This window comes from Drosophila mojavensis, unplaced genomic scaffold (genome assembly GCF_018153725.1).
Source record: "Drosophila mojavensis isolate 15081-1352.22 unplaced genomic scaffold, ASM1815372v1 contig_74, whole genome shotgun sequence".
NCBI classification, from domain to species: domain Eukaryota; kingdom Metazoa; phylum Arthropoda; class Insecta; order Diptera; family Drosophilidae; genus Drosophila; species Drosophila mojavensis.
The window spans coordinates 23,316,157-23,460,335 of record NW_025318899.1 but is presented as its reverse complement, the minus strand read 5'-3'; the positions used below and the strand labels follow the sequence as shown (position 1 = coordinate 23,460,335).

Below are 144,179 nucleotides of genomic sequence, written 5' to 3'. Positions count from 1 at the left end.
GACAACAAATATTAACATAATCACTCTTTAATCTAAATATGGTTAAGTCTCTGTAATGAGGCAACAGCTGCAGGAACTCTATTCTATGTAACAGACATACATATACATATATTATATAAAGAGTATATATTTTCTAGTCTATGTGCCAGACAATAATGTAAAGAAACACAAAGTCTCGAATTAATACAGGATTGGGCATTTGAGATATTCCAATCTAGCTCATATAAATCAATTCTAATATATTTAATATAAAGTAAGAAGGCTCTAGTCGCGACTGCTCGACTAGGAGATACCCTGAACCCTCTAATTTGATATACTAATCACTCTGCACTTCTTTTCGGCATACATACATACACACGCACGTATTATAACGAGCTCTGCCAACTGCGCAGTAAGCAGCGACTGCGCTGCAGTGTGGGCAACATTATAAGAATTTATTTGTTGAATAATTTAATTTCTAGACGTACAGTCTTAATGAAACTTTCAGAGCGTAATTATATTATATTCCAAAGCACACGTCTCTAGTACTTGAAATACGCCTTTTACAAAGGTGAGGGTGAGGGGGTGGATATAGGGGTGGGGGGTAAATTACAACAAAAATCGAAATTATATAAAATATATATAAGTCTACATTTAAAATTTGGAAGCTCTAGCTCTAAAGGTGTAGGAGATATAAATAAATAACTAGCTTTCGATAAGGTTTTTAATCGATAATAAAATATCGGGAGTAGTTATCGATATAAAAAGAAAAACTTGATATGCGCGTGATACACACGGACCTAGGAAAAAAAACTCTAACTCTTATATCTTCTGAGATCGACGCGTTCATACATACGGACGGACGGACGGACGGACGGACAGACAGACGGACACGGCCAAATCGACTCAGCTCGTCGCCCTGATCAAGAATATATATACTTTGTGGGGTCTGCCCCGCCTCCTTCTGCCTGTTACATACTTTTAACAAAACCATTATACCCTGATTTCCCATTTTCAATGGGTTCAGGGTATAAAAATATCATATATGTATATATTTCGTAGAGTGTTCAGCCGTGAGCCACTGTAAACGCAACCTCTTTGTTTGCTAGCTTCAATGAAAGATGCCTCAGACTTGTCAATTACGCACAATACATATGCATATACAATATTCACACGTGTTTGCCAGACGCCAGTCAGCTGCGCTCTCCATCTCACTCTAATACGTTGCCATGCCGAGGCTACGCAGAGCAGGCGGATCTATTAGGCTCTCAAAAATCAAGTGAGACGAATGACACAAGCAGTAAGAAGAGATAGAAAAGAATAGCGGACATTTGAGTCTCTCTTCCTCTCTTCTATTGGCGATGGTACATTACATTAGAGGTCGTGCTTGGATGGAAAACTAGAACTGGAATTGGAATGAGTAACCATTATATATTTAATAATACATATAATTAAATAATTGTATTAAACTCGTTTATTTGATTTGTCAAACGAAGCTGTTTTTATTCCATTTAACAACTTATTTCATTTTAATTATGCTCCAGGGCTATTAAGCTGAAAAAAAGAGTTAAGAGTTGTGATGGTAATGCACTCTATTTGCCATGTTAACGACTGTGGAGTTCTTAAAGGCCGTGAATAGGAAGAGCTCGCCTCGCTGTGAGTTCATGTTGAGAGTATCTCAGCGTAGTCGACACACTTTTATCATGCAGGACACGAACAAGTTTTTCACGGCGATGCTTAAAAAGTTTTCGAACGACTTGCGGAGCGGATTGAGCCAGCTAAGCTCATCGCGGCGGCCAGAGCGGGATGCAGGAGGCGGAAGGCAGGCGTTGTGGGTACTTTGGCGAGATTTGCATAAAATTAAGGCTTATTGTAACAGGATTCGGTGAATTGCGAGAAATATTAAACTTTATGCGCATATTGATGGGCCGGCGACGGAGACGTCGACGTCGACGGCGACGGTGACGGCGACAGCAACAACAACAGCGACAGCCTCTGATCAAAGTCAAACGAAAGCCCAATCCTTTGACAAGGGTATCCCGAAATCCGCAATGTGTTTGCATCAATTTTATTAGGCAAATATTAGCGCAAGCCGATTTAATTTATGGCGACCTGTCCAAACAATAAATCAGCTTAGACAAAGGCCCTTTGCAACAATGCCATTGCGCTTGATTATTCAATTGTGAAATTCAGACAGCGGCAATTTCGAGGAAGCGCGAAGATGCATTGCCCAGATCTCAGAGGGCGCTCAGTGCACCTCCTGCATCTGCAGCCCTTGACTTGATAATGACATTATAAATGCGCAACGTTAACAAGATTAAGCGGCCGATAACAATGGGGCTGCCATTCGGACTCGCCCAGAAGAGGGGGGAAGAAGAAAGGAGACGAGCAAGAGAAACTGCAAAGCTGAACGCAATCCACGTTTGCTTCTCTATTAAAAATGAATTATATACAAAGTATGAAAAAATTGTATTGAGGTTACGTATTAAGCCATAAATTTGCCAGGCAAACTGACTTTATGGCCCAAGCCAGCAGCCAGGGAAGGAGGCGGGCAGCCGGAGGGCAGCAGGAGGGCAGGCAACAGGTGCAGCGCGTGCCTCTGGCGCCGGGCGTCGGCTACAAATACTTCTGATTCCGGCTGTGCTTCTGGTTTCCGGGAGGCACTGACTGTCCAGAGGCTGGCCCTTGTCTGTTGTTTAATGCATGGCCCTTCACATGACTCGCCCCAAACAATAAATCACACAAAAATGTTGTGGCCTTCGTTTATCTTTTTTTGCATTAAAATTTACAACCTACTAAACAAGGCAACGCAACCAAAACTTGACGGGTGCACGCGCAAGTTTCCCTATATGAATAATTATGCATAATTTTAACATTTATCTTTCCATGGAGCAACTGAGGAACTTTAAGTCGGCCATGGACTGGCCCGGACGGCAGCCCAGCGACAGACAGGCTTCCTCGTGCAGACATGCCTAATTAAGCTGGCCTGGGCAAAACCAATTAGACAAATCAGCTGCTGAGCATCAGTTGCCGTTGTTAGACAATTATTGTAATCGCAGGCGAGGCGCTGGATCGGGAGGGCGGCTCGACTGCTCGCCAGTTTGGCAGCTCGTCAGTTCGGCGCCTGAGCAGCTGAATGGCTTGTGCCAAGGACCTTTGCTCTAATCAATTGTGCGCTGCTGAGTTATTAGCATTGAAGCCTTCCCTATAAATGTTGTTGGCTTCCCTTTACAATCACGAAGTGTCACTTAATGTCTCCCGATGGCCTTTGCAGCTCGAACAGAGCTGGGGGCGTGGCCGTCGATGCTGCCAGCTCACGCAGTCAAGCGTTAAAATCAAGAGCAAATAAAATAGCAACAACATCAGCTAAGACTGTGGCAGCACTTTGATGACAGCATACGAGTTAAAGTTGTCTGCCGTAGCACGATTCGCTTTTCAAGTATTTGATGGCCAAATTGTGAGTATGAAAAGCGATTAGAAAGGTCGAACACCTGACAGTCTGCTATCGCATCAAAGACATATATATGGGCAAGATTGTAGGGCTCCCAGACGAGTCCACCGAATGTGGACAACACAGCTTATGTATATATGTATATGTATGTATGTATATTGCACAAATATTGTCTTTGCACAGCTGGGAAAATCTATGACAAGTGGTAAAGACTTTCATTAATAACAAACGATATACACTCAAAACATACCGAGTTAATCTAACAGATATAGTCTTTAAATGGTTAGCATAAAAACAGTATGCATTTACCGAGTATCTTTATTTATAAATACATATTATATTTAGGTACTGTGGGATATGAATAGTTTTTCTGCTCTGTATCTGTGTTAGTTGAATTACAACTATTTTACCAACATTAGTGTTAGAGCCAATTGAGTGAGGTGGCATTCAATGATTGTACAATTAGCTTAATCATCGACTAAAACAGACTGCAGTATTGGCCAACTCGTTAGCCCAACTGACAACTGCTTTTGAGCACAGCCAATGCAGAGTTCTGTCGGCGCTGCTCGGCTATAAAACAGCCTGGTGCGGAATAATTCAGCCACTGTTCCATTTTGTTGGCGAATCAAGATGAATGTGCTAATTTCGCTCCCAGCCATTCTGTGCGGAATGTACTTTCTTCTGGTCGTTGCCCAAGACGAGCTGCCGACCGGACCGAAGAATCCCTACTGCGTGCAGCAGCTCTGTCCCAGGGGCAAGCGTCACATTGCCTGCGAGAAGCCGCCGAAGGTGAGTGCTGGGCCTCGGGAATAGCTCATAAGTTAACGGTATATTCTCGCGCATTGCAGGACATCAACAAGTCGTGCAGTATTGGGGAGAGCAAGGTAGTGAACCTCACTGACTACCTTGAGAATATTCTCAAGGCCCACAACGACTTTCGCCAGCGCCTGGCCAATGGGCGGAACATGACCCTGCCCAGAGCTGCGCGCATGGTTGTGATGCAGTGGAGCGAGGAGCTGGCCACGTTGGCTAGCTACAACGTGCGCATGTGCAAGGCAAAGCAGGACGATTGCCACAACACGGCCAACTTCAAGAACTCGGGCCAAAACATCATTGTGAGTAGGGGATAGGGAGTGTGAGTGGTGCAAGTCCGATTAATCAGATATTGTCACTCTCCCCAGCTGTTCAACATGACTCGCCTGGTGGACAATGACCTGATGGAGAAGATGTATCCCCAGCTAATCACCATCGGCGCCCGCACCTGGTGGTCGGAGCACACCAACAGCAGCCGCAAGATGACAGCTGCCGATGTCGAGCACAACCCCTGCTCCGCCATCAAGCCCTACCAGCATCAGTAAGTGTCGAGCACTCCAGCTCCCAAATTAGCCTCTTTAACCGTTCTCTCCCGCGACAGGCCCTTTAACCACTTTGCGGTGATGGCCGTCGAGAACAACACTCACGTCGGCTGCGCCGGACTGCGATATGTGGCCAAGGACATATCCTACTTCAAGCTGACCTGCAACTACGCCGAGAGCTACATGTGCGGCAGGCCGATCTATCATTTCCGCGCCACTGGCTGCACCACTGGGGCCAACGTCCAGTACAAAGCCCTCTGCTCCAAAAAGGAAATATTTGCCTAAATGGATTACAGCTTAAATAGCCGCCGAGCTAAGTAGCACTATATATAGCCCCATAGCAAACCGCAAATAAATTGAAATGAGCATCCGCTTGCTGTGTCGGATTGTGAAATTAACGCCATCCATATTTATGCAATTCGAATGGCTATTTCTATGGCCATAGCTCTATGGCTCGCCTCGCAATGCTGTGGCACGCGCCTTTCATTCGCAATAGATAAATTCCGCATAACAACAGCCGCTGCGCTGCGCTGTTCTGGTCTCTGCTCACTGCTCACTGCTCCCTGCTCCCTGCTCCCTGGTCTCTCGTCTCTGGCTTCTCTGCAGTACGAAATCATTACGCATGCAAAATTCAAATGGCGCAGCATCAAAATGGAATTTCTGCAAATTTCCTGCCTATTGCAGTTAACTTGGCACGCAGCGCAGTTGCCGGAGATACCCTAGAATGATGCCTGGCAGTGGATGCTGGCTGGCCTAGCTGTCTGTCTGTCGGGCAGGAAGCGAGAAATTGGCACTGCTGCGTGATGAAGCAATTACCTGGCTAAAAGTGTTCACCCAGTCAATGCTGTCTGCAGAGGGCGAGCAAATTTATGATTTCATAATTGTGTGAAATTCCCAACAATAGACAACGGAATGCGGGTCATAAAGCTATTTTCGAATAACCAAAAATATCAAACACATGCAGGCGAATCTTGGCTGCTGGCTAAACAAAGGAGCAATAAATATTTGTTTATAAAACGATTGTGCATTGATAATATCCAATTAATATTCTCATTTGGAGTTTAGAATAATAATTTACTGAGCTTTAAATTGCCTCTCTATGTGGGCTTTAAGAGCCAACACTTTACTGTGGCTGCGCGGCTTCAAGCTGAAACTTAATCGTTAGTGAAAATGCATTGCAGTGCGGGGAAAATGCTCCGAAGGAAGGTAATTATTTTGATGCCTGTTATGAGCAGCTAAAGTTGCACGAGAGTTTATCTATTGCAGCATCTGCTAGTAGAGTATCTCATTTAGCACCTGCGAATTGATTAATTAAGCCGCTGAGGGAAATCCGATTAGCTCCTGAATTGCAATTCAATTTCACTATTTGCTGCGACTTCATTTGATTGCACTCCATGAGAAATGCGCTTTGGCCAAGTGCGGGATTAGCTGAAAGCGAATTAAAAACAAAAAGCAAAAGCACTGCGAGATCTGACTTTTAAATCGAATTGCGCCGAGCCAGCGAAAAGCGCACTTGCATTGCATTTGACTTGCCTTGCCGCCTGCCGGAGGACGGGGCTTCTACAACTCCACTCCACTCTTCCTTACTCCACTTCGCACTGCCTCAGCCAGTGATTTGCTGTTGCTGTTAGCACCTGGAAAAAAACTAAAAGTCGCTGCTTCCGCAGCACATAAATTTGAAACGTTGCACGCTTTTAAGGTTTCTTCCGCCCCAATAGAAAATAAAATACACTCAACTATTCTTAAGTGTTCGATTTAAGAATACCCTGTGCAATGACTCTCTTCATTGGAGATCTAAACTTGGAGTATTTTTAAGGACTCTCTTAACGCTTAATAGAGTTGCTAAACGATCGAAAAGGGTTGCATTATATCGATTGATACTACCGATGACCTAATCGATTGATACTATTATTATATTATTCGATCAACAACTAACCTACTGCTCATTAAACGTAAATTTAAATAAGATAATAAAATATTCTCAACTAAGTAAAATAAACCTAATCCGAAAATGTTTTATATGATTTCATTTTGACTTAAGGATTATTAGATAGACAATTAGTTTTCATGCATGAGCGAGCTAATTAGATTGATTTGCCTTGACCTCTAAGACACTTCAACAATAATATGTATCACGGAAAATATATGTAAAATGACCTTTCAGTACTATAGCGGATCAGTTAGGATTCAACAGCTATTTCAGCATCTACCGAGAGTATCCATACTAACCATACCATATTACCATATTAATTAATTAATGATATCAATCAACATCGAACAGCATGTCATATAACATGATAAGCGAACTAGCCTCATCTATGCATCTATCGTTCAAATTAATCAACATCGATACTATCGATTGTGTCAGCGCCCTCAAGCCTTAAGAGTCTTAGTTTTAGACAATTAACCAGCCGTATTTGATTTGAAGTGATGCTAATAAAACTATTATTACGGATGAGAATTAAATCGGTGTTAATGAAGTTTCTTGTGGAATCAGACATAGGCAAACATCAGTTTGCAGCAGCATCTAGGCATAAGGCATAACATGGGAATTTCAAGTGGGTGCACAATGCTGGCATTCGTAAGCAAATCAATTTAGTAAATTATATGATGGCTATGGCCGGAAGGCTTGTGCAATTATTGTAGTTCGGTGTATTTTAGCCGAATGAGCACAGACTTGAGTTGTTTGGGTCTTGTTTGGATTACATGTGTTGCTCTGCCATTGCCAGCGCCTCAAGTTGGGGCTTTTAGTTTGTTTTGGCTGTTAATAGTTCAACAATTTATTATAATTTATGATCAAGCACAGATGCAACACACACACGCACATACAGACACAGATGGAAGCACACATAAATATCTATTAAAGCCCTGCAGTCAGCTGCAAGTGAAGATTTACGAGTGTTGTAGGGCAGCTTTTGATAATGGTGCATTAGCGTGAAACGCTTTAGAATGCACTTTTGTCTACGCGCATGTGGGTGGCGTGGGGCGAAGGGAAGGAAGGAAGGTTGCCTTGGCTGAGCTGGGAGCTGTTAGCATTAGAGAACGTCTGTCAAGCATAAGTCGCAGGTCCTCTCATCCTTTTGCTGGTCGTCCTGGCAAAGCCATCTAGTCATTCAGCCAACATCATTATCATTGTCGAGCAACACGTCGCGCTTATGCTGATGCGCCGGCTGCTCGCATGTCTGCTCGGCGCGGTTGGTGGTTTCCTTTAGCATTTGGCCTTTGACCCACACAACTCACGCCACGGATACGTATAAGTATACGCATAAACGTACGTATACGTTATGCGTAATACGTAAAGCTGCGCTAAAGCGAGCAAATACTTTCTGCCAGCCACTTGGCCCCATTCGCGTTATTTTTTTACGGCCAGCAGCCGACGGGTATCGGAGAGTGTATAAAATGTAATGGTGCAGACTCCTGCGAGCCCCAAAGAGCATTTATTCCGTTTATACTGTAGATTAGCTCGACGTGCAATGCGAGGTGTATTAATGCTCAAGCAGATGAAGGCGAAGAAGGACTGCTAATTGAGGAAGTTACTTATACTAAAAAAGAGGTCAATTAATCTCATTGAAATTAATTACATTCTCCATTGCTATTTTGAAATTCCCTCCCGGCTGGCTTGAAAAACATCTCGAGGCAGGCGCAGAGCTGTTTATATTTTTTTTATGGCCAGCTTCAGGATGGCGCATGGCTTACGTTTATTAGCATACTTCTATGCTGGGCGCAAGGTGCGTCTAATGGAACGCACGGACATCTACTTGTCGAGGGCTCTTTATGACTTCATTAGGAGCGCATTTACGAGGCTGTGTCCTCCGCCTCTTGAACGCTCTTCGTTCGTTCTTTACGGCGGCATTGAAAGCCAATTGATTTCACATAAAATTCCGTACGGCTAAACAATGGGACAGCCAAGAGAGCCCTCAGCTAAAATCTAATGAAATTTATGCAGGGGCTGCAATGCGGCTGCACATGAATGGCAACTACAGGACATGTACACCTCTTACACACACACAGGCACACACACACACACTCACATATTGGCTTACACGATGGTAACTTTTACCTGCCTTTGGCCGCAATTTACAATGCGGCGCCATATGCTCTGCGTGTGTATGTGTGTGTGTGTGTGTGTGTGTGTGAGAAAGAGTTTTTGTGTGTTTACTGCTGACCTACTTAAGGGGCACAGGACGCGGTGCGCTTTCACTTTGGCTTTGGAGCTGGGCCTGGTCTATGGCTTCGAACATTTTATGAACACTTTGGGGCCGCCTTTGTCTTGGCTCTTAGTTAAAACTGCATTGATGGCCAGCTGGAGTCCGTCCGCGCCGGCCCGGCAACGCCAGGCCACACTCACGTCTCTTCATCTCCTGCCTCGTCCCGGCTAGGTGCGCGCGCATGTGGAAGTAACAGTTTAACGCTTAAACATGCCCGAGCTTCGCTCAACTCAAGTGCACAGCGGCACACACGCACACACACACATGTGTTTAGTTTTTACTTTTGCAAACTAAATTTGCGCAAATTTTGCAGCGCACTTGTGAAGTTTTGGGAAAACAAATACAATTTGTAGCGCACCCAAGCAGCGAGTCGGGAAAAGAATGAAAAAAAAAGAAAAAATGAGGAGAAAATAAAAGGAAACATTGAAAAACGGCTGCTGCTTAAACTGCTGCGGCACTTGGACTAAATGCGGGAAGGGTGTGTGCGATGGGGATGGCCGAGAGTAGACTGTTAGACTGTTATGGCCGGAGATGGAAAAGGCTGCGGTGCTGGTCTTAGGTGTCAGTCGCCTGCCAACAGGAAGGAAGCTTTTCAAATGCCAAATGATAAATGCATTTTTAATGGAGCGCCGGTGAAGAGGGGCGTGCGCCGCCAGCGGCAGGCAGTGTCTGAGTTTAACAAACAACTTCCTTGGCGCTCCTGCCGCTGCCGTCGCTGCCGCCGCTGCTGCTGCTGAAAGCCTGGCTAAACGGCAGGATGCGCAAACGAGCGCCTCAAAGCGTATCCTAATGGGTACCCTAAAGCCAGGAGTTGGCCAGTTGGGAACTGTGCTCGTCGCTCGTCGCTCGTCGACCGAAGCCCTACGCCGGTCGCCCGTCGCCCCCTCGCCCGGTGGGGGCAGAGCAAAAATGATTTAGTCAACGTTTTATTCGTTCATCATTTAACTTTAAACTCGGCACATTTACGCTTAATTATACAAGCATTTCGTATTTCACATTCCCAAACAACAAATTGCCTCACTTTGCGCTAAACAAATAACGGACACATGTATATATATATATTAAATAGGAGATTGCGACCCCTGCATTGACGTAATTGTTGAAGCCTTTATGTGAACAATCAGCATTAAATGCTAGCTTGCAATTGTTGGTCATTTCAATTTCAATTTGAGCTTTGGCTTTTGGCCTTTGTTTCGAGACAGCGCTTCGGTTAAATCAATATTCCAAACACAAACGCCGCTCACAAACATTTCATACGGCAAACCCTGCCCCGATTTCCACTCCAAAATCGTGGTTAAACAAAACTAAATGCCATACAAGCACACACACACACATATATACACACACAAAAGAATAATATAGATTGATATAAATGGGAAGAGTATTAAAACGTGCGCGCCTAAAAGCATGCCACGCAAATTGAAAATGCTCGTAAAGGCTGTCGGAACAAAGCCACAAAAAAGAAAAAAAAAAAAAACAAAATGAAAAACGCCCCAATGACCATTTTAATTTTGTAAGTTTTGATAATGATTAAATATACAGATACACCCACATATACATATACACAGCTCTGTGGAATTTGAAAAAAAAAAAAAGAATCCAACATATAGACAACAGCAGCAGCAGCTTTGCTGCAAATTGTAGAAATTGATATGAAAAATTGCTGGCCCTAGAACCTCGGCTCCTGCTCACGTGTGTAGGTGTTGCGGGCGTCTGTTAGATAGTTATTGATATTATGTGGCCATCGTGGCAACCTGCGGGAAAAAGTAATCAATTCAAATTGTAAGCGAGTTTGCTGACGGTGCCCCAGAATTTATGAGCAGCCCGGTGTGATGGAAAGGGTTGCCATACTCGTAGAGGAGCAGCAAGGGAGCCGAATTGAAACCTTTTACAGAAAATGAGTAAGTGACCCAAAGTGCTGGTGGATATGGACTCACTGTTTCATGGGTAAAACAAAAGCTGTGCTTATGAAATATTCCTGGGAAATTCCTATTTATAATAAATCGATTTTGTATTTTGTAAGCAACTGTCGAGCTCTTAATGAAATGCTCTTCTTTCGGTTTGATTACAGCGGCAGCTGGAAATCATCTCTTCACAATTACTACTCGGATTTGTTTTTACTTTGGCTACCAATTTGAATTTCGGTTCATTCTTCCGTTCGATAAGTTGCTGCTCGTTTGTGGCAATAAACAAAGAGTGAAGCTATTTAATTATTTTCCCTTTGTTCGGCTCGCTTGATTGGCGATGCCAGTAAAATGTTTTCGATTGCAATTTAAGCAAACAGAAAATGGTTAATTACAAATTCTGCTATTTTTCTTATATTCTGTAGTATTGGAAGTCAGCGAGCGTGAAGAGCAGTCGATTATTAAACATGCCTGAGGGCATAGCGTGATTTTGTCGAAACGAAGTAGGCAAAATGTTGTAGCTGGCAGGACTTAGTGGACGGCTCTGCTGTGGCCATAATATATGTATATTGGCCTACATTTAATGATTCTCTTCTATAGAGTCTTTTGCATGAGAAGGCTGCAAGTTTTTTCATTCAGCCTTCAGGAAATCCTTCCATTGCCAAAGTAGCGTTAGAATATTGAAGTTTCTATATTCAGTTGCATTTTACTTGAAATAAAATTCCATATCCTATATTGCATTGAATTAAAGCACAAGTGCTTAAAGTATGTCTCTATCGTTTTGCGTTGGGAGCATATCGAGTTGTTTGAAAGGTTTTAACCAGATCACAATGAATGAATAAGCTGTGCACATGCCAGAGGCAGTTCGAAGTTTGGCTCAATTTCCCTCTTTATGCAAGTCCCAAAATTTGCTCAACGTAGAGCTTTGGTGATTAATCTGTCTATAAGCCGAGTGTAGCTTTCAAGTGAGGCCTAAAAGTGAAAGCTTCGTCTAATAGTTGCTCCTTCTAGTTGTGTTTAACTCTTAATGATCTGGGTGAATCAGGGCTTGGTGCTATTTAGCTGCCCCTGTGTAAAGAGACAATTTGTGTATCGAGGAAACTCAACTTTCCCCGATTGACACACATTATCAGCACATTTTGCAACTCTAAAACAAAACACGAAATAAGCACAGCAATGGACAAAGGATGCAGCATAAAGGACTCGGCACAGCTCCAATTGGCCTAGAATGGCTGGCGTTGATAAAATGCAACTGCATACAGCATTGAGGTGGGCTAGAAACAAAAACGCGAGCCTCCATTGTTGCAGCTGTCTGACACATATAGACAATGGCTGCAGATGACGATGATGCCCCGCCAATTCAGCGCCAGACTCAAACAAAGCCTCAACAGGCCCGCCGGCTAATGCTGAATATTCCATTCTAGTTGCGGAATTGTAGCTCTGCGATACAATGGCCACGAAAATTGCATAAGAATGTTTGCTGTAAATATGGTTCTGCATAATATATGATAGAAACTATCTTCCAGAATTACCATGTCTATATGATATATTGATAAACTAAAAGAATTTGCTATAATATAATTTAGTAGATTCTTTATGCTCTATGTCAAACCATGTTTCTAATATACGTTGCTATATTTAGATTATCTAATCTAAGCTAATATAAATTCAAAAAATTGTTTTGTTTTTTTTTTAACAGTTCACTTTTATTTTATAATATAATAATATATTTTATAATATATAATTTTATAATATAATCAATACTAATTTTATGTTACGATTCCTCATATTTCGGCATAGCTGAGACCCAGATCTGTGGATTATGCTGTATGCAGAAGCAATTCGCAGCTCAATATATAAAATTTTTCTATCGTTTTCTTTGATTTGTGCTACTGTGCAATTTATCAATTGTGAACTCGCTTTTCAGCTACTTTAGTAGATTTATCCAATACATAGTATATATTCAAAGCCTAATGTATCTCAATGAACTTCAAATTGCAATTACTACAACTTAATTCTATATACTTATTTTAGGTCATTTTTTTTTTTTTTTTTTTTTTTTTTTAGGTTGTCAGCGATTAATTCTTCTAGTGCGAACTCCAAATAGTTTCGACACAAAGTACTAGTGCTTTAATTGCTCAAAATGCTCTTTCTCTCTAACTATTGGTACAACAGTTAAACGTCTCCCTTTGCAGAATAGGGCTAATTAATAATTAATTAAAAATCACGAGCCAACGAACAAAAAGATACAACATAATAATATTAACAAGAAGAAATAATTAGCTCTGTTAACAGAAATTCTCTCAATGCCAATTAAGGAACTTAGCAACGTCAGCAAGTAGCACCAAACCATGCCGTGAACTATCTGTGCAATTCATACGCTTTGAGACAGCATTAAATATATGTAGATGCACATGTTCCGTGTGTATATAAAATATCAAAGTGTCTGAGCAGATATGTAAGCTACTCGAGGCGTTAGGTTATGCAACAATTGCGACATTATTGCGACTCTCTGGCACTTGCAGGACTTTCGTTTATTGCCGCGGCAAAACCGAAAACGAGGTTAACGCGTGCACTTAACGACTCGAGGGTCGCTGCTGACGCCGTCGAGGACAACATTATAAATCCGCGCCAGGCATTTGCAAGTGGCAGTCGTTCCGAACTTCTGCCGTCTGCCTAAGCGCATTGCCAGCCGTTAGTTTTGGAATGCATTCGCCGGCTTACAACTCAATTTAGTCAGTTTTTAATGAGCAACTGGGGTGCACATGTTGTGGCATTGGGCGTGGCAGGGGGCGTCGCCTTATTTGCATTTGCTGAGCGCTTTTCGCCTGTTCCAGTTCCAGTGCCAGAGCCAGAGCCAGTCCCAGTCCCAGTCCCAGTGACTCTGCCTGTGCCTGTCGTCTCCAAAGGAATTCGCCTGTTGTCTTTCATGTCATTTATTACCGTTTGCAGCGTGGCTGCTTTTATGCCCCTCGCCGCCCTCTCGATGCCTTCCGTTTCATTCAATCGTTAGATATTTCCGGTGCGCTGTCCTTTTTAGAGCGACGTTCGCTTCGTCCTTTGTGTGTCCTGCCCACAGCTCGTCCGGTCTGTCCGGCTCTGTCCAGGCCTTTGCTCTGCTCTTGTTTGTGTAATCGCACAAAGATGGCTCAATAACAACATGACGGAATCGGAATGAGGCTGAATGGCTCCTTCTTTTGGCAGCCAGCAATTTGTGGGTCAAATTGAATTTGTATTGTGCCGAGCTGCACAAAATTGATTGAAACATTTGCGTGAATTCATGTCCTTGAAATGATTGGCCATATCTCTAAGCCCTGCGTCCACTCCGTCCACTGCGTCGCCCATCACAGCGACAGTCTCTGGCCATGCACTAGCCATTGCCAATTTCTAAGTAAGCTGCCAAGCAAAGCCAGGCGGCTGCTGGCTTTGCATTATTTATGGGATTAGTGGCTTGCCCACATACTTGCCACGTGCGCCACTTGTTGGCCTAAAAACTGATTAGGTTCAATGAGATTTTCCTTCTGCCAGTCCCGAGGCACGTCGCTCTGCTTGGATGACTGCCGGCTGCCAACAGCCAACAGCAAACAGCCAACAGCCTACAGCCGACAGCCGGCCTCATCCATTTTTCATGCAACTTGCTTTGCCAAATAAAGCAAATTTACACTTTAATATGGATCCCTTAACCTTGAGCTCCTGTAAATAACACACAGAGCACAAAACAGAGAGCAGACAACAAATCCGCTTGTCGCGCAACAAGTTGCTCTGACTGTTCACATATGAGTGTCTGTGGGCTTGTCATGTGTCCTTTTATTATTTTCCAAAAATCAGCAACGCATATAAAAAGCAAACAGCAAACAGCATGATTTAGTACTATCCAACATAATAAATAAGACAAAATAATTGCACTGCCAGAAATTGCAATTTGTTGTGTTGGTTAGACAAAAAATATCCGCGGGCTGAGCGACTAAACGAAACCCAGTACGATAAATATTCCAAATAATCCGCGTAATACATAAGCCACATGAGCGTAAATTTTGCTTTTTGTTTAGCTTCAGGCATTAAAGATATCTAATATATTAGGTCATCAAAGGTAAACCACTGGAAATTCAGTTAAAGATAATAAATTACACCAAATATCGATAAATAAAACATTGATAAATACGGTCGAATTAAATTAATACAAAATGTAATATTTATTTAAACAACATTTGATCCAGGCTTACAATAATAATAGAGGACTCTTCAAAACGGCATTATAGTTATAAAAAATATAATAAAATCTTTTCAAGCTGAAATAATATGAGATTATTTAAAATATGAATTAAAACCCATATCTTGATTACTATATAGAGTATACGTGATAAAAATAAATATAAATAATATGCTATTTGAGAGGTATTATATTCAAATATTGATGTCAACAAATTTACTTCAACCAAATAAAATAATTATTATTGTCAACATACAAAAAAATGTGTTTATCTTTGATTGAAAAAAAAAAAAAGAAAAGAAAACAACAAAAAATGAATGAGTATAAACATGGGCCAGTAGAAAATGGTATATATAAATAAATTACAAATTTATATAATTATATACAAAGTATAGATGTTTACATATATTTTTAAAGATTTATAAATATATATTTCAGTTCTTTATATATCAATAATTATACATATGCATACTGTATTATTTGTATTAATAACATATGTATATATTTAAATACGTGCATATATATATATTATATGTATATTATGTATATACTATCCTATGACTTCAACTTAGTTTTGTTGTTTAGTGCTGGGTGTGTGTAATGAAGCCAATGTCATGCATCAGTATACTTTTTAATTTATAAAATGGCATATTCGCATAGTCGCCCTATACATATACTCATACACGCCCACATACGCACACCTCCACAAGCACCTGCACACACACACACACACACACACACAGAAACACATGGCCAAACAGACGAGCCAGACGCACGCAGTTGTGCGCAAAACAGTTTGTTTAATTCGTGTAAGTGCTTATGTGGCGTATGCGTAATGCGATGACTGTGCCAGCAGAGTGAAGCCTGCGCCCGACTGCCGTAGGCTGCAACCGAGTTTCAATTATAAAATGCTAGACAAGCCGCAGATAGTAATAACAGCAACAAACAACAGACCCAATGCGAGATACGAGATGCAACAACATCAGTTTGACATTCTGAGCTGTTGGCTGCTTTATCAAGATGTTTGTTCAAATACATACATATGTACATGTCTATGTGCGCCTGTGTGAGTGTGTTTGTGTGCTTTATCATTGTCGGTGTAAAACAAGACAATTAACACACACACATAGTTGTATCTGTGTATGTGCACGCACACTCGAAAGAAGTTGAATTTGATGCTTTTGTTTTCAGTTGTAAAACAATGGCCGCAATTGTAGCTAAGTGTGCATGTGTGTGTGTGCATATGTGTGTTTATGTGTCTTGCCTGTATCTTGTATCTTTTTGAGTTAGCTCAAGTCAATTGTTTCGCATGTGTGTCGCTTCGTCTGTCTGTGGGTGTGTGTGTGTGTGTGTGTGTGTGTGTGTGTGTGGGTGAGTGCCTTATCTTGGCCCTAGGCACGCTCAGCCCTCTGCTGTTGTTGTTGTTGTTGTTGTTGGTGGTGGTGTTTCTCTTATTGTCACTTGTCTGCCTATTGCGCACTGATTGTTTGCATAAATTACCATAATTAAGCAAGGTTAAATGACGCCTCCTCTGTGGGGCCTGAGTCGAAAATCTTAAACAAGTACCAGCAATTGTCTCGACGAACGCTCCAAATGCCACACAAAAACATTCATGCAGCTGTCGAAGCAATTGCGTAACATTTTTCTTCCATTTTCTTTCTTTCTGTTCCCCTTTTTCGGCGCATACGGCGCGACCTTTACGCGCGTGACCAGAGCTGCAAAATAAAGAAGAGGACAACGGACAGTGGACAGCAGGCAAGGGACACTGCAAAAGTACAAAAATAATGAAAAACAATGAAGGCAACACGAGGCGTATACGCAATGCCATAACCAGGAGCCATTGTCGCTGGCAGTCGTCGCCTTGTTAGCCTTTTGCCATTCTACCGGGGCGCCATTCATTTCCATTTTGTATGCGTTGCTGGTTGCCATTATTTGGCTTTAATTGCTGCATGCATGCCGCCACGCCCTCCGCCCACCGCCCACTGCCGTGTCTCTGACTGTCTTGGTGTCGTTGCGTTTGTACGTGTTTTAATTAAAATACGCCACACACCAGCGGCCGCCGGCAAAGCCTTTCCGTTAACTGATAAGTTCGCCAGCATTCGATGCGAGCCGAATGCGTGGCATAATCAGCCGCATTAACTGTAAATACTCGCATTGCCGTTACTATTCGCCATACAGCCGTGGCGTTTGACAATCAAAAAGCAACATGTCAAATGTCAGAAGCGAGTGCTCACATCCGCTAATTCATTTCGCAGCTCCACTGGCAAGTAGGGAAAATTTATGCGCACACGTCAGGAGGCGAGGGGCGGTGGGAGGGGCATGCGTAATTAGCTCAGCACCTGGCGCGGTGGCCAACAGCTGGCTGGGTGGCTAGATGGCCAGTCCTCGGGCCGGCCGGTAATAAATAAATTAACATAAAACACACAAAAATTAATGAATGAATAAATGATTGGCCTCGGAACGACTCAAGCGCACGACGAGCCCAAAGGCGAGTCCATAAATTATTTCCATCCAGCCCAGAAATGGCAACTGTCGATCAACGTCAATAACGAGCCCTGTTGCCAGCATTTTTATTTCGTTCATTTGGTAAGATGCTTGCCAGAAAAATCTCGTTTCCGGCCCTCTATATTATAAGCAAATCAATCAGCCAACAGCTGCCGAGCTAGCTGCTCCCCACGCCCCTCCATCGATTTACAGTCATGATTTATTAGGAAGAACATTTCAAATTTCAAATGTATATATGACTTTTTCTTTATTCCTTCGGCATGGATGCTCGACAAAGGGCATTGTATTGATTTTCCAGGGAATGCCACTGACTGCTGAGCTCCTCCAGCCCGTTAATGGAAGCTGCTCTACAAATGACAGCGAAGGCGGCCCTGGTACTGGCCATGTGTTTATTACTTGGCTAAAAGTACAATTCCTGCGAAAGGGAGTGAGCACTTCATTTCAATTAAACACAATTTATGTCAAATTTCGAGAGAAGTGCATGTATATATCCTGACAGACTCTCTCTCTCTCTCTCTCTCTCTCTCTCTCTCTCTCTCTCTCTCTCTCTCTTTCTGTAACTGTCTTTCCTCTTAAATACTTCAGGCTTAATACAATAAATACACCCGCAGCGGATGTAATTAACGCGGCAAGCGGAAATAAAGGGCGTTGTAAGCATTTTCTTAGTTATTTCTGAGTTCCTGTAGTGATGATCATCAACGTATGATGCTGATGATGATGATAGTGATGCCAGGGAATGGGTTGGCATAGAGCAATGCTCGGCGCACATTTCACTGTCAGCACTTTTTCACACAGCAATAATGATAGCAAATAATAATAATTAAACGAAATTAATTGATTTGTGGCTGTTCCCACCTGGCAGCGGGCCGACGTATTTAAGGCGTCGCACAAGGCACAAGGAACAGCAACAGCAACAGCAACCACTGTCACAGCCAGCCGTCATTCAATTTGCATTGTAATTGTAAATTGTATCTCATATTTTATTGCTCATTATTAATTGAAGGCACACAGTCGGCCCTCATTAATGTTGCAGCTGTCCGAGTAAAGAGCAATTAAAGTAATTTAATTTATTATTTGCCATTGATCAACAAACTCGCGCAGCATAAATCAATGCAAAAATTGTATTTATTTCTCTCCTTCATTATTATGTGCAGTTTCGTATGCATATATGTATATATATTGCTGACTGCTGACTTTTTATTCTTCTGCAAATGCAGAAAATAGAGTATAGAAGGGTTAATGGAATCGAGCACCAAAGCAAGCAGGCAGCTGTGAGCCGGACACATACACTAACTACTCAAATCCGTTTATATTAAAGCGGAATGTGTCGAGTATTTGATGTTATATGAGTCAGACTATAAATTGAAAGAGCATCGCAGTGATTGAGTTTGATTTGTGAAGTAAATAAAATGTTCACTCAAGTGCGTAGCCTGAAAATAAATTGACAATATAATATTAATATTATATATTATATATTATTAAATTATTTAGTCACGTGCTGAGTCAATGTAATCGTTAAAATACAAAAATAAATATCTAAAAAAAAATAAAAAAAAAAATAATAATAATAATAAAAATCTATACATTTCTGTTAAATTATTTAGTCACGTGCTGAGTCAATGTTATCTTTAAAATACAAAAATAAATATCTAAAAAAAAAAAAAAAAAAAAAAAAAAACAAAATAATAAAAATCTTGTATATATATGTATATATAAACATAAAACAAAATGTTTCCTTTACTTTCTTAGTTCTTCTAATGGAAGACATATAGAATACTGGCTTCCTTTGTATTTTATCTTTCTCTCTCTCTCTCTCTCGCTCTCTCTCTTTTCTCTCTCTCTCTCTCTCTCTCTCTCTCTCTCTCTCTCTCTCTCTGTTTTATCACTGGGGTCTACTTTCATGATTAGCTGGCTTGGCACGTTCTACCCGATACAAAACCAAAAGATTACATCTCAGATACTTGGCCAAAACAAAGTACTTTTATGTTGCCCTATCAGGTATCATCTGTTACCCGAGCTAGGGTGTGCAGCTATCAACTATCATCATCAATTCCCAGATATTAATTTGTTGTCAGTGCCTTATATTAATTACGAGAACATGCCCCGCCCACCAAATGGCAGGTAAAATGAGTTATGTAACAACAGAGGCAATTTATGGATATTTATGACTGGACCAAGATGCAGACCCAACGATATGGCAAGGCCTACATTTCAATGTCAGCGGCGAGCGCTCCGTAGACGGCATTTTATTTTAATTATGATTTTTAATAAGCAGTTAGCAAAATGGTAGCATTGACTAATCGCCGCTTAACATCTCGGCTTATGGCATCAAATTCGTAATGTTTTCTTGCCGCCTGACAGCAGCAAACATTTAATAACTTAATGCATGTGAGTGTACAAATGGTAAAAGTCGTTTACGTTTACGTTTACATTTACGTTTACGCTAACGTTTACGGTTTCGTTGACGTTTTCAGCTCTGTGAATTTAATAAGCTTAATGTGCTGCTCCCGGAACGGAATGGAACGGAGCTGAGCTGAGCTGAGCTGAGCGTGGCAAGCACCAAGAAATTAGATGAATTTCCCAAGATATGCTGGGACACACCCGTAAGACACACGCTCGCACACACATACACGCATACACGCAGACAGGTGACTTGTGCGCTCTACAAATGCAATTAATTATAATTTTTAATTAGCTCACCAGGCAGGAGCTGAAAACAGCAACAGGAACAGCAATTGGAACAGAATACAAATACAAAATGTTCCACAATAAAAATGAGCAGGTTATAGTTCATAGTAAAGCGGTAGCCGACTAGCCGAATACCCTTCACACCTAAAATGTTTTACACCCTTATTTTATCAGACCTTTTTATTAGATTTGTGTTAAATAAGAATTGAGCTAAAAAAAATATGCTCTAGTTGAAAATATAATTTAGTTTTCGTTTCTTCTCTTATTTTCACCTATGTCCGATAGGTGAAGGTATAAAAACAATCAACTAAAATTCAGCTTAGTAAAATGAACGCATGAAACTTGACACGCGACTATTAAAACAAACAATAAATAAGGAGGACACAAAGGAGTGTTGTGGCACAGAGATACCCTGTAGTACTAATAATATCTACTAGTAATATCATGTAAGTCTTAGACTCTATTAATTGCTCAAATGTTATGCGAGTTTCTTAATATGAAGACAATATATATTAGAGCTGCATTCATTATCTTTCCTTTAATGGACAATCAAATAATGCCCATCCCATTAATTCTTCTCAATTGCTGTAGGGTATAAACAGGACACACTCAAGTGGTGGGCGGTGCTCTGTGGGCGTGCTCCTGACAGCACGTGAAAGGTATTTAGTCACGCGGAAAGAAATGTTTCCTTTTATTCAACAGAGCACGACATTGGGTGTCCAAGTGGGAAGAGCATGCCTCGCCAAGCTGGACGTGGATTAGAAGCCAATCCAGCCAGCATGGGAGTAGGCGTGGCCGAGCCCCGCCACTCAATGCGTTGTTTACGTGCGAATATGAAATTCTCATTGCTGTTATGGCTACGCATGCGAGATACTCCTCGAAAGGATTATGCATACAGAGCCAGCCAGGCAGCCAGCCCCCTAATATATCACTCGAGGTGGCCGCGCGGGAGTGCCAGCACATTGTCGCGGCTAATGCCTTAAGTTAAGGCTACTAAAACAATTTCAAGGTCACGAACGCTTGCCTGGCTCTGGCTTCTTATCCTGGACTCCCCAGCGTGGACTGAGTGCCCGCTAAGGCGCAAATTAGATTTTGGACGAATGTCTGTGGCACAGAAATAGAAGCAGTAAGCGAACGACGGACGAGAAGGACAGGCTTAGACACAGCACAGACGGAAAGAATGGGTCCTTGTTTGTTGCTAATTAGCCAAGAATTACATTTTAAAAGGCTTTCAAGCGTAAAATGGAAAAAGTTGTAACCAAAACTCTCATCCATCGCTCACCTCTCTGTTGCCCCAATACACAGAGGACAGGTCGCTTTTACTCCTTCTCACTCTCACTCTCTCCCTCTCTCTCTCTCTTTCTCTTTCTCTCCTTCTATATGCACACAACATGGGGTCATCGTCAGGCGGAGTGCAGACAACTTTTTATGCCGGCAAGTGCATCGTCTCTTCTGATAAACATGACATAAACGTGATGCTGCATATTTTTGGAGTGCTCATTAAAGCATTTATGTCAAACACTGATGGCTAGATAGAGTGGTCCGATCTATTATATACATGTATGTAACAGTATTGAGTATATAATTATGTATTTAATGTAATTAAGTAATTGTAATTGCAATTTGTTTATTGAGATATAACGACTGAATCAAAATTAAACAACTATGTCAATAATCTTCTCATTATTCTTATTATGATTTTAACAAATATATCACTATTTATGGTATATGATAAAATAATATTATACATAGCTATGCAATATTGTTTAATGAAATGAGCACAAAAGAACTCCAAATAACACGTCAATTGCATAAAGTATTTTTATACCCTGAACCCATTGAAAATGGGAAATCAGGGTATAATGGTTTTGTTAAAAGTATGTAACAGGCAGAAGGAGGCGTGGCAGACCCCACAAAGTATATATATTCTTGATCAGGGCGACGAGCTAAGTCCATTTGGCCCTGTCCGTCTGTCTGTCCGTCCGTCCGTCCGTCCGTCCGTATGTATGAACGCGTCGATTTCAGAAGATATAAGAGCTAGAGACTTGAAATTTTTTTCCCTAGGTCCGTGTATATCACGCGCATATCAAGTTTTTCTTTAAATATCGATAACTACTCCCGATATTTTATTATCGATCAAAAACCTTATCGAATGCTAGTTATTTAATTATATCTCCAACACCTTTAGAACTAGAGCTTCCAAATTTTAAATGTAGACTTATATATATTTTATATATTTTCGATTTTTGTTGTAATTTCCCCCCCCACTCTTATATCCACCCCCTCACCCTCACCTTTGTAAAAGACGTATTTCATGTACTAGAGACTTGTGCTTTGGAATGTACATACATTTGAACATTATGATTATGTTCTGAAAGTTTCATTAAGAATGTACGTCTAGAAATTAAATTATTCAACAAATAAATTCTTATAATGTTGCCCACACTACAGCGCAGCCCATGCGCAGTCGCTGCTTACTGCGCAGTTAGCAGAGCGCGTTCTAATACGTGCGTGTGTATGTATGTGTGACGAAAAGAAGTGCAGAGTGACTATCAGATTAGAGGGTTTAGGGTATCTCCTAGTCGAGCAGTCTCGACTAGAGTCCTCTTACTTGTTTTTTATATATTTGATATATGAAACTTCCTAAAAAAACATAAAATAAAATAATAAATAAATAATTAAATGAAATAAAATAAATTTATTTAGTAAATAAAGAAATAAAATACAAAAAAAAATTGTTTAAATATTTACTTTATAATATATATGAATATAAAGATTTATTCTAAGCAGTTATAATATTTTTAAGCCTATCAACATAATATAGATTTGAAAATATTTTTGCAATCATAATTACATTCGGATTTATTATTTTCTGCCCAATAATTATGTATTGTATATTCTTTAAGTCAGACTGATGTTACTTCATTTCAATTCTTTAATTGAGAGAAAAAAAAAATTAATAAAATAACAACGCATTGAATAACAAAGCTGAGAGAAAATATAGTAAAGAGTCTGTAATGTGTCGGGCATCAGCTATTTGCGGCATATTTTTCACGCCCCGCTGTCTCACTTACACGCACGAACAGGGCGAAGGCACTGCTCACTCGTTCCAGAGGCATTGGGATGCCCCAGCTCCTTGTGCGCTATGCATAGAAGAGAGCTAAAATATTTTATATGTATGAGTGCGCATATAGAGTGAAAACATTTACACATGTTTGATTTATGGGTCAAGTGTGTGATAAAACTACAAAAGCAAGCAAAGCAGCTCTCACAATTCACAACAACACGCATTCGCACTTCGGCTGGCGCCTGACAGACAGATGAGTGCATGATCCTGGGTCGTGCGGGGTGGAGCGGAAAATCAGTATAGCTCATAAATAATATCGCGCGAATATTCCAGCAAATTATTCAGTCGCAAGCATGTCACAAAAATCACAAATTGTGCAATGCACTGAAAAACAAAATCAAGTTGAATAAAATAAAAAAAATATCACTGACTGACTGAATAGTCGATAGACAGAGTGACAAACTGACTAACCGCCAGACTGACGGACTTTCTGAATTCAAACGATAATAACAGGAAATCAACTTATTTACAGCAATTACCTGGAAAAGTGAACTAAAGATATACAAATCAAGCTCAGCCCACGCAAGCAAGTCAAAGTCGGCTGCGAATGTTTTATTGACAATTTGACAGCCTACACCAGTCTGCAATTCAGTGCGTAGGCTTCTCAACGGCAGATTAACTTCACTTCAGTCTGTTGAATGAACTAAAATCATTTATATATTTAAATATTGCCCAATGGTGCTTATTTTATGAATCAAATGCAAATTTTAATTTAATATTTATATAGAAATATATAAAGAATTTATTAGCTAATCGGCTTCACTGTCATTACTAATTTTTTCTAGGTGGGCACTATGAAATATTAATGAGTATTTCATATATGCAAATAGTGTGCTTAAATAATGTTTAAAGTTTACATCTGAGCCAAGCACTGATTGGAAATTTCCTGTATCGAATTAAGCTATCAATTGTAACCATTTTACTCTGTGGTCACGTCATTAATACAGTCCGAGATTGATGAATTGGAGAGGAAGACGCACTGCCGCCTCCTCTGAGGATTTCAATGTGATTGACCCAACACACATATGTATATGTTGTATATAAAAGATATTACACTCTTTTATGGCCTACTTGTCGCCAAGCGGATGACCTATAAAACTGAGTTTTACTTAAGTGGCCAACAGCGAGGCAGGACGACGGCAGAGCCCTGGCCACGCGGTCAGTAAAAATTACATTAAAAGCAGGCGAATTTATGAAAAGTAATTGCATTTTATGCATCTCAAGAGCGCAGCCATCGACTGCAGCCAGCGAAGGCAATTCAATGGACCAATTTGGCGACGCACAGATAAAGTGGGAAAGTGTTAAACAATATTTTATAAGTGAAAATAAACAATTTGCATGCAAATTTATGGAGCCAATAGTATATTTTTACTGTAGTTTAAATATAGCCCTGATTTATGGCGTCAAATGCCAGAAAATGCCATTCCATTTCGGACAGAGCCCAGTGAGCCAAAATTGAAAATGACAAATTGCATTAGGGCTCTAGTCCAACAAGAGTTGCAACGAGCCAACGAGGCAACGATGACCGCAAAAGTGACACTGCAAAGAGTGCAGAAAGTAAGCAACAATTTTCGGTCTGAGGGCCCATTTGTGGGCATGCATGAAGACGACAAAGGCGACTGCAAATACAGCTGCAATTGCCACACCAGCAGCAATTGCAACAAAAATAATAACGAGGCCAGCAGCAACAATGTTGCACATTTTCAAAATCCGATTCTCGTCTACAAGGATTTCTGTGTGTGCATGTGTGTCTCTGTCTCTCTCTCTCTTTCGCTCTCTCCCTCTCCCACTCTGTGTGTGTGTGTTGTGTTAATCCTGATACAAATAGGTTTTCGGTCAGTGCTGGTCAAATTTGGCGCGACGCAAGTGAAAACAAATACAAATAACAAACATATGCAACCATAAACACAACAACGACAGCAATTTTAAAACGATTTTCTAATCAAAACACATTACTCCACAGCAAAGAGAGAGTCATCTCATACATTGTTTTACCAGAGCTCATGGCATATGAAAATTTAATCATGCGCAAGCCACAAAGTTTTGGTTTGCATATCCAAGTCTACCCTGCCTACATTGATGTGATTCAAATGGGTATATTGCATTTTTATAATGAATTATTAACATATATAGAGAATATCTCAATATTGTATTTGCCAGATGAGTTGATATGCCTGATCCAAAATTAAATTATGAATATATTTTGAAGCTTTGCTTACAGCATACGGAATCATTGTTGGGAGTTGAAAACTCTTTGCTGAATACAAAGCAGCGCCAAGTCTATCATATCTTGAAAGTGAGTAAAAACTAATTGCAATATATATCAACAAAAATCATCGACGTCATATTGTTATCATTGTCCACTACCCTTTACCGAATATATCCACAGACAAATGCAAAATTGTTATCTAAGAACTTTTTCATAAACCGACATATTTATATTATATGATTGATTTTGCAAGGCTGTTGAATTCATTAAATTAGTTCAAATCAAATTATTACGTAGGCAGTTTTCTATTGCCAAATCTGCAAAACTAACAAATATAAATATTTAAATATTTTGATATTTCCATTTGGAAATTAACACATAACTAAACCAGATATTTCCTCAAATCTCTCTCTCTTGTGTCTGCAGCACTCGCAATTTTAAAAGCATCATTTGTTAGCCACTCAAATATATAAGTACTGTGCTGAAAATATATAAGTACTGTGTGATAGCTCTGAGTGTGCACGTCGATGATGCATGCACGAACGACCACAAAAATTTCATTAGATAAGTAAATTATTTACTAAACAATTTGGCCAAAAACAAAAGTGGGTAACATGAAAGTGAAATGTGGCGATAAACCTCCGATGGTAGCTAAAATGATTATTCTTATTTGCTTACACTCAACTCATTAAAAGGGAACGAGATCCCGAATTTGTACGTTACAAAGAAAACGGATAGAAGTGAAGGGACTTCCTTCAGGTATGAAACACACAAAAAATATATAAGGTATCTCTAGTCAATAGAGCTCAACTCTTATTGTCCATATAGACAGCTGCCAGCACTAGTAACAGAAATTTACAACTTATATCAATCCACTGCACACACACACAAATACAAAAGTCACATGCTGCGCATTTGCCGTAGCTTAAAAAGCTAAACGATTTTCAATATCTACTTATTAAATACTTACTATTTAAAAACGAAATTGAACTCTGCAGAGCTCTGATAAGAACTAAAGGAATACTAAATCAATTGTTTATAATCAAGTTATATTATGCGCATTGACACATCGATAGACGATGTACAACTCAGCTGGTCTCTAAACGAGTGTATTCACTTCATGAATGTTAATCATTCATAATATTAAACTGAGCGTGACACAAATACATTTAAATATCCGAGATTCTGAATACAAGCAATCTGTGAGGTCGAGGCTCGTGGCTGATGTGCATTATACGGTACATAGCTTTTGTCAAAGGGAGCGTGGTATAAAAATGTAAATCTCTTCGGGCCTGCCTTGAATGATTTAGATAAACCGCTTTGTCGATGCATCGAAATGTCCATTGCAGCAGTTAAACGCTCTGGAGCGTACAACGGCGTCGGACGCCACAGGCATTTGCTTTGACAACTAACTGGATGACTGCACAGATCCGCCAGCCAGCCATTCGAACACGTAGCAGCGCATACAGACACAGGGATACAGCCACAAATATGGCTGAAAATTCCAGGCGGCAGCTGGAGGACGAGTTACATTTGGCAGCCCGTCCAACAGTGCTTGCCAGGGAGCACTTCAATACGATGTCAATAAATTATGTAGTGGATTTTCAGCGAGGCACACACATTAAAGCGAAACCTGTGCTCGTGCTCTCCTCATTGTTGTTGTTCTCGCTGCTGTTGTTGCCATTGTTGTTTTGCATATGCAACATAAGTCGCCTGATTTATGTTCGTTATATGAGGACGACTCAAAAGGGAATCAAATTCGAATGCTTGTGCCTTGGCAGCCTTGGTCCCAATAAATTATAGATGTCGAGCGACAAATGCAAAGAAATAAATGCAAAAAATCAAATCATATTTCTCCACATTAAAAACCCATACAACAATAATAAGAGCAATATTCCGGCCACACGGCACATTACAAGCCATAAAAAAAGCGCTTCAGCTCGCTGTCAGGCCATCCTGCCATCCAATATACTCCGGCCAGGCACCAGAGCAAATTCCTCGCCAAAATGCCTGCTTTTTTTTTATTGGCTGCGCTCAGCGCCTCAAAGGTGCACAAATTGTAGTGGGCTTTTAAGCGCCGACGCATTTCGTCGCAAAAAAAGAAAACAGAGAGAGAGAGAGAGAGAAAGAAAAAAATGCGAAAATGTGACTCAAAGCAAATTACGCTGACAAATGAAAATGTCACAATGATGATAATTTATTTTGCCTTTGTCAATTGCTCCTCGCACCAGCTGGCACACATTCCTCCGGCATTCTAGCTTTCATCTGAAATTGCCAGACCGTACATATGCCAGCTGCTGACTAGCAGCCACTCTCTCGCCCTCTCTCTCACTCTTTCTCTCGCTGATCGGGCCATAAGCCCTGTGCAATTAAAAGTAAGGTTGGGCAATTCCCAAACCAAACGTGGCCATGCACTTCCTTCAAGCATTTTGGGTGGTTCGTGGAAATGTTTTGTATATGTTCTTCACAGGAAAACCTCTATATGAGGCGAAAAGACATATTGATATTCTGAATACATTTTATTTTAGACGAAATCGTAGTGTGGGCGATTGATAACATAAAATTACGCAAGCTCTAGTCGAGAGAGCTCGCCTAGAAAATACCGGGAACCTCGTTCAGTTTGCATACTACTTACCTCGAGCTTCGAGCATAGACATGTATACTCATAAACCCACGCTTTTACGCGTGCAGACGCACATTAAAGGGTCTGGAGGTAAAAACTTAATATCATGTCATGTAAATAAGGGCAAATTTATACAACATTCAACAATTGCAATTATATGTTATTCTAATAATTATAAATAAAAATAATGTAAATAATGTTAAAATAATATCTTATTTTTTGCATAGTAACTTAATTGTTACTCAACAAAATTTAGGAATTAATCCATAGATTTCAATAAATCATATAAGTTTGTGTTTAAGTTGTAAATAAATAAATTACTTACCTATTTATTATTATTGATTTTCTTATATATTTAATTGTTTTTAAAGTTCTACAGTCCATTTTTGAGGTATGCAGGTATTTTTTATTTCAACTTAATTTTATTTAAAGATCCCCGACGATCCAGACGATGAAGTCTTTTGAGTCTTCGTCTATTATAAAATTTTTTCTGTTTTGTATATATTTATTTACCCTTTATTATTATTATTTTTTTTTTATTTGAGCTCACATCGGAATTTTGAAGCAAATGGTAATTCTATAAACATACATATTTGAGAGACTAAGCGCCAAATTATATAAAAGGGTAGCTGTAAACAAACTTGAGCAGCGCATAGGAGAGCCTACGTACAACACTTGAAATCTCTATATAATAAAAGTTCTGAGATTGACAGACAGTTGAGCTGTTGTTACTGCTCAGGAACATTTTTTTATTGTGGGACTAACCATTGCCCTTGTTATTTATCTATAATAAGAAATTATAATATATTAAAAAAAAAATACATATTAAATTTTTGAGGCAAATCATAAAGAGTAAAATTAGTTCAAAATTTCTTATTTATGATTACGATAAGCAATCTATCGATTGAACAGGGTACTCCACTTTCGTTGTACTTTCCTGTATAGTTTTATTTCGAGTTCCGTTTCTTTGTGCGTTCTGGCAAAAAAGTTTACGCTTCATATGCGCTGAGTGTTCCTGGCCGTGCCTGACGTTTTCCAGCCAATTCGCCTTGACGCGTCTTGGGCTATTAAACTTTTTGGCATGATATTGCCGTTATTTGGCTTGTGGAGCGAGGCCTGGCTCGGCACATAGCTGAATACAAATATATGTACTTACTTGTCATATAATAAACTTTTATGCTAACGGCTGCTGATGCCTTACCGGTAGGGCGCACACATGGCCTGGGCAGGAGAGCAGGAAAGCGGGAAGGCAGGAAACAACGGGGACAGGACAGCACTTTATGCGCATTCTGCACCGTCCTGGACTCCGGCATCCCGCTGAGGCCAGCCGAAAGTTTACATTCTCTTCGGTTGCTACTTTATTAGGCTGAAAAATGAAAACGCGTTCGCAACAGGACCTCGCCTCCTGTACCATTCCGTTGTCTATTATGTGCAGCCGTTAAGATATCTGTGTGCCAAATATTTGCATAAATCTTTTTCCACTGCGGCTCCCCGTGAGCTTCTTCCCAAGGTTGTTTGTTCGCCGACCTTATATTACCCCGGACTCAACGTGCATGTAATTTATTATAACTTTTCAGCCCGACGATTAGAGTGTCGGCGGAATTAGGAATGAAACGGCAGAGCGTATGCAGTATTTACCATTTTCATAATAACTAAAAACTTTATTTAAATATTTGCGGTTTTCATTATAAACGTAGTTAATCCTAATGCATGTTAACGCTCTGCTGGCGCTACTCACTTAAACATTAAAACAACTTTATAATCCATTATAATGCGTTCTCATTTTGTTTGTAACAAAATATCATCAACATCATCATCATTTGCCTGTCTGACATTTGTATATTCGTATGCTCATAGTTTTATTTAGTGTTTTTATTTTTATCGCTATTCATGTTATTATTACGTCTGATTATAATACTCGATATTATTTTTATACAGGGCCTAAATACATACACAGATGTACTCTTTGCTCTTAACTGCATATACTCATGTTTTGTTTTTGTTTGTTTATATATTCGGTTTCGGTTTTTGTTTTTGCTCTCGCTTTCGCGCTTATGCTTATAGCAGCATTTGCATATACTCATTAAACATTCCCATAAATGACGCGACAAACTTCACTGGCGCACATTTATAATTTTTAATTATTAATATTAATATTTATGACAGCAATTGGTTTTTCTTTGGAAATGGTCACACGCACGACTACCATATCTAGTTAAATAAAGCAGCTTTAATTTATTCGAATACGTACATGTACATATATGCGATTTTATTTACAATTTTCAACAGTTTACAGTTTAATGCCCGGCCATGCCCCCGGCCATCGCATTTAATAGTCGACCGGCCATTAAAGCGGACAGTCGCATGCATTTTTAAATGGGAGACATTAAGTGGCGCAGGGGACCGCCAGGCAGGAGGCGGCGAGGCTATCCTGGGAATAGGAGTACCTGGGCAACTATGTGCCATCGATCCAGCACTGAACGGAACAAAACAGACCAGGACTAAACTGAACCGAATGCTTGGGTGCTACTTGACTGAACGGGCTGCTTGGCAAATATAAATGCAAATATTTTGTTGACAGCCATTGGCAAAGTGACTTGCAGCTTGCTGGGAAATACGGCCGGACACGATGAAGTTGTGACTACAAATAAAGCAAACTGCAGACTTTCGGGACTGTGCGCACACAGAGAAAACTTTGCGGAATACTCAAGACAGGCGCATGACATTTTCGAGGAAGGAGATAAGAGCCCCGTATCCTGCCGAAGGAACCCAACATATGGCTCGAGAATGTTGCCAAACTCTGCACAGACTCGGGCAATGTAAGTATGGGGAGATAACTGATAGTTTAGGATGGAAGAGGCGAGGCCGAATAAATTTGTACCGACAAACGAAGAGGCTTTCAAATGCAGGCCTGGTAATAGGAACATATAACAATATACTGGATGAACAAAACTGAATATTTAGCCTTGTAGCTGCACCTGATTAGGTACGGGCAGTAAGAGTAATCGTAAGTATTTACATTGCTTATGAAATAGGTCTACAAATATATACAAGTGATTATCGTGGAACATGTCTAAGCTACTGCCGATCGTAAGCTGCTTACAGATCTCCAATGTACACAACGAAAACTGGCAATTAGTTGGCTTTCGAGTATTTACTTATTACTGACCGAACGGGTTTCTCTATTAGTGAGTAGCATATATGATTTATACATTATTTAAGTTTCTTCGTTTAATCAACTTCTCTCTTAATTTATATTCTACTAATGTCTCTAGTGCTGGCATATGACTTTAGGTAAGAGTACTATGTACACAGCTGTCCCAGCTTTAGCCAGTCGCAACCCACTAAATTATACACGCACTTACTTACAACTTAGAGAGTATTCGAGAAGCAGTCGCTGCAGCAGGCTGGCGGCAGTCGTCGACGAATCATATGCAGCGGCTCATCATTAGCGTAATTAGCTTACCTTTCTTGTTTTAGTATTTGGCATTGCAGCTGCTGCCAGTGGCACCGGCGCAGCCTCTGCTGCACTGCATCATCTGCATCGTTTGAGCGACAGCCAGGCCTCACATCTCGATTGCCCTCCAGTGGGCAGCCCACTTAGTTACGTACTGCTGCTTGGCTGGCGGCGCATTGGCGGTGGCGGTTCTGTGGCGCTTCTAACCGGGCTGCTTTAATTTATCACCGCGCAGTTGTTCTGCTCTTATTGACATGGTTGCCCGAAGTTGACGTCGTCCGCTGGCCAACATGGTCGCGGTTAGGGCAGCTGCTGTTGCTGTTGCTGTTGCTGTTGCTGCTCCTGTTCGCCTGCGCCGCTTGACGCTGCTCTTGTCCTGCTCTGTCTTCTTGTCCTTCGCGCCCACCTCCGCCGCCTCCTGCTCCCTGGAGCAGCAGTGTGCAGCAGGCCTCCAACAATACAAATGCCGCAACCATTGTGCTAATTACTTTGACTGCCTGCGTTGCCTGTTTCGTGTGGCAGGTCCAGGCCAAAGCGACGGCAGCCGGCGCCGCATTCGTTTGCATGGCTTCGGGTCGCTCGCCTGTGCGAAATGAGCAAACACAGAAGAAAAATTAATGCAGACATTGCATAAATGAGTTACAATTTGTTGGACCCTTTCACGGCCCCCATAGACCGCCGCGTGGAACCGAAATACTTATGCCTGTTGTGGTTAGCTCACTAAAATGTTTGTTCAGAAATGCATAAAGTTTCGTCGGCTACGAATTGCACAAGAAGTCGACAACAATGCTGAGAGCGTCCTCCATCCTTCAGTATATATATTAGAATATATATATGTATATGAGAAAGGTCAAGTAGCTGCAAGTACTTTCAATGCAATCGTCATACTCGAAAGCCCCTCAACTGCAGCTGCAGGTAATGGGCTTCAGTTGAATTGAATTCCTCGATTTCTTGCTTGATGTTGCTTTGCTAACCGGTTCCATCCACTTACTTGGCATTTAAACTCGTTTAATGCACTTGCCCCATATGTGCTAGAGCAACAACCCAACCGGCCCAGGCTCTCCCATGCAATTCCCTTTGTACTCACCCTGCAGCACGTGGACGCGTATGCTGGCAATTTCTGTGTTTGATGGATAGCAGGAGTATTTGCCAGAGTGCAATAAATCCGCATCGTAGATAAGCAAAATTGATTTGGTCTCCTCCGATTTAATGGTCTTAAATTTCAACCGGCCGCCCGCAGTCTCCTCGCTGAGCACCTGTGCGTGTGTGTGTATACAAATGTGTGAGTATTAAAACATTTTCCCTGAAAATTTTGCCTTGAAAAGAAATGTTTACAGGGGGTCGGGCGGACAGGCTGGCTGGCAGGCTGGCAGGCTGGCAACGAGCTAAATGCAAAAGCATGTTTTCTCATAATCATAAAAGCTAAAATTAAATACGTTACGTATACGCAGCGTAAACAAAGCGCGAACGCAAGTCGCGCCCTGCGCTCGTAAAAGTTGAAACGTTTATCCAGCGGCAATTGGCTGGGCCTTGAGCTTAAGTATTGGTATGAGAAACAGTTTGAGTTTGAGTGCCCGAGTTCTCAGAGAGGGCAAAGTTCAATTATTCCACGATAATTTGATGCGCACACGGGAATTTTAAGTGCATCTTTAAAGCATTTTTGGTTTCGTCTTATGTTGAATATTCACAAATTGATTGCTTACCTTGTCCTGGTGATACCAGAAGATGTGTGTCGGCGGCTCCGGGCTGAACTTAATGATGCATGTTAGATTTATGGTGCTGCCCTTGTCCACATACAGATCGGGTCCGCCGAGAATCGTGGCCGTGGGCACTGAAAAGAGTTAGCCAACAGGAATCGTCAGTCTCAGCAATGGGAAATCGAAGCGAATTTTGAAGCGCAGCTGAAACGGCAAATTACCGACAAAATATCGCAAGCTACGTGACCGTTTCCAATCAGTAATCTACACAAACAACAGGGGCGGGGCGGTGTTTTAGGGAAAATGTAGCTCGATGCCACCTGTCCCTGGTTGACTTATCCCGGCTGAGTTGATGCCTCAGTAAACTAGTTAAATTGGCAGCTGGTCATTTCGAATGCCATCTGGCTGCGACAAAGAACTCTATTTGATGTCGCCCAAAGTCATTGTCAAGCGTCCAGCCCGTGCTCTTTGTTGTGGATGCCTCTTATGCAACCTGTCAGTGGTCCCCCATCCGTGGCAATCAGTGCACAGCTTGGCATGGCAATAAAAGGCGTCTGCGAAATGCGCATTCCTCTCTGGCAAACACAGAAATGAGCAATAAGCGAATCGTGTGGCAAAGCACATGGTAAACTCGGACTAATTGGTATTGAAACTTAGAGTGGCTATGGATTCCAGACTCAGCAAAGGGAAGTTTCCACTATGCTGCTTGGGGTGGATGGCAATGACTCAATTGCTTCTGTTTGCATTACATGAAAGCACCCATTGAGTTAGTTTATCGAAGAGCTTGGCACTTAATTGTTTACATTAACGTCAACAAATTAGATATAAACAATTTTCGAGATCATATTTTATTTCTAAACAAACGGTTTTAACTGCTCTCCTATGAAAGTCATCTGATATTGCTTGGGCAGTGTTTATTTGTGAATCACTCTCTCAATCCAACCCGGCCGGTAGCCCAATATAAGCCAGCGCCGCTCGTTAGCCGCCTTCAGTAGATCTCTGATCATAGAATGCAGCGAATGAAGAAGCTTCTAGTTCTTTGGCTTGTTCTGTGCTGGAACGAGTGCCTGGCAATAGACTTTTGTAACATGACTGAATGCAATGGATTGCGTCATTTGGGCTGTGAAAACGATTTGGTAAGACTCTCAATTGACTAATCCCTAATTCTATACTAACTACTCTACTGGCTCTTAGACCTTTCATGAGAGTTGCCTGCGCACCCGCATCCTGCTCAACATGCAAATCTACCGGGACTACCTGCTCAAGCTGCACAATAAGTACCGCGAGGAAGTGGCATCTGGAGACATTAAGGGGCTGCCCGCGGCCATGCACATGCCGGAGCTGATTTGGCACTTTAAGCTCGCTCTGATTGCCGAGTACCATGTGAAGCGCTGCTCGCAGGACCTCAACTACTGCTTAGCTGTTTCCACGTTCACTAATCCCGCGTTGAACTATGGCATGAATTGGCTGGATATTGAGCCTATCCCCAACTACTCGCGCTCGACGAACTCCGAGAAGCTGACTGTCCAGACGGAAGTGTGGATGCACCAGGTCTACAAGCTGGCACTAGGACAGAACGAAGTGGGAGAAGTCTCGCAGATCAAAAACATCTTGAACGACCACAACAAATACGTGGGCTGTGCGGCCGCCGAGGACTTCAACCGGGAGGCCAGTCGATTCGTGCTCGTCTGTTACTACAATAGCCAAATCGACCCAGCGTCGGACCTCTATACGGCGGGCACATTTTCGGAGGATCACTGTGCTGACGGCGTCAGCGAAGACTATCCACATTTGTGCAAGACGCTGCCAGATGAATTCGACTGAGAAACACAGAGCCAGCTAAGCTTAGCAACGCACTATTTCAGTCCGAGCTAGCCGTAGCTCCACTTCTGGCTGTCTAATTAAATGGGACACGTACTTGAGAAATAAACAAATTTATGCCATAATATTTTGTACGAAAAATGTGTTAGGTAAAATGTGGGAAATAACAAACTGACAAAGTTAGTCGGAAAAAGTATTTTCCAAAGTAATTTGTTCGTTAGGAGCCAGAAAAACGTTGCGCCAGCCACAAGCGCTTAGCTCGCCTCTACAGCACTTCTACTTCCACCCGACTGGAGGACTTGGCTCAAAAGTGCACATAACTGGCACGAAATATATTTGAAAAAATAAAATAATAAAAAGGAGAGTGAGCACTCTTGTGGGGAATGCCTGACTAGGACATACCCTAACTACAGGCCAAACCCGAGCAAGCTAAAACAAAAAATATAAATGAAAAAAGTATAAAATATAAAATATAATATAAAAATATTTTTTTAACCGATCCTAGCTTGAATAGTCAGAATCAATTAGTATGTGACTCACTGTAAAGAAATTTCGTGTTTAAATAACCGGATTTTCTATTCGTCAGCTTTGCTATCTGCCACTATTATCTATATATCAAATATTAGGAATTACAAATCCAGAACTGAAATAGCAGGTGAGAATAAAAAACTGAATTCGATTGCAATAGCTATCGAATATATCCAGACGTATTACACTTTGTGTGTTTTTCCACTATTCGATATACCTCCAGAACTCCAACTTTGAATGGGCTCAGGGTATACGAATAATATATGCACACGCTTGTCAACTTCTCGGTTTTCAGCTACCCCATCTGTCTGTGGCAACAGTTAACTAACGCATGTTCCCGCTGCACATAAGCTTGTCAGGCAGCTGTCCTTAAGAGTTTGCACTGCTTATGTCGTATTTCTTTACAAACCCGCAACTGTCTGAATGGGGCCAAACATGCCCGCAAACTCGTCATCGCTGGACTGATAAACCCGATCCGCGGCTATGTAGAAGGCATCGTCGTTGTAATATTGCTGCATCACACTGCTCGTCTCCTCGTCAATTAGGTCTTGTTGTGGCGAGCAAAACAATCAAAACAATGAAATGAAATAAAATGAAAATATAAAATATAAATAATATTAAATTCAAAAGAAATAATATTAAAAATATTCTTAAATAATAATAATGAATAAAAATATTAAAAATGAAAAAGTGCTAAATACTAAATTATTTAATAATTTAGATTAAAGTTTAAATATAAGCAAATACTGAAATTATTCAACTTTAAATTAAATACATTATATTTATAGATGCCTATAAAAGATATGAAAAATGGGATGCAGAAAGGACAGATTCAAATTAAAACTAACATAAATACATTAAATTATAATTTATTATATTTTACATATAATTATAATAAATAGGTAATTAAAATTTAAACTTAAACAAAAAAAAAAAAATAATAATAAAAAATAAAAAATATTTCTGTTTACTTCAAATGGTAATTTTTTTAACTTATGCCATATACAATATAATCCAATGAATCAATATTATCAACTGAATATAATATACAACTGAAAATAAAATACAAAAAAAGTAAAACGCAAATTAATTTAATTGAAAGTCATATGACTTTCATGTTGAATGAAAGGAAAAAATACAATTCAATATCTGCTGTGGCCACTATCTATTTTTTCTCCACTTTTTTGCTTTATTTTATTTTATTTATTTTTTTCTCATCTCTTCTGACAACTTTTCACATATTTTGGGGAAATTCGAGCCACATTGTAGCCCATCTCTGCTTTCGATCGGCTCATGTATTGTATCATGTATTGCAGCTGTTGTTGTGGAGCCAGATTTTTGTTTGTACAGGGTATTATATGAGCATATTGGATGTGCAAATCGACATCGTTGAGTGACTAAGTGCTCCAAGTTGAGTACTCTCGTCTTAGTCAGCATCTAACATAAGAATTCTTAATGAGCTGAGTTTGACCTTAAATTTGAGATATAATATACTTCGACGTTTCTTAGAGTAATGTTAAATGTTAATTTGTATTGGTAAACTAAAGAATTTTAAAGAATAATCTTAGCTTGCATACTTAAATAGAGTATTGAGCAGTCTGTTGCTTTCAGCTCAAATAATGTTACTTGTTTTTATTATTTTCGTATATTTTTGTAGCGATATTGCCAAGTGTGCATAATTTACACTTTGCAAATTGCATGAATATGCAAATAAGAAAAAATGTGAATACCCATAGTATCGTTTGTTTTTCTTTTTTTTTTTTTTTTTGACCTGTCGAAATATTACGTATACGCTGGGAGAACTAACCAAAGTTGAAATATGCAAAAGCCCAGCGGCTAAAGCTTCGTCAGCTGCACGGATATATAAACGTTTACCATTATGTATGTAGGAGTATATACGTATGTGTGGGTGTGTGTGTGCGTGTGCGTGTATAGAGTACACATCGCTTGACACAGTTTTTGGTTTGAACTCACCCACAATGTTCAAGTTGACCGAATAGCTGCGCACCGGCTGCGTCGATATTTGACATTCGTAGACGCCAGCATCGCGCTGCTGGGCCCATTTGATTTGCAATGTCCATTCGTCAATATCGCGATGATAGGAGGTCTGAAAACGCTGATCCGTGGTGTAGGTGTAGGTGCCCACGGTGAGTATGTGCAGATCCCGATGACGTATCCAAGCGACCTGTCAAAATTGTGCAAATAATCCATCAGTATCAGTAGTTAATAAATTTGTTGAGTTTTCAACTCGAACGAAACGAGACGAGTTTAAGCATCATTTCATATAACTGTAAGCAAAGCTTGCTTTAAAGTTGGCATTAATGTATGCTAAAATTAAAATTGTTCATATAATGCCATATTGATACGTAAATATTCCCTGTGGCTATAATATTTAATATGTGAGTCGTTCTATCTGTATCTTTATATCTGTCTGAAACCAAAGTCAAATTTGTATATTCCAAGAACTCACAACTCCCAGCTCGTGTCTGTTTTAACAGAAGTGTTAAGCCATCCATTATTCAATTTATAATTTGTGTTCTCTTTATACTTCTTTTAATTAATTAAACAGTAATTCATTATGAAAATGCGCCAGAGCATAGTTGTTGCTATCCTGCACATAATTTAATTTAAGGGAGTTCGCAGACTTCTTCCAGCCACAGACTATTTAAAGAGGCATAAAATGCGAAAATTTAAATATATTAGACTGCGTTTTTCTTCTTTCTTTTTGCGGTGTTTGTGCTTCCCACGCTGATTTGCATTTTGATTGGGCCAAGCCGAAACTTGTGTCAATTTGCTGGCTAATGCTTCGGTCGTAGCTGGCCCCAGCACAGGCCGAAAATTTGTGCAGCTCGCAATCTAAATATTAAATAACTAAAAATTAGTGTGCACCACGCATGACAGCCCCGGAAAATGATACTTCCGTGCTCTTAGCCTGGACATTCCTTTTCCGCATTGGCCACTACATTTTGTAAATTTTTGATGTTGAATTTTTCGCTTTTTTTTTATATAGTCGAGTTGCCACTGTTTTGGCAAGTTTTTGGGTGCCTTTTTATGCGGTGGCCAACTGCTATAGAGACTACTGCACACACACACAAACACCGACAGACACACATGCGGACGCTGGCAGACGTAGCAGCAGACGGACGGAACGGCGGCTATATACATAGACAGACACTGCGTCAGAGTCAGCCAACTGTGCCAGGCATCCATCTGTGCAGTTCCAGTTGCCGTCTGTCTAATTCGGCAATAACAGTCCAGGCCTGCAAAACGGAAAAAAACTTGTTTCCGTCAGAGTTTTTGCCGCACTGGCAACATAAATTTACCGTTGGCCAGAAACGAGCCGCCAGTTAACTAGAGAAACTCGCCCCAAAATCCCCTGCATCCCCTCGCTCTCAATCACTCTCTTTCTCTCTCTGTCTCTGTCTGTCTGTCTGTCTTTTTGTGTGTGTGTAGTTTACTGATTGCGGAAGCGGATTTGGTTATGTGGAAATCTATAACCCCCATTCTGGGTGCCAAAACCGACGCTAAATCGCTTAACGTAATCAACGCTGGAGCATTTATAACTTCTGGCCCCAAACGAGGAGCACCTGCAAAGTTTCTCACGATTGCATGTGGACGTGTGGATATCTGCAATGCTGAAGTGCGAATGCGAACTATTCGGCCGTGTTTTGTGTTTTGGGGTCTCTTTAATTGTTAAATCCCATCGTAAATTACGTTTAATGCTTCTCCACAACAGATTGTGCTGCAGTGACAGCGGCTACAAAACATTGGACTGAACTTGGCCCAAGTCCGGGTTGATGAACCGCCGGAATGTACGGCCGACGGCTGTCGTATTGCAGTTATGGCAACCCATTTAATTGGTTTGCTGAAATTCAATACTTTGTTAAGCAATTTCGCACGAGGCAAGCTTTTAAGCAAGTCTGAGCAAAGGTCTAAGTGCTGCAGCTGCTCGAGGCGGACCGAGGCAAAGCTTTGAAAACGAGATGTTAATTGCCTGAAACAGAAACAGAAACTGAAACAGAAGCCGAATATAATCCAGGCCAGGAGCCAGCCATGGCTCATATGGCAAGCAAATGGACAAAGTTTTTTCAGGCCATGGAAAATCAAGTGACGCCATAAAAATAATGACAATATCTGGGCGGGGCACACGGACAACATGTGTTGGCTTGTGCTCTCCAGGCTTAGCTTCGGTTCATTGTTTCAACGTCACGTAGTACATAATAAACGGACAGTAAATTTAATAAGCGTCTGTTATTATGGCACACACACTAGCACACTAGCACACCCGCACACCCGCACGCACACTACAACACATGCGGCCTCTACCAATATCGCATCGTATAGCGACTATCTGAGATGGCCGGCATATTGCCAACACTTGTCGCTACATTTTTGTTTATTAAATGTAAATAAAAATAAACATTATTAAAACAGACGCCCCCGCCACAGCAGGCGAGCAGTTGTTTTGGTTACCCAATCTGGTTTCATATAATTTTTGTACAAAAATACATACATAAATGTATATCTGTGTGTGTGTGGGTGTGGGTGTATTCCTTTTTCATTCGACGTTATCTGAGTGGGCCAGGCGGGGCTTGTGGCCAGTACTTACTGCACAGCAAGATTGCCATCTCATGATTTGTATTTATGCTTATCTGTGGCTTTCCACGACCGTCCTGCCGTACTCACCGTCTTGTTGCCCAGATGCTTGACCCGGCAGCCCAGATATGCGGACTTGCCCACCAGCGATGTGATATTCCTTGGCATTGTCAAATCGAAATACGGCTCATTCCATTTGTGGCCATGCGGATAGTGTAATGGTGGCAGATGTGTTGGCTTTGCATCCACATTGTTGTGATTGTTGTTGTTGCTCACAGACTGCCGCTGGTAGCCCAATGTCAGCCCTGCGAAACAGAAGCAAAAAAGGTCACAAATCAAAATACGCATTATGTATTATTTATATGTACATTCATTATGGTGAAACGTATTTCTTCATGCGGAATTCAGCATTGCTGTCCGTCAGTGCTGTGAAACGAGCTACTTAACCTCGATTTATGTGTTACTTGTATTATTAGTTTGTAATACCAGCTAAGCCACCTGAAGGCCAACGGCACAGCTGGCCAAGGATATTGGGCCGTGCCGGAAACAGGAAACGGCTTAACCGAAAATCCAGCTTAATTCACACTAATTGCAGTCGCATTGGAGGAATGACACACAACTCTATCACCTGTACCCACGCACACAAGCACACCAACATACCAACATACCCACACACACACACACTTAGGGACACTGTACACAGCTGTTGAGTGTTGGTGCGCGTCTTGTGTAACTAAAACTTAAATTGCGCAAATGACAAACTCATTGTGCCCGAGCTCAAGTGTCGGTGGCAGCTGCATGAGCCTCGCTGGCTCGTCAAGTGCGACTCTTGCGGAGGACCAGTTGTTGTTGTTGTTGCTGCTGCTGTTGCTGTTGCTGCTGCTAGTGCTAGCTGTTGTGCATTTCAGTTATGGGCCGCTGGCAGGGGCTAATTTTCTAATTACCCGACGCGTCGACTTTCTATGACTCCGCCAGCGCTCGCGAAATGAGAACGCAATGCTTTTTATGATGCACCGAGAGGCCTGACTATGAAGTGTTCTGATGTTTATACCAGGGCTGCAAAATATGGCCACTTTCGCAGTTAAGATTGATCGAATTAAGGATGCCCTTTGATCTAGATTTCATATATATAACAAATAATAAATAATATTTTGAACGACGATCCGAAATAATCACACAATATAAACTGTCTTCAAACTGTCTTCAGACAGTGAATTTCTGTTACGCCCATAATATAATCTATAAATCTTCTTCAGGCATATGAGCCATTTCGATTTTAACGATTTTTCCTTATATCGAAGACTAAATTCCCTCTTTGCCTATATATTTATGTACATATCTATCTATACAATCTATATGTTCACCCTGATCGTATATACCCTCTATTACGCAATTTTAATGGGGATAGAGTATTAAGAGGAAACGGCAACAAAAAGCTCTAAACAGCAAATTTTCGCCAAAAGGCACAGAATGGCAACAAAAATAGAGAAATGAAAAAAAAGCTGGCTGCCTATTTGGGAGGCTCGTAAAAATGTCCATGTCAAATTGAGAGGCGTCGTAAAAAGGCTGAAACAGTGTAAAAGTTTTTTAGAGCTGAAATAATGTTGGCAACAATCAGAACGTCAACAACAGCCAGCATAACAAATGAATACAAGTTTTGAGTATTTTCTGAAAAGAGTTGACAATTGAGAGTCAACAAACTGAGAGCTGCAAAGGAAAGGCGAATTTAACACAATTGCTGGAAATGTCAGCTGGCCAGCTATAATATATATAAATATATATATTCGTGTCTTTAAGTCATTTAAAGGCTTTCCATCAACTCAATCAGCAACCGAGAAATTGCATTTATTTGCCACAGCTCGAGCGGCTTAAATCGTTGTGTATCTGTGGTCCAATGCCAATCAAATTTGTGCTACTTGCCTGCACCAACTGTTTTGTTTACTCATGCAGCCAAGTGTCGCTTAGCCAACGAACCAGAGGCAAGTTGTTGTTGCAGCTAGTAAATTCCATGAAACTTTAAGAGAGCCAGCCCGAAGCACTACAACCGCCTTTGACAGGATTAAAATGTGGTGGCGACCCAGACGAGTGTGCAGCAGAAGTGGACTGGCAAACACTGCAACGAAGTGAATGCAAATAGCAGCGCTCGAGTGGATTGTCGGCCATATGCATATTGCTTTCATAAAAGCAGGAGGCACAGCGCCTACGACCCCTGCAACGCAAATTGAAATGCACTCACAGCAGCCCACGGCGAGGCTACGCCAACTTGGCCACTGGCTATGCTCAGCCTTTGCTTGGCAGGTGAAAGGTGCTGAATATAAGGCTGGAGGTAAGTGTGCCGAATAACTGGGGAATAATACACGACAAGAGTATTTTTGGATTCCATAAGAAGGTTGAAATAATTACGAAAATACTCTATTTACATTGTATATAGACTTGGTTCGAACTCAAATGTGTGCTGCTTAAATATTGCGTATACGACACGGCGCACACAAGCAAGGGGAACGGAAATGACAGCCATAACTATTCCTGATTGATTTGATTTCTGACAGAGAGAGAGAGAGAGAGAGAGAGAGTGAGATGGGAGAACGAAAGAGCGAGAGGGTGGTGTGGTCATTGACGCACAAAACACGGGCAATCATAACAGAGCAGAGGGCCGCACACACTGCTCATTTGCATACGCCGTGTTGGGAACCTGGTGGCTGAGCCCTCGACCCTGGGACTCCTAATGAATTATTGGCTTACGGCTAGGGAACTCATTTTACGCAAAATTAGCCAGGGCATCCGTTGCAGACGTCTGACGACAAAACGATTCGCAAAGGCTGCAAGATGCACACGTTTTCAGCAGGACTTGGGGCTGCACTCCCACACACACACACACACACACATACAGACATATAATGACATGCCCTGAACTGCGCACAAAGCGTACGCAAGGCAACAATGGCCATAAAACGCTTAGTGCACTGCGTATACATATGTATGTATGTGTGAGTGCCAGCGGGGTATCTAAACGGTTGTCTGTTTAATGCTCTTCAATATGTATGAAGCAAGTTGTAAGCCAACTTTAACTGAAATGAAATACGCAAAAAGCAAACGGAACAAGTGAGCGAAAGCAGTGTAAAAATATTAAGATTTATTGTAAGGAAATGTGAACTTTCTTGAAATTTTATTTGATTTTATTCTATTGCAATTTGTATCATACCCGAAGCCATATAACAATGTCTATGTGAAACTAGAGCTTTTACACAGAATTTTCAAACGAGCTTACTTCTCACATCAGAGGGAGATAGAGAGAGAGAGTGGGAGAGGGACAGAGAGATAGAGAGTGAAAGAGTTTTTTTTAGCAAAGGTTCCATTGAATATCGTACATAAGTACATTAAAGCTTAGCAAAGCTAGCCAGATCTGATTAAAATTATTATTGATATTATCAATTCAAAGAGTAGAGGCTGATTCTCTTTTAAAGTAACACAAGAATATGCATGTCTTTTATATATTTTATGTGGTTTTAGTATTAGTATTTTCAAAGGTTTGAGATGGGAGAAACACGTATGTGTTTTTTTCTTAGTTATAAAAGAGTTAAGAGAAGAAGAGCAGAAGAAGAGAAGAAATATTATTATATTTCTCATATTTATTATTAATATTTTGAAGTTTCTTTTATCCCGTAGCTGATAAAAAAAAGGCTAGAGGCTGATTCTCTTTTAAAGTAACACAAGAATATGCATGTCTTTTATATATTTTATGTGGTTTTAATATTAGTATTTTCAAAGGTTTGATATGGGAGAAACACGGAGCAATCGAAAAAGAAAAGTTTTAATTTTTATTTTAATTTTTATTTATTTTGATTATTATGTATGTGTGCTTTTTTTTTCTTAGTTATAAAAGAGTTAAGAGAAGAAGAGCAGATGAAGAGAAGAAATATTATTATATTTTTCATATTTATTATTAATATTTTGAAGTTTCTTTTATCCCGTAGCTGATAAAAAAGGCTAGACAGGTCTGATTAAATTTCCGCTGTGGCATATCTCCTTCACCTATATGACTCCCTCACCTTCTAAAGCTTTAAAGAGCATTTCTTTTTTAAAGTATTTACGCATGTGCCCCAAAAAGTTTACGGAGCTCGTAGCAAAGTTATTTAATAACACATTCTTCAGAGGCTCGTTTTTTTTATTCTGAGAGCTGAAATGGCAGAGGTGCACAGTTTTGGGCATGCGTGTGAGAAGAGTTCTTTTTATGCCTTTTCTTTTCTCGAAACAATTTCGATTATTGTAGGCAACAGCTCGATCCTGGCTGAGCTCAGTACATGGTAGATTAAGGCACTTTTGATTATTATTTCACTTGACTAAAGCTCGTATTTTCCGCATAAATCAGAGCAAAGCCAGTCGCTAAATAATAAGACTACGGTGAATTAGTAAAGTCAACATGATAAAAAAATAAAAAAAAATAAAATAAATAAATATATAAATGAAGAAAAAAGCGAGGGAAAAATGAAACACGAGAAAATAATTCTGAGTTAAGTGTAGCGTAAAAAGAAAGCTTTCAGCTGTTCTCGGGGAAAAGCTACCTCAATTAAAGATAAGTATCAAAGTGCATAATAATCAAAAGGCAGCCAGGCGAGAGACGGGCCAATGAGTAACTCGGTGGCAGGCGGAAAGGTGGCAAGGGCAGGTGGCCAGGTGCCAGGTGGCCTGGGCCAGACAGCGTCTACGATGGGGTGTGGCTGAATGTAAACACAGTAGCGCTACTGTTACTGCTGGCTTGTCAAAATGATTGTCTTACATGCATTACACGTCGCTTGCTTCGCAGCATTCTCGGGCCATCGGCGCACCTGACGTATGCGCAATTTTTCACCTGCTCTTTCTACGTTACTTTTGTTGCACATCGTTTTTCATAGACAGCAACAGCAACAACAACAAATAGCAACAAGAACATGGCTAGTTATTTTCGTGTCGTTTTTACTGCAATTTATGCAGAGAGCATGAGAGAGAGAGAGGGGGAGAGAGAGGGAGAGAGAAATCCAGGCCAGGAGCTCAGATCCAGAGGGTAGGTAATAGCAACAAAAGCGTAGTCCAAATCCATGCCAGGCCTGCCCTCTTTTGGTCATTGCCTGTTAACACACCCAATGGGAGTTATTAATGTTTGCCGGTCTTTATTTACGGCTTGCTAGCAGGCAGCCAGGCAAGCAGCCAGCCAGGCCGGCAGCCATCGGCATCGGCATCGGCATCGAGTCGATTTTTTACCACCGGTCCCGAAGGCAGAAGCAGAACTCGCTGACAAGCAGCAACTACGATGGGGCTCTCCACGCAGTTGATTTAAATTTTGCGTAGTTAATTTTTAACCCAATTCCAGCGGCTTTATTTATGTGAAACGCCCATTTAATGTTGCATTTTTTTATTGCCAACTGGCATATCAACTCGTTAGGGGCCCGAATTTAAGACTTTCAACAATTGCAGCAGTGCTTAAAGCGTAAATTTAATCTACACGGCTTTAATACATCTATGAATGCAGTGAAATTAATCGATACATGAAAAGAGCATAGATGTGCAAACCAGTTAAAGTCACTCAAATGTAACTTATGATCGTGATCTTTAGGTATTTTTATATCCTGAACCCATTGAAAATGGGAAATCAGGGTATAATGGTATTGTTGAAATGTATGTAACAGGCAGAAGGAGACGTGGCAGACCCAACAAAATAAATATATTCTTGATCAGGGCGACGAGCTGAGCTGATTTAGCCCTGTCCGTCTGTCTCTCTGTCTGTCTGTCCGTATGCTTGAACGCGCATTTCAGAAGATATAAGAGCTACAGACTTCAAATTTTTTTAAATGTCCGTATATGTAGCGCGGATATCGAGTTTATCACAAAAAATCGATAATTCATCCCGTTATTTTTTATCGATATAAAACCTTATCGAAAATAAGTTTTAAACTTATATATCTCCTACACATTTAGAGCTAGAGTCTCCAAATTTTAAATGTAGATTCATATGTACTTTATGGAATTTCGATTTTGGTTTTGATTCACCCCCCCACGCTTATATCCTCCCCCTTACTCCTAAATTTGTAAAAAGCGTATTTAAAATACTAGAGATTTTTGCTTTGGCAAATACACGCATTTCATTATTCCATTCATGATCCGAAAGTTTCATGAAAATAATATATCATAGTAAGCCCATTGTAAGCTCTTGCAGCGTCTACTTGACGCTCGCTTTCTGTATGTCTGATGAAACTTATCATCCACTTGGCTCATGCATCACATTTTAGTCCAGGTCGATCATGTGCTACATGTGACAGTGTAGTGATGGCGGACTTAGCAGAAGATTTGAGATTTTTCTATTTACCTAATGCACTCTTGCCTGTCATAGCTTAGTTTTCTAGTTCAGTTATGCTATATGTATTCGCTTTTATCACTAAGCGTTGCCAAAGTGTACAAGCAATAAAGCATTGGGATTTTGCATATCAAAATATCGAGTGTTAAGTATAAGCTGAGTTCAACTCAAATAAAAATTTTAATATGTTTGTAATACTTAAATATATTTATTTTCAGTGGAAGCAATTACCGACTGACATGTAGAGCTTAACTTATGCAATATTACCCGATTGACTTTGCACTTTTCAATTTGTCAATATATATGTCAAGTAGGGTAAAAATCAATACGCAAAACATTTCCAGGAACTTGAAGCCTAATAGAATATGCATAATTACCAATACAAGGGCCGCACGCATTGTCTGTGAGCCGCTGGGGATGTCGATGACCAGAGCTCGCTGATTGTTAAGTGCATGCAACAGAGCTGGTCACAACAGCACGACAGCATGTGAATAATGTGCAGTGGCAACGAACGGAAACGGAAGTGAATGTTGAGGGCAGCCAAGCAGCGTTCCGCCTCCACGTTGCAGTGCGCTTCATCGCATGTCAAGCTTTAAAGCGAAAATTTCCCTAATTTTGTTGTCCTCCTTTTGGCGGTGATGTTTATTAATGTACTTTTCTTGTCGTGTTATTATTTGCAGCAATTACAATGCCAGTCATGGCATCTGGGGGCGGGCCTGCGACAGCCCCGAAGCACCAAAAACAAAAATTCGCATCGAGCAACAACTATAAAATTTATGCTAATTAAAATGCAATATTTGCGCCTCGCGTCACAGCGCGCGCTGCGACAACAATCACAATCGATTAAATTTAATTTTCAAACTAAATAAAATGCTAATACAACAATAATTACGAAGCGCAAATAATTATTTCACATTTAATACCAGTGCGGAAATGATATTGTAAATAAATATTAATATATGATTAGAGCACATGTCAACGTGTCCAAGGCCCTCATTAAATTCGACATGGATGAGACAATTACCCAAAATATTTTAAAGCACAGTAAATTTGTAAGCGCAAAGCTAAAAATCTGTATGCACCGCATGCCAAAATGAAATATTTGAACGCGAACGACTGCGGGATACTCTTTCATGATCCACGCACCAATAGGCGGAGCTTTTTTTTATGGGTCTATCTATCTACCTAAAAAGCTCCTATGCTTTAGAATAGAATCGTAACAAGGATGGGCCTCGTTTGATAAATGAATATTTCCAGAGCCAAGCTTAATAATTTAATTAATTAATTCAGCACGAAAATAAAAAATTTAAGATATTATTTCTATTTCTTGAAAATTGAAAGCTCAGGAACAACTGAATTGAAAAAAATTTTATATTTGTTTGAACATTGTTGAATGAAAAAAAAAAAAAAAAAAAAAAAAAAAAAAAAAAAAAAAAAAAAAAAAAAAAAAAACAAAAACAAAAAAACGAAAGCCAAGTAGTTCAAAGGAAATTTCAATTACTTTCCATTTTCCATTATTTGGATTCCACTGAATTTATATTCTACATATTCTCCCAATGACCAATTCATTCAAACTATGGTTGGATTTATAAAGCGTACTATACTTTCGCATTCATATTTGCCAGGAGGTCCGCCTGCCAAACTCTATCAAGATGACCAAAACGAATTTGAGAGGATATATGTATCCATATCAAATACTTTTCATTGGAGATTATCAGAATACATCAATCGCCATCTAACTTATAGAACATTTGCTATTGCATTTCTCAGTCTGCTACGTCCTCACCATTGGCTCGCATCCAGATACCCAGCGAGTAGATATTTTCAACTTCAAGCGAATTACTCTGCATGCAGACAGTCCGACGGACGGACAACGAGACTCCATTGTCCAATATACTCTTTTTTCTTCACGAAAAAAAAAAAAAGATGATTTTAGCTTGCGCAAATATGCTAGAAATTTGAATTGGAAACTGCTCCGTGGAAAATTTGTTGATTGCCTTTACAATCATAAATATGTACAAGCATTGAACGCGGGCACTGAAGTAGAAACTTGAAACAGTGGCTTAATTACATTTTTTGCTGGCCAATATACAATAACTGGCTTAAATGTTGCTATACCCATAATAAGCGCTTTAAGCTTGATTCTCGATCTATTAATATTTGCTGGAGATTTTATTTTTAGCTTCGGCCTGAGTTGCTCTAAATCAGGTAGATGTCAGACTCCCACTGATTAGGATGCTTTCTTCCATGTTTTCGCACAACCTTTTCACTATTTTGGGGTTATTGCTATTGCATAGAGGAGGGTACGAGAGGGAGGGAGAGTGAGATAGACGTAGGCAAAGAGGAAAATAGTCCAGCGAGCTGAAAGCGTCAAGTATTTTTTGTTTGATGTTGTGAGGTGGCGGAAATTGCAAAATTGTAAAGCGCCACTTTCCGGCCATTTAGCGCTGTGCAGGCCCACAGATTGGTAGTCAATCAGCCCCATCAGTGGTCCGCGCCTGTTCATATGTGTGTGTGTGTGTGTGTGTGTGTGCGGGAGTGTATACAATTTCGAGTGTGATTTGTGTGCGAGGGTATGTGTGTGTTTGTGCATGCTGTGCATCCACTGACCAGGCGTTAATTGAATTATGTTTGCCGCACAATTGGCGCTGCAAGCGCTCGTAAAACAAAAACAGATGAAATGAATCACACAGAGAGCGAATCAAACACGAAAGTGGCCTTTGGCATGTGAAATCGATGCGAGTCCAATTTAAAGCTGTTGAAGACCTGACTCCGAGCTATAAATTATTATAAGCCCCGGGCCAGAAGACTCTCGCATATGAATTGTTCAAAGAGTAAATTGATAAATTCGTGTTAATTAATTGAAAATATCAAAAATAAATCGATATTAATTAGGCAATTCAAATCGAAAAGCTTTTTAATTGAGGTATTTACAAATTCTCTCGGCCTCCCACGAATAATATTTCTATTCCACACACACACACATATTTATGTATGTATGTGCACTCGATTGCTGAGCTTTAAATGCCTAATCAATTATTTCTTTAAGCCACATTTCAAATGTGTATATATTTTATACGCTTGACCTGTTTTTCGGCTTAACTTGATTAATGAGTTGCAGCACATCGTTTAAATTTAAAGCATATACTAAAGAGCTTTTTCACCAACTTCAAGCGATTCGACATTAAAACTCACACACTGCTACAGAATAGACTTTTTAATTAATGCGTCATAATTAACTGCCATAATTGGAATTGACCCCTTACTATTCACAATATTTGCGTTCCCTCTGCATTTTGTATTATTATTTTTAATACGTTTGGAGTGGGCACGCCGACGTCATGATAATATATACCTATTGTAGCCAGTGAATCGAGATTCGAGTCGCCCCCGCATGAATGTTTTATTCATTTGCTCAGTGGCGGGCTGTGTACACAGCTCATTACGAACAATCAAATATCAATAGGAACGGCTGAAATTACACGGCCCGTGGCACAACGCAGCGCCTCAGTGTGCACGGCCCACAGCAGAAACTAAGAGTCAGCTGGAGTGCCAAATATATATGAAGCAGTAAAACTTAATTTGCTGTTTATGCCAGAGCCTAATGACAACTGTCGACAGCCAAATGGCGAGTGGCGGCCAGGGGCTGGGGTTTGTCTTGGCGCCAGCTCCGCTGAGGATTTAAGGATTAATAAGCCAACTTTGGGCGGCGCTAATGAACTGTGCGCTAAGACCCCAGAAATGAACTGACGAACTGCAAATGAGCGGACGACGAGCGAAGAGCGACTGGACGCACAACGGGTCGTATGTGTGATAGCCAGCTTAGGCGACCATTTGACATTTTCCGCACGCATACAGATCCTTGATATACACACAAATACAGAGTACAGCCAGAGAATAGAGAGAAAATTGTTTGGGCAAATAAACGCAACATTTGCGTTGATTGCCAAATGCCGTCGGCTGTTGTCGGACTATGATCCAGCTGCATATAAAATATAATGAAGAAAAATAACTTAAAGCGACGCAGCCATAAAATAAATGAGGCAGCAACGGCAAGTTTTGTGGCTCGAATGGCATGTTTGTGGACAACACATGCTAACATGTGTAGAGCTGATAGGTATCCTGATGTCCTCGGGTGGGGCGCAAAATTTCTTGGTAATTTGCATTGGCAGAAAGTTGTGGGCCTTAGTTGGAAGGTTTGCCAATCCTTTTTGCTGATCGGGGGCTTGGCGAAAGTTTTATTTGGCTTATTTATGATGGCCTCTATGACATTCGCATGGGCGGCCAAAAAACATTTGCGGCCACTTTAATGTCGCAGCATTCAGCCATGATAAATCAAAGCCCCTTACGGCCTTTATTGGACTTGTTTGGGAATTTGTTTACGATATGGCCGCCGGAGCAAATGTCATCAAATGCTATTTGTATTTTTAGCGCATATTTCATAAATCAAAACTTTTGTTGTCTTCCCAAATTCTTGGGCAACTTTTGATTGCCTTTTTAGACATTTGTCGACATGTTCCCTTTGTTCATTTCGCATAGCTGACCAAACAGTTCAAATATACATACATCGTCGTTGGCTCAAAAGTTATGAGAGCCCACTTGTCATGCCGCTGCGTGTATTTGTGTCGGCCTGTCCGACTTCTAATTAAATAAATTTTCATTTAGCCTGTTGACACATCTGACTGCTCATTAAACATTTAAATAGCGTTGATTTTGTCCATACTAAATCATAAACGCTTTGTTCTCATCTCCGTGCACGCTTCTGTAATTTATGCTCGTTTCGATCTCATATTATATCAGACTAACATGTTTAAACTCGACCACATTTCCCGCAGCAGAAAGCCAAAATAAATCCAATGCCATATTTTGTAGGCTATAATTCGCGCATTAGTTTCTATTTTACGACCAGGCCCGATCCAAAGGCCCCAACAAAATATGTCAACAATAAAAAGTGAGAGGCGTCGAGGGACCCCAATTTAAAATATATAAATTTAGTCTCACTTGCGCATTAGCTGTTCATATACGCACGCCATTTGCCTAATGACGACTGTGAAATAATTGGGAGAAATATATATGCATGTTAAAACATTTTGGTTTATTTATAGATAAGTTCATGTGTTAAAAAAATATATAAATTAAAATATACTTATAATCAAATACAATGATACAAATTATAAATAAAGTAAGACATTGGTCATCAGAGCATAACCTGAGCTTGGCCCAATCTACGTCTCAATTGGACCTCTAGGCAGCATTTGCATTTTCACAAAATGGTTTTACCATAATCTCCCATATGAAGTGAACTCAAGGTAAGTAAGAACGTTGCAGTCCGACTGCGTGATACACTGCCTGGTATAATATATACATATATATCGAGTCTTTACTAACACATTTTGGTGGAAACTTTTCCAACCCACGCAACTTATATTTAATTGAAAGACAGAAATGGTTAATTTGTGACTAACTTAGATATGCTACCTATCACTGGTAAATTCTCTTATCGATATATATCGTATGGTATAGATGATATTTTCATCAAACATATCTATTGATCTTAGTTTTTGGAATATAAATGATTTCTTTCATACAGACAGACGGAAGAATTTACTGAATATCCGTCGGACAATGCACAAAACCAATCTATTCCTGCTCCCTTTGAGAGAGAGAGATAATTCCAATGTAAAATTATTGTGTTTAATTGTAAGGTAAAATATGGATATGGATATAATTATATGAATAATAATATAAATATTAATAATAATAATAATAAAAAGAACAAGTTTTCAATAAATATTTGTATAAAACTAATTTTAATAGTACATAAATAAAAGTATATTTTTAATTGTTTAATAAGTAAAGTGCCTCTAATGTACAAAATGCTTCAAGAGTTCCTAAACACCAGGGGCCAACCTATTATATCTGATTTTATTTTATAGTCCCCCACCCAATTTCGCTCTCTGTGCAGAGTATTTGGCTGTTGTTGCCAGGTGAGTTTAGCCTTTCAGTTGCTTTTACGACATAATGCGCCTAATAAAATATGTTGACTGCGCTTTTACATGAATTTAATGAACATCAGGAACGTAAATTATATTTGCCAAATGAGCAACTCGAACTTAACAACATAATTAACAATAAGTATGCATAATTTTATGAAATGCACTAACAACTAATTTATGCATTTATCGGGTGAACTGCGCCCGGTGTGCGTACGTAGCCCTGCTCGGACTGTAGTCACCTGGCCAAGTCCGGGATTCTGTTTAATTGGGGCATATTTTATGTAGCCCTTATTTGGGCGACTATTAATTATCTGTAAATGTGACAATGGCAGAATGGAATCACTTTTTGAGAGCTCTTCGCTTGGCTAAAGTTGTTTTGGCTTCTTTGCGCTGTTGTCGTCGTTTCTGTTGTTGTTTTTGTTGATTTTAATGATCCTAAGATTTGACGACATAACGGCATATTAAACGAAGAAGAACGCAGCAGAATGCTAGCTAACGATGTACACTAAAAATAAAGCAAAGCAAAGCAAAGCAAAGCAAAGCAGAGCAGAGCAAAATACGAACGAAAAAATTGCCCCAGCCAGGCCAGGGCAACATTATTAATAGGCACTTAAAACTGCGTGGGGGCAGGCTAGAGCAGAGCGCTGCAAGTGATGGGCGTGGGGAGTGGGGCGCGGGGCGCGACACAGGACGGACGCGGCAGCAGATTACGAGCCGCGGAACGTTGATGAAGACACGTTTTTACATTGCGTATATTGACGTTAAAATTAGATGCCAACTTGTCGACGACGCGTCGTTGGCAGAGTCTCAGCCTCAGAAACAACGCGTATCATATTTTAGCTGATGCTCAAAATGATGATGATAATGGAAAGATGGGATGATGCCTAGGCCTACATATATGCCCTATATGTATGCCTCTATGCTAGTTGCTGCATGTGAATGGTGATGAGCTGGCCCCACCCCGCGCACCCCTGCTCCCCTGCACCCACCACTGAAGGTGGCTGTCATAAATGCGATGATATATGGTTGCCTCACGCTCCGACGCACAAATCAACATGTTAAATAGACCTGGCTAGTGTTGCATGATATTTTTAAGCAGGTATTGTTATACCAAAGAGATAATATAGGAAAAATATCGCAAAATTTTTAACACACGAAGGGCAACATATTCGACACGGCCTGGTTGGATTTTCCATGTGACTTGCTGTATCATGTGCCTCCCTTTCTCAATATGTTCATTACTGTGGCCATAGTTCATAAAATCTTTACTTAACAAGTAAGAAGACTCTAGTCGAGACTGCTCGACTAGGAGATACCCTGAACCCTCTAATCTGGTATTCTAATCAGTCTGCACTTTTTTTCGACACACATACATATACACGTACGTATTAGAACGCGCTCTGCTAACTGCGCAGTAAGCAGCGACTGCGTTTGGGCTGCGCTATAGTGTGGGCAACATTATAAGAATTTATTTGTTGAATAATTTAATTTCTAGACGTACAATCTTAATGAAACTTTCAGGGCGTAATTATATGGTGAAAATGTATGTAAATTCCAAAGCACAGTACTTGAAATACGCCTTTTACAAAGGTGATGGTGAGGCGGTGGATATAGGGGTGTGGGGTAAATTACAACAAAAATCGAAATTATATAAAATATATATAAGTCTACATATAAAATTTGCATGCTCTAGCTCTAAAGGTGTAGGAGATATAATTAAAAAGCTAGCTTTCGATAGGGTTTTTGATCGATAATAAAATATTGGGAGTGGTTATCGATATATAAAGAAAAACTTGATATGCGCCTGATATACACGGACCTAGGAAAAAAAGTCTCTAGCTCTTATATCTTCTGAGATCGACGCGTTCATACATACAGACAGACAGACGGACAGGGCCAAATCGACTCAGTTCGTCGCCCTGATCAAGAATATATATACTTTGTGGGGTCTGCCACGCCTCCTTCTGCCTGTTACATACATTTCAACAAAACCATTATACCCTGATTTCCCATTGAAAATGGGTTCAGGGTATAAAAATGCCTCAGATTAAATATGCTACAGAGTAAAGTTGATTTCAAAACCTTGCAAAAGCCACAAATAATTTCGAGAGAAATATATATGTTTTTTTGCAAATAAAACAAGCTCTGAGCTGAATTACAGTTTTTAATATGCATTAGTTTTATGTTGCTGTTGGCTTTGCTGAAATTCTATTGTTTAATAACACATTCAATAAACATTTAAGCCCCTCTTTTAATTGAGCCCAGATGCATGAGTAAATATAATTGGCAGTTGAGCTAAAACGTTTTACGTTGAGTTTATTGTGCCGGCACTCTATAGCTGGCTGGACTGTATGCATATAAATATACCATAAATGGCTGATATGAATATTACTTATTTCCCCACATGTTGGGCTCCACTGTCTCGACCTCTCGGTAGAGCTCGCCCACCTTGCACAGAGCCGGATAGACTCTGTCATAGCCGCCTTGGCAGTTGAGGCTCTTCACCCTATAAATGGCATGCTCGGGCATGAAATTGCTGGCGTAGTTACAGGCCATTAGGAAGTTATCCACAGGTCCCTTGCTGAATCTGATGGCCGCGCAGCCCACGTGTGTGTTGTTATCGCGCGCCATCACTGCAAAGTTACGCACGGGGCTGTCGAGAGGTGAGAGAGGGGGCGGATAGAGAATGAAATTACCGTGGAATTGCATTTACGCACTCGCTAAGCTTGGATTCCTTGGGAAAGTAGTCCACTCGCTGCTGTGTGATGTTCTTGTACTGATCCCACCAGCGATCGATGGTTGTGTTGATCAGCTGCTCATTACTGATATCGGTTTTGTTGATGACAGCCAGGGCCACGTTTTGGCCGGAATTGCGGAACTCCAGAGTGTTGTGGCACGCATCGTAGTGCTTCGCACACTGCTTAACATTCAACGTTGCTAGCAGCTCCAGTTCCTCGTTCCACTGCATCGTGGCCATTTTCTCGGGAGCTCTCAGGCCCTCCAGCTTGCCGGAGGCTAGCAAATTGCGTGCCTGGTTGTGCTGGTTGAGAATGATGGCCTGGTACTCGGTAATGTTCAGAAGCTTGGCTGTCGGTGAACAGGTCTTGGACAGCTCCTGATGGAATGGACATGAGATCAGCTAGTGGGGCCGTGAGGCCACTGAGGCAATACTTACGCCATTGTTCTTGCAGCCAATATGCCGTCTCAGAGAGGGACACAGGCCTGGCTGGCAGTAGTTCTTAGCTGCATCCTGGCAGTCCACCTGCTGCAGAATCACCAGTGAGACTATGGCCAACAGATGCTTGGTGTAGTGCGGCATGTTACTTGGCTTGTGCTGAGTGCTCGATGTGGGACTGCGGCTTTTATACTTGATTTCGGCCACTTAGCCAGCTCAAGCGCTGGTGCCTCAACAACTGTTTTTGGCCAGAACAACTGTTGCTAATCAGTTTACTACGGCTTACTCATGCCAATGCGGCTTGGCTAATTATTCAGCACACAGCAGACACCTACACGCACACAGACACAACACTCACACACTCAAACTTCATTGGTTCAAATGTCATGCAAATAAATCCAACTTCTGTTCAGGGGCTATCAATGCCAAAGGCATCCAAAGTGCCTCAGTGAACAGCTTGCCGCCTCGACTTGCCACACTTGACACTTACGGAAAAAAAGAGACAAAGAAGTAGAAAAACTACAGAATAACAGCAGAGTAGAAAGGCTACAGATAGATGAGTGCTGAAATGTCAACACAAAATTTCTTTTCATGCTGCAATTTAAGCCGTAAACAGAACACAGAATGTTTTCTGAATCTCTGCTGCAATTCATGAAAAGACAAAAAGCAAAACGAAGCAAAAAGCATAGAAAAACGCAATGGTCGAAAGAGAAATGGAAACACCGCCCTGCCAGGCCTTGCCCTTGCCGCTCGCTTTCTACCTCAATTGAAATAGTTTTTCCTGTCGCCAAGCGCCGAACGGACATTCTTCTCCTGCACTTTTTCACTTTCATTAAATGGCACCAAGCTTTTTCAAGTTGGCCAACATACAGCACAAAAAAAAAAAAAAAAAAAAAAAAAAGAATTACGCCAACTTATCCAACGAGCCAGTTGCAATTGATAAAAATTTATTTTATTTGTTCAATTTACCATTATATAATATTGAATATCACTTTCGTTTACATTTTTTATTTTATTTTTTGTGCTTTAATAATGAGTAATATAAAAAGTCGTGTAAAGTAATGAGCTGATACAATAAATATATATTTCATTTGCACTTTAAAATTCTTTAAAGTAGCGAAAATTAAAGAGTGGCTTCGTATAAATATTTTGATTACATTTTATTATTATTAACAATTTGGCAAAATAAAAATTTTAATTGAGGCTAGAATTATTACATTGTAAATAATACTTTTGTAGTTAATTGATATACATATATGTAAAGGAATTTTTAAGGAGACTATGCTCTCTAGCAATGGAGAACTTAATGGAGCCTTATAATCTCAGCAATAGAGTGCATTTATGTAAGAAATGAAAATATTCAGAAGAATATAAGTCAATACTAAACTAATCACCATCTATCATCATCCTATGCAATCTAAATATTATTACTATAAAATATATATTAATTAATCATTGACCCAATTGTTAGCTGATGCGTTATGGCTAATTTTTCGAAGTGAACTTAATGATTCACACAAGATCATTGATTTCAATTGGACAGAATCATTTTTAGCGCCGATGCTTTATAACCAAACAAATATTTTTGTATTGGTCGGGCGACAACCTCTACGTGTTGCATTCGGATAATATATTCCGCACTTTGGAGACAACATTCTCTTCTCTTCTCTTCTTCTTTTTTGTACCAATGAAAAGCGTCTTCTCAATGTCAATTGAAGTCGAAAATTGAGTTCAATGTCCGGACTTCTGCAAACAAGCCGCGAAGGCCATTCCATAGAAATTGAGATTCATTCATGGCGTGATCAAATGTCCTTTGATGTAAATAAATAATTTTGTAGACGCTTCAAATGGCTTTTCATTAAATTCCTAATAACATATGAGTGCTTATTATGTGTATATTTATTTGGAATATATATAAAATTTAAACAACAATTTCACTCTCCAAAAAAGATACAACTTTTAAAAGTATCCGTCTATAGAAATATTTTATAATTTATTAAAAGAACATGCAACTGTTCTGTTTATATCAAAGAAAAATCAACATGAATTGTGCGCAAATTAATTTACAACTGTAAACAAGATTTGAAGACGTCGAGTTAGCCATTTAATTTATTACCAAGCGAGCGAGGGAAATCAACAAAAGAGCAAAGCAACAGCAGCAAAATAAGTCACAACAATAAATAATTTTCGCAGATTATTTTTTTAAGAGTGCAATAAAACGCGGAGCTGACAAAGAGAATCATAAATAAATTAAATAAAAGCCTGTAGTTTCCCTAGTCTAATAACGGAAGCTATTATTATTATTTTTTTATTTTTTGCTGACGCCAATTAAATTTCAAGCTTTATGGTCGTGCAGCGAATAAAATAAAATGAAAGAACAGGTAGAAAGAAGGAAGCCGAGTGCACCTGGCTGTAGCCGACTGCACTCTACACTGTTCGCGAATCTCAAGCACAATTCAGTTCGGTATCGTAGCTGACCAAGTCTGCTTTAAGATCATCAGATGGAAATTAAATCAGAGCTGTGAAAAACTTCTCCCTTGGAGAGAGATGCTGAAATTTTCCCAGAAAACTTTTGTGCACGTTAAAGCAGAACAAAGCGGAGACAAGAAAAGCTGCGCCTTACACTCGCTTTTCGCTTAATTGGATTTGCTCTAGCACCCATTCCTGGCTAATAATTGCAGTTTGTAATTATTTTTACAGGGATTAAGCGCTGCAGCAGACAGCAGCTTAAATGTATACCGTGAACTAAAACTCTGCTGCTCTCTGGTCTCTTCTTTTAGTTCGCTTTAGCTACTCTTGAGTCTCCTACGAATGTCAATTCTCATTTAAAACATTGTTCGCATGTTTAAATTGCGAAATAAACAGACATTTCTTCTGCATGTTCCTAGGTCTGACAACATTCGCATTCGCACTTCCACCATACCCGCCCATATCCATATATGTGTGTATGTGTGTGCACACACTGGTTAACTTTTACACTTGGGGTTAAAATCAATTTCATTTAATTTCCTCAAAAATCAGCAACGCGTTGCCAGCAACGTCCTTCGACTTTGGTTTTCTTTTGATTGGCGGCAATTGGCACCATGCTTAGCATACGCACACTTATGCATATCATTCTATATGTATACATATATACGTATGTACATCTATATGTTTGTTTGTGCGTGAGTTTGTGTGTGTGTGTGCCAAAGCGGAAATTGAAATTCTCACACATTCAGTTACACACACACATACATACACAGACACATGCTGCAGTAGAGTTTTGAATTTGTTGAATCCTTGCCTCACTCCCATTTTTAGACTGTGGGCTTCCATTGCCATATGCAGCATTTGTTTGCATATTTAAGGGTAAAATTTAAATGTTATGCATGTAAGAGGCAGTCAGGCGTAAATACTGGGTACGGGAGTGACAAAGTACGAGTGAATGTGTGCGTGTGAGAGAGAATCACATTTGGCTGTCAATAAAACAATGACAATGTCGCAATCGTGAATGGCGTTTCTTCAGCTTCACGCGCCATACGCTTCGCTCCTGTCACTTAAAATGCTCAACTCAATTCGTTTTGTCACGTCCACGTCACATCGAAGAGTCAAGCAGCTGGGAAGCTGCCTGACTTCAGTTTATGTCACGCATTATTAACACACGCCTCGTAGCCCCGTCGACAGAGCTGCAACAGCCAACCGCAAGACCAGAGACATGTGCAACGCGGCGTATGCGCAATGCCGAACAGCAGTCGAACCCAACTCAGCAGTGCCTCTGACTGGCAGCCAGTGGCTGCCAAGACTTTGGCTACAAGTGCCACTACCAGTGCCAGTACCACTGCGACTGCGGCTTCAACTGCGGGGTCGTGAGCTGATTGCAAATCGTATTGCAATCCCAATATCATCCATTCCTACTGTTTGTGGGCCGCCCACATTTATGGGCAGCGCGTGGCGCCAGCCAGTTTCTCTTATTCCCAGTGGGTAATTCAGTTTGGCCAGCAAGACAGCAACACATGTGTATGTATGTATGTGTGAAAATATATGAATATTGCATGTATACTATATTGAATGAAAGGGACTTCAAATCGTAAGTATAAAATTAAATTATGAGCAACTTTTAATCAACTTATCTCAAATCTAAACTTAAATATGCATAAAAATTTAAAAATCATGAACTTTAATGTTAACTATTAAGTTCATCAATGGCACAATCGATGGTATCATCTCATTGATTTGGTTCAATGATGTTAAATCATCAGACTTAACCTATAGCTGCAGCCGACACATTAGCGTACTCGAGGGTTTCAGATTTAATTGCAGGTCATATGAAATGAATTATTCAAAATTGAATTTATTTCAAAATAATTGTGTCTAAAGGGTTTTACAAAATCAAAGCAATCAGTATTAATATTATAAATTAATTTATCTTTTCTCATTTATTAAAATCGAAATTATAGTCTATTTATACTCAATAGTTATATTAAATGAATGAATGAAACCGTCGATGGTATCGTACAATCATCGTTGGGAGAACCCCATCGAACAGAACAACTATCGATGATTTTTCAACTCTCCTACGTGACTTAATTTATAGAGCATTGAGTGTTCGTTATACTGGAGGCAAATGTGGATCCTTGTTTTGTTGTTTACATTTTTAACTCTGCCAAGGCTGAGATTTGTTTGCCGTTGTGCGACGCTGAGGAGCTGGGAGCAAAATATTGTGCTCGCCGTTCCTTTTACCTTATTTATTTCGCATTGTCGTCCGCCTGCGCTTATGCAATGCTTTTTGGCACGTTCAGCAATGCTTGAAGCGCGCAGTGAATGCTCATGTGTGTGGGTGTGGGTGTGCGTGTGTGTGAGCTATGCAGCACTTGCACTAATGAAAACTCTTGTGGCTGTGGCAACGTGAATGCTGAAAATGGCATTTAACAGCTCAAAGGCACGCAGCAGCAGTGGCCAAGGGGCTGCAGATAAAACCAGGACCAAGTCCAAATAGAAGAGAAATTGTCTGAATCAAATGCTTAGAAATCTTCACATGTATTTATACACACATACAGCGGGTTTTTCTTGACTGACCAACTGGCCGACTGAGAGAAACTAGAATAAGTGCATTTTCCACTCTGGTTAGCCATCGTGCGTTCTCAGTAGTGCGAAACTTTTCTAGAAAGTTTTCTTTCGACTCATATAATTAGCCTCGAGCTCAATATTTGCTCGGAGCAAACGTGATCAATTTGCAACGATAGTCAGTCGACCCTATTAAATACATAAAGTTAAATACGTTCTCTATAAAGACCAATATTTGCCTCGCAAATCAAGTCTCAGTCAGATAAGATGTCGACCGACTTTTCCAAATGTAAATGACATTATCTACCTGAGACAATGCGCACACAATTTGTTGTCGTTTGTGGCATGTGACCAGACACCACATTGTCTGCACTACCTTGCTGCTGTCAGCTGTGGCGCAGACTTCGTCAGCGTCTCCATTGGTGGCCACGCTCGGTACGCACAGCACCTAGGAATACAGACAGTCGACGGCCGACCGCCTCAGACACGCATCGTGGCATATGCTTTGGCTTCATCTACAGCTCATTGGTGTCGTCATACCGACAGTCGCCCCACACACACTCACATACACTCACACACAAACACACTCAGACCCGCAACATTGTCGATGTTGCCTTTTCGCCCTGCCGCCTTGCCGCAGTTGGCGCGACTCCCAATCTGATTTCTTGCCAACTGATTTTGTGATTTTCGCAGAAAATCGCGGCAACATTCAAGGATTTGCAGGAGGGAGATACGGCGTATGGCATATGGCGCATGGGGTATAGGGTATGGGGTATGGGGTACGTGGGCTCATTAAATACGCTTTGACATTTGGTGTGCGCGTTGCTCACATTTCGTTCATCTTGCTTAGACGGAAGGCAGCCAGACGCACAGACGAGACAATGAGCCACACCCTCGCCGTTGCTGTCGCCCGCCCCTCGACTTACGCCCCAAGCCCCAAGCCCCACGCCCCCGAGGGCTTTAACTATGGCCCCTATCAACGCAACGTCTCGACGTCTACATCAAATCAAACATGTGGCGCGACAGCCGCAGCATTTCGACATTTATGCGAAGGCATTAAACACCCCGTGGCAAAGCGAATCGTATAAACAGCCCACACGTAATTAGCCGCGTGGACTGTAAAAATTTAAACGCACTATTAAAGCATATGGCACGACAGAGTTATGAATATGCTAACAAGATAAATCTGCTCTGTGCTCTGTGCGTGATGTTTGCCTTTCAAAATTTGTAAATTCGTTTCTTTCCCCCTGCTGGTGCCCCTGCCGAACCACAGCGCTGCCCCAGCGCCACATAATTGTTATGTTGATTGCAAAATTTTTACCGCTTGTGGTTCAGCCAAAGCCCCGACCGTTTGCCAAACAACACTGTTGACGAGTGAGTCAACGGGTAGGGGGAAGGGGGAGTGGGGAGTGGGGCACTGGAGCTGTGCCAGGACGAATAGCGTCCGACGTCGTCGACGCACTTTTGACATGCAAATTTTATGCATTTTTTATTCGGAACTTGGGGGAAATTCTACTCGAAATGCTGGGGGCTACATTTAAGAGCTTGCTCGGACTTGTTTGCTGATGTTGTTGTTAATGCTGTTGTTGTTGTTTTAAGCTCATTGCTGTTTCGTGCTGTGCGCTGCACTGCGTAAGCTCTCTGCCCCCACCCTCTATGCCGCTGCTGCTGACACTCGCCCCGCCCCTGCACTGCAGTCGTAATTAATATAATTTCTGTTTTCGTACGCATAAATTAAACAATACGCTGCGTGACTTTTAACGAGCTCTTAAAGCCATTTTGTACAGCAATTTGAGTTGCAATTTTTCACACTTGACAGTTGGTCAGCCGGACGACGAAGAAGAAGCGGGCGAAGAAGAAACAGGAGGAGGCAGAAAGATGTGTAGAAGAGTGAAAAGTGAAATTGCCAAGTTTTTCAGGCAGGCACTGCCAACTAATTAAGAAAATATTTGCCAAGCAATCGCACGGCAAGCCAACACAGGCGCTGACTGAAGAAAACAACTGAAATGCGTTGCTGCAAAAGCTGCAGGAAATGCCGAGCAGAGTTGTGGCCGAGCAGGATTCCGCCAAGGAGTCAGCCAAGCGTGCAACGGCTGCATGTACGTATGGCAGTGCCGCCTGCAGAGATTGCCTCTCGAAACGAGCTGCTGCATCCAGCATTCGCACAAAACATTTCTCGGCAATTGTGTGCCAAGAGCAAGTCCAAGATGCTGCAGCTGCGGCCTTGCTCCAAAAGGAAACTGTATAAAAGAAGCAGAGCAGCAGAAGAAGCAGGAGGAGAAATAAATACGGGACTATGTGTGTATTCGTTTGATACATCACACCATTTAAAGAAATTCCGCATGAAAGTAAGAGTGTTGAGTCAACAGTTTTGTTCGTACATTACTGAACAAGAGCTGAAAAAGAGCTCACATAAAAATTCCTATGAAATAACTTGATAATCGAAAGCTATAACGGATGAAAAAGGAATGAATATTGCAAGACAAATAGTTTAGGGCTTAAAACCAACGATGATGCCATGAATAGTATAAATGGACTTTAATCCTTGCAATTGATATATATCAATTTCGATAAATGGTAAAGTCAGACTTAGCTTATAGCTGATGCAATGCTTGTTAGTTAACTGATCTGCCGTGGGCATACTGGAAGGTAATCTAGTTTCAATCTAATTTCGATAATTTGTAATCGCTAAATCGAAAATCGCGATAAATCGAAAAGATTCAATTCCCTTGAAAAAATTTGTGTTCGATAATTTTAATTTCTGTGTAAATCGAAACACAAGTAACTGATCACCTTGCGTTGCGAATTAATGGAAATCGACTGTACTTCTTTTTATGATACGAGATATGTCATTATATTAAAATTTCTTATATTTTATTTAAAACGAATTCCAATTTATCGTTCATTTTACAAAGAAGAACTTATACATAACTCATTTAAAACTTTATATCGATAATTATTTTGTTTATATTTTTAGGAGTATTTTGGGAGTATAATAAGTAAATTAATTATATATTTTATTTTACTTATTTTTTATTTTTTAATGGATAAATAACGATTTTCATATACTTGAAATTTGATCGATCTATCGATGTTATCATTAGTTTAATTCATTGATAAGAAATCAGAATCAGGTGAACCCACTACTGAAGGCTTTTGCAGCTGCACTTCAAGTAGTTATTGTAGTAAAATATTTCAGTTTCGAGTAAATCCAAAGTATTTTTCAGCAGTAAATGATAATAATTAAAATAAATGAAAAGCTCTTGTGTAGATTGAATCTCTTTAGCCTCACAGCAGCTTGACAAAGCCCTGATAATTGCTTGCTGATAGAGTGTATTGACATATTGCCTTGTCTGATTTCGCATCAGTTTGCTTATTCATCCTGCTGTATCGGCGAAATCAGCGCCGAATTGGGTCAGGTGCGATTGGCAGTCTGTACACATATCCCCACCTACACTACAGCCACAGCCACAGCCACAGGCACAACCACAGTCACTGGCAGGGCCACGCCCACTTCCATCTTACGCCCTCCCTACCCGTGCAATTTGTCGTTACTGTAAAGTTTTCCTTTTCCTCTGCTGATGGACATCGTTACGTTCATTGCCATCGCTCTGGCGATAAGCAACCGGGCCCCAAATGCATTTGACGTACGCCGTCAGCTTTATGATGAGATTTCCTTGCTGCTCCGCACTGTTAAGTTATCCGTGGAGGAGTGTCCAAATGAAGCCATTGCCCAGGCAGAAGGTCCGCTTTGGCCAAAAAGGGACATCTCAAAGCTTTGTCCATGCAAATTGAAGTGCGTGCTGGGCGCTTTGACTTTAATGAGATACACGCAACAACAAAAGAGAGAAGAGCTGGACGAGTGGGGCAGGGCAGGGGCGAGTGGCAAAGCGGGCTGCCGATGGCGTCAGTGTAAACAAGGCTGCCACATGCCTCATGCCACATGCAGCGCCGCAAAAATTAATATTTGTGTTAATAAAAGCGGCGAGGGAAAGGAAAGGGGGAGCGAGGAGTAAAAAGCATATAACCACAATCTGAAGCAACAGCACCACCACCACCACCCAGATCATAGTCAGCACCATTTCGTTCCGGCAGCAGCTGTGCGGTCGTAAGTGTTTGCATTACTCGCTGGGATCCAGGCACGCGCGCTTAGTGGAGCGGATGTGGCAACTAAATTTGAGGAGCAGCTGCCGCGCGGGGATGCTCGGCGAAATCAGTAAAACGTGCCAAAACGCTAAACAGACGCCGGATCTTTAACTGAATCTCCTGCACCGGCTTGACACCTAAAATGTGAGCAATGTCGATGAATCCCGCACTACACCAGTCCCATCCAGGTGAGTCCCAGGCCAATCCGATATCTAGCCCTAACCGAAGCGTACTCGCAATTGAAGCTGTGCTGCATACAATTCAATTAAAAAGTTAGTTGTTTTTTTTTTTTTTTTTTTTGTTCCCCGTATCCTTTTCTATTTGCTCTCGTTTCCTTGCTCTCTGGTATTTCCTTTCGGTGCAGTAAAATGACGGTGACGTCTCAATTTTAGCTATTTCAGCAACGCCACGCGGCAAAAACCGAAAGCAATGAGCAACGTTCAACGAATGGGATAGCAGGAGAGAAATCGAAAGAGCGTTACAGTGGGATATATTTCCATTTTAAAGGTGTATGATAATAAAGTATAAAATGTCTTATAAATAAAAATAAATAAAATCAAATATAAAATAATAATATATAATATATATTTAATGAAGTTTGATAATAAATAATGTTATGTATATATTATATATATATATATATATTGTAGAAGAGACAAAAAATTAAAACGCCAATTGTGCTAAATAATTAATTTCAAAATATCACTAAAATGCATAGAAATGTATTTAAAGTACATACACTGTTTCAACAATAAAATACTTTTAGGAAAAAATACTTTCCTATATAACTTAGCTTCAGTTCAGTGAAATAAAATAAAAGAAATAAAATAAAATAATAATAATGATAATAATAAAAATAATAATAATAATACCTAATTAAGTTTAATTAAAAAATAAAGAGATTTCAAAATATTTCTCTTACCAGATTATCAGAAATATTTTCTAAGCTTAAGTATGGGAAGAATTCGATCAAGTTGCTGTCACAAATAAATTGAAATCGAAAGTTTTTCGATAAAAACAATTTTCAAATAATTTGAAGAGAACGCACAAAACTTTGAGGACTTTGACTTTGGGAAATTAAAAACGTAAAATAACTTTGGGTAAGTTATGTTTGTGTTTAACCCTTTTATTCGGCCATTGCGCCCATTGTTTGCCAACTGCTGTGCAGTTGCTGCTGCTCGCTGCCTCTCTGAGTGGCAGCCTCCATCGGGTCTCGCCGGCAATCGAGCTGGGCTCCTCCTGCAGCGCTTGAACTGAGCATTGCCTCTCGGCTTGTGTGCGCTTTTTTATATTTTTGTGTTCTGTTTGCCTTTTTCAACACAAGCATCGACGACTGGAACTGAAGTGAAATAAAACTTCACACCATTTGCCCGAGATCCCAGCACCTGTCCGCGTTCCCGCCTCCTGCCCCTGCTTGATGCCAGCTGTCGAAGCAGCTGCTGCTGCTTAGCAATGAATGAAATGCAATTAAGTTGATGTCGATACATGTTTATAGTGGCTGGCTGGATGCTTGAATGCATGCCTGACTGACAAAGCCACACGGAGCTATTTTAGGCCACAACAACAACAACAACAACCGAAGCAACAACAACGACAACGTCAAGTACAAGTATAGAACCTATGAATTGGCGAAGTGCAAATGAATTTCCAGCACTAATGACGAGTGCTATTGAGTTCGAGCTTTGGATGTAGCTATGCGAGAGTGTGCGCATTTGAGCTCATGCGGGTAAGTATAATACGCCGTTGACATGCCAGATATGTAACTTAATTAACTTAATTTAAAGCATGCACACAAGCAGAGCTCACCTTTATTTTGACTGTTAATTAAGCGAGTGCCGAAGTGACTTGCTGCTAACAAAAGCTGTCAAGTCACGACAACTTTTCAGCCAGCAAATGGCATTTAACGGGCTCCCCCCGCCCAACAGCGCCCGCTTAGCTCCTGCAACGTTGGCCCGGAAGAGGCTTTGCATATTTGGTCAGGGCAAACGGTTCGCCCGGGCCAAAGTTGCGCAAGTTTTTCGCAATCATTTCACAAGCTGCACTTTTCGCATATGAACATGTGAGTGACACGCCCACATGCTTAGTGGGCGGTTTGCGGCGTGTCTTCATAATGGATTCCCTGGCCTGCCAGCAAAGAGACGAGCAAATTTGCGGCTACAAGTTCATTTATCATATGCTTGAGTAATTGAAATTTCAACGCTGGAACCATCCGACCATCCGACCACACCAGAGAGCAAGACAAGCTGGCAAGCCGGAACGCATCCCTACTCTCTGCTAAAGTCATTCCCCCGCACACCCGGCAGCAGCCAATACATTAGACGCCTCCTCTAACACATTCCGCTTTGAACTTAATGGATATGAAATAAATAAAAAATGTATAAACTCGCTTACGTTGGGCATGGGCCGCATTCTAAGCATATGCATGAGTAATATGCAAAAAAAAAAAAAAGTGGGAAAAATAAAATAAAAATAAGAATAAAGTGTGTAACAAAAAAAAAAAGGTTACCAAAAAAAACGCCTTTAGCTCGCTCGCAAAATGGCCGCTGAACCATTATTGAATGTGCTTGAAAATCGATTGGGGATTACTCTCGAACGCTTTTCATTTTTACCTCGTCCGGGGTCTTCATGGCATAGGCCTAGGCATAGGTGTATTTATTTTGGGCCCCTGAGACTTATCGCTTCTAGGAGCTGCCAGGCCGTATACTCGGCGCCCGGTCTCGCCTGCGCATCGAAGCAAAAATGATTTATAAGGTACACAAAGCAAGAAATGTAGCCGCACCTAGCTCACTAGCTGCTCCCAAAATAGATAGGGCAAGGTGAAGGTGGAAGGTGGAAGGTGGAAAGCGGAAGGCGGATGGTGGAGTTGCGTCCATTCCTATGCCAAGCCATTATTGGTACTGTATAAATCCACATATCAGACGGTGCTGCTATTTCCGCACCAAGGCTGGTGACACAAAAACGCAACCATTTGACCATAAACATTGAACTAAATTCAAAATCAATTTAGCGGAATAATAAAAGCTAGCCAGGGTCGCTGTGTTCTGGCCCTGGCGCTACTGCTGCTGTGCGAATGGGACTGCCAGCACTTTGTTGTCATCTTTATTGTTGTTGTCTCATAAGCCCTAACATGCTCCTGTTATGCTGCAATTATGTCAACAATTGACTCTGTGTCAGCCAATTGATTTGCTGTTGTACGTGCCGCTGAATCCATCAGGCTCCAATAAACTTAAAAACGTAATGAGATTACATATTTAACTAGAATTTGGGCGAGTGTGAAATAAAATAATATACGACTAAAAGTGAAGTTTAGCGATTTCAAAAATTAGTAGATTGACAGCCATTTTATTTCCTTTATTTTTATCCTCAACTGTAAGAGCTGCAGCTATGTCAATGGTTGACTTTGTATGGCAGTCAGTTATTGCTGCGTGATGTAAAATAATGTATGAAGTCAGTCAAACATGGATTAAGAAATTAATAGCGGTATATTTAAATATACATCCTACGTTTATACTTAGCTGTATTTTTAGTTTTTTAAAGTGAATGCATTTTATTGTTTTTGGTGACTGCAAGACTATTCTGGATTTTCTTATAAATATCTTCACATAATTATTGTGATGAGAGCATAGTACCAGCCAGTGCTCAGCCACTCTAGTTCTCCTGTCTTGAACACTCCTAGTAGGCATTTTGCTGTTTGAAAATATTATATTGTGCAAAAGCTCTTATTTCTAATAAATATAGATGCCCAAGCACTTACGACAAATTGCCATAAATAAGTATGTACATGTGTATGTCTGAGACGGGTGTGTGTGTGTGTGAGTGTGTATTCTGCCTACTGGCCACATCTTAACTTATTGGCCAGGGCCAAAACGCACTCAAGCTGCCAGGCAGCGACAACTGCAGCCGACTCCTGGCTTATTTATGCCTTTAGCCAAGCTCAACAACAAACAGCAAGAAGCTGCAAAAAATAAAAAAATGAAACTATTGTAGCCAAAAAGTCAAGTGAATTTCCTTTGCTGGCCAAACACACAATAAAAAGCTGAAACACACACACACACACACACACACTCACAAACACACACACAACCACAACCACACAGTCACAGAGAAACAGAACACGCAGCCGAACGAAACCGAACAGGATGAACGAGTTGCTCGCATTGCCATGAAATGTACTTTGTTATGAATTTTTGTTACATCCTTTTTCGCTTTTCGTTTTTCGTTTTTTCTTTTTTGGGCTGCTTCTTCGCCTCCATTTACTTCCTTTCTGCAATGGCAACGGCAACGGCAAAGCCAACAACAAAGATTAGACGAAGGACGCAAACACATCCGTAAACAATTTGTTCATGCCCCTTTATTCTCCTTTTTTCTAGCTACTCTGCTATATCTTCTTTGTGTTTATTTCAATGCGACGCTTTTTGATAAGCAAAATAAAGAAATACAGAGAAATTGAAAAAGCTGCCACCCACAGACATAAAAAATTGTAGCAAAAAACAAAAAATGAAATGGAAAACAAATGAAAATAAAACAAACAAAGCACAAACACTAAGCGATTCATTGGTTAAATGGGGTGCACACAGTGACAATTGGCTTTGCAGATTTAAATATGCTTTACAATTAAGATGAAGCAAGAGAGCAGCAATAAAGAGGAGCTTGTGCTTCGGCTCCAACTGCAACTTTAAGTATAAAGTATTAAGTATTATGTCAGCTCCACTGTGAAGGCAATAGAAATCATTCTGATCATTGCAGACCTGACGGATGGGATACTTGGCCTCGGGTTAGAGGGGGGGACACGGCAAATCGCAGCCGCACAGGCAACAGCTGCCTGCCTTGACATTAAGATTGCCCTCTGACAGAGACGGATTGCAAGCGAAGGGGTCATGCGAAATCAGTTTGCTGTTATTTTATTTTATTTTTGTTTCCTCCTTTACCGCTTTTGCCGGCGGCGTGCTGCCTTTCGACCCTGTCCTCTTGTGTATTGAGTCTTGTTTATATGCGTGTTTATATGTCCTTTATGTACATTTGGAAAAGTCAACGTAATTTTTTCATTCGTTTCCATTCGCTTATTTGCCATTTCATTTCCATATGCGCAAGGCAAATAAGTAAACAATTGAAGTTTACTTTTCAACTTGGAGAGTGTGTTGTTCGTCTGTGTGTGTGCGTGTGTGTGTGTGGGAGTACAATGTTGTTTGTGCTTTTTCGACAGCCGCGCTTGTATTGTAGTAGGCGTGGCTGGGCACATCCTTGACAGGGGCACGGCAGCCAACAACTTCACTGGCTCAGTGACATGTGTGAAATGTTTGCCGTGTTTCGTATCAAGTTTTGACACACAAAAGGCGCTTGGCAAATTGACAGCCAGGCCAAGTTGACAGGATTTGCGCGCGAAAGGCTTTCGAGGAAATATCGACTTGGACGCACTGAGGCGAGGTATGTAGGTGCTGTAGGTGGGATAATCGACAGGCTGTCATTTTGTTTACACTAAATTTCAATTAAGTCTTGAGACCTCGTTCACGCTGACGTGCTGGACACGAATGCAAATAGTACTCGACGCCGAAAAACCAAAGCGCGACAGCAACAATAACAGCAATAAGAACTGAAAGAACTCGGGAAACAAAAACAATTGCAAATGCTGTCGCCAAACAAATCTCAACAAACTTTGCGAAACAATTTTATGCGAGAAAATGAAGCCACTTTTGGCAGCACAACAACAACAACAATAACAGCAACAATCCGCTGCGTGGGCTACGGCTGCAAAGTGCGACTGATCAGCAGAGGCTGAGGCAGAGGCTGGGGCTGAGGCATAGCTTGTGCGGATTTTCTGACTGGATTTAAAATGGAAATTATTTGAGAAATCCAATTCACTTTATTACTTTGGGGCATACGCAAAGTAAAACAAAAGCAGCAGCAACAGCTACAACAACAACAACAACAATAGCGGCAACATAAAGAACAGCCGCAGCAACAACAGCGAGACCCAACGACCATAAAAATTAATGCAATAAAAACACATGGCAAGCGACAACAGAGAAAACACTCCACTCAACAAAAACTGGCGTCAAAATGAGCCAAGTTTCTGGCGAAGAAAAGCCATAAGAAAAGCCAAAGTTAAAATCTGAACAACTAACAGCTAGGCGAGATATGAAAAGTCTACCTTTCCTGCAGGAAGTAAAAACAGAGAACGGCTCATAGTTCATAGCTCATGGCATAAGTAGACCACGATTCCATATATTTTGCTTATATTTTTGATCAGCCATTCGCAGTTGGGCCTCCGCTTGAAGTGAGTAATATTCAGCAGGTGGGCTCTCCATTATGTTCGGAATAAGTAGGTTTCTAACCTTCATAATGTGTCACTGCCTGTCAGAGGAGACGACGACTTCCGGCAGCCCCAGCTCCAGCCGAGTCCAACTCCACTAATCGCTGCCATGGACTACTCATTTTCTAGTCTACTCATAATTATACCACACTATTTGGTCGCTTTGATGACTGTAAGTCAGAAAGCCTCCAATACTGGGGTTGATGTATATGTATAATCCCTAATGAGCGCTCAAATACAAATTGATATCAGATGCTCGTTGGTTTATGTGTATATATATACCCGGTTTTGTATTCATATATCAAGTGGTATTCGATGGATGAGTTGCCTTAATGACTGCCAGGAATGGTTGCAGCATTGCCTTAATGGAGACTCAGCTCCTTAATAGTGTGGCAAATGGTTCGTATTACTTTAATAAAAAGCATATAGAAAAAAAAATTTTATTTTTTTTTTTTTATTAAAATAATTGAAATATAATTACTGTGAGGAATTTTATGCTTTCATTTCAGTATTAAATAGTTCGCTTGACCACATTGCTATATCAAATATTTTGAAATTAACTAACTAATGTTTTTGTCACTCAATATATGATTTTTTGTGACCCAGTCACTGGAGTACTGGAACTCTACAAAGTATGTAAGAGTAAGGTAAATGTGAAACTAAAATTTTTGTTGGAGCTTTTTATACCGTAATATATAAAATATATAAATAACATGCTGCGAATACTGAAAACAAAATACTTTAATCTGAATTTTGCAAATAATATATACACATTCATAAAAAAAAAAAAAAAAACTCAAAATTCTATAAAGGATTTTATACTGAGTTCAATTACCATTTTAATAGTCAATGGAAATTTCGAAAAAAAATAAATAAATAAATAAATAAAAATTATTCGTTTATATAAATTATATGAAATGTCTAACCGATTCGTTGCGATGTTGCAATGTAGTTAATATTATTAGATAATAATATATATATTTTTTTTTTAAATTCTTATAGTAGCTAGTGGGCACAGATCTGTTGAGTATGTAAATCGCCTTTGGCGCAATCGATGTAGATAAGACAAACTCAATGCCTGCCCTGCGCAGGATGGCTGATGTTGAGGTTGGGTTGGGGTTGGCCTGGTTTCAGTATCTTGGGGCTGCTGGCCTGTATTTGACAGCAATTAACAGGAGCAGAGGGTCATAAATATTGTGCCTTAGCTGCCTTTTGTTGGCGCTCCTGCGGATATTCTTGCCTGTTGTTTACTCTGTCGGCATGCTTGATTGAGCTTGAAGCTGCGCCTCATAAAATCTGCGCTCGAGTCGAGCGCGTAATTATACTTTTCAATTATGCATAATTATGTGCAGAGAGCAATTTGTGTTTTGTAGCTTAAAGTGGAAAGTTTAAAGTGCAGCGCAAAGGCCCGCCCGCTATCCGGGCCCGTTATGCGATATCCCCTGGGTGGACTAAGGCGAGGCGACCGCATTCGCATTTTTGTTTGCCTTCCGCTGCCCCTGCTGCGGTTGGCATTGGCCATGTCGTTGGCAAGGACAAAAACAAAAACAAAGGCAACATGAACGAGAATGGGAGCGCAGCACAGTGCAGCACAGTGCAGCGCAGCAGGCAGCAGGCAGCAGGCAGACATAAATCAGGATTTTCGCAGCCTGGGCCACAAATGTTTTTTAAAGGATTCGCCGTGGGTGCTGCCATAGCGGCCGCAACCACAGTAATAACTTGGAGGGTTCGTTGTAGTCGACAATCGCCGATAATCTTATGCATGCTTAAACAGGATTCGATATGTAAGTATGTGTGTTTGTGTGTGTATGCAACTGGGGCTCAAGTGCTGTGCCCCAGACTTGCGACTTACCCATCATGCAGCAGAGCAGCGTCGAAAGGGTCAACATTCTGCTTGGTGGTGGCATCCAGTGCCGTGTGTTTCGCGCTTTTTGTCTGTTGTCTCTTTCTCCTCTCTCTCTCTCTCCCTCTCTCTCTCTCTCTCTCTCTCTTTGGATCTCTTTGTCGCAGGTATGCTCCTTGAATATCCCGATTATTCGCACTGTATCGCTCGCACTGATACTTTCGCTTGCCCAGCTAGTTTTTGCTTAATTTCCACTATCGAGTTACAGTTTGTTAGCTCCAAGTGTTTTTATATCTGCACTATTATAGTTTTATTACGTTTTTTTGCATTCTCACTGTAAACGATACTATTATTTGGATGCAGCCACACACACACACACACACAACAGCAGCAACAGCAACGATAACAACAACAATTACAGCTCTCCTGCTGCTGCAGTTGCCTCTCCTCCTGCCGCTGCTGCTGCTGCTGCTGCTGCTGTCGCCTCTCATGAATTAAACACTAGCAATGACATTTAAAACACTTAATTCCAACGGCAGACAATTTAATCTTTTAACGTTTGTTTGTTTTCAACCTTTTCTCGTTCGCTCCCGTTTGTTGTTGTTGCTGTTGTTGTTTGTGTTGTTGCCTAGGCCAAATATCATTATTTGTTTTTCCATTTCCTTTCTAGCCTTTTATTTATGCCATTTTGTTGTTGCTCTTTGTTGCTGTTTGCCGTTTTTTGTCGCCCCTTCCATAGTAAATTGATTTTGTCAGCTCTCTGAACTTAAATTGATTAAATTTATCATTGTTTTTATAATGCTGTTAGCCCGAACGCATTTACGCATTTCCACCTAATAAAATCAACTGACTGAAAGCCTTGAAAAATACAGAAATAATACAATAAAAGGTGTGGCTTGGCATGTGTCTTTCTCTATATTGATCGTTTGCATTATTCATAAAAATAAAATATCTCTTCAGCTTTCAGAAATAGACTGAGTAGGCGTTGCAGGATATTTTTAATGCACAACTAGCTGGAAATATCATAGGTGCTGTAAAAATAAACAATTTATGAAACAAGCATACTTTACGTTAAAACTATTATTAACACAAGTTTCTTAGAAGTTTGCCAGCTTAATTATCATCTGGAGTCGTTTCTCTCCTCTAAAATGAAAACCAATCGACTCGCTGCACGCATTCAAGGAGGAGCTCTACACTCCCTCTATAATTAGCAAAACTTTTACTCGGGGTGCATATTCTATGAGTCGAACCGACACGCGTGTCTGCTGGGCCAAACCGAAAATAAATCTGTTCACTAATAAAGGAATCAACGTTCCAAACATATCAGATGAGCACGCAGTTATTTACATACATATTTGTGTGTATTTTATTGCATATGGGCGTCTGGGTCGAGAAGGGGATGCATGTTAGATTGACCTGGGGGCTCGTCACGTCTCGAAGTGGAAGCCCGCCAACTGTCGCTTCGCCCCGGGGGCAACCTTTGACTACCCTTGGCAGCTTTGGCAATCCTCATATATATTCGAATTTATTCACAGGATGTCGTCTAGGTATCAATCAGTTTAACCTGCGGCAGGTTCAAGTTTTCTCCCCCAGTGCCTGCTGCCTCAGCTCTGCTTGAGATTTGTTTGTAATTTGTTGATCCCATTGTTGGCTTTCAGTTCAGTTCGCACGGCACTTAGCGAAAGGTGGAGTGCAAAATTAATTAAAAGCTAATTAGTTGCAAATTTTCAGCAGTACCTTCAACTAATTACGAGTTCTGTGTGGTGCTGGGTGGGGCAGCGCTAAGGGCCAACTCAAAGGTACAATGACTGACAGCAGCTGATGCTGCCCTCTGCTAGACTTCAATCAGCAGCAGAAGCCTCTTAGCCAGCTTAGCCAGCCCCGTGCCCCGTGCACCGTGCACCGTCCCCCGATCACCGCTCCCCGTGCCCTGTGGGGGCCACTTGTCACTGTTGCTTCCGTAATGGAATTAGAGACAGGACAGGCAGGACCAGGCAGGCAGCGAGCTGACTGAAAGGCACAGGACCACGCTAGTGCTCCTGTGCCACTCAAAAGTGTTAACGCACTCAGCTTCTTTGTGTTGTTGGTATATATATTTATACACATACATGTACACATATATACGCGTGTCTAGTGTGTGTAAGTGTGTATGTGGCTTGGTAATTGTTGCCTAAGGCTGTGAGAGCTGAAGTGACGTCCACTTGTCGCACTTTCTCTCTTACACTTCACTCTGTCTCAATCTCTCTCTCCCCTGTCTCTCTCTCTCTCTCTCTCTCACTCATTCGCTTTGCCCTCACAAATTGTGAATGTTTGTGTAATTGTAAACGTCTGCAGTTTGTTGCTCAGCTTTTGAGCATTTTCCTATCCCCTCTGGCGACGCTTAGCATTATGCTCAGTATCCGTGATTAGATGATGAGCCCTTCATTGCCCCTCCCCCGTTGCGTTTAACCACTTCCGCATTGCTACTGCTCGATGCTGTCCCGTGCGGCAGTGCCGCGCATTGTTCATGAATATTTTATTGATATAATGGCCATGTGTGTTGATTTTTGGTTAGTGTCCGTATTGTTAGCCTATTTAGCTAAATTGAAAACAATTTACCCTGATTTTTCTTACCATTCTACTAATGGTCATGGGCCCATCGGGAGTTCTTTCACACTGCAGTTAAGACTAAATGCCATGTTGAAACAGAGAATCATCAATAGTATTATTTATTCAAGAAATATGCAAGATCTAGTGTACTCGACTAAGGGATACCTGAACGCTTCGAAGAAGGTATATTCCTCTAACGTGTCATATCAACCATAAGCACACGTTCTAGAGTTGCTACTCGAGCCGCGACTGCGTTCTAGTTGCAATTTGGAGTAGGCTTTGGGAACATATTTGTTGGAGAACTGTTGATCTATTTGATGGACTTCTTTCATTAAATTTTCAGAGCATAATAATAACATTCAAGTTTGTATATTTCCCAATGCAAAGTCACTTTAGATTAATCTCAATAATGCAAAGCTTGAAGACTCTAGCTAGACATATGTACGAAATATGATTTAATACCTTATTTTTGATACAATTATAAATCGATAACACTAAAGCGGAATACGTTATCGATTATTTTAAACGAATTTCAAATTTAATCTCTAATCGGTGAGATCGATACGTTCACTCGCACGGACAGACAGACAGATGTAAGGCTATACCCACTTAGTTCTTCGCCTAGAAGAATATATATACTTTTTAAGGTCTACCACGTCCCCTTCTGCCTGTTATATACATTTCAATTAAACCTATATCCTCATCTTACCATTTTCAATGGTGTCAGGGCATAAAAATAAAACGACCTCCGTTTCTAGTGGCATTTGAATAGTAATAAAATATTTATGTGAGCATTGAGCATTTCAATTTATGTATATTTACTGATTGAATTGCAAAATATTCAATTCCCTTTCTGCATCGTACACTTTCACACACTTTGCCATTGAAAGGCTTGTCCCAATTTTCAGCTCTTTCTGACTTTTGTCTTGTGACAGCTCGAGTCCAGATAAAACAACAAAACGAAACTTGGCACTTGGGTGTTTGTTTCTCTGTCGCCGCTTTTGCTGATGTGTGTTCTTATTTTTAAGAACTCCGCAAAAGTTTTCTCGCCTGTCTTCAACTACTAAGTGCAACAATCAGGAGTAAACTTTTTTGGCGAACAAAAGCAGCTTCAGCAATAGCTTTTACTGTCTGCTTGTCTGTGGGACAACATGACGTATGTGCTACAAATTCGTTTACGCAACGCGCATACGCACTGTGCGCTCGCTGGCGATCTCAGCCACCCCGCTTAGAGCCACCGCAGCCGCGTTGTTTGGCACATTTTTAAGTTAATTTTTTATGTGTTTTCTATTAATTTTCGTCACTCGTCCGCCACCGCCGATGGCTATGAAAATATTGAATTACAAAATATTGCCGCTGGGGAAACGTGTGTACACAATTTGTTTTGACGCGCTTTCCATTTATCGGCCGTGCTAAAGATCAAAGACGATTTAGTACACTTTCGAGGTGCTGGTATTGAGTTCTGTTTTTAGTTTGTTAATTTATGTTGGTGTTGTGGAGCTGATGGGCTAAATATTGGGTAGTCTAAAAAGTTTTTTCGTATTTTGCCAATAGATGTCGTTGGCGTCGTATATCTCCAGTGCTACCAATCACATTGTGTACACATTGTGGTGTTCGATTGGTAGCACTTTAAGCTTCGATTGCCAAAAAAAAAAATGTAATTCAAAGAATTTGAAAAAAGTTACAGCTGTTCAAAAATAAGTGAAAATAAAGAAGAAATTCGCTATATTTTGAAATTTTTGTATAAAAAAGGGAAGAATGCCACGCAAGCCACTAATGAAATTTGTGATGTTTACGGTGACGATGCTCTATCAGTTCGTGTAGCACAACAATGGTTCGCACGCTTCCGTTCAGGAAATTTCGATGTGAAAGATGCACCTCGCTCTGGTCGACCAATCTTTGAAAAAGTCGATGAAATTATGGAAAGGATTGACCAAGACCGTCACATAAGCAGCCATGACATCGCAAATGAACTAAACATTCATCATCAAACGGTTCTGAACCATTTAGAAAAGGCTGGCTACAAAAAAGCTCGATGTATGGATACCACATGAATTGTCTGTGAAAAATTTATTGGACAGAATTAACATTTGCGATTCTTTGCTGAAACGAAATGAAATCGAACCATTTCTGAAGAGAATGGTAACAGGAGACGAAAAATGGATCAAATACGACAATAATGTGCGAAAAAGATCATGGTGCAAGAGTGGTGAAGCTCAACAAATGGTCGCAAAGCCAGGATTGACGGCTCGAAAGGTAATGCTGTGTGTTTGGTGGGATTGGAAAGGAATAATCCACTATGAGCTGCTTCAGCCTGGTCAAACGATTGATTCGACACTTTACTGTGGACAACTGATGAGATTGAAGCAAGCAATCGAAAAAAACGGCCAGAACTGATCAACAGAAAGGGCATCGTATTCCATCAGGACAACGCCAGACCACACACATCTTTGATGACCCGGCAAACACTGAGAGAGCTTGGCTGGGAAGTTTTAATGCATCCACCATATAGCCCTGACCTTGCACCTTCGGACTACCATTTATTTCGGTCAATGCAGAACTCCCTTAACGGAGTAAAGTTGGCTTCAAGAGAAGCCTGTGAAAATCACTTGAAGCAGTTTTCAAAGAGAAACCACGAAAGTTTTACACGAATGGAATTATGTCTCTAGTGGAAAAATGGCAAAAGGTGGTCGACCAAAATGGTGCATATTTGATTTAATAAAAGTTTATTATAAATATTTAAAAATATGATTTGAAGTTTCATTACAAATACGAAAAGACTTTTTAGACTACCCAATATAAAACAACTTAATTTGCTGACTGCTAATGAGGCAGACTGCTGCGGAGGGGCGCGAGTGTGCTGCCAGCGGGAAGGGCAGGGCAGGGCAGGGCAGCAGCAAGTCGTTGTCGTTGTCGTTGTGTAGGCGTAAACACATTTTTATTTGTTGTGTGTGCGTTTTGGTGCTTTTATTTTATTAGTTTCGTCTTTTGTCGCCCGCCACTGCTAACAAGTTGCGAACACGAGGCGGGCACCGAAAAAAAATCGCATATAATTCGAAACGATATCATAAAATATTCGCGTGCGTCGCGCGCTTTAGTAAACTGCCCCAAAAGACATAAGCTAACGGCACTAACAACAATTCCAGCAACAATGGCAACAACAATGCCAACAACAATAGCAACAACAACGGGCCTTTCAATTTCTTCTCCTGCCAAGCCGGCAATGAGGCAATGAGGCTTTTCCTGCGTTTTCACACGTTCAAAATTTACGACTTTGGCTTTTTTTCGAGTCGTTCTTGAGATGTTGGTCTCAGCTTTTCTTATCCACAAACACACACACACACACACACACATACATAACATACACACTCACACAATCACGTACGATTTGCCACACTGGGGTCGATGCAGATACTTTTTGCTGCTCACGTTTATATTTTTTAAACTCGAGTTTTATCAACTTGTTTTTGTAATCGAAATTGAACTTGGATCCGACTGGGGATTCTGTTTCGCGCGCGTGACCCGCTGCGCCTGTCTCGCATGTGCTCACTGTCGCAGTCACACACAAACTGAAACAGAAACTTATTTTGGGCCTTGCACTTGCCAGCCAACGCCGGACGAGTCTTAGCCTCCTCCATTATCAGGATGAAGCCTCGTGTTGTTGTCGGTTGTTGTTGCCCTCGTCTTCGTGTCTAGTGCCCATCGCCAGCCCTGCTGATGTCGTCGCCGATGTGTGACAAACCCGAACGCCAGCCAGTGTCAATTCGTCAATTCGCCGCAATTTGTTTCTCTTCGGCACGAGTTGTTGCTCTTCGCGTTTCCCAAACTTGTGCTCTTCATGTGTGGAGCCGTTAAATTGTTAAAAATCATTTGATTGCAATTGAAATCTAGTTAGCAATTGCAGGGCGTCAGATGAAATACAGACTAAAAACTGTGCATTAGTGGCATTTTCTAAATTACACGCAATTTTCATTACTATGCTCAAAGTTGAGAAAGAATAAACACTATTCTTGATCAATATATCTGAGCAAAAAATAAAAAGAAATCAATTAAAAATAAAATAAATAAATAAAAAAATAAAGTCATTAAATAAATAAAAATAAATAAATGTATATTTTATGTGCTAATTTGCTAAAGGTTTATATATGGTAACTGTTTCTCAGTGAGAGTTAACAGACGTGTTTACTATTGTGCTCTTCAATTATTCTTGTTTTCTTAGTTAATTATTTTTATTAAATTTCACATAATTGCGGTTCGGTTGTATATAGCAAATATCTATATTATCCTGTGCAAGGTTTGATCCGTTGTTCACTGCGTTTTTAATAATTTGCTTTTTTAATTTGTGAAGCTTTGTGTGCAGTGTTCATTAGTTTCATTATTTGCATTTTTGCTTTAGTGTTTCTATTTGTTGGCGCTCTCCCCAGTTCACTCTTTCTAAGTTTGTGTGAGTGTGTGCATAAGTTGCTCTCACTATCTACGGTTGTTGTATTTGCCTCTCTTGAATCTTTGATTTTTGTGGTGTGCAAGTATACTCTCTCGCTGAGGACTTTTGATCTGCTCCGTAACGGCTGTTTTTGTTGTTGACTCGCTCTCTCAACATATATTTTCGTTGCGCTCTGTAACGGCTGTTTGTTGTTGGACTCGCTCTCAACACATTTATACCTCTCTTTGTTGTGACATTTCTGTTTACATTCAGTAATTTTGTGATCTATCCCGATTGCCAATATGAGTTGCTGCAAAAAAGCTTGCACTTTCAGGCAAACAGTTGATTCTGCACAAGCGCAATTTATAAGTTGCTGGCTGTGTGATAACATGATGCATACTAAGTGTGCAGGTCTTACTGGGCGTGAATATGACAAGATTATGTCTACTACTAAAGCTGGTAGTGGAGGCATACGCTGGTCTTGTCCGATTTGTTTGGAAAAACAAATAAACTTTTCTAAAATGTATAGTGCTGTGAGGTCTCAGTTTTTAAAACTGAAGAAGATTTCTATGCAGTTGACCAGTGACATGGCTGCTGCTGAGGAAATCTTAAATCAGTACGGCTTTGAAAGTCCTCTCTCTCAATTGGATACTCCTTTGTTGTCGGTAACTCCTTCTGTAATAGTACCGTCACCTAATTCGCTTGCTCCTCCCCTCACCTTGCGCTTCTGTTTTGTCGTCGGCTCCCAATTCTCTAGATCCTCCTTCACCTTGTCCCATATCTGTTTCTCCTATTGACGCTTCTATTGAAACTCAAGCCCCTGTCCCAAATTTGGATGCTACTTCTATTGTTGCTCAAACAAAGAGTGACAATAAGTCAGCCTCTCATAGCATTACCTTATCTGTTGTCTCTCCTAGAAAGCAAGTTTTCTTATCTAGGCTTTCATCTGACACTACCATTGAGGCAGTATCGGCTTTTATCTCAAATAAGATTCCGGTTAATGTTTTTATATCGAAGTTTAGTTTCGCGACACCGCGTGAAATTGCTTCGTTCAAAATCAATGTGCCTGTAGAACACTTTAAAACCCTTTGTGACCCTAATTTCTGGCCACCTCATGTAGTTGTTCATGAATTTAAACCCAAAAATCGTAACAGATCGATGCCTATTTCAGTAAATTTACCTTCGGTGCAATCTTCATCAAACGTTGTACCAAAAAACTAAATTACTTACAAACCTCTTCTCAGCTGTCCCTGATTTATCAAAATGTACGTGGCTTAAACTCAAAACTTAAAAGTCTTTTTTCTTGCATAGTTTCAGTGTACAATATGATATTATCGCTTTCACTGAAACATGGCTAAGTAGTAATATTCATAATAGTGAAATTCTTTCAAGTAATTTCACTATTTATAGACTCGACCGTTCGTCGCGCAGAGGTGGTGGGGTGTTAATTGCGGTTAAGTCCATTATCCACTCTGAATTGTTCACCTTTTCGTCCCTTTATGATGTGGAGATTATAGCGGTTAAATTAACTCTGCCATCGTGCTCATTATACATCACATGTTCTTATATCCCTCCCTCTTCTGATGTACAAGTTTATGCACACCACATAAATTGTATTAAACAAGTTAATGAACATGTAAATGATAGAGATTGTCTTCTTGTGTTGGGTGATTTTAATATTCCGAACACTTCTTGGTCTTCAACTTGTAATGCAAATTACTTTATTCCGACAATTGATCACTATCTTTTTGATGAATTGTTTAACCTGTCTATGTTTCAGATGAACTCTATTTCAAACCATCTTAATCGCACTCTTGATCTTGTGTTTGTTAATCATGATTCGCTAATTAATGTCGCGAGATCAACTCCTTTCTCCTTACCTGAGGATATATATCATCCCACTTTAGAGGTTTTATTAACTATCGACAATCCTCCCTCTAATACTCCAATGCCTTCTAAACTTAGTCGCTGTTATCGTAAATGCAATTTCGTTTTGCTTAACGAACTAATTAATTCAACAGACTGGTCTATTTTATATAGAGTCGGTTGATATTAATTTAGCATCATCGTTTTTTTATTCTACCTTAAACTCTATTCTGGATGTTTGTGTCCCTCTCCGCCGTATTTCGCCAGTTTCAAATAAGCCACCTTGGTTCACCAAAACTCTTTCGAACTTAAGAAACATTAAAACTAAATGTTTTAAAAATTACAAAAAGTCTGGTTCAAGTATTGACTGGTCCAAATATTCCATTGCCAAGTCAAACTTCAATCTTTTAAATTCTAGCTGTTATGAGAATTATCTTACACGTTGCAAACGTCAGTTTACTCGTGATCCCAAACAATTTTTCTCATTTGTAAACTCGAAGCGTAAATCCTCTGGTTTGCCGTCCTCATTTGTCCTTGGAGGTGAAAAAACATGCAATGATCAGGATTCCTCTGATCTATTTGCTGATTTTTTTCAATCCACTTATTCTTCTGCTGATCTCTACAGCAACTCATATCCTTATTCTCTTCCTGAATATGGATCTATAAATACTCCCAAAGTTACTGCATCCTCTCTGGCTGCAGCCATTAAGACATTGAAATCATCTTTCTCTCCTGGTGCTGATAATATTCCTAGTTGTGTGATTAAAGAGTGCAGGGTTTCTCTTCAGTCACAATTACTAAAATTGTTTAACTTGTCCTTGGATACTTCTGTGTTCCCTTCAATTTGGAAAGAATCTTTCATCATTCCCTTATATAAAAAAGGTGGAAGATCTGATATTTCCAATTATAGAGGCATCGCGAAATTATCTGCTATTCCGAAGTTATTTGAGAAAATCATAACATCGGCCTTGCAGCATTTTTTGCAAATCGATTATTCAACCATCTCAACATGGTTTTGTTCAAAATCGATCTACGTCCTCTAATTTACTTGAGTTCACGTCGCTTGTTAATGACAGCTTTTCAAAAAAATGCAAACCGATGTTATTTATACGGACTTCATTAAAGCATTTGACTCAGTACATCATTACATACTAATTCTTAAGCTTGAACGCTTAGGATTTTCACCCAGTCTTGTCTCTTGGATTTCATCCTATTTAACGGGTAGAACCCAAAGAGTCTTGCTGAGAACAGCTATGTCTAAACTTATCTTTGTTTCGTCTGGTGTACCTCAGGGTAGCCATTTGGGCCCATTGCTCTTTTCCCTTTTTATAAATGACCTTCCTAGTTGTATCTCGTATTCCACTATATTTATGTATGCTGATGATGTAAAACTTTGCCTTCCATACTCCAGGGCAAATGGACATCTTCACCTTCAAGATGACCTAAATGCATTTCAACTTTGGTGTGTGGCAAACCAGCTTGACCTAAATTGCTCAAAGTGTATGACAATGACCTTCAGTCGTACCGTTCCTCTAATTGTTGATTATAAAATTAGCAATAATTCCTTACGACGCATCTTTACAGTCAAAGATCTTGGTGTATTCTTTGACTGTAAACTTAACTTTAATCTTCATATTTCTACCATAATTAATGAAGCCAAAAGTGCGCTTGGCTTTATTAAACGTTGGTCTAAGGAATTTAAAGATCCTTTTATTACCAAGCGCTTATTTACTTCGCTTGTGCGTCCTATCCTAGAGTATTGTTCTGTCGTATGGTCTCCGCAACATAAACTGTATCAGGATCGTATCGAATCGGTCCAAAAACAGTTTCTTCTCTTTGCCTTAAGAGACCTTAGATGGGACAGTAATTTACGATTACCGTCTTATCATAGTAGGCTCCAGCTAATTGATCTTCCATCGCTAACCAATCGCAGAACAATTTTAGGAATTGTTTTTCTGCATAAATTGATTAGTGGTGATATTGATTCGTCCTCTTTGTTGGGTCGTCTAAATTTTTTGGTTCCGTCCCGAGCAACTAGACACTATCGTCCGCTTCATTTACCTGTGTGCACTAGGGATTATTCTTTGCACAGTGCGTTTCATGTTCTTTGTGTTAATTTTAATAAATATTATCACGTTTTTTCCTTAGAGCTCTCTCCTCCTAAAATAAAAAGTGTACTATCAGCTTATCTTAGGGAAATCACTCACAATGCCCAGGCATAAGCATTGGCATACGCTTTTGCTGCTAATGTTGTGTTAGTGATTTCTCAATTCTATTCTTATACTCTATTTTTGGCTCTTCCATTACTCTTTTCTTTTTATTATTTCTTATTCTTTTTATTAACTTTTCTTGCAACTTCTCTTATTACCGGCCTTTTTCTTTTTCTATACTTTACCTCTTCTTATTTTATTCTTTTTTTATTATTGTTTTTTTTTTTAACTCCTTTTTTTCTGTTCCTTTAATTTACAAATAATAAAAAAATAAATACAATACAAATACAAATACAAATAATTACTTTAATACTTTTATATTTAATCTACGCGCTACCTAAAAATAAGAATTAATAAATAAAACAGACTTATAATTAATTATCTAAAATGCATTTCTAAGTTATATTTATATTTAATCTTAGTAAGTAGATTAAAGACAAATATAACGTAAAATAAAAAATAAAAATATAAAAAAAAAATTAATAATAAAAATTATCAAAATAGATTTATTTTTATTTTATTAATTCTATTAATTTATAATTAATTCATTCAATAAATTATTTCATAATTTATAATTTTCAAGTTCAGTCTTAATTCCATTGACAATCCTCTTCTTAGCAGCCCCACACGCAATCTCATTAACATTAACTAACCTGCGGACTCGGACAACAGCATCAGCTCTAAGAAAACTTTAGGTCAGTGCTAAGAAAACATGAAGAGAACGTAGAATGGAGTGCGCATGAGCAGATCGTGCTCTCAGACTCGGTTCTCTTTAGCGGCGAATTCAAAATATTTTAATGAAATTTACGTCGCGACTTTACATAAAAAGAGCTAATGACAATATAAATCCACATGGTATTCGGAAACTTGCTGCAGATGGGCAATAAGCGCTGAGGTTGACGATGCTCGCACTGTCAGCTCTGTGGCTACATCTGTGAATCTGCATGCATATATATGGGGATATATGTATATATATATGTAGATAGCTGCTTTCAGTTGTATCTCTTGGGATAGCTGAGAACTGGGCAAATACAGCGGCGAAAATCAGTAATTAGCGTAAATTGAGTTGGTAAAAAGCGCAAGTGCTTAAATTCAGACCCGATTTACAGCCGGCTGACACCCAACTTACCAACTTACTGTGGGCCACAATAGTCATTGCTTGTTGCGGTTGTCGCTCTGCTTTTGCTCTTCGCCGTGTCTTTGCTGCTGCTGCTGTTGTTGTTGTTGTTGTTCATTATGTGGCAATTAGATGTCGCATTTGTGGCGAACCACGAACCAGAACACATCCGATCAGGGTGCTCTTTCTTGACAGCAGGTGAAGCTGATTCAAAGCTTAGCGAGCTAATAAAACAAGTTGATAAATTTCGATGCTCCTTCTTGACCTTGACTGCCAGCCAGCTAGCTGTCAAGCCGCCAGGTTGCCACAGCCAAGCCAAGAATATTTGATTTCAATTTCCAACTTTAGCTATAAGAATGTTCGCCCCAACTTTCATCCATGCATTATCGTGTGTGTCTGCGCCAGTGTCTCAATATAATGAACAGCATGTGGCACGTCTAAGAGGTATTAAAGTTTTCAAAATACCAACAACTAAATAGTTCGGATTTAAGTTTCGACATTTTTATATCGTACTCCGGAAATTTTCAAAGTTGGCGAACCGAACAGCAGTTGATCTTAATGTGCAGACTTTCAGGAGAATAAATAGAAACTTTTCACTTGCAATTTCATTTGCAATTTCGTGTATTGTTACACGAGTGAGGAGTTATGCTCTTGCCTTAGCATATTGAACCTCGTTCTCACCGTATTATGATTTATGAGTTTACTTTTAGTCTCCTCAAATAAATTGGACATTGGAATCTCCCCCGAGTAATGCAATCAGCTTGAGCATGGAATTCAATTTTCCAAAAGGGTTTCAGGGCAGTGCGTTGCCCGGGATTGAGCTGCTTTGTCTCTGTTACTGTGGCCCGGCCAGGAGCTGCAACTGGAAAACCGACGAAGTAATTCCAAATGCAAATGAATTCTGAAGAAATTTAGTTACTACAAATTTACGTATTTTTCGCCCTGACAGGCAACTGTGCAAATGAGTTTTTGGCACACTGCGACCCTTTTCTCTTTTCAGCTCCGCTGACCAATTGAGTTGGTTTAATTTGTTGCTGAAATGTTCGTGTGGCATAACTAAGCAACAATTGCATTACGCTACACAATGTAAAACTATCTAAAGTTAAGATTAAATTCGAGCACATCCTCCGATTGTTCTCACTTCCTGCCAGCTAATGCCAGTCAACATAATCAAGCTACCAAATGGCAGCCCACTGCCAACAGCAGCAGCAACAGCAACAGCAAAGGCAACAACTGCAACAGCAGCAAAAGCAGATGGCAGCAGCGACAGCAGATGGCAAAAAATGAAGTGCCAATGCGTGTCCTATATGCCAGTGGAGTAGATAAAAGGGTTGGCGAGGCATGGTGATGGGGCGGTGGGGTGGTGGGGCTGGATCTCGGCACTGATGAGTTCACTTCACTGAGCAAATGAAACGATATTGTTGTCAATTTAGGTGCAACAAAGAACAACAACGAACGTCGACCAGGACAAAACAAACAGCATGTACGATGGCGACAAAGAATCCAAGAGCTTACTGTCGGCCCTGGCAGAGGGCAAGCGTGGCGCTGGCCAGCAGAAAGGACTGCATGCGTTGACTGCATGGGGCGTATGCCAGCAAAGGCAAACAACAACAAATTGCATGTCCTTCCGCCTTAGATGCAGCACACAAAATACGCACTCATATTTACTCTATCAGGTTTATAGACGCCTGCTGCGCAGGGAGGGGGCGAACGGCTGCACCGCATTTGAGACCCACCTGCAGCATTAATGAAAACCTTAAGTGACCTGCTACAGATACTCTTAGGTAAATTGGTTGTTTGAGACCAACTGAAATGCACCTGCAGCAACAAATGACACAAACACACACACATACAGACGCAAACTGCACTGTTTTAGGGTTTCTCCACATGCACAAAGCTGTAATCGTATATTTTCGGCTAAACTAAGTGATGCGAACAGAAATTGTCAAAGATATCGTCTCAAATGTACATTTAAGCTTGGTCTTACATCCATTAGAAGTATTAATATATTTCTGATTAGTATCAGAAATTAAATTGAGGTTAATTTACATCGACTGAGAGAGGGAGAGGGAGAGAGGAGTTTAATAAGATTATCGATGGCGTTAACTAAATTCCATATTATTCTATATTACATGTAAATTCCAGATGCGAATTGCCAGTATGATTATTTTTAAATTCTGATGAGATGTGAGATGTCATTTTATTTATACATATTGATACGTGCTCTGTATAACTGTTTTAATCGAAGTTTCTTACATCAATAATTAATAGATAGATTGTAGATATATGTAGTATATACAGAAGAATGCGGAATAAGTGGAGTGGCTACTACCGAATTCTACTGTATTTGTTTTTAATATCATTGACAATTGTGGTCAAAAAATTTTATGAAAGTTTCTTGTTGAAGTGGAGCCCAAAATTATATGTAATAGTCACCTAAAAAAATTAGGAAAAAATCAAAAGAAAAAAAAAAAAAAATATATTCATGAGTTTCTTGTTTAAGTGGAGCCCAAAATTATGTGTAATAGTCATCTAAAAAAATTAGGAAAAAATCAAAAGAAAAAAAAAAAAAAAACATATATTCATGAAAGTTTCTTGTTAAAGTGGAACCCAAAATTAGGAAAAAATCAAAAGAAAAAAAAAAACAGAACAAGTAAATAATAAGCAGAACAAGTAAATAATAAATATTATTTAATAATTTAATTTAACATATTTATGCATTTATTAAAAAAATAATAGAAAATCATTCAATTCAGAGTATTTACCTGTAAAACTCTAGAGGATGCAGCTTAGATATATCAGCCATATCTTTTTGTCACCTCGAGTATACTTGATGGACAGACGGACAGACCGACAATCAATATGCTCGCTTTACTTTCGTGACTTGGTATTAAAATATCGCATATAAAGTTTTGCTTTTAAGAAACTCTTCTTCAGTATTTATTGGAGTGAATTCCATAGTAAATTGAAATAAATAATTAAATTATGATGCAGTGGAAGCAAATAAATTAAATAAATAAATTACGCGTTACACTTAGGTTAGGTTAGGTTAGACTACATTAAACTGGCTGTGCAAAAGCAGGCAACTGTCCGTCCGCCTAGTCCTTAGAGTCTGACGACCTCAACGCCCTGCGGCGTGAAGAGGGACTCGGCTGCCAATTTGAGCTTCTCGTTGACCAATTTGGCGATTTTGGGTGTGCGGCGCCAGACGAATTCGCGGGTTCTGTCGTGATTGTCCTTGCTCTCCACCTCGACCTGCACATGCAAGGGAAAGGGAAATGGCAAATGGCAAATGGGAAATGGTGAGGAACAAAGAATGAAAGCTAATTGCTCAAAGGGTTGACTGGCTTACCTGCTTGGGCTGCTGCACCTTGATTGACATCAGGGTGGCCCGATCATCCACCACACTGAACTTAATGCGGCCGATCATCTCGTTGGTTCTGGCCGTTGCGCTCTTCACGTTGCGCACGCTGCCCCGCTTGAAGGACTTCTCGACGCGCAGAGTCAATGGGCCCAGCGTGAATCTGGCCTTAATGGTCGAATTGCGTCCTTCCGCATCGCTGATCACCTTCACATTGCCCACACGTTTCAGTGACGCCAGGCCGGACAGGCTGCCCTCCGCCTTTTGCAGCTTCTCCACTTCCGCGCCCGCCTTGCTGGCCCCCACGCCCGCCGGCTGATTGTAGCTGCCGCTGCCCGCCTTCAGCCCTGTCTTCTTCGGGCTGTGCTTATGCGTCGTCTGCTGGCCAGCCGTGGATTTCTTTGGGCTGGCCTTGCTCGTCGCCTGCTCCCCATTGAACACTGTGCGCGTTTCCGCTTTGCCAGAGCCGGATGCCACGGCCTGTTGCGTCTGCTGCTCCTCACCCGTTCGCTGCTCGCCGACTTTGAGGCCAAGCTCTGTCTGTAATTGCGTCAATTGCTGCTGCAATTTGACCGACTCCGTGCTACTGGCCATGCGCGGCTCCGATCTGGTATTCTTGCTGCAAGTCAGAGATATTGACAAATTTGCATAATTTGACTTTGACTATGACGTTGACGTTGACGTTGACGTTGACTTTGACTTTGACATTGCTGCCAGCTTAATTGGCTGTAAGCTTTATGCCATCTGACAAAGTACCCAAAGAGCAAAGTGCATCGTTCGCTATGAGACTGCATTGCTTTGAATCGAGAGATTGACGAACTCCTTTAGAGATACTAGGCTATACATTTTAGATCTTATATATATGCTTTGAATACTTTCATTTAAATGATTTCATATTAATTAATCTTCTCATCTGACTATATTTACCGGGATAATCTACTTTTAATTTATCAATATCTTTACGTATAGCACATATAATATATTCAATATATTGCTACAGATAATCTATTTTCATCTAGCAATATATTCATATATAGCATTTTAATAATATAATATTTCTATATATTATCAAGTTCTTTCATTCGTTCACTTACAGTTTCTTGTGAGATGTTGTCTTATGGTTGGCATTACCCTTGGTCTTCGTTGTGCTCTTCACAGCAGTGTTCCCATACGTGGGCGTGGCCGTGGCCGAGCGCCCAGCCAGCCGGACAACAAATGGGTCATAATTGTCGGCGACAATGCGGTTTATGCGAGAGAATATGGCATCAATGAAGTGATTATGGCGCGCTTGGAATGCATCCGTGGACATGTCAATCACGTTGTTTTTCAGATCACCTGCCCCGCACCATAGAAGATGTCACGTTAATAAGCTCTCACGACACTCGCTTAAAGGTTCATTTTGTGGCTTTGTGTGTTCGTTTCGGCATGAGGGAAAGTGTGTGTGTATGGGTATTTGGGCCTTTGTAGTTAGCTTTGTCGTGCGTTAGTGAAGTGTGTTTTCAATTGCGGATAAGCCAACTAGTGTAGGCACGCATAGAGCCCATCACACACAGTGCAGCCGTGCAGCCCAGCAACTGGGTGAGTGAGTGAGCGGGTGAATGAGGTGGGGAACAGGCTTGGATTAAATAATGTTGCGCGAGTAGCATTAAAGCAGCATAACCATAAGCTTGTTCATGCATGATGAATGTATAATATCACACAGATTTCAAGTAACGAGAACTAAACACAGATGGTTATTAAGCAATATATATAATATATAAGCAAGCAATTGTTAGTACTTTAATATTCATATCAGTTCATTAGCTATTGACTAGTTTCAAGAAATCATTTTATTTTTATATGCAAGCAAATTTAACTCTAAATACGACTACAAAATCATTTAATGAAATTATAGCACAATGACTACGACAAAGCTAATGAATTGAAATGTATTTACGCTTTCATATAATGCCGTAACTATTTATTGAAAAGCGCTTTCATTAAGTTTTCTTTCCATTCCTTTGCCAAAAACATTTACTTGGGCTACTTATCGTTAAATATTTTTAGCTACTTTCTGCTTGTTCTGCATGCTAGTGTTAGTAAGGTGCTTCTCTCTCTCTCTCTCTCTCTCTTTCTCTTTCTCGTTCTCTTTGTCCACCCTTTGCTAATGCACATTTATAGAGTGCCCCCTTCAGGTGAAACGTTTAACATCAACTTTGTCCTTTAGCTGTGCCAATTAAAGCTGAGCATAAGTTCATTGCGCCCCGTATTGGTTAGGGATATTTAAAATAGATGCAATAGTCGCCTTTTATAGAACACCTATATATAGGGGCGAGTGCATTGGGGTGTGTGGTGTGCAAATATAATATTATGAGAGACAGGAGTCCAGCCACAAAGGGGATAAAAATTATTTACATGTGTCATAGTGTAATACATACTTAATTAAGTGCATGGCAGGGAGTCAGAGCTGATGCTGCTAATAATAAGAGTGAAAGAGAAAGAGAGAAGGACAGAGGGAGAGATATAGTACGTGTGTGTGTGTGCGAGAGTAGAGAAAGTGGTGCAAATACCTTGACCATTATGCAAATCGTGACGCTTGAAAGTAATCGACGGACTCATATTAAATAAAACACAAATTCGGATTTTTTTAGTTTTTTCAATTGATTTGTCAGAAAGTCGTACACAAATTTAATTAAAAATTTATTGAAGCAAATCTTTTGTGTTTGTGTGCGTGTGCAGCTTTGTTTTGCTTATGTTGTTTGTTTGTTTGTTTTGTTTTTTACAATATATAATAAATAAATAAATAAATAAATAATAAATTACAAATTTAATGAACCTAAACGCAAAGCTTAACAATTTCTGCAATGAAAATGTTGATGGAAATGGCGTCACTTTTCATTTTGGGATAAATTTGGCAAATCGTGCGCTGCCTTTCAAGCGTTCAACTTTTAGCTACAATTTACAGTTGGTTTAATTTCGTTTCAGTTTTGGTTGACTTTTTGTTTCTTGTTTTGTTTACTCTAATTACAATTTTACATTTGCGTTATTTACGTTTACGGAAAGTTATGCGAGCCAGAAAGAAGCCAAAAACGAGAATAGCCAGCGATTAATCTTTGATGTCAATTGTAAGCCAAATGTGTGAAAGCGTGAGTGAAAGGGAAAGTGAGCGACAGAGACAGAGACAGAGATAGAGGGGAATGACACATATAGTAGAAAAGTATATATAGAATAGGATTCGCGTATATCGAAGATGCATTGATAATTTCTCCAATAGATTGTTGTTGTTGTTGTTGTTTTTGTTGTGAACAGTAAAATTAATAACAAAGTAAATGTGAAGCAAGAAAAAACGAATTAAAATTATTATCAATAAATTACACTATGTGAACAATTATTGTTGCTGTTGTAGTTGTTCTTGTTGCTTTACATACATAAATTTAGCTATGCGTGTGTGAGGGAGGGGGGAGAGAGTGTGGGTGTGTGTGTTTATGTGCGTGCCACGCGAATGGCAACAAAAATGCCTGCCAAAATGGCCGCTCGCCATTCAGCTCAGCCATTTTTGCCGCATTCCATCGCGCGCGCATTTTACTTTTATCTTTTGCATTTCTGTTTTTTTGTTTCTCTTTTTTTTTTTCATTGCTCATTTTGCTCTGAATATAATTTCCACAATTTGTGCTTCGGCATTAAACATTTTGTTGCTGTGCGGTTGGTTGCTGTTGTTGTTGCTGTTGCTGTGATCTTGGTGGTCATGTGAAACAGTCCGTGCGTAAATAACTTGGAGTATAAACGAAACAAGTGTGTGTGTGTGTATAGAACAGTGAGGGGGTGGGGGGATAAATGTTGCATGTGCGTGCAGCTTAAAAGTTTGCAATTCTTTTGCTTTTGCTGTTGCTGTTGTTGTTGCTGTTTTTGCTGTGCTCTTTGCTGTCATTTTGCAGTTAGTTTGACTAGCACCAAACTCTCAATCAACTCATTTCGAGGATGTTGTATAAATATTCATTTACTTTAATATGCAAGTTTTTGCTTTTGTTTTTTGTGGTTTTTAGTTTTTAGTTTTTAGTTTTGCTTTGTGTAAACTAGAGATTTCTAAGACTCAGAAATAAATAAATAAATAAATTAGAAATAGGTTGTTGCATTGCAGTGATTGGATTGATTTGCTGTTTCGTTCTTGGGCATTAGGGATAGTCAGTGCAGGCAAAGAGTTATGCAATGTCCAGGAGATTCATTTATGTGTGTGTCCTACCCAAAAAACGTCTCGCAGTGCTCTGCAACGTTGTTAGTCATTTCAATGTGGTTTGCTAGTCCCTGTCAATGGCAGTTCCTGTTTTGGCTGTCGTTGTTGTTGTTGTTGTTGTGTGTCGTTGTTTGTGGCAGTTGTTGATTGTGTTTGCGTCTTTAATGCTTCAGCTCTTTTTTGGACTTCTTGGCAACACTTGTTGACTTTTTGGCTTTGGCTGTTTTTGTTGCTGCTGTTGACTTGGACTCACGTGCTTCGCGTCTGGCCTCGATGACGTCGTCGCCAATGATATCATCGTCATCATCGTCATCTTCGTCGTCGTCAGCCTCCTCGTCGTCACCTGTCAGCGCACCTGTAATTTCATCGACTCCATCATCAATATCATCACCACCATCATCATCATCATCATATTCATCGTCCTCGTCGTCGTCGTCGTCGTCTTCGTCATCAGACGCTGCACCGGCGCCACTAATACCAGCAGCAGGCGCTGCGATCGGCCCCGCTGACACGCCCACAGCGCCCACCGCCGACTGCGCCGGAGCGGTGCTGACGACTAGATCGTTGTTGTTGTTATTATTAATGTTGTTATTCTTAAGAGTGTTCTTTGTTGATGTGGTTGTGACTGTTGTTGTTGTAATATGCTGTTGTGATGATGCTTGATGTTGTGTCGCATGTTGTTGTTGTTGTGGTTGTTGTTGTTGTGGCAGTTGTTGTTGTACTTGTTGTTGTATTTGTATTATGTTTTGTTTTTGTTGGTCAATTGCATTTGTGCTACTTAAACTATTGGTGCTACCACTACTACCGTCTACAAGTGCATCTTCATCGTAAAAAACATTTAGTTCACCTTCGTTGTTGCTATTGCTCGTCTGTGTCTGGGCGGGCGCCGCGGCTGCGGCCGCATCCTCAACGGCGTTGCCAGCTGCAACGGGCTCGGCAGCGTTGCCACTCTCCGCGGGCAAGTCGACGCCGTCCGAGATGCCCGAGCTCAGCGAGCTGGCGGAGGCGGCGGGCGCAACTTCTTCGAGGGGCTGAGCGGGCGCGGCGGCCACGGGGCTCTGCTGCTGCGCACTGGCAGCGGGCACCACCTCGTCATCGTCGTCCTCGTCGTCGTCATCTGTTAATGAACGGGAAATGTACTCAATTTTTGCTGGCCAACTGCCGCCCCCTCACGTGCGCGCCTTACCGCCCAAGATATCGTCGAACAGCCTATCCAGGTAGTCATCATCGTCGTCGTCCTCCTCGTCGTCATCGTCGCTGGCGCCGGCTGCTGGGGCTGCCTGGCCCTGGGGCGTGTCGTCCTCCTCCTCGTCATCGTCGTCCTCCTCGTCGTCGTCATCTGTAAACCCCGAAAGCAAAATAACTGTGTTACCCAAGGAAAGGAGAGCACAAGATATTCGTTAATAACGTCACACAAATGGTCAGATATCGTAGTTGCGAGTGGTGGTTGATCGTTGGGTGCCACTTGGTGGTTGCAGTTGCCACTGCAAATATGCAGCTTCAGTGGTGCTGCTGCTGGTGCTGGTGCTGGTGGTGCATAGTGCTCGGGGTGCGCGGGTGCTTGCTTATAGCTGAGTGAGTGAGTGTGTGTGTGTTTGGTGGATACCTACCATCATCATCATCAACCAAATCTCCCAGATCCGGCTCATCATCGTCGTCATCGTCATCATCGTCGTCATCATCATCGCTGGCCGGCGCCGCAGCCGGAGCCACCTCGTTGTTGGCCGTCTGCTGGCGGGACACCGCCCGCTCGCTCCTCGAATGCAACTGCACCGGCGAGGCCTCAATCTGCAGCAGCAGCGCACTCAGTACGCACAGCAAAATCACGAATTTCATTGTTGGATCGTCTCTGCAACAGATGGAAATGCATAAGGAGGGGAGTTAGCGAGGCAGGCCACAGCATTCGCACAGAACTTTTACTTTTGTGTTTAACCCCATTCGCTTGTGCTGTCCGAGTGCAACACTTTCTTTTCCATGACTTGTAAATTACATATTTATCGAACAAAGCCAACTCTGGCTGGCCCCCGAGTTGCCCAGCTAGTCAATAAGACATCAAAGAAAGCAACCAAATAATTGCAGACACAGCGCGAGTGTGTGTGTACACGAGTGTGTACATATGTGAGTGTGTGTGTAAGTGTAAACATGTTTTTGAACTGTGCCTCAAAGTTGCCGCCGGGCTGTGTCCACATGTCCACTTTGTTGGCACTTGACACACAACAACAACAGCAGCAGCAGCAGCAGCAACAGCAGCAGCAGCCACTGAGGCTTCAACAGCAACAACAATGGTTTTCGGACAGCTGCAGGCGCCGTTTGACGCCACTGCCGTCGCCGCAGCCACCGCAGCCACCGCTGCGGCAGGTAAGACAGACAAATGTGAGTGTATTGCAGCGGTACAGCACCTCGCCTGGCAATGTTGCTGGCAAACGTGCAAAGTCGACTGTAATTGACAGCATTAAGCTCGCACTTGCCGAATTTCGCAGATCTAGACACGTTTTCATTGTAGCTTCAACTGCGGGCTCTCCTAATCAAATTTCAACTTTGATGATGTAAAAAGCTGAGCAGTTGTTATCAAAGCGAACCTGATTGAGTTTGCTTCTCGACTTTTATTTTTATCGACTCTTTGCGAGTAAAGTTGTAAGCTCTGTGCAGGGTATTCACGTTGTTTACGTGCCCATCCTCAACTTTCCATTCGCATCGGGCTTGTTGCTGTTGCTGTAGCTGTTGCTGTAGCTGCGATTGCTGTTGGCTCTTTAGCCATGACAATCAGCATGGCCAACAGCCAATGGCTATAACAAACAACCGCAACAATTGCCGTTGCTCTTGTTGCTGTTGTTATTGTCGCACTGTCAAGTGCGACTGCCCCAAGTGAAAGCAACGACGCCGACGCCGACGTCGCTGTCGGCTGCCATGAACAAGTTTTGCTGCGGCGATTTGTTGTTGTGTTGTTGTCGCCGTGGCTTTATCGTTGCTGGCTGCCTGTTCGGCCACTTATTGAAAAATGAGTAAAACGTTTTCAAAATCGAGTTCAGCTTAGCGCTGATAAGCAAACCTCGCTGGCCATAAAGCAAAGTGAAAACCCAGTGACCTACTGTCCGGCCCAGGCTAGAAGATCGGGCCAGTTGGCCAACGACTTGGGGTATGTGGCTATGGCTATGGCTGTGGCTGTGACTGCGACTGTGACTGGCTGTGGCTTTTCTTTAAGGGCTTCGCCAAGCAAAAGATAAAGATAGCCCAGATGATAAGCTCTGAGCGCAGTTTCATGGCGTCCAAGTAAGTCTCGCATCGTCACGACGCGACGCGATGCGATGCGCTGCTTAATTAAAACTTTTACGATGCCGCGTTTTCTCGAGCAGCGTTTATTAAAATCTGAAGCCGCAGGCAATGCAATGGCGAAAAGGAAGCGACATTTCGGGCGTGGCACTCCAGCGGAGATGACATATCACCTTCTCCTGGACCACGCCCCCATCTCCAGCAGCTGTTGCTGCCAGGCAACGACAACCAACCAACGGAATGTGGCACTCAAATAAATTTCAGTAGAGCTGCTCTCCGTATCCATTTGAGCTTGAGCTGGAGTCTTTGAAATTAAATGGACAAAATAACAGGCGATTTAAGCTATATCTACTCGATTTAATAAATTTCCTTAAAGATTCTGCACTATAATTATTTTGCGTACAAGGAATGTTGAGGAATTTCATCATTATCTCCCCATTGTACTTGCTGACGTCTCCTCAACTGCCAGCTACGGCTGCATCAGCATCTTCAGCTGGGTACTTATAAACTCTGGCTATTGAAGTCTTCGAAATAGCATTTACTTTGCTCGTGCATACGTCTTCTCTCACGCTGCTCCCGTGCTCTCGTGCTCCCATGCTTCGATGCACCTTGAGCTGCTCAATGTTCTTCCATTTTCTCACCTAACTTCAAACATTTTACGCATCATGCTATACGGCCAACAACAAGAAAGAACAAGAACAACAACAACAACAGCAGCAGCAGCAGTACTGCAATGGGAAAACTTTTGACAAGCACAAGAGTGCGTGGCAGCCTCAGCACCACCCGCCCCACTTCCCACTTGCCACTGACCCGCTCTGCTCCACCAATGGGAAAGACAACCGGTTGGAGCTGTTGTTCTCTATTGTAGGCACTAACTCATATGGAACGTTGCTCCCACTATATTTTAATGCTCCATAGAAAAATGAAGCTAACCGTGTGTGCACTTTACATTAATATTCATGCGAGTGGGGGAGTGGCGGCATGTGTGGGCATTGAGTGGAGGGGAAGCACAACGAGAGTGTTTGCTGTGCACTTGCATGACAGCCAGCAAAATTACTTAAGCTCCTCACCCACACACACACACACACTTGCTCACAATGGGGATTATTGAGACCGATGGCAGGGACAGCCCTTCCGCAGCCACTTGCTGGGCGCTTCGACTCCTGCTCCGCTCAAGCTACGTATGCATTGTCATATCAGCGTCATATCAATAAATATGTTGGCCGCACAAAAGGCTGCGCAGCGACGCCTAGAAAAGTGTCTCAGGATTTGCATATCAGTCTGTTGCCATCGCTATTCAGGAGCTCTCGAGTCTTTGTGGAAGCTCGCCTCCAATGTGGGGCGGCTGGGCGACTGCTGCTGGTGCGGTTAATTTTCCAAGACAATGGCAGCAGCGGCAAAGTAGAAAAGTAATCTTTACACGTGCCGCTTGAACTGCCTCGCCCCATGCTGCAGCACCTGCAGCCGCAGCAGCATTTAGACAAGATTCTCCCTCTCTCTCTCTCACATACACACTAAGATATTTTGCAATATTTTATATCCATCCCGCTCACTCTGTGCGTGCACAACGCATGAATTAGAAGCTGCTGCAGCCGCATCAGCGCCACCTGGCGGAACAAAAACGCACATGCTGCATGACTGCCAAGGCTCCTTAGCCAACTAATGGACGCGCTAGACGTACTTAGAGTTTTTCAGCATGCACACCCTGTGCTTAGAGCAGAACTGTTGATGCCAATATGTTCAGGGTATTCTTCGAATCAATTGATGATCTTTGATTAACTTAAACATATTTAATTTATATTTTTTTAGAGAACTCTGTAAGAGTTTTGTTTTCTAAACAGATGTGGGTGGATAATTTGTTCAAATTGAAAATTTGATATTTTTTCACTAATAATTCACAGGATTTAGCAGTTAGCCATAAAGCATCTTCTATTATTCGAGGCAGCATCAACTATTTATATTTCTTTGTATCGTAAACGAAAAAAAAAAGCTGACAAATTTTGGAGTATGTGATTTGTTCAGTGGGTTCACTCAAATTTCTTGGGAATGCCACAATGTCCGTGTCGAATATTTCTCTCTTAATAGCTTCTACTTGTCCTAAGTGCATGACAGCTGTATTTGTTGTTGCTGCTGCGGCTGCTGCTGCCAGTGATGTGACTCTTTGGAACAACACTTGAGAATGTTTTGTTTTGGCAGCAAAGTGCAGAAGCTGTGCAAACTAACGTAAACTATAACTGCGATGCCAGGAAACACTTAAATTAGCCACTGTCTGGAATGTGGGTCAGTTTGTAAGAAGAAACCTGAGAGAAGGCATGAGAGATTACTCAACAAGGCGGCTGCTGCTGCTCCTGCTGCTGCTTCTCCTGCTGCTGCTGCTGCTGCTGCTGCTGCTGCTGCTGCTGCTGACCACAGAGCACATGAAATGGCGCAGAGCTGGGTTGCATGGCTCGTATGTGGGGCAGAGCGCACATAAAAAAAAAGCCGGGAATGGCTCTAAATTGCTGCGCTGATACAATTTATGGCCTCAGCCAGTTAAGAGCCTGGGTTCGAGTTTGAGTCGGTTTTGGTTTTTGTTAGCTCTCGAAAATCAATTAAAAGTTCTTGCTCAAGACGCTGCCGGAGCGCCCTCTCTCTTTCTCTTTCTCATTCTCAATCTCTATCTCTTTCTATTGGCCGTTTGTGGACTGTTTTATGGGTCAGCAGCAATGCGCTTGGCTGGGCTAATCGCTTTGCATGCCAATCGCTTGCTTGCCCTTATCATTCGAGAGTAACACACACACGATACGTTGTAACGATAGTCCTCGGGCTTAAATACTGTTAATCCAATGCTAACCTCGAGCTGCCCTTGGTTTTGATAATGTTGATCGATTGTTTGAGTGATGTTGTTCAGCTTTAGTTTCTTCACACACCATACATAAGTTGTCGAAATGTTTGTTTAGTTTAGTTTAGTAGTTCGTGTTACGAAAACCGATTTGTGTTTGAGTGCAAGTGGCCGTTGCTCACTCCTCGAGTACCCGTCAAAGACTGTCGCTGTTTGAGCTTCTTTCGTATGGTTTTTAGCCTCATGCGATTCTGGACTGACTTTCTTTTTTCAACGTTTGCTTTTACCTGTTTCTCGCTGGGGGAGTTTTTGGTTTCTGATTGTGATTGTGGTTGTTGTTGTTGTTGTCGAGCTTCGATGTTGGCAATTTTCACACCGCCGCGCACACAACTGTCTCGCACGACTGACCGTCTGCAACTGATCGAGGCTGGAATCTTCAGTTACCAGCATAGTTGTAGACGACACCGTGAAGACGTTCAACAGTTCCCCAACAATTTGTTTGCATTGCTTTCTTTGTGCTCTCTTTTCATGGCATTCCTCTCTCGCTCTCTATCTCTCTCCCACTCCCACTCGCACTCCCACTCTCTCTCTATCTCTCTCTCTAGCCCACTCTTCTATCTCGTTTTCTCGCTGGCCAACTTGATTTTCAATCAATTTTGGACATGCGCTCGCCGGCGTTCCTATGGGAAAGTATTTGGCACAGTAAACAACTCGTTATTACAGTTAGCAACCAAACAGGCTTGACTGAGAGAATTATCAGTCGAGATTAAATGGGTCTCTTATTTTTTTTTTTTTTTTTGTAATTTTGAAACATTTTTCAATACTTTTTCGGCACTCAAATAAAGATTATATGACATAATATTTAAATGCAATTCAGCTTTTATATATTTTAAATGTTTGGTTTGACATTAGCATTTGAATGGAATTCTTGACCTACTTCCCGCATTCCCGTGGGTCAACTCTCTTGGGTTGGACCTTTTGAAGAACGAAGAACGCTCGAGCATACCGCGTTTGCTATGTGCGACTTTTATTGATGAGCGTTTTTTCGCGCTCGGTCAATAAAAAGTGCTAATTTCTGTGCTCGAGTGCCAAGCGCAAGCACATTAAAGTGAAATCGCCAGCCATTGAGCAGTTGACTTTAATATTAGCCAAAAAAAAAAAAAAAAAAAAAAAAGATATTTAATAAAAAAATATATAATTAAGAAAAGTGTTACTCATAGCTCTGACAACTTGTAATGTAATTAATTAAACTTGCATTTCATTTTCAATGTCCGGGATGGTGTGGAAAATGGTCCGGCCAAGGGGGTGGGGATTCGAAAGGGGTTAAAAGCAAAGCTTTCCCATGCACACACACACACGCAGATACACACATGCACACACTCACACATGGACGCTCTCACTAATATACGACAAAAGCGTCGCTGGCCGCGCAGTCGACGCGTACAACAGTAAAACGTGTTCTACTCGTTTATAGCGGTCTATTGCTGGAGCAGTTGTTGCAGTTGTTGTTGTCGTTGTAGTTTTTCTAGTTGGGCAAAAGTTGTTTTTACTGTAGACGAGAGCTTGGGCTGTCTATAACTTTCTTCGCAAGTTGTTGTCGCTGTTGTTGGTGTTGTCGCTGTTGTTGTTGCCGATGTTATTGAGACAGCAGGCCAAGTATGTAAGCCTTTGCGAAGCATTTCAGTTAACAGGTCAGTGGAGTTTTCTCAACTTAAAAACTTAACTCGACTTGCCGACGTTTTCAGTCTTTTGCCGCAGAATGTTACGAAATTTTATGTAATGTGTCGAAAAACAAACACAGAAATGGCAAAAAACAAATATATCTAAAAGTATATAATAAAAAGAGTTGCGACCAACGTCAACAACTGGCTGAGAAAGACAACAAACTTTGACCAAGGCTACATATTTTCGCTTGGCTAATTTCTGGCTATTCTGCTTAATGCTTAAAGCGCCATTCAAAGCGGCTGGTGCATTGCCTGAAACCTCATGTAATTCACCCTCCTTGTGGCTTAATTTACTTTGACATTTGCGTTGGTAGCGCCACTCAGGTGGCAAGACGAGAAAACGAAAAACAAACAACAATTAAATGTAACGCAGCCCGACTGCTGTGTGAAAGGGGCGAAGCCGTTGGCTTGTCGACTTGGCCAACTGTTGGGGCCGGCCGAAAGAGCAGCCAAGATCAAACTTAGTTGCAGCTAATCAAAATGTAATTTGCCATTTGCTGGCTTTGTAAACATTTTCATAAGCAAATCAACTGGGCGCACCAGGCAAGCCGGCGCTCCTCCTCGGCTCCAACTCGGAGACGTCGTTGCTCCATTTGACTAATTAATTTCTCAACTTTCTTGCAGGCGGAAAATGATGAAAATGCGGGTATCTGCGGCTGATTAGTTTTCGCAGCTAGCGAAAAACTTTTTTGGCTTACATGTTAATTTTTGAGTTTGCTTGTGGATTTGCTCATCTCTCATTTGTCAAGAGGCTATGGGAAATCCACTTGGGTTTATTTTATTATTGCATAGCTCTGACTAATCAAAAATTTGCTACATTTTGAGTTATAGAAGTGGGCCTCAATATAGAGATAAAGCGGGTCAGAATATCTAGTTCCTAGCTTCTATAGAGCCAGAGAACTCAGCGAGTCCAAGCTAGTCGAAGATCTGAGTAATATATTTTAATAAAGTCATACAGTGAATGAGCATATGTATAACTCTACCCTTAACAGTCTCTAAGAATAACCTCATTTTAGTTATGGAAATAAAGTTACATTTAATTCCGAACCATGGAAATGCGAAAGATTATGCTAATCAGATTCCAAATTTTAAATTTATGATTCATGTTTGATAATCGAAATAATTAATAACAGGAAGCATCAAATTTTCTTAAAAAGATCCTCATACATATCACAACTCAATTTTATATATATATTTCTGTAACCTTTTCTTGAGTTATATAAATATTTTCTTTTAGCTTAGACCTCGTTACTTCTAATACAATATAATTCTTTTTGTAGTTATTTTTATAGCCACTATTTATTATTTTTATGGTATAGCAGCTCAGCTACTAGACTAAGCTATCTACATTTCTATCAAGCGGCAGTAGTCAAAATTAGGCATTCATATGGAAGAGAACTAATGCACTTATTTCATTTTCCCATAGCCTAATAATAATATATAATCTATCTACCTGTCCCGCAAAGGTCAACAGAGTTTTCGGCAATTAGAAACGCAGTATAAACTATCGATTTCGCTGCGCACTTAATTTTAGCCAGCCAGCTCGAATTATTTATATCCACCTGACACTTCGTTCTCATAAGGCCAATATTAATTTGAGTGCCAGGCCATTGCAAACTTAATTGGCAGTTGCTGTGGCTGTGTGGCTGTATGCTGTAAATAGGCGTTTAGCGCTTGCGATATTCGTGGCTGCTTCGCTTAGGCAATCCAATTTGTTGACTCTCTTTTCCGGCTTCGTTAGCGAGCAGTCACACAATATTGACGTTGACAATTAAATGCTAGAAATTATTTGATTACCATCCGTTTTTCTAACCAAACCAAACCAAGACAAGCCAGCTCAACGTCTCGAAAAAGTTTCGCTTTTCTTTCGGCGCTGAGCAGCCGCAAAAAGTGAAATAGAAATACCTTGCTAAGTTTTATCTCTCTGCACGTGTGTTGTTATTGCTGTTACTGTTTTTATTGTTGTTGTTGTTGGCTTAGGTGAGATTATGCATGAAAGCGTGGCTTTGTGCCCAGAATAATTAGCAGGGCGTGTGCGGGGGGCGGAGGTCTTTACAATTGTCTGTAAAATAAGAGGCTAGCCACCTGCCATCGAGCGCGTGTGGCTGCCAACTAATCGATTTTCAAAGTGGTTTTTAGATAGCGACTATCTGGTGGTGCCTGATTATATGCCAAATGCGTGCTAACAATTTCATTTGTTGAAAACTCAAATATGCGGTGGCAAGCCAGGCCACAGAAACTGTCGACGCGGATTTGTATTGAGACTCGGAATTGGGTTTGGGTTTGGGCTCGAGCTTGTTGTTGGTGTTGTTGTTGGTGTTGAATTTCATTTGCACATTATATTCAATTTTTCATGCTATGCATTGCCACTGACTGAACCCAAGAGGTGGTAGCTGTTGTTGTTGCTGTTGTTGTTGTTGTTTTTTTGATGAATTCATTCACGTACAATTCCCAACGATAGCGACAACGGCAAAGGCAACGGGTACGACATCGGACGGCAATGCTGTTGACCGTTAAGCCAGCTCCGAGTGCCAAGCTTCAAGTTTCCAGCTCCAAGTTCCAAGTACCTTCCTGTACTTTTGTGCTGCTCATTTCGCATTCAATGAGCGGCGCATCCATCGAACGAAAGCCGAGTCGGGCCAAGCAATTTCAATACGCACCGGCGAAAAATAATATAGAAAAAAGAGAGAAAAAAAACCAAATGGTAAATGAAAGTGCCCTCAAAATGTTTTCTAAATTTGTGCGCTTGGCCCGAAGTCTTTTGGGTTGGGCAACGGATACTTGACCATGCCCATCTCTATATCTATATCTGGCTGATTTAATTGTGTCGCATTGCAATGAATATGCAGAGAGAACTTAAGCTCCGAGCCGAAAACTCGTCTTTCGTCTTTCAATTAGCGAAAGTCTGCCACCAGAAGAAGCCTTTCATTGATATGCATATTAATCGTTCTACAAAAAGAAAAAGTTGTCAACGACGTCATTTAATGATGCCCATTTTTAAATTCGTAGCATCTTATGGCGGGGCCAATAGCCAATGAGAAACATACAAAAAAAAAAAAAAAAAAAAAAAAGCATAATCAAAAATAAATTAAAATAAAAAATAGAATACCGAACAAAGCCTATCGAACAAAATAAGAAAAAAACGAAGAGCCGAAAAAAATAAACAAAGAGATGCCGGCCAGGTGGAAGTGGACGCATCACGAGCCACTCTCGAACAGGAAGGGAAAGCTGCAGACGAACGTGTTACTTTGTAAGCAGCTGTATACATGTGTGTGTGTGTGTGTGTGTGTGTGCTTGTATTTGTAACTGAGTTTATGTGGGGCTTGCTTCGCAGCTTCAAAAAAGAAAAAATAAAAGCAAAAGTCTGATGTGGCCTCTACATGAGCATTACGGCAAGAAATTGACATTCTTGGCCTCCTCGCTCGCTCGCTCGCACGAGCACAGTGCAGGCAATTCGAATAAGTAAATACAACAAACACAGCAAGTTAAATACCAAAAACTGGCTGCAGGCACTTTCTCTTTCTTTCACTGCCGATAACGGCAACAACAGCAGCAACAACAACAACCACAGCAGCAACAACGCCGACAACGACAACAGGTAACAACAACAACCAAAAGGGAAGCAGAAAATCAACGACTGGCATCCACAGCAAATACAAAATAAATAGACCAATTGCTCTTATTACAATTGTTGTTGCTGCCTTCAGGCAATTTATAATTTAGGCATACATAAACGCCCATGCACACACACACTCATACATATATTTATTAGATTCTGGGAAGAAATTCACTTCAAGTGTTTTTGGTAATTGACACTGTGAAGGCAACGAAATGGGGCGGGGCAGGGGCCGTGTGGACGTCACAGCTGACTGCTGTGGGCGTGACTAGAGCATTAATAAAATGCCATTTATGCTCATAAAACTGTCAAGCTGAAGTGTCGGCAACAAAACAAAATTATGATAGCAGCAGCGAGAGATGCGCCGAGCACATTGAATAACCATATCAATGTCAGATCTGAATCAGCTCTGACACTGCAAGCACGACGTGTTTGACTCAGCTTCCATTCCACTATAGGAAAAAAACCCGAAATTTTGGCATAAATACAATTTTTTTTTTTATCAATTTTTAACCTTTTTTTTTTATTTTCCAATAATAAATATCTTAACTAATATAAAATGAATTTTTTAAAAATTTTATGGACTGCCCCTACTATATAACGCGGGGCTGCAAGTCAGCTGACCCAGAGTTGCTTTGTATGCAAAAAAAGGGCGGGAAAAATTGTGCAACTTTGAAGTTTAGTACTGCGGTAAATAAAAATAAAATTTATAACTTTAAAAATGGAAAACATTACTGATGGTATATACTATAAATTGTCAATTCAAATTTTTGAGTTCATTTGTTTACTTGTCTAATTGTTCAATGTTTTGTTGTTGTGTATTTTAGCTAAAAAATAACAAAATAGTTCGTGTTTCGTGGAACATAACTTACAAATAGAGGAGACTAGTGATGAAGTTTAATTGCAAACGTGTTGTCTGAAACTTCTATTATTAGAGACTTTTAACCGTTTTTGCTCCTTTTTGCTCCATTTCGAAAAAATAACGTTTTTATAGCTAAGTATGAGTTTACGCGAATGCATTCCAAGTACTTGAGCACCTTTCCGAGATTGATAAGCCGTAATTGTGGCTTGAAGATTAAAAAATAAGAAGAGATTTAAGACTCGTCTGGGATAAGTCTGCTAATCCAGACGGCATAATTAGAATGAATTCTCTGAATTCGCCTTTAATCGTGCTTCTCCAAACAATGCGAATAATTTGCCATGGAACGCAGCTCTCTAATAGCCCAGCACTAATTGAATTTATGCAGATCTCTTAGCAGCCTTTACTTTCATAATTTGGCAATTTAGCGGGATTCCACAGCTGCGCCAAGTTTTTTCTATGATTCACCTTGTTTGCGTCGCATTGTTAGCTTTCCATTAAAACTGATTCATCTGTTTGCTATTTTGTCACTAATATTTGGCCGATAACACAGGGCCAGGTTGTCAAATTTATTGTCTTTGTTCGTTTGTTTATGTAAATTTGCTTAATTCGTGTTGTGCCATCGAATGACAAAGGCTCTTCAATTATCTTCATTTCATTTGGGTGTGTCCTCTGATTGCCTGATACGTTTTTCTGCTCTCCGGAAGCTGCACATATTCCGGCTTATCGCATTCAATCACAAAATTTAATAAATATGCAAATGCGCAACGCTCAAGCTTATCTGAAAGTTATTGATTTCCATTGAAGGTGTTGCTATTGCGATTAACTAGTGTCAAAGTGTTTGCCAGACAAGCGAATGCGAATACGAGTGCGAATACGTGTCGTATGCGTGTTTTCTAGCTCTCCTGCGATACAATTGACGAGCTGTAATTGGCACTTTGTCATGGAGTTGCCATTAGTGATAGTTGGTTTTGGCACTCGAGCAATTGTTAGCGGACGGACAGACGATTGTGTCGATTGTGTAATCAAATGTGTTTCCAGCATGAATAAATTCACTTTCAGTGACATTTCGGAATTATGCAAGCGGATAACACATTCATTTAAAAACACTTTCTTTTCACACACAAGCACAGACACACACACACACACACTTACACTCACATACAGCGAGACACTTAGCACTGTGTTTCGTGTGCCATGCATTAAATAATGTTGTTTGAATTAACACCAAAAAAGTCAACGCGCTCAACCCGACCCCCCTCAACGACCGACCATGGCATTAGCATAGCCCGCGGCTGTTTATTTTGTAGCATACTTTCGGGAGGCTTACGAAAACAACGCGAGCGTCTTGAGTTGTTGGTCATGTTAACAAGGCTGGCATTTGCATTAAATCTGAGTAGATACACGGACCGGAAACACGCTGTCCAGCTGCCCGTAGCTGAAGATAAAGTGACTCGGGAGCGGCCTTGGGGGCAGTGCTTAAAGCTGGACATTTGCATAGCAACCACTCAGGGTAAACAGCCTGAGGAAGACTCCACAATGGTTCCTCGATTTTCTATACAGAAATGAGTAATCCTTATTCATACGGCACTTAATGTATTCAATTAAATTTTGGCCAACGTTAACTAAGCTTGATTAGATGATATTTCGGAGTCCAGTAACTTAAATTTCGTGAACCGCTGCCCATTCACACGCATGCTGATTCACAGTCTAATTTGCATTTGTAAATGCAAATGAGTCTCAAATGCGGCGAGGTCAAGCGACTTGAATATCTGACAGCTGTTGGGCCAGTTCGCTTCTTGTTTCCTATAATTGGATACCGCTTGGCTCTGCTCCGATGCATTTCGCCTGCCGCATCGAGTTTCGAGTCGAGAGGCATACGGCAAAATGATTACAATGGGCCAGCAAGGAGCAGCGCTGACGACTTTTATTTTTCCGTGAAATCAAATGTCAAACACACATTGTTGGATGTTGGTGAACCAGGCAAGGGCAGGACACAGCCTAACCTTGACAGACCTCTATGCCGGAGCGTACTTCTCGCCCCTCGCTCTTTTCCCTCGGAGTTCGGTTTATTTTACCTGCTGCTTTTGGCTTTGCCTGTACTGATGTTACGCTTCTCTTGCTTTTTATTGCCTCGGGCTGCAGGCTATGCTGAAGTCTTCAAGGACTTGTGGGCAGTGAGCGGTGGGCGGTGGGTGCCGGGCAGAGCTGACCCTGCTGACACCGGTTACGGTTGCTTGTCTTGGCCGCCGACTCAACTTCCGGACCCAAATTCAATTTTCGTCGCATTTTATTTTGATTTCAATTCAATTTTCCCAGCGTTTAGGAACGGTAAACAATAATTAGATGCGCCGTCGACTGATCTGCGCATACACTTACAATATGCCCCACGTCTCTGAGATGCAGCCATCTGGCCCCCAGCCACACCCTCCCACACACCACACCCTCCCACACACACACACACACACACACATAGATTGGTTAGTTTGTGGCCTGTCGAGTGGGGAACTCGCTTCGATTTGCCCAAAGTGCAGAGTCAGTAAAATTAAATTGGATTTCCATTGTGACGAACTAGACAAGGCCGTTTAGCAAGAGCAGAGCCGGCCTTGCGGTCATCCGAAATAGTCGGAATGCTTGTGCCTCAATTGCCGAAAACTCTCACTACTTTACGGCTTTAAGCCGCTCCCAACTGTCGCGCGGACTAATGTTTTTTTAAACGATGCCGCCGTACAGTGGAATGATAATTGAAAGTTTGCGGTGAGAATTTACGGGCGAAGAATCGATTTCGAATAGTGGAACTTCACTTTCCTCTTCTCCCACTGTTTGGCTATTTTAGCTTTGCTTACAAACTGATTGATCTCAGCGGCAGTGCAGTCGATTTATAAGCGTCGCCAAACAATTTCTGTATGTACATTACAATTGGAGTTCAAGCTGTCGCTCGATATTGTTTGAGGACCATCAATTTCTCTCGATAATCCCGGCACTGTGCGATAGGCAGCTCCTCGTGGAATTGAGAATTGAGCAATTGCATGGAAACGCAATTATTCTGTGTACTGACTGTGCGCCCCGGCAATAATTATTATTGATCGCACTTCAATTTGTTGTGCATTTTTTATGCCTCGCTTACAATAAAATCCATTTGCCAGCCCAGCAACGCGACGCCGGCGACGACATCAGCGATTGTTGATGATTTTACAAATGCGCTTAATGACATTGCGTTGCCATTTGGCAGCCAGCCACCCACTCGACCCGGCCAGACTGTCAGCCAGCTAGAGAAGCCTCTTAGCCAGGCCAGCGTACAACAAATATTTGCTTAAAGGCTCTGTGCCCTGCGGCCTGTGATTGAAGCTTAATGCATATGAAATGGTAATTACGCGTACGCCTCACGGTGCAGCGGAAGCAAGCCCCAGCCCAGCACTTATTGTCGCTCATTTATCTTATTAATAGCCCGGCGGGTGAGGGCGGCGCACGATTTATCAAGCAGCTGGATAGAAAAAAGCGCTTCTCCTCTCGCCAGCTCAATCGGAGATGTCGCTGCGTCTGCCATTTCTATAATAAACTTCGGGCCATCGACTCGCCGCATGTGAGTCTCTTCTGCCGCTGAAGGATGAACAGTAAAAAGTAGGCAACAGTTTGACAGTTGGCAGAGTTCGCGCATAGTCTAGACGATATAATTGTGGCCAACATATCGTGTGCTCGCCTCGGCCTGGTAGTCGGCCTTGCTAATAGCATTTTTAGCGCTAACTCAGGCCAAGTGCAATAAATCAGCCAAACGAATGGCAAAGCTTTAGTTTCCACCTGCCTTTTAAATCACAAGGTGTCATGGCAAAGCCTGACTCCGACTCCGACTACGACTCCGATTACGACTACGACTCTGACCCGGACTCGTGTTCTATTTGTGATGAGGGTCTCGGCAAAGTATGCAACAGTCCATGTAGCTCCCACTAGACCAGCCGCACAATGGGGTCAGCACGAGCATGTTGGGGTCCTGTGCTTAATACGTATTTACTTATTTATTTCGACTGTCCTACAGTTGTCCGCTTGTCACGTACAACAGTCGCAGCTTGATTTATAAACATTTACATAACTAGAGTTTTTTCATTTAGATGTCTTCCTTCCATCTTCAGTTCTTTTTGCATTGTCTAGGCTTTGCTGGACTGTTGCAAGTTGCCCAATTAGACGCAGCAATAAATTGCTCAGCAATTTGAGGCAAGCCGGAAATAAAGACCGGCTTGTGTTTCTCTGGCTCTGCAGTGCCGTTAATTAAAAAGTTTTCATACAACTTAATTGAAATAGATCTCGATTGGAGTTTTTATTGATATTTTGCTTACGCTGACGTTTGCCGTTTGCCGCTTGCCGTTTGCCGTTTGCCATCGCTCGAAATGAAACTAAATAATTAGTTTGCTGGCCTCTTTTGGGTAAACTTTTCGGCATTTCAAGTGGCGAAGTTGCTTACCAGACTGTTTGCGAAACAGCTCGAGTGGCAGCAGCAGCGGCAGCAGCAGCAGCAGCACTCAGAAATGCCAGCATTCGAAATGCCAAAACTTAACACATTATGAGAATTTGGGCTCTTTGGGCGAATGCATTTGACATTTCGGTATATGGTATTTTATTGGGACAACACAGCTGTTACACAAGTTTAAAGCGAACGCTTGTATAAACAATGTACTAAGAGTCCACTGCCTGGGGCCATGCAAGCCGCATAAATAATGCTGCAAACTTTTTGTCACTTGAGGCGCAACCCTTGCTGATAAGGCCAACCCCTAGCCAGAGCCAATAACAAAATCAATATCCTCAGCATCGCCATTGGCTTTAAATAGCGAACGGAGCTAAGAGGCAAGCCAAATACTCTAGCAAATATCTGACGGCAAATTGATTTGGCCGTCAAGTATTTACCCCAACTAGTTAATCTATCAGAGCAGACGAATAGAGAGATCAGTGTTGGTCCTGTAAGGCCCCTGCTTTGTGCTGTCTTGGGCCGTAAGTCCCGTCAAGGAGTCGGCCATGTGACGGCCGTCAAAGGGAAATGTTGTTTTCCAAGTTTTTCGCAGGAAGTTTTGAGCGTGGCGCAGCTGCGGCTTGCCGGCTTGGCGGCTCCTGCGGCGCTTGTTATTGTTGTTATTTACGATTAAAGTTAGCCGTGCTGCGCCGTGCCATCTACGCCGTGCCGCTGCTGGGCTCGTAAACAGCTTGCGGCCACTTGAATGGGATTTTTCTTGCCGTTCGCAATTTGCATGCTGCAGTCGGAGATTGCAACATCGATTGGCTTTGCCAAGTTTATGGGCGACCGCAGCAATTTCTATTTCCATTTTCATTTCCATTTTCATTGCTCATTGGCCATTGGCCATTGGCCGTTTGCCGGTTGCCGTTTGCCAGTCGTAATAAGCTCTATTTGCAATTAAATTTCATTTTATTCAATTGCCGCGCGAATGTTTAATTGTAGCATCAATTCGGCGCACAAACAGAAACACACACACGCGCGCACACACACAAACATACATTGCATATACAGTTCGCTTTTCGCATGTTTAATGCAAGTAATCAGCATTAAGCCATGTTTAGGCAAGCGACAGCCACCAAACCGCATACCCATTGTATTTGTGGGTCACCCAACGACACACCCATACACCCATACACACACACACACACACACACACAGACACCGACGGCAGCTGCTGCTGTCACATTTACATAATTTCATTTGCAACAAATGCGGAGGCCAATTGCCAACAGGCCCCACATTTCCATTTCCATTAACATTGCGGTACCTATTCCTTCGCAGGACCCGTGCGAATGAGCAGGACGAGCCTCACATGTTTCTGTTAACAAAATTATATTTAACTGTTGATTTGCCATGTCAGCGTCGAGCGGTGTGCGAGCACTACTCATTCCGCACATATTTGTATAAATATTCATCAGTTAATATCTATGGCTATATAAATAGTAGTGCTCTGCAAAGAACGAGACAGAGAGAGAGAGAGTGAGAGAGAGAGAGCGAAAGGGAGTGTGTGTATGATATGGCCGGAATGACAGCCGGAAGCTCTTTCATTAATTAAGTTCGAATTCCTCTTTTTTGCATGCTGCGTTGACGTTGACTCGCATGCTGCACGCAGCGCTCAGAGGCGGCGAGTGCGAGGGGGTCGAGTGGGAGACAAAACTGCCTGCCTCTCAACGGCACAGACAGGAGCATCACGATGACACAGCCACAAACAGACTCAATCTTGTTGAGTAAGCGCCACTAATTTGTTTTTCTTTCTCTCCCCCACCCCTCTCTCACACTCTCCATCTCTCTCTGTCTTCAGGAAACCCTCTCACATTACGCCTCTTTGGCTGGGGCTGCTGCGTTGGTGGCATGCATAATTTATTGACCTAAAATTTGCATCGGGTTCTGTTCGCACGTGTATGTCAGGCTAAAAGCCTATACTATTGGCCCGGCTCAATGGCGGCCCAGCAACAAATACCCTTTTAATAAGCATGCGAGCTGCTGGACCTATCGTCTAATGATGGCAGCCATCCATGCAGCTCCAGCAGCCAGCCTCAAGTGTGCTCTGCTCCTACTCAAGGCTTGCCATGCAATTTAGCCATTAAAAATCATTAGCAAAGGTATTCTGTGTCTACCTGCCTGCAGCTGCCTAGATGCCTAGCTGCCTAGCTGCCGAGCTGCCTGGCTGCTGAGGCCACGCCGATGCCGGAGAAGCAACATTTTTGGCTGGCAGCCTTGCCACAGCTGCATGCTGCATGCTGCATGCTGCATGCTGCATACTGCATACTTTATGGCTCCAGCCAAAGCATTTTTATTAAACAAGGAGCCAGCAGGCACTGACATGATTGCAACTTTTACAGAAGCTTGCCATTGTTAGGCAAACACTGCATGCATGCATGTCATCACAGACTGCCGTGCACTTGGCTAGTCTACCTCCTCCGAGATCGAATGATCATCCACTGTTTACAATGTTGAGGAACTAAATGAAAAGCAGCAATCAGAGATGGACCCGTGTGTGGTCAAAGGCCAACTGGTGTGGATGCAGTAGTGTGCCACGCAGAAGCTGAACGCATCTATCGCATCGCAACAAAAACATGAAGCAGAAATCTGCTAAAGCACACATGCAATAGTAGTAGTTGCACCACTACTACTACTACTACTACTACTACAAAGGAAAACAAATTAGAGTACGCTAATTAGCATGGCCCGCTTAGCAGATCCCTGCGAAAAAGCAGATACTCAAATCATTCTCGACTTCCTTTGTGCATAAATAACGAACAACACACACACACACATAAACATGTAGTTCAGTCAGCGACGCAACGTGGATTGCAGTTTGGGCTATATAATGGGAAATTGTTTGGTGACTACATCTTGACCTATTATTTCTTGAGCTACGATTTAACAACTTAATCCTTATAGGAAGACATAATTTATCAATTGTCAGAGTGTGATTAGTGTATTGACCAAAGTTCTAGCACCTCACATATAAGTTGTGCAAATTTCATACGAAATGGAGAAGGAATTGGGAATCCAAAATATACTAATTCTGTGTACTTATTACAGGAGGCCCATAATAAATCTGCAATTTTTTCCTTTGTATGTAAGCAAGTAATGCTTATAAATTGTAAAGAGCCATCGATATTTATCGATAGTAATCAATTTAAATTATTAACTTGTCTTGGGTTTGGCAGAAAGGATTATACATTTCAAAGTTCAGATCTCTAGCTTCTATGGATTACAAGATCGTTGCGTTCATTTAAATGGACTTACATACGTACATAGCTCAAATATATGTATATACTTTTTCGAAGACCCCACTTGCCAGTGCTTCATTTATATATATACATAAATAGATGATTACTTAATAGGTATTGTGCATTTACTTTTGTAACATACATTTTCACAGAACTCTGATTCTCACTTGCAATGAGCTTAGGGTACTTTAACCTTTATCCTACATATTAAAAAGAAGTATTATTTTAGCAAATAAAGTCGAAGAGGGGGTCTCGAGTCTCGTGATGGGCAACTACCATATAAAATTTGAATATGTTCCCATTTATGTTTAATGGCAAGAAAAGTTCTATGCAGCAGATGCAGCAACACAATAAAATGACTAATAGAACTAGCAGAAAAGTTGCCAGCGAATTTGCAGTCAGGCACAGCTCTTAACTCGGCGTGAAATTAAGCCGAAAAGTTTGCGTGTAAATCGAATTATGCAACACACAGAAAACAGCAACTGTGCATAATTATAAATTCAGCGAACCACAGAGCCGCAAAATTTTGTAATTCGAAGTGCAGTCCGCACCACATCCGGCCGACGCCACTGCCATTTCACAGTTTGCGCTAATTTTTGATTTTTTGTTGGCATTTCATGGCGAATGGGCAGCATTAAAATATATACAATTGCTGTACTAATTGTGTAAAAATGATAAAATGTTTTACAAATATTTTGTTTGCTAATTATGTGTGGCTATTTAGGCCACAAAAATGCAATTAGCCCAGAGCGAAATTGACTGAAATATGAGAGTAGCCAGGCGAGAGCCTCTTAAAGTCGGCTCGGGAACAATTGCTGCACACCAAATGTCGAGCACGTCAAATGCAGACAGCCAAAAAAGTGGCAATTCATAATGTCACGCATACGCCAGGTGAGCCGAGTTTTAAATTGAAAGTCTCGGTGTTTGGACAATGACAGAACGTTAGTCAGCCAATCGAAGGCCGTGTTGTCTTTGCCAGCACGCAACGTCAAATTGCTTTGATGAGGGTACAATATTTGCCACGCCCTTAAAAACACACTTGTTGCACACCCACGCAGCCACCCAATCACCCTGCCACCCACACCGCCTGCCGCTGTGCGCTATCAAATTATTCAAACAAAATTTGAAACTAGGCTTGCGTGGAAATTAATTGAAGGGACAGAGTCCGGTTCCTAGGCATCGTCGCCTCGCTGTCGTTCGCAAGATTCTTAAGAAAATTGACGCAACTTTTAAAAAGTTGTAGGCCAAGCGGAAATGGTTTGACCGACCCAACATCGACATGCGCGTTTGAAAATGTTAACCTGCGAAATAAAAGTAATTTAATTAGTTCACATAGCCGGCGCAAGTAATTTCCCTCTCGGTCTGCAAGCAAAACTTTTATTGTCGCTGTTGGGCAACGGCGCCAGCTGCATGGCTCCATATTCCTTTGTGCTCCCACTGCTCCTGCGGCTCGCTGTGCGCTTTGCTCGACTCGGAATCCTTGCCCTGGCACCAACTGCGCTGACATCTTTCTCTGTGCTCGCTGTCGGCGCTGCTGCCTTTTGTCACCTGTGCGTGTGAATGCCTCGAATATCTGTGCGCGATTTCAATGCAGTTGCGTGAATACGCAAAACTTGAACTACTTATTTGCCGACGCACAACATAAAGCTGTCAATGTAAATGTGCGTGTGTGTGCGCGTGTGTGTGACCTGTTATTTATGTACACAGAGGCAAACATCTTCTTAGGACAACATTCAGAATAATTGGCCATTCGAAAACTGGGCTGAGGAAATGGAAAAACTTACTCAAAATGAATCGTCCGCATTGACAATTGACAACGTTCCAGGACAAATAGACGCTTAGTCAGCACTCAGTGAGCACTCAACACTCAGCCGTCTTCAGATTTCCGCACATTTAATATGCAACATTTGTGCGCAACTTGGCTGACTTATTTATTCATTATTCACGAGGATGGCCGTTCCACTCGCTCCTTCAATTATGCAATCTGCAAAATACACTGAAAATTCCCACTGCTCAATTTTCACACCGGAAGCTATACCCCCTTGCACTCAAGCACCAGCACTCGCACACACTCGCATTTATTCATTATCAATCATTTATTCATTAAGTCACGGACAGCCAGCTGCTCATTGCGAGCGCCAAAGTTCATACGCAATCGGAAAATTTTAATAAAAATTCTTACGTTAAATTACGCTCAACAATCAATGTGTGCCCACGCCCCGTCGCCCAGCCGCCCAGCCGCCCTCAATCCACTTGTCGCTGTCATCGTCCAACTGTTCGCTTAAGTGGTGTTAAGTATTTGAAAATCTGTGCTCCTCCATACACCCCTGCCCACTGCCCCCTGCCCACTGCCCCCTGCCCCCTGCCAGCGCCACTGCCCATGGAATGCTGCTCTGCTGTTCTATATTTGTGCTTTGCTCTGCGGCTGCTTTTTGTTTTTTGTTTTATTGTTTTACGACAGTTGGCCAAATACTTTGGCTTGCAAAACTTTTGCGCCTGATGGTCATTCATTTGTCCGTGATTTACGAAAGCCAGCCAGCCACTGCCCACTGCCACGGTCCTGCTCATCTGGCCCACCCATTAGGCAACTCCACTAGCATTTAGTGCTATTGATTTATTGCTCCATTGCCACCTCAGATGTGCTCGTAGCTCTCGGCAGCTCCCTCACGCACTCTTCCATGCCTCCTGCATGCAGAGAGGCTTACGGCTGCTGTAATAGGTGCTGCTAGTCGTTGCATAGTTTGTCCAGGATTACCCTCGAGCCTGATACAGCAGCAGCAGCAGCAGCAGGCAGAAAGGTCGAGCGATTGTTATTAATTTCCAGGTCATGCAGCTCCTCAAAGTTGTTTAGCAACCCCCGCAGCTAACGCAGAGGAGCTGACATGCACTCAACTTGTTGCGGCTCAATCGTAGCTCCTGCAGAAAGGGCAGTTGCCAGTTGCCGTATGTCAATATTGCGCAGATCGAGAAACCGTAAGCCTTAGCCTTTCGTTCCAGAGATTGATGCAGTCTTTAAAATCAGTTTCACACATGCTGCCACATGTTGTTTCTTGGCAAATAGGAATTCAATTTGTGTTAAGATTTCGCCTGCCCGACTGCCTGACTGCCTGACTCAGTGTCCCAGCAGCAGAGAGGCCTCGTAACTTTTCCATTATCCTGGGAGAGGAGCCGTCCGCCCGCCTTCATTCGATTGGCCCGCAACAAACTACTTTAACGACAATGGCTTTTCTTTAGTCAAAGGGTGAGTCTCTCCAGCCTATTGAATACGTAATCCTCCAGAACCCTCACATTATTCGAGCTGTAGTCAAGCAATTTCAGCCAATTAATATTAGTGGATACATTGAGCACTCGCAGCTGGTGCAGCGCATAGAAAATTCCCCTTTCCATAACATTAAGTCGGTTGAAGTGCAAGCGAAAGTGATACCACGGAAACTACATTGAAGAGCGGGTCTTGAAAGTGTCTCAATTTAAAGACATCTTAGCTTACAGCTCCGGCATGGCTGTTGCTAATGGCAAAGTACCACAGGTTGGCATTCGAGCAAATTGTAATCTGCTCCTGTTCAGTGGTGTGTAGATCCAAGAGTGTGAAGTGCTTGAAATTCTTGAAGGCATCAAACTATTGTACACGGGCTATTGAATAGCTTGAGAAGTTGGCGTAGACGAGATTGGGCAACCGCCTCATCAGATGGGCAACAGGTCGTTGTGGCTGACATCCAAGCTGACTAGGTCGCGTTATTCCCAAAGTGCCCCGCAGCTCCTCAGGCTGACAGTGGGATAAATTAAGTTGGACCCATTCCTAGCCAACGTCAAGCCACCAGACTGTGACAGATACAATTCACGCAGCTTAGCTAGCTTGGGAAGGAGACTTTATCACCTTCAATGCTATTGTGCTCGTTGACAACATTCACGCTTCGCCAATCCTCTTCAACTGCTCAAAGTTTTCAGAGATAGTTTTGATGTACAATATATTCGCATTCCTGTACTCCTTTTGTCTGCAGCTCACAGAACACGAGTAGGACTAAGGCTGTAATCAATGGCGACATCATCTCAACTACAACTACATAAGTCGCTCTCTAATTAATTTAGAGTTTAGGCGGACTACTGGAGACGAATCTGATTGTCAAGTAAATCGATTTTCATTATTGTATCGTTCCAAAATGTATTTGTGTAGAACAAGATATAGGAAATATATTCGTTCTTAAGCCGAAGAATTGCCAGACTTGATTCCTCAGTTAGTCTTATTCTTCGTTTAATTTTTAATTTTAATCTTTAATGAATAAATATTTATTCTTTCTATTGCCCGCTTTGTTTTCAAATGTATTAATTAATCAATATTCCTTCTATTTAAAATATGTAAACTTCGCCTTCAAGTTTCTCTCCTACGGCTTCTGTAATTATTCTCAAAATTCTTCTGTACGTCATCTAATATTTATGCCAAATGTTAGGCAGGAGCTGAATGAAGCTCACAGAAATCAGTTTATTTCCACTTGGCTAAAATTAATGAAGCCCCAAACCAGCTAACAGAGATAGCTCCACCTTTATTTAGTTTGGCGTGTTTATAAATAAAATATACGTAAGTTGGTTTATTTAAGCAAATCGTACTATTCGAATCTTTTATTTTAAAGCTGATTTTAAATTCATTTAAATAAATATTAAATGTGCAGGTATCGACTTCGATGTGCACGTAAACACAATATATATATATATTTGCTAACTTCATATAACAATCAAAGATAGGTACCTTATCAGAGCAGATTAATATATTCAAGGTGTTCACTTTAAATACTCTGCAATATTGATATAAATATACATTTTATGCACTTAATATATACATATATAATTTGTATTTATATTAAATATATGAAGACACATAAATAGTTAAAGTACATTTTACACCCTGTCTAGATTTGTATTTGATTTTGTGATTTTCCTTTCATATAAATATATTTATTATTTATTATTCATTATTAAATGAATATTAAGACGGCGATTCTTCGTGAAATACACAAAATTATTTACTTATTCTCTTCAGCTTTTCTCTCCATATATTTATTCTCTTTTTTCGATTTATTATATACATATACATATATATGTATATTTTTTTGTTTATATAAAAATAATAATTATTATATATAAATATCATAATACACAACCCAATAACAGTGTGATCTAATAAAGACAGAACAGAGATAATTACATTCAAAATGTATCCTGAGTATAACGAAAAAATTTAAGAACTTTTAAATCGCTTGTAGCGAAACTTGTTGAAATCAATTCAATATGATTTGGGCGACTGAAAAATGCGTTTGCTTTGGCCATAGCGGACTAGTATGCGATAGTTCACAGGGCTTCGATAGTCAATTTCACACTACATTGGGGTCACGTCTATCGTACAAAAATTTACAAACAGCTAGAACATTCCTGGAGTATCTCCCTCGCGGTTGCCAGACTTCTCAAAGAACATGGCATCCTGAAAGAAAATAAATAAGTGAGGTCAGAAATCATTCAATACAAATCAGTAAAAGAGTTGACTCTGCGTTGGGGCTTCTGCTACCGACAATTCCCGCAATATATCAACTTTTGAATTAAGGCGAAAAGCAATGAATTCTGGGTGATTTAATATCTGATTGTGGGATTAAATAACAAAAGCTCGTGCTTACAATGAGGAACGTGGCGCCTAGCAGCACGGCTTTCATGCGTACATCCAAATCCAGTGGGAAAGTGATGCCAAAGAAGTCGGCGTCCGTAAAGACTTCGCGTGCCAGACCTGACCACTGCTTTGATATTTTTCCCACCTTCGCTCCAGTTAGCGAGACAATCTGTATTGAAAATATAATTATTAACAAGTCTTTTAGCTATCAGGTTTCAAGCACTTGCATTGAACTCGACGTCGCCGCAGAGCGAGAACGTGCAGAATGGACCCTCAATGCGAAGCACCGTATCGCCAAGGTGATTTAAAATGCGGAACGACGGAGAGCAAATGGACCACTCCTGCTCTATAGATCCAATAACATTACCAGGCGGTGCGGAGACCTCCATTGTCTGTAGGCAGCAGGGAAAGCAGCAAGCTGAGCAGGCCAATGGACGATTCAGGTGAATGACCTCTTGCTGGAAATTGTCGAAAATTTTCATATCGAAGGGCCGTGCAGGACCACACATGTTGCGTGTGCAGCAGTCATTGTCCTCCACCGCGTAGTAGACCTTCTGGCCGAGTGCGTTTTTGATTGAGAACTTGTTATTGGTCTCGAAGCCAATGAAAGCCTCAAGCAGCTCCACCTTCTGTTTAACTAAAAGCTGGTCTATACTCGTAAGGTACTCCAATCCGCGCGGACAATTCGGAATGCCTGAGGGTATACTCATCCAGTCGCCTGTTGCGGAGTGAAAGAACGTAAAATGAAAAGATGAGAAAAAAAAGGCACATCAATCAGCCTAGTCTTCAGTTGAGCGCTCTCTCAAAATCACATCAACATGTGTGGGAAGCACGCCCCAGCCCCCGACCACCCACAAAAGCGTGTCAATTGGTCAATGTCGCTGTCATCGCTTCAATTGCCCAACGTCATCAAGAACAAGCCTAATTGAAGGCATTACAATGGAGAGACCACGACCCTGGGCGGTTTATTGTGCTTTTTATGCCACTACAATGACTTTTTATATCTAATCTCATTGTGGCGTTTGAGGTAATATTTACGCAGATGATATTTCATCACGACGAGTCTATTATAATTCTTCTCTATGGCACAGCTGCCTCGACAGATTTACAATCTGCGCGATAAGAAATATCGCACTGAACTGATTTAGCCTTGACAGGCCTCTCACACTTGAAGTTAGAATAAAGGAAAGCTCAAGTTATACGCTTTGATTCGGCTCACCTCCTGTCCTCGTCGCTAATATAGAACTCGTAGCCCTTTCGCTTCGCCGACTTGTTCAGCCGCATTGTGTGCCGAAACTTTTTGGGCAAGGGCTTATTGGCCTCACGGCAGACCAGCTGCTTAAGCGTCTTGGACCTTGTGCAGAAGAAGTTGTACTGGCTGTACAGGGAGTGCCAAATGAACCGTAACACTTTCGAGCCACTGCTGGCCCCGCCACTCGTGGCGTCCTTCTGGTCGCCAGACTCGTTTTTGGTCAGATCCAGTGTGGACAGGTAATTGGAGCTGGATGCTGGAACGGTGGCGGCTGCTACGGTATTCGGCACTGGCATCGTACTAACTAATCAATATTCAGGCTGCTGCGACTGTTCTCGATGCTGCACCGAGCTGAACTGAACGTCTGCCTGAGAGAGGGCCCCCAAGTTGACAGTTGACGGCCCGTCGGCTTTCAAAATTCATCGTAGTCCACATAGCCGAACGTGTCTTAAATAGCGCATTGTATTATTTTATTGGTTCAATTAAAGCGAACGGCGAACGGCGCTTCGTGATAAGAGCCAGCGGGTTGGCTTTGGGTTGCATATAGCTACGAGGAAGCGCCGGGGTCTTTATCAAGTCGGAGAGTAAGCGCACTTTGTTTGTCAACAACAAAATCTTTGAGCTGACAGAAACGGTTCTGCATTATCTTTGCTTATCTGGACAAGAGCTCATCTGGGACAGTACGAAGAACCGAGCAAGCTGTGAATGTAAATGTTTACCACTCTATTTCGGGTGCTAATAGAAAAGAACTTTGTAGTCTGCCGCCACGCTCTCGTAACCACCTTGAACCACCGTGCGATGCGTGGCGACGGTCGCGAAGCTGTGCACTCGCTATTATCACATTCAGAGTGCAGCGACCCTAATTCGAATGTAAAACTGGGCTATGTCTGAATGCGTTCCCTTGTCTTAATTGACTTCAGTCCATTCCTATTGTGCTATCGCACTCGTTCAGAGCTGTTCGAGCTGTGCCCCACACCTATAAATACACCACATGTACATGCGTCTGTAGATTGAAGTAAAGTGCGATCCCTTATGTTTACTAGCAACTGGTGCAACTTACCTGCTGGTCCTCCCGGTCCCATGCCTGGATGGGGCTGAGCTGGTGGCATGCCTGGCTGGCTTACGATTGGCTGCTGCGGACCTGTTGGCCCAGGTGGATATCCAAATGGCTGCGGTGGACCAGCGGGGCCAGGCGGATAGCCGTAAGGCGGAGCCCCACCACCAGCTCCAAAGGGAGCTGGACCTCCATAATTGGGCTCGCCAGCAGGCATTTGAGGAACTGGAGCATACCCTCCTTGAGGTAGACCCGGTGTGAATCCCTGTAATTGAATGAATGTTTATAAAATACAGAATATATGGTCAGGGAAAAATAAAATCTTTTATATAAACCTGTACATTTAGCTAGAGTTATCTTAGTATTGCTTACATGTAATAAAGCTCTTAATAGATATATTAGATAATCGAAGACGGTTATCGATTTTACAATACATTTATTATTTATATAAAGCAAAGCCTTGCATCGATTTTTCAACATGTATATTGAAAGCTACACCTAACTTATCTCTACTTATATTCTAGCATGGAGTCTTCTGATAAAGTATTTTATATCGTTAAGCAGCTATCTGATATAGTATATCAATGTTTATAAGAATTTCCCTATACTGCATGGCGTTTGTTATACCAATATTTACTATCCCGAAGATAATACTGTATGATATGTGGCAAGTGTCATGAATGATGTAATAAGAGCTGCACGATGTCGTATTTCGAGTCGCTGAGCTGCTCGAATCGGGCTGACGAAGTAAGACAACAAAGATAAGTTGGATAAATAAACTGTTCTATTGTTGATAATGATGCATATGATGGATCGATAATATGTGAAATGGCTTAGCAAGGGGAGTATAGCGAAGGCGGATCACAAGCAAAGAGCGAGCTCTGATTATGATGGACTTGGACTTGACTTGATACTAGCAAAATTTAATGGAGTTAAAATAGAGAAATGTCACTAAAAGACAAATAATTTTTACAATTGTATTCACATAATAAAAGCGCCTCATAGAAGCGAAAATCCGAGCTTGATTTAAATGCAATCGCACTTAAATTTATATCATGACTAACTAATTAGTGGAACAACTAAAAACTTGCTAAGCATTGCGATTCCAGTAAAATATGAAATATTCCATTTCATTTTCATGATTATCTCTGATTATTTACACAGTGAAACTCGCCTATAGTGCACTGGAGACATTATTTCTGTGCAATGCAAATCGCCTGGCGTATCGCTTATGAATCAGAACAAAAATAGACACGCAAACTTAAAACTGACGTCATTGAATGGATATGTGTCTGTGCGTTCATACATATATAGTATAACTCAATTATGTATACCAAAGTTGACAACGCCCCCAAAACTCACATAGTTAACGGGCTGTGGCTGTGGCTGGGGATGTGGTGGGCCGGGGGGGTAGGGTGCATTCGGCGGGGCGTATGGTGCACTGGCGGGCGGCGCATACGGAGCTCCCTCGGCGGGCGGAGCGTTTGGTGGATAGTAGCCTGGTGGCACGTATCCGCCTTTGTTGATGTTGTTCATGTTCATACTGCCTTGCGTTGTTGTTGCAGGTGGTTGGAAGCTGTGTTTCCACGCAGAGCGCCTCAATTCGCTGCTGTTATCTTTGTTTATGATCAATTGCTCTGCGCTGTTTATGTGGATACTTACAAATTGCCTCTTGAATGCGACTCCAAACTAAATTCAACACTTGTTATTTTGTTGCCAGAACAGCAAAGAGCGCTGAGCCAGTGTGCCCAGTTGAGATACCTAGAAAAATGCTAGGCAATTGAAATTTCTATCGGTGCATGTATCGATATGTGTTTAGTGCGTATCGAACTGCTTGCCGTTCACATTCACTGACTCATAGGTGGCGCTAAAACATTTGCAGCATCCTCAGTCCTTAAGCACTAGGTGGCACTTTACTGCGCAAGCTCCACAGTTGCACTGTAGATGACGCTTTGGGCACAGCTAAATATTTAAGTACAGAGATTAAATAGATGACGAGTTTTACGAATTGTTTTAAATAAATAAATGGATTGACGGATGATAGATTTAAAAATTATACTTTCACAATTTTTGCGTCGATATGATATTTGACCCGTACAAATCTGACGTTGAGCTAATAAATTTATTTACTGTTTGCTTCTTTTTTTGCCGTAGTTTATTGTTGGCCAGCGAATAAATGTACAAAATACTGTTATCTATTTTTTGTATCAACAGAAACCGCCATTTTTTATTTATCTGCTGTAACTTCTCTTTCGTTTTTTTTTTTCTCCCATTTTTTTTTTTACAGACGGCAAAAACACAGCCCACATTTTTTTCTAATGCGCAAATTCTGTGCGAGGGTGCGAGTGCGTCAGAGTGCGGGCTGGTCGCTGCGAAGGTATGAGAGGGACGGAGAGCGAGGGAGAGAGAGAATGAGAGAGAGGCGGGTAGCGATGCAAGAGGGCTGGCAGAGAGGTTGGCGTAGTTAGCGCGCATAAAAAATGGCGGTTTCCGAGGCAGGCAAACAGAGAAAAAGCCGTTGGACAAGGAAGAGTCGCTCTGCTGCTGTTGCTGCCCCCGCTCTGCCGGCGTGAGTGCGAGCGAGAGAGAGAGAGAGCTACAGTCAAACAGAAAAAAATGCTAACAAAAAAAAAATGTAGAAAAAATGCGAGCGAAATCCACCCCATGGCAAAGGCAAAGGGACAGCAAACAGACGTCACTCACTCACTCACACACACACACATACACATACACAGTGGGACATTGTAATTACCAATACAAATGCAGGGCGCTACGGAGCAATCATCATGAGCATGAGTGCCACACCCACTGCCGCCCACTCGTGGTCTTTGCTTTAGATTTCCGACTCTGGGGGCGAGAGCTAAGCGAGAGGCAAAAACAAAAAAAACTAAAAACACGTTGAAATGAGCGCCTTAATGCGCCATATAACGCGATATTAATGCTGTTGCATTTGTGACTGTGTGTGTGTATGCATGTGTGTGTGTGTGTGTGAGAGAGTTTTGCACATTCAATTAGTTGGCATTGCTTCTCGCATGGCAACAGCAACAACAACTACAACAAACAGCCGACTCAGAGTGCATTTCTGCGGTTGGCAACCGACACAAAAGCTCCAACTGAAGCGGCTCCTGCCACCCGCCACCCGCCACCCGCCACCCAGCAGCACCCACACAGCTGTGTGTGCTCCACCCACACATGACCTCGACCTCAACTCTTTGGCATGCGCTGCGCCTGCCTGTGGCGCCCGCACTGCCGCCGCAGCTGCAGTGCTTAAAAATCTTGAAAAATCAGGCAGCCGGCAAACGTATTGCAGCTCCAGCCGAGGCACGCTCAATGCGGGCATCGTCCTCCGCCCCAGCTCCAGCCCCAGCTCCAGCTCCCGCCCCAGCTCTGCCGAGGCTATTGTGTAACCAACTGCAGACATGAGTAGAAACAGAAGCAGTTGCAGCAGCGCAGCCAAGGGTGGGCGCAGGTGCCCAGCCAGTCAGCCAGGCAGCCAGGCAGCCCGTCAGCCAGGGGCAACCGAGATGGGCCTCATCTCTGGGCGATGCTCATTAGCCGCTGTTTTTCGCCTTCGAGCATTGAAAACTACAAATTGAGCTAAGGCAGCTTTTTGTATTATTTTGTTATTTATTGTCGGCTCGATCAAATATCTGTCTCTGTGTGCGTGTGTGTGTGAGCGGGATCTCTGTTATCGAAAGCTGAGCCAACTTTCAATGGAACTGCAGAGCCATAAATCAAGTGGCGAGGATCCGCGCTGTCCCTTCGCCAGCCAGAAGCTAACGTCTAATGTCCATGTTGGCAATTGATCGATGGCTCTCGAGTTGGCCTTTTGCATTTTTATTGTGTGGCCAGCAGCTCGAAGGGACCTCAGACTCAGGCCCAGACTCGAGCTCGTCTGCAGACAGAGGCAGCCACAGCCAGAGAAACATCTGCTAGTCGAGTGATGCTTCGGGTCTGATATGATTCGGGTGCAAAAAGATATTTTGGCGCGTGTTCTAAGGAATTCGCACAAGGCACTCAAATAATTTACATTTAAATGCGAGTATCTGGGGCGCTGAGGAGCTGGACGCGACGTCAGACATCATCAAATTAAATAAATTAAAAGGAATGTAATTTGAAACTGCTAAGGAATATATTTCTGACCGCAGACATTTGAGTGCCTCAAAACTTTTAATGCATGATCAAATTATCTACAATAAATAAATGAATCATTAATGATCTTACTTCAATGTGATTAGACTAGTAGTCTAAGTTGATATGATAGACAATAATCGATTATTATCCTTCCAATGGCGATTTACTTATAGATTGGAATCGATCCTTTTAAACAACATCTTTCGAAGTTATTTTTTCTAAATTCTAGACTTAATAATTAAATAATTACATATACTTTTTGCAATCATAAAAAAAATTTTTTTATTAACGATTATTTTACATCGATTGATTGATATTAATAATTGATATTAATAATCAGTTGATTTCATAATCGATTAATAAATTTTGTTTGCCCTCACTAAAATTGAATAATGCAGAATGAAGTCTAGCTAAGTCTAGGAATATACCATTTTATTTTTTTATTTAAATTGAAATAAAACAAATCATTAAACAGAATGATTTAAGTCTTGAATTCTCGAAAGATATGTTGTGTCTCGCTCTTAATACAGTTCAACTGCTAGTAACAGCTGTTTGAATTTACACTTCCTCAAGTTTAAATTAACGTATTTTAGAAGTGAATGAAATAGGCTTTAATTGAGTAAAAACCTAATGATTAACTCAAAGCTGTGAAATGCTGTGGCTATTGTCTGGAAAAGATGTTGAAATTGAACTTAATATAAGTATAACATTTTGTATTCCTGTTCAAAAGTCTCAAGAGAGATTGTTTTATGAAAGAGTTAATAAATATATTGAGCTCAACACAAAGTAGAATCTAACTACACAATTCCATTCAAAGATATCGATTTCAAATATACCAAAATGGTGAGATAAATGTTTGATCTAAGCCAAATTATAAGAAATTCTTGATGAGTAACAATTTAATGCTCGCTAGCTTAATAACTAGCCTAATAACATTGCTGAATTTAGCTTTAGATCGAATCTCGGAAAATTCGCAGCCAAATAAATTGCACATTGCGTTGGGTCAGGCATGTTGCATGTGTGTTGCATGTGTGTGTGGCAGACAGCGAAAACAGAAAATAGGGGGAACAGCAGCGAAGCCAGCCTAAATGTGTCAATGTGAAGGACAATGCCAATAACAGCAACAACAACAACAACAACAACAACAACAACAACAACTGCAACTGCAGTTGGCCAGCCAACTGGCGGGCGAGTCGAGCGCAGCTGTTGATGTCCAAAAAGAGATACACGAGGTCATCTGCACATATTGGCCCCAATGCCCATGCAATCACGTAAAAGAATGACAGGAAATGCGCGCACACACACACACGCAGACACAGAGAGAGAGAGAGGGGGAGAGCGCATTCAACGACACCTGTGATTATGCATGGCTATTGGGAAAGCTGGTTGACCTGGGTCAGGGTTCGCTTCGCATTGGGTCGCTGTGGCTGTGGCCGTCGACGGGATGAAAGTGTTTTTAGCTTAATTACTTAATTAGCACTTGGGCCAGGCGTGCCGCCGCCAAGGGTCAGAGCTGGCCGAAACTGGGTCAGCAGCGGCAAAGCTGAAAAAGGGCTTATGCACGGCGCAAATCTTAATGAGTTTTCGTTTTATTTTGCTTTATTTCCATTTGCAACCCGTTCGGTGCGTCCTTTGGTCCTTTTTGTAATTAAAAGCACAATGACCCGACCCAGCGACCCTTTTCGCCGGCACGCATCCCTGTCACGGGTTGTGGTGGGGCTGGCGTTGGGGTTGGGGCTGTGAGGCTTCCGAGCTGGCGCGCAATTAATTATCGAGTGTTGAACTTGAACTTGGCTGCCAAAGGCGAGGAGTGGGCGTTAAAGAGCGCCTTGACGCTTATTGATTTTACCACAGAGAATTCGCCAAGAAGAACAAGATAGGGAGAGACCAAGAGAGAGATAGAGAGGGAGAGGGAAAGGGAGGGAGGACGCTTCAGTTCAGTCTGCTGGCACATGTCATGGCCCAGAGATTTAAATCAAAACTGACAGCAGTACAAAGCAAAGGACTCGGACGTGCTGCTTGTGCCTTAACCCTTTCGCTTCGCCTGTGGACTCTGGGCAGAGCCTGGGCAGGATGCTGCCACACGGTAATTGCTTATTTAAACGCGCGCGTTCGTCCTTTCACGGGATGCTGCCAGCATTCGCTGTACAAAAAACTCGCACAAAACAAAGCAAATGCCCGTGTAATTATTGCACGGGCCGAGGGAGGAGGGCGGCCGAGGGGCTGAGTAGCCAGGCAGGCAACAGCGGGCAGCTGTCTAGCCAGCCTCTGACCAGAGCCAGGAGCAGCCCGAAATGAACTGCAAATCAAACAAGGACTCAACGCGAACCGCATGCGTGCATATTAAAAATGTTTTAAAATGAAATTTCGGCAGCGGCGACTCTCTTTTCCCTGTGTAAGTGTGTGTGTGTGTATGTGTGTGTGTTTTTTCCAGTGCCTCGTAAAGGGTTAAGGCTTTTGTTGTGCATCCAACTGTGAGCTGAGGTCCTGTGATCCTGTATGCTACACACACACACACACATACACACACATGTGTGTAAACGGGCTTGCAGCTGTCGTTATCTAGTCTGGGCTATCTCGCTGGGCCGGCACTGATTGAGCTTAGGCCAAGGGTCAGCCACGGGGTGGATCGACGAGTTGTTCGACTCGAAGTGCTTTTGGGGTTTTTACAGGCTGGCGCGCTCGTTTATCGCCTGTCGATAGACAATCTCAGTCTGGCTAGAGCTACAAATACAAAATACAAAATACAAAATAAATCATGCACGTCTGTTAACAACTCAATAATAATAACAATTGCAGAAAAAGTTGCTGCCCGAGCCGTGGCCATAAATTATAACGGGTTTGCCGTTTGGTGGGCATGAACAAAACACACACGAGCGAAACATGTTGAAACATTTTTCAATTTTAATGACACCAAATGAAGGCAGCTAGTGCTGCTGCTGCCGCTGCTGCTGCTGCTGCTGCTGCTTGAGAACTCGCGCTTGGTTGCCACAAGAAATAACAGAAATTATTGTCAATAATTACAATGCGGCCCGGGCTGGTCTTTGACGCGTTTGACAGACGGTAGGAGTCAAAAAGCGTGTGAGTTGTTCGGCCTCAGGTGCCAAGAGCACAGGGGCGCAGCTGCGACGACTGCAAAAGGGGTTGCAGAAGGTTACCAGGGCTAATGCCTCGACCTATCCGAATGTCGCAGATTATCAGTCATTGATATTGCAGCGATTAAAGGACATTTTACATTTGGGCAAATGCTACATATGGAATCACTTCTGTTTGTAAGACACGAGCTGTTGAAGTTAAGTCAAAGATCGTTTTGAATTATATTGGAATATAAACAATGTCCATTTCCTAGCAGTATTTATATTATTTTTCGCCTCTATCAACTCTTCATGACTTTAATAACTCTTAGATTACGAAAAGTCCAAGCAAATATAATTTACTTATATAAAACTTGACTCTGATCTAGAGCTGCAAAGCCATCTATAGTTGCTCCAGCAGATGGGGTTTCCCATCGAGAGTTCCACTGATCCGGTTAATAGCTATATACAGTATAGCAAATATTTTTAAAATTATAAACTTTAATACACAGACATCTAAAAAAAACATATTATGAAGAAAGATTGGATATAAATGAATAACTTTTATGAAATTTATTATTATTATTGATTTTACATATCGTACTATGAACTTGAATGGATTCGTCATAATATAAAATAAAATCATAATCAGAGATCATATATGACTTTAATAGTCACATAGATTTGCAAATAGATCCAGCTGATATTCAGTGGAAATGGAAAATTAAATGTTTCTTTTTAATGCAATATATCATTTATTATTAATATAAAAGAACTACAAGAAACCAAGTAAATATTAATATAAAGAAGTAAATATTATTACCACTAAAATATTTAATTATGTATTAAATTATATACGACTTACTTTTTGTATATAACCCAAACCCATTGTAAATATAAAAACCAGTTATAATGAATCAAGTTAATATTTGTTGGATTTAAGAAATTTGTATGCTTTTATCTAAAAATATTCTTCGATTCAATTAAGTTTGCTATGAAGTGCAAATATTTATTTGACCAATCTGAGAGACACTTTAATGCATATTTATTAATCTGAAAAATGTCATACAAGAGTTCTGTAATACTAACTCCAGTATCTGGTTGCTTCAGCCGTTTGCCATATGAAAGGATTTACAAAAATAGTAAAAAATCCTTAGATCGTTGCTATTGATGGCTCTATTGATATATCCAATATCTCTACTCTAAGCCCCTTTTCGGATCAGACATCTGCGCCTTAGATCTGCGCCTGAAGCGCTTAGAGGCGTTTCACTTGGCCATTTGCATGGAACAACCACGAGAGCAACAGCAACAACAACAACAACAACAATGAGATCAATCGGCATGCCAAATACCTGTAATAGTAATAAACGTATGTAATAATAATGAATTTTAATGTCGCGCATTAACAATTCTTGCATTTTAATTGGGCGCACAGAAACTGAATCCGAGAGTTGAGCTCAACTGGACCTGCGTCTACCCCTCGACTACGACTTCGACTCAGACTCCGACACCGACACCGACTCGATCTGATTCTGATTCTGATTCTGCAGTCGGCGGTCTGTGGGCTCTGGTTATTCGGTATTTGGTATTGTGGGCTTGCATAAATTGTCGCTGTTGATATGATTTAGTGACATGGAACAATGCACTGGAATTTATGGCAAAAGTCGCATACGCTTAAGCGGATTATGTCAGAATATTACGATTTCAGCTGTAAATAAAAAGCGCAAAAATTTGTCAGCTCTGTCGCAAAAACCTCCACACCACGTTGACATAGCTTTTGCTCTAGAACATTAAATGTAATTAGTGCACAAATCATGTGAAGCAGGCGAGCCTCGGGCCATCGAGAAGGCGTCTGCATTGAGCTTCATAAAAGTGGGCGTTTCCCCCTGAATGCCCTACGCTTCATAGAAGCTTTCTTATTGATCACCAATCTCCCGATACCAAAGTTCCATTCCGCAATCCGCAATCTGCAATCTGCAATCCGCTCAATCATTGTCGTTCATAAACAAATTTTAATTGATGCGATGCTCTGCGCGCTGCAGTCTCTAGTTTGGTTTGTCTTTTATATTGCAGATACTCTACAATGCTGACAAACGGCATTTAACAATATTTAAAATAAAATACAAAAAGTATTTTCTTTGGAATTAAGATTAATTTTTACTATTAAATACTTTTGTGAAAAATATTTAGCATAACATATTAATGTCAACTAAATAACTTAATTTTTGGGTAATAATATTCATACAATATTTATATTTTTAATTAATAGTTTACGCTATTGCACCCAGAAGCGATTGAACATAGGAATCTTATTAATTATGGATTTTTAAAATGTGTGTGTGAGATTGGAAATCATTACGGGATCAATATCCGTTCAATATCCATCAGTCCGTCCGTATGTTAAGGACTTGGAATATTAACTTAACAAAATTTATTTTACAAAACATTAATACACCAACGTGCAGAGACTTTTAATGAATAGTTCGCTATTCTGTACTAAATGCACAGATTTAATACTTATGAGATATCTAAAACCGTACCCAACACACGTATACAAAATACTAGAACGCTCTATTATACTCTACAGATTTTCGTAGAACTTTTTTTTTTTTTTAACATAGAACAAAAGGTATTAAGAAATTAATTTCTCCTAATAATACGTTTTTAATATGTATAAAAGTATATAATTGTTGGAATAACAGCACTCCCGACTACAGAATTTGTACATGTTTCTGATCTCTATAGCTCTTATCTGCAATATTTCCACTGCAGGTTATCAAATCCACTTGCTAGCCGACCCCATCGAAAGAAATAAGCAGAATATTTCTCGTCCAGATCTCTTTATACTCTGTTGGTTAGGCAAAAGAGCTTATAGGTTTTTAGTGAGTATTCAAGATTAGTCTGCACAGATCGAAGTTAGCCAATAGCTATTGGCCTATACAAAACAGAGCATCTCCGAGTTGGGAGATATCGATTGTATGGGACGACTTCTCATCTCGTTTGAAAAGACATACACATATTTTACATGCGCCGGCGCTACAAGCCATGGGCGGATCTTCATTAGGGCCTAAATGGTTTTCCAATTCGTAGTCGTTGGCCACAAGTTATGGCCAAGCCGGACCACCGGGCAGAAGATGACGTCATTTGGGTATATAAATGCAAGATATTTGCGTTCTTTATGAAGTCGCGAATGCCTCTGATGCCAGTGGACTCATCGCAGTGAGTAAGAAAACCAGAAAGCAGATTGCTGTGCAGCTCCGGGCAGCTTTGTGGCAGCTGTCGCATGCAATCGGCTCTGTGCACCACATACACTAATTAACTGCAAGTTGCAGGCCAGGAGATGCCTTGGCTTACCTTTGAGTCGGGTCGGGTCTCGAGTAGACACTTGTAATGGCGCAGCGCCACTCGAGGGAGCCCAGAGGGAGCGAGTCGTGGGACTCTACGGAGAAATGGCCCGCAGTTTGTCAACGGGATCTGGGAGGACGACAGTCAGGCAGTCAGGCAGGACCACGGGAAGACACGCCAGAAAGCAGAAAATAAAAAGAAATTGCCACTGTCTGCCGGGCTTACAAAGTAACCGGCAAAAAGGGGCAAAGCTCAGTCAAAGAAGAGATGAGAAGGGCGGGGCGTGGCGCGAAGGAAACGCAACCATCTGCACGAATTGTAATTGAAAAGATTTCCTTGAAGAAATTCCACGCGCCGCCATCCTTGGTGTCTGTGCTGGAAATTTAATAAGGAAGCCCCGGCGAGCTTATATCTTACTTTGTGTGAAAAATAATAGTTTTTTAAATGCACTGACATTGCTGGGGGAGGCTCTAGTTTAGGTTTTGGGGCTTTGTGGCTTTGAGGCGGCTTTGGGGTTGCGGCCGACCGTGCAAATTTTATGAACTGGAAAATATTTTTGAGGCTAACGCTAAACCGGCGAAATATGCGCGTAATTAAGAAATATTAGTGAACGGACGCCAGCCCACATTAAAAGGCATTTCAACAGCGCCATCCCGCCCCGGGCTGCAGCTGGAAGTCTGTCGGCCGCCACACAATGCGGAATGAAAAAGCTGTTCCATTCTCAAATGAAATGAATGCGAAAGAGAGACGCCTCTCCGAGCTGACCAGCAGCAGCTAATTGCAAAACTTGCAGAATGCGCATCCAGCAGATCCGCATAGAAAATGCCGCAGAGAAAATGGCGGATAAACATTTTTATATGGGGTTATTGCTTAAAATAATATTTTAAATAAAAAAAAAAAGGCTTTGTGGTCGAAAAGCTCATTAAAGCCGCTTGCTTGACTGATGAAGCTCAGTTAAGTCCAACTGTACAATCTGTGAAGTGAAACTAAAGAAAGTCTAATAGTCCCTAGTCAATATAGATTAGAAATTTGCGAAGTGGAAGAGTCAAAAACGGCTACTAAGCACTTTAATTTATAATTAAGCTGAGTTGTTTTTCAATTTAGTATTGAAGAATATCTGTCTCTGATATGAGAAAATAGAAATTTAAATTTAACTATTCTATATAGATTAAAAAAAATCAATTAAATAATAAGTATATTTAAATTAAATTGTTAAATATACACATATAATATACATACTTTCAATATTTATAGTCTTAGCTGTGATATACAGCCGAAAATGTGTTTTTTTTTTTTCACTATCTTGCTCATTTCTGAAAATGGGGGACTTTGTTTAAAGCCCCCGCATTAATTAATTATTAATTGGGGCGCTTATGGTCTTTTCAATATGATTTATCCTGATTGAAGTCAAAGCTCAAGCTCTTATATAAATATATGTATATATTTTAAATACATATATGAAGTCTTAATTATGATATATATACATATGTTGTACATATATTCCATATGATTTGAACAGTGAATTTATTTCAATTGATTAATTAAATTTAAAACGTATGCTTAGTCTTTGCATTGAATAAAGCTTCACTAAATATCCGCAGAATACAAATAAATAAAAACATTATATCCTGATTTCACAATATTATTGGGTGCAGTCTAAATGGAGTATAGAGTATCTGACATAGACACGCATTTTTGCTAGGGAATTTCGCCTCTCTTTGCATAATTATGCTGATTCAAATGAAATTTTTTGAGTTGGCTTCGCGTCTGCAGCATTCGTATTTAGCAATTCCAATTGGAAAAGCGTCTGACGAGAGCTAACCACAACAAAGAAGGGGAAGAAGAAGAGGAGACGGAAAGTAAAGCAAAAAGGTCGCCAATGAACTCAGGTGGCAAATTAAAGTATTACGACAGTTGAAAGCACTGGAGATTGGGCTCAGACAATGCAATTACAAATAGCAAATTAGTGCGAGAAAGGTTCGAGGGTTGCCCGAGGGGTTCGATCACACCCAGCTCTAATGAGGGGCTCAGTTCGCAGTCAATAATCAATAATGGGATCAATGCAAACCGCATAATCGATCGCAAATCGGCACTTATATTGTCTATATATCCATACACATACACACACACACTGTAAACAACAACAACAGAATCATCGACAATCGGCAAAATGAGCATTGATCGCTTGGTGTGAAATTGTGCGTGTGGGGTGCGTTCGCTGGGGTGAGTCTGGCACAACCCCTAGCAGCGACCCGTCAGATTTTTTATATTCCATTTTTTTTTTTTTGTTCTACTCATATTGTTAGCAGAAAAAAAGGTTAATAGGCTTAATACGTGCCGTTGTTGCTGTTGCTGTTGTTGGTAGCGCACTCTTTCGACTTTTATTTATTGTAAAATTGGCCCAAGCACTTGAAACTGACAATTTTAGCTGTCAGTTTGTGTCGTCGCTTGAGGTCTATGACGTTGCTTTATTGACTTGTTAGCGCCGTCAAAATCCCATTTGTATGTCAATAAATGTGCAAAAAAATAGACAAATCTGTGCTGAGAGGGCGCGAGACAGAGGAGAGAGCGAGGGAGAGAGGGAGAGAGATCATCCATGTTGTGGGTTGCCAGCTGCTCGGGCTCGGGGTGAGCAAATTGACTGTTGATTGATGTTGCTCACGTAACGTAACGACGATGAGTGGCCAAGATTAATGTGGTTTTAAGTTAGTGGAAAAGTTTGTCAGATATGCATGTAGCAGTTGATGAACTTGGCCATCCCATTAAGTTGTTGAAAATCAAATCCGCTGGCTTGGAAAAATGCATTGCCATTAATTACCAGCGTTGTGCAATTCCATGCTGATGAAACAATCAACTGGTAGATTAATAGGACATCGTAAAAACATCACCAGGAATTGCGGCCGATAGCTGTGATTTATATGAGGTGGAAGATCGGGCTATAATGTTTTATTGGCTCTTAAACTAAAAGTCCGTTTAACTGGCTGCATTCAAGTGAAATGAACATGTTTTAAATGAGTAAACGGAAGATTTGCAGAGACTACAATAGAGATTAAGCAGAGGAGGATAGTTGCATTAGGTTCCTTTAGCCATCGATATTCGAGCAACTGCTAAATAGTAGGTGCCAAGTTTTCTTTGGCAAGTCTCCCGCATCTCTGAGTGATTTGTCATATTAATGCTCGCCCAGCACTCGACTTTGGCAAATTAACCTTTAACTGCATGCTTAAGCGAGCAACTATAAATCATTTGGCATATATATCATTGGCCATATATCATTAGGCAGTTCCATTGCTGTCATTACCTTCCACCATAGAGCGCTGAGTTGAGTGCACTTAGGCGCACATAAAACCAAGTTCCCAAACAGACAACAAAACTACTCACGCATTTGCATATTTTGTGCCGTTTTTTTTTTTTTTTTTTTGTATTTTTTGTCTCTGTTTTTTTTTTGTGTTTTTGTAAGTTTTTTGCTTTTTCTTTTATTATTGCTGCTCTTCACAAAAACAAGTCAAAATTTATTACATAAAACGCATCCGACAGCTTGTCAGTAACAATGCGCTTTAAAGCTAACAAGCGTGTGCGAAACGAAACGCAATGGCCACAACAACAACAATAACAACAACAACAACAAGAAACCTAAATCCATTTACATTAAAATTTATAGAGCGTAAACTGTGCACTTTTTAATTTCATTTATATATGTATGTACGTACCTACATATATATGTATTTTTTTTTAAGCGATGTACACCCCGAAACTTGAGTGGAACAGCGCAATGTAACGAATATTGGATACTCTTGTAGCAATTTATTTAATTTTTAATGCAGAGTGAAAGTATTATAGAGTGGGAGATAAAATAACAAGAGGAACGGGGCTTTTCGCCAATTCTGGTCCACCTAATTTTTTGGCATTTATATCCAATAATAGGTTTGTCAGTAAATATAGAGATTTTTGTTAAAGATAATCGTAGTTGCAACATTTTATTACCATTTAAATAATTGAAATACTATAATAATTAATTAATAATTGATTGATTATAGTATAAAGATCGATTGTTACACACAGATCACTTTTTGTCTGAGATTTAGTATAAATAGAATCTGAAAATATATAGCATATATGTACATTTCTAGGTCTCAAAATTCAAATACTTTCTGTGAGAGCATTAAAAAACAAAACTGTTACAATTTCACTCTAAAATTACTTTTTTTTTTTTTAATAAAAAGGTTTTCTTTCTTTTTTTTTTTTTTTTTGTTGTAAGGAAGAATATGTCAGCATGTGATTTCCAGTGAATGAAAAAAAATAAATAAAAACGAGCCGGAAATTATGTGCGCACAGTAAAAGAAGCAACAGCAGCAGCAGGAGGAGGAGCAGGACGAGCAGCAGCAGAAGCAGGAGCAGAGCATCTGATGGCAGCAGCTAAAAGGAAGCCGAGCTACCCAAGCATTTACCGACCAGGCTGACTGGCCCCGGCGCAAGTACGCAGCACATATTGTTGCGATGTCGACTCACGTTTTTTTCTTTTTTCTGTATTTTTTCAACGTTTTTTGTTGTTTTTTTTCTTTATTATTATTTTGCCACACTATTTTAATTTTCCGAGTCCTCTCAGTCAGTAGCAAGCGAACGCACGAACAATTGAATTATTTTTGTACGTAAAATCAGCGAGGGGTGGGCTGCCCATTAGCGCAGCGCCACCCCACTATCATCATCATCATCATCATCATCCTTTCTCATCATCATCATCATCGCCATGGCACAGGCACCGAAACTGAAAAAAAATGCTTCGGAAAAAAATTTGTATCAAAAGTTGTACGACGTGACTGTGAGCAACTTTTTTTCGCTTTTGGGATCGTTTTTTTTTTTTTTTTTTTTTTTTTTTTAAATTTTTTTTTGGCTTTTTATTATGTTTTTTTTTTATGTTGTTACAAATTTTTAGACGGCTTGATTGGAATGTCAGATAAAGTCAAATGGATTTCAGCGTAAATTAAGTTGCCGTTTGCTGAAAATGGGGCGGCGAAATGAAATTTTCATCTACCCGCAGCTGTCGCTGTCCAAGTTTTCTGATAGATTGTAAAGATTATAAACTTTTTAATAACAAATAAAAAATACTGCTGGCCCAAACAAATATTTGTGACTATTTTAGTTAAAATATGAGAGCTGGGAGTATCTAAATTTATTAAATTAAAAATTTCATTTAAATTTAATTCCATTGGGAAATGTAAGCAATGTCTACAATATATTTAGTTCTTAGAACTGAAGTAATAAATTAGTAAAAATTGAAATAAATAAATAAAAATATTTTACTAACATTTACTTCTCTTTCGGAAAATGGAAGGAAAATAAGAAGTTTAGTATATATATCCATAAAATGTCAGCATAGGATTATATAATTTTATTCGGAATAAAAATTGCACTTATTATTATTATCATTGTCTTTCCAGATGATTCCAAATCGGACCATCTGCTCAGATAGGAACAGATTCCTAGTGTTACAAGGCGTTGTTCCGAGTTTCTCAAGGTCTTTGCGCAGCTTGCGCTCTGCATTGATCCGGCTGATGGATGTGATGCTAGAGGGGTAAAGTGTAATGTGCAGACCGGTTCAACCGGTTTAACCCATTTGGAATATTGTGGTATTTTTTATGAAAATATTTGGCGCATTTCAATAAATACACAATTGTACATTAATCCAGAGCTCAGTTGAGGGCAGAGCGGGTCGCAGCTGCATGCGGCGCACCCAAACGATGGCGAGCCTCAAAACTTTCAGGTAAAAATCTCAATTAAAAATTGGTTGAAACGTATGCAAAAAGGAAAAAATAAAAGCAAAGCGAAATAGGGTTACGGGACAGCTTGAAAAGACGCACAGCACAGCCTGATCATCCGCTGGGATGCTGGCGATCGACGACCCCTCATAGAAAAACAAAGCGATCGCCACTTTGGGATCGCATATTGTGAGAACTAGAACAATCACCCTTTCACTCATTCACTCATTCAATCAGCCATTCAGCTATTCTGTTATTCAGTTATTCATCTATTCTGTCTACGTTGTGTACGTTGACAAAACTCTAGCGCCAGCTTTAAATGCCGTATTATCCTACTGTTTGCCTGTGTTCTGTGTTTGTGTCTGTGTCTGTGTCTGTGTCCTTTGCCCTCTGCTCTGTGTCCTGTGAAGTGACATACGTCTAATTTGAATATTCGTCGTTGCTCTCTCTGCATTCCCACGATTTATGCTTATGATTGCCGCTTTCTTGGCCTGCAAAGGCCCTCCGTCGGTTCCTTTCTTAGCCCGTACCCGTGTCAAACTTTGCCGCACTCGAAATCCTTATGCTAATGCAGTTGCCATAACTCACGCTCATCCTGGCGCAGGTTCTCCTGCCTAATGTAATAGAACATAATTTATGCACGGCCTTTGTACGCTTGCCAATTGTTAAAAATTATTTACACGTTTTTAATTGGCATTCAAGTGGTTGCGATCAAAGGTAGCTACCTCCTGCTGCGCTCTCCCCATCTCTCTCTCTCTCACTCTCTCTCTCTCTCTCTCTGTCTATACTGCTTTTATTGCATTGCTACTGTTTGCTGATTAGTTGATGCCGTAGTCCATGCGCGTATAATTAATAAATTCATTTCACGTGCTAAAGCAGGAGAGGAGAGGAGGAGCGCTCAACATATATCGGCTTGTGCTCGAAAAATAAAGAAGTAATAATAATAATAATTATGCCGACTAAGAGCTTCATCAGACATCCCATTATGCAGCCAGGACTGCACTCGACAAGCCGCGGCCCACACAGGCCGGGGCATGGGCAGCGGAACAAAAGCAGCCATGCCACCTTTGAGGGCACGGAGCGAAAGGCAGCCGCCGTCGTCATCATAAATGTTTGCTTACGAAGTGCAGTGGGCGTGGCATGCACTTCAGTTGCGGCATTGAAAAAACGCACACACATGGCCAGAGCAAAAAACATCTGACATCAGGATTAAAAATGCAGCGCATTGAATTTGCACGAGGCTGCCACCTTGGCCACGCCTCCAGGCCTGGACCTCCGCACATTTCGCAACAAATAATGATGCACTTGAAAATGTTTTGGAGTGTGTGTGTGTGTGTGTATGTGTGTGCATAACAACACAACAACAACAACAACAACAATGGGCGAAGCAAAAAATCATTAAAAGCAGTCCCAGCTCGAGCACCCACCCACAGCAGCGTCTGGATTACATTATTAAAGAATCTGCTTCATGACTGGAATATCCACACCATTAATATTTCACTTAGAGCTGCAATTGTCCTGGGAGCATGCAGAGAGCGCACCTTCTCCTACACCCACACAGACACGCATACACACACACCTACAGAGTCAGCGACTCTCACTCTAAATTGCCCTAAAATGTTTAATTTATTTTATGCGATTTCATTCAGCGCCAGTTTTAATTATGGCCAGAGCTACTCGCAATCGGGCAGTCTGTAGAGAGGCGTAGAGAGTAGAGGGGAGGAGTGGGGTAGAGTGGAGTGGAGTGGAGTGGCAGCCAGTCAACTGACTTGTGTAATTTGTGCATAAGTTTTATTTACTTTGGGGGCGACATAATCTTCAGCCGCTTGCTTACCCAGCCCGCCGGCTAATGTAGGAAAATGCTTACTCCTCCCGCTCCTGCTCCTGCTCCTGCAACGGCTCCTGTCTGGCGAAGGCCGCACTGGGCGTCTTCTTCGCTCGCGGAGATCGTCTCAATGGCCCTGTCAGGCTGCTGTCAGCTCGTCCAGTCCTGCGACGCTGTGATTATGCACTTGATGTGATGTGCATAAAGCTGGCTTTTAATTACGAGTAAATAATTAAACCTCTGCCAAATGGCGCACGCTCAAGTGACTCACATAAAAATATTATATAGCGAATTGAATTGAGCGATGCATTAGACTCGGTTGTTCAATGAAAGGGTTCAGTTCTAGCCATGCTTCACTCTACAATAAACTGATTGCATTTTATTTAATTAAAATCCTATATTTGTTGTATTTAATGACCTTATATGGCCGAGGCTTAAATATTTTAACAAGCTGTATATTTTATAATTATGGTGTTCATGAGAAGAAAAGCAGAAACATAAATTCCAGCCAGAACATTTAATGCAACGCCTGACCAGGCAATAAAAAAACACACACATATTAAGCAACTTAATTAAAATAAATAAAACTTTTACATGCAAAACGAAACCAAAAAAAAAATTGAATGTTAATAAAAAAAGCCGCTGGTTTTTATTTGCAATTGTTTTTGCTTTTGTTTTTGTTGGGGGTATTGTTTGGTGAATGCAAGTGCAAATATATATTAATTGCGAAAGGTTCAGGCAGCTTGGCTTCAATTAAAAGTTTCAACAACATCCATCAGCCCGCTTCAATGAGTGTCGATAACAGTCGCTGCCAAAGTATGTGTACATAATAAATAACATGAATAAAATGCGAAACATACAAACATGAAAACAATATTATAAAAAACATCCATCGATCTGATTCAATGGCTAACTTTTATACAATGCCATAAAAAAACGTCTGCGCGTGGAAAAAATAATTTTATTTGTTCTTAGCGGACGAGCAGGCGGGTCTGGGTGGTGCACCGCCCCCCCCCCCACCCCCACAGCTAAGCCAACTCGCTGTTTATGTGTATTTGCATGTTGGAGCATGGCCGCGTCCTGCGTTGTCCTGTGCTGTCATGCGGTCGCCCGATGCGCCGCTCTGGAGTGTGTCGCCTCTTGAAAGTAATAGCCAAAACGAAAGAAATCCACGCCCGGCGCAGTCGCGCTCCCATTACAGTCGCTTGTCCCCACGTTGTTAACGTAATTTCCATAAAACATTTTGTTACTTATTTATCTTAATTAAAATAAATTTACATTTTTCTAATTTAAGAGCGCGACGGCAGAGGCAACAGCAGCGGCAGCGTTGCCTTCGTCCTGTCCCTGACATTGTTGAGCATTAGAGAGCGACATTTTCTTAACAAGCCATAAGGACACATGCCAGATCAGGGACGGGCGTCCGGCGGTAAGAATGGGCAGAACTGAAACAACAGCAGTGACAACGAGAGTGAGAGAGAGAGAGAGAGAACGAGCGGGAGTGAGAAGGGAGCGAAAAAAGAAAATACAAGCAAAGAATTTTACGGAATGGAAAGTTGCCTCCGCGCTCGACGTTTGGATCTCATTAGCGTTGCTAGGGGAAGGTGGTCGCCAGGGGGCCAAGGGGCACGTCGAGGGGCTGTCTTTTGAGTCAGTCCCGGACTGCTCGTTGCTCGCTCGCCTAAGTAGCAGCCAGTCCTGTCCATGTCCAGCTACCGCCCCAGTGCCAGTCCCAGTCCCAGCGCCATTACCATCGCACAAAAGGCACGAAGCAAGAAAAGCATTGCCCGAGTTCCTTTCTCTTGCTCCCGCCCCACCAGGAAGAGCACAAAATTAAAAGCTGACAAGCGAAATAAAATGATTTTGCGTATTTGCGCACACTTTGTAGCCGTTGCCAGCATCCCGATGCAGATTCAATACAAAATGTGTTCCAGCATCACTGACCGAACATGGCTGAGGTGTTTCTTGTTCGCTCAGCTAATGAAAGTTGAAAAAAGAGACATGAAGCAATTAGCTAAGCACTCTGATATGCACAACATCTATAGAAGCTAACTAGAAAGTGAAGCAAATGCGCTTATTCCGTTATCTTCTCTCAGTTCAAGCAAATTCAATCTTTAAGTTGAGCTTTAAGCTTGATTCAACTGAAATGTGATTATGAGTGTGGAGGGACTATATATAATCTAGCTGACTGTATCAATTTGAAGTGTAGAGATATAATAGATATACAGTTATACTACATAAAAAATTTCTTTAAATTAAAAAGCTGAATTAAAAAAAATATTGGAGCATCTATAGGTAGGTATTTTATTTATTATTGTTTGCCCTTGCTGTTAATTAATGAAATTATTAATTGAAATTGATTTTTAATAAATTTTAATTGCATTTCGCTATTACATTTCAATTGCAGCAATTGAAAATATTAAAAAAAAAAAATCAAATTGAAATTCCATTAAAACAAATTTTAATTTTAATATTCTTTCACAAACACGAATGCCAACGACACCTTCCAGCCTCTTGATAAGTACAGTTGTGCCAATTTGCATAAACTGTGATTAGTCAATAGTTGGCCTACACAGGGCAGAAGCCTGACGAAAATAAAAGCAGCAACAAATCAAAAATCAATACGGCCAACGCCATTTTGTAGCACCGGATGAGTGTGTAAAAAAGCGTCAAATGAAACCAATACAAAACCATAACTAAATCTGTATAGATGTGAATCAATGCGTGTGTGTGTGTGTGTTGGTGTGTGGGTACACAACAAGAAATTTGAGCAAGAAGCAGCAGCAGCAGCAGCAGGCATATAACATAAAACCAACAACGCCCGCAACGGGGAGGCCGTGCAGCCATGCCGGAAGGGAGGAGTCAAGCGTCAGTCGAGAGGGCAAGAGAGTGGAAAAAATAAAATGCAAAGTACAAGAAAAAGAAAACAGAGAGCAGCAAAAAAGGAAAATAAAAATAAATTCAAAGCAAACGAGACTAAAATTATAAAAATTGCCCTCCTGGTGGTGCTGTTGCCGAGAGTGCGCGTCCAGGACGATGGACGTGGACGTGGACGAGGAGGTGGACGTGGACGCGCAGCCAAACGAGGATGAACAAGGCGAGACGAACGCGATTCCAATACGGGACATCAACGTCAACGAGGGTGGCAAACAGCTCAAGCTGCGGCTGGGGGATGTTGGCTGAAGTTGATGGACTCTCCGGGGCGGGCTAGGCGAGCTGCTCGGGCCGGGGGTGGTGGTACATAATGTGGCCCGGGCACTGCCGTTGGCCTGAACGGCGCATTAAGCACAGCATGGCAGAGCAGAGAGGTGACCCGGCCGGGATATATACATATTTATATATACACATATATATATATATGTGTGTGTGTATGTGTGTATATAGAGCTGTGCTGCCATGGCCCGCAGCGTCAATGGACCAAAATAATAACGACTAACGGCCTGTTAAGGGAAAATGCAGCACGCAAAGTGTGGGACGGGGAGAGGGGGAGAGAGTGCTGACTGGAGGTTGGGGCATAGAAATTGGAGAATGGCACGGTAATAGGTTTGGGTGGGTGGCCCAAGGTTTTTTAAGTGGTTGCGCGTGACGTGCACGACGAGCTGACGAACAGCGCGCTGGGAGGAGTGGTGTGGAGTGGTGTGGAGTGGGGTGGTGCGGGGTGGATGGTGCAGATGCCATTGGAGCTGCTGACGTGGTATTTGCTCGCTCTCATTGACGCCGACATAGACATCGGCGACGCGGACCTGAACCTGGACGCGGACACGGACGAGAACGTGGTTGTGGATGCCGATCGCTCTGCTACTGCCTGGCAATTTTTTTCCACTTATTTGTACACAAAACTCTTGTTACTAGCTGCCATTATGATTTTGAAAAGCCATTGCTTTTTTCTTTTTCCATTTTTTTTTTTCATTTTTTCATTTTGCTTTTTACTTGCTTTGCTTTTGCCGCTCATTGAAAAACTGTGAAATTTTATAATAAGCATTTTTTGCCGCTGCCGGATTATTGTCGATGATTGTGATTGCGTTTTATGTTGTTCCTTTTATTACCAGCCGGAGACTGGGTACTGGGCATTGGGGAGTGGCAATGGCGCTGGCGATGCCTCCTGGCATCTCTGTGCAGTGGACGCCTCTGTTGGGGCCATTACAGATTTTGTGATTCTGTGTGTGGGCTCTTTTTTATATGTATGCTTCTTCTTTTTTTATTTGTTATTGGTGCTGTAATATTCCTTTTGAAAAGTTGTTTTCGTCCGTGCGCTGCTCTGTGTGTTTGAATTCGTTTCTTTTTACATTTTCACATTTTCGTTTGTGCTCGTTCAGCCGCTATTGGTTTCAATTTAAGCTTATTAATTTTAAATGCGATTTTTAATTAAATATTATCAAAGTGTGTCGCGGACATCATTAGTGAAGCAGAGCTCTGACAGTGCCAACAGTATACATATATGTATGTAGGCATGCTCAGTCCCTGTAATAGGTTGTTTTGAGCAAGGCAAAGAATTGATACGACATGCTGATCACCTGGAAGCACAAGAACAGCTCAGCACAGCTCAGCTCAGCTCAGCTCTGGCTGTCGCACTCACCTTCATGTAGGTCACCAGCGAAATGGGTGGGAAAGTGGGTGGCCTTATCATCGCTGGCTTCTGGCTGCGCATAATCATCAGCTTGAGCATGATGCAATACCTCTTGCTGCACTGGAACCAGTTCTGGTTGTAGGCGGCATCGCCCACGCGTTCGCTCTGCAAAAGACATTCTCATTAGCTTTACTCAGGGCTGAGGCCTAAACCTGCCACGTACTGCTGCTATCAGCGCATCGCCGTAGTAGCACACGAGGAACACCTGCACCATGGATGTCATTAGGAATATGCAATAGATCAGAATGACCTCGATCGTCGACTCGGTCACTTGGAAAGCTATGAAGCAGATCTGCATGGAGGCCATCAGAAAGTTCAGCAACAGCGAGAAGCTGTACATCTTATTCACATGCTCGCACAACCTGGGGAAGAAGGGACGGCAGCTGGCCTCACTTGCCTTTTCTCTCTCTGTTTCTCTACTCACGTCAAGCACTTGTCGTGATACTTGATCATGCTGCACAAG

General features: G+C 41.2%; 7 protein-coding genes and 2 long non-coding RNA genes across 18 annotated transcripts in view; 3 read left to right on the top strand and 6 right to left on the bottom strand.

Moving 5' to 3' along the window:
• Positions 1-4,026: 4,026 nt before the first annotated feature.
• LOC6583412 (antigen 5 like allergen Cul n 1) lies at positions 4,027-5,183 on the top strand. The gene is made up of 4 exons (XM_002009044.4): positions 4,027-4,219; positions 4,279-4,545; positions 4,612-4,784; positions 4,845-5,183. Exons 1-4 carry the CDS (start codon positions 4,061-4,063, stop codon positions 5,068-5,070), a joined length of 825 nt encoding a protein of 274 aa, XP_002009080.1. The 5' UTR covers positions 4,027-4,060; the 3' UTR covers positions 5,071-5,183.
• A 24,702-nt stretch (positions 5,184-29,885) lies between these two features.
• On the bottom strand, positions 29,886-79,370 carry LOC6583410 (zwei Ig domain protein zig-8). 5 transcript variants are annotated; one of them, XM_015162853.3, is made up of 8 exons: positions 79,162-79,370; positions 73,209-73,533; positions 40,449-40,663; positions 37,737-37,947; positions 36,172-36,309; positions 33,420-33,547; positions 32,804-32,972; positions 29,886-32,299 (listed from the first exon to the last, which is right to left on the bottom strand). In XM_015162853.3, exons 2-8 carry the CDS (start codon positions 73,261-73,263, stop codon positions 31,941-31,943), a joined length of 1,275 nt encoding a protein of 424 aa, XP_015018339.1. In that variant the 5' UTR covers positions 73,264-73,533; positions 79,162-79,370; the 3' UTR covers positions 29,886-31,940. The 5 variants fall into 5 exon arrangements, with proteins under 5 accessions (XP_015018339.1, XP_015018338.1, XP_043865681.1 ...); XM_015162852.3 differs by having other exon boundaries at positions 79,174-79,370; XM_044009746.1 differs by having other exon boundaries at positions 79,218-79,370.
• Positions 34,268-35,430, top strand: LOC6583411 (allergen Tab y 5.0101). Its single transcript, XM_002009043.4, has 2 exons — positions 34,268-34,549; positions 34,608-35,430. Exons 1-2 carry the CDS (start codon positions 34,424-34,426, stop codon positions 35,235-35,237), a joined length of 756 nt encoding a protein of 251 aa, XP_002009079.1. The 5' UTR covers positions 34,268-34,423; the 3' UTR covers positions 35,238-35,430.
• LOC6583409 (antigen 5 like allergen Cul n 1) lies at positions 54,973-56,037 on the bottom strand. Its single transcript, XM_032730990.2, has 3 exons — positions 55,858-56,037; positions 55,400-55,797; positions 54,973-55,335 (listed from the first exon to the last, which is right to left on the bottom strand). The coding sequence occupies exons 1-3, from the start codon at positions 55,999-56,001 to the stop codon at positions 55,071-55,073; spliced, it is 807 nt and encodes a 268-aa protein (XP_032586881.2). The 5' UTR covers positions 56,002-56,037; the 3' UTR covers positions 54,973-55,070.
• Positions 65,994-66,913, top strand: LOC116804333. The gene is made up of 3 exons (XR_004364297.2): positions 65,994-66,146; positions 66,371-66,772; positions 66,831-66,913. It is a non-coding gene; the product is annotated as an uncharacterized LOC116804333 (long non-coding RNA).
• LOC116804334 lies at positions 67,372-68,364 on the bottom strand. Its single transcript, XR_004364298.2, has 3 exons — positions 67,826-68,364; positions 67,553-67,767; positions 67,372-67,456 (listed from the first exon to the last, which is right to left on the bottom strand). It is a non-coding gene; the product is annotated as an uncharacterized LOC116804334 (long non-coding RNA).
• An 8,950-nt stretch (positions 79,371-88,320) lies between the features above and the next one.
• Positions 88,321-99,874, bottom strand: LOC6583408 (FK506-binding protein 4). Of its 3 annotated transcripts, none has more exons than XM_044010037.1 (8): positions 99,354-99,874; positions 94,586-94,824; positions 94,162-94,314; positions 93,823-94,092; positions 93,229-93,330; positions 89,860-90,100; positions 88,757-89,384; positions 88,321-88,659 (listed from the first exon to the last, which is right to left on the bottom strand). In XM_044010037.1, exons 2-8 carry the CDS (start codon positions 94,809-94,811, stop codon positions 88,510-88,512), a joined length of 1,770 nt encoding a protein of 589 aa, XP_043865972.1. In that variant the 5' UTR covers positions 94,812-94,824; positions 99,354-99,874; the 3' UTR covers positions 88,321-88,509. The 3 variants fall into 3 exon arrangements, with proteins under 3 accessions (XP_043865972.1, XP_032587497.1, XP_043865973.1); XM_032731606.2 differs by lacking the exon at positions 99,354-99,874 and adding an exon at positions 99,079-99,336; XM_044010038.1 differs by lacking the exon at positions 99,354-99,874 and adding an exon at positions 94,896-95,176.
• Positions 99,875-117,568: 17,694 nt separating this feature from the next.
• LOC6583406 (phospholipid scramblase 2) lies at positions 117,569-122,732 on the bottom strand. Of its 3 annotated transcripts, none has more exons than XM_002009038.4 (6): positions 122,624-122,732; positions 122,324-122,570; positions 120,968-121,226; positions 118,883-119,373; positions 118,666-118,824; positions 117,569-118,475 (listed from the first exon to the last, which is right to left on the bottom strand). In XM_002009038.4, the coding sequence occupies exons 2-6, from the start codon at positions 122,501-122,503 to the stop codon at positions 118,416-118,418; spliced, it is 1,149 nt and encodes a 382-aa protein (XP_002009074.2). In that variant the 5' UTR covers positions 122,504-122,570; positions 122,624-122,732; the 3' UTR covers positions 117,569-118,415. The 3 variants fall into 3 exon arrangements, with proteins under 3 accessions (XP_002009074.2, XP_032587119.1, XP_015018336.1); XM_032731228.2 differs by having other exon boundaries at positions 122,324-122,567; positions 122,624-122,728; XM_015162850.3 differs by lacking the exons at positions 120,968-121,226; positions 122,324-122,570; positions 122,624-122,732 and adding an exon at positions 119,875-120,785 and having other exon boundaries at positions 118,883-119,360.
• Positions 122,733-143,431: 20,699 nt separating this feature from the next.
• LOC6583405 (odorant receptor 67c) overlaps positions 143,432-144,179 on the bottom strand; it is a 2,195-nt gene continuing 1,447 nt past the window's right edge. Inside the window, exons 1-4 of one of the 2 annotated variants that reach the window (XM_015162848.3) lie at positions 144,141-144,179; positions 143,880-144,078; positions 143,666-143,821; positions 143,432-143,550 (exon numbers count right to left, since the gene is read on the bottom strand). The exon at positions 144,141-144,179 is cut by the window's right edge and continues 1,447 nt beyond it. In XM_015162848.3, the coding sequence (XP_015018334.1) occupies positions 143,455-143,550; positions 143,666-143,821; positions 143,880-144,078; positions 144,141-144,179 (490 nt within the window). In that variant the 3' untranslated portion in view covers positions 143,432-143,454. Of the gene's footprint in view, positions 143,604-143,665; positions 143,822-143,879; positions 144,079-144,140 lie in introns of both variants that reach the window. The other variant, XM_002009037.4, reaches the window with a different exon arrangement.

Coding starts and splice junctions, on each gene's coding strand:
- LOC6583406 (XM_002009038.4), bottom strand. CDS start 122,503: ATGAACATGAACAACATCAACAAAGGCGGATACGTGCCACCAGGCTAC. Junction 118,825..118,882: donor GCGGCGACGTCGAGTTCAAT/GCAAGTGCTTGA, acceptor TTTTCAATACAG/ATTGTCTCGCTAACTGGAGC. Junction 118,476..118,665: donor TAGGCGCCACGTTCCTCATT/GTAAGCACGAGC, acceptor ATTTTCTTTCAG/GATGCCATGTTCTTTGAGAA.
- LOC6583410 (XM_015162853.3), bottom strand. CDS start 73,263: ATGCCACCACCAAGCAGAATGTTGACCCTTTCGACGCTGCTCTGCTGC. Junction 40,664..73,208: donor GCTGCTCTGCTGCATGATGG/GTAAGTCGCAAG, acceptor TCTGTTTCGCAG/GGCTGACATTGGGCTACCAG. Junction 32,300..32,803: donor ACGCGTCCACGTGCTGCAGG/GTGAGTACAAAG, acceptor CATTTCGCACAG/GCGAGCGACCCGAAGCCATG.
- LOC6583412 (XM_002009044.4), top strand. CDS start 4,061: ATGAATGTGCTAATTTCGCTCCCAGCCATTCTGTGCGGAATGTACTTT. Junction 4,220..4,278: donor CCTGCGAGAAGCCGCCGAAG/GTGAGTGCTGGG, acceptor CGCGCATTGCAG/GACATCAACAAGTCGTGCAG. Junction 4,785..4,844: donor ATCAAGCCCTACCAGCATCA/GTAAGTGTCGAG, acceptor CTCCCGCGACAG/GCCCTTTAACCACTTTGCGG.
- LOC6583411 (XM_002009043.4), top strand. CDS start 34,424: ATGCAGCGAATGAAGAAGCTTCTAGTTCTTTGGCTTGTTCTGTGCTGG. Junction 34,550..34,607: donor TGGGCTGTGAAAACGATTTG/GTAAGACTCTCA, acceptor ACTGGCTCTTAG/ACCTTTCATGAGAGTTGCCT.
- LOC6583409 (XM_032730990.2), bottom strand. CDS start 56,001: ATGCCGCACTACACCAAGCATCTGTTGGCCATAGTCTCACTGGTGATT. Junction 55,798..55,857: donor TTGGCTGCAAGAACAATGGC/GTAAGTATTGCC, acceptor CCATTCCATCAG/GAGCTGTCCAAGACCTGTTC. Junction 55,336..55,399: donor AAGGAATCCAAGCTTAGCGA/GTGCGTAAATGC, acceptor ACCTCTCGACAG/CCCCGTGCGTAACTTTGCAG.
- LOC6583408 (XM_044010037.1), bottom strand. CDS start 94,811: ATGAAATTCGTGATTTTGCTGTGCGTACTGAGTGCGCTGCTGCTGCAG. Junction 94,093..94,161: donor GTTCGACGATATCTTGGGCG/GTAAGGCGCGCA, acceptor GTTCATTAACAG/ATGACGACGACGAGGACGAC. Junction 89,385..89,859: donor ACAACATCTCACAAGAAACT/GTAAGTGAACGA, acceptor TCTGACTTGCAG/CAAGAATACCAGATCGGAGC.